This window comes from Phoenix dactylifera, chromosome 18 (assembly GCF_009389715.1).
Source record: "Phoenix dactylifera cultivar Barhee BC4 chromosome 18, palm_55x_up_171113_PBpolish2nd_filt_p, whole genome shotgun sequence".
Lineage (NCBI taxonomy): Eukaryota > Viridiplantae > Streptophyta > Magnoliopsida > Arecales > Arecaceae > Phoenix > Phoenix dactylifera.
In genome coordinates, this window is record NC_052409.1 from 9,262,412 (window position 1) to 9,406,590 (window position 144,179).

At 39.7% G+C, this 144,179-nt stretch overlaps 8 protein-coding genes and 1 non-coding gene across 11 annotated transcripts; 2 read left to right on the plus strand and 7 right to left on the minus strand.

The window, feature by feature from the left end:
• The first annotated feature begins 4,014 nt into the window (after positions 1-4,014).
• LOC103698941 (protein DWARF AND LOW-TILLERING-like) lies at positions 4,015-7,208 on the plus strand. The gene has a single exon (XM_017840997.3). The coding sequence runs from the start codon at positions 4,866-4,868 to the stop codon at positions 6,885-6,887; it is 2,022 nt and encodes a 673-aa protein (XP_017696486.3). The 5' UTR covers positions 4,015-4,865; the 3' UTR covers positions 6,888-7,208.
• Positions 7,209-10,732: 3,524 nt separating this feature from the next.
• On the minus strand, positions 10,733-27,194 carry LOC103723707 (plant UBX domain-containing protein 8-like). Its single transcript, XM_008814713.4, has 11 exons — positions 26,954-27,194; positions 22,272-22,333; positions 21,562-22,132; positions 21,404-21,487; positions 21,194-21,312; positions 17,851-18,103; positions 17,531-17,743; positions 17,288-17,452; positions 15,805-15,948; positions 15,586-15,642; positions 10,733-11,207 (listed from the first exon to the last, which is right to left on the minus strand). The coding sequence occupies exons 1-11, from the start codon at positions 27,035-27,037 to the stop codon at positions 11,100-11,102; spliced, it is 1,860 nt and encodes a 619-aa protein (XP_008812935.2). The 5' UTR covers positions 27,038-27,194; the 3' UTR covers positions 10,733-11,099.
• Positions 27,195-28,187: 993 nt separating this feature from the next.
• Positions 28,188-72,848, minus strand: LOC103723711 (protein HAPLESS 2). The gene is made up of 18 exons (XM_026800207.2): positions 72,568-72,848; positions 72,258-72,401; positions 61,262-61,350; positions 60,593-60,632; positions 57,256-57,313; positions 57,100-57,160; positions 54,264-54,342; positions 47,452-47,586; positions 46,018-46,212; positions 41,652-41,732; positions 41,457-41,557; positions 36,454-36,571; positions 35,154-35,186; positions 32,480-32,573; positions 32,265-32,353; positions 31,384-31,502; positions 28,820-28,920; positions 28,188-28,731 (listed from the first exon to the last, which is right to left on the minus strand). Exons 1-18 carry the CDS (start codon positions 72,763-72,765, stop codon positions 28,196-28,198), a joined length of 2,271 nt encoding a protein of 756 aa, XP_026656008.2. The 5' UTR covers positions 72,766-72,848; the 3' UTR covers positions 28,188-28,195.
• Positions 72,849-76,291: 3,443 nt separating this feature from the next.
• Positions 76,292-76,365, minus strand: TRNAV-AAC. The gene has a single exon. It is a non-coding gene; the product is annotated as a tRNA-Val (tRNA).
• Positions 76,366-78,395: 2,030 nt separating this feature from the next.
• On the minus strand, positions 78,396-86,395 carry LOC103723708 (RHOMBOID-like protein 3). The gene is made up of 5 exons (XM_008814715.3): positions 85,785-86,395; positions 79,792-79,955; positions 79,320-79,483; positions 78,989-79,239; positions 78,396-78,743 (listed from the first exon to the last, which is right to left on the minus strand). Exons 1-5 carry the CDS (start codon positions 86,087-86,089, stop codon positions 78,632-78,634), a joined length of 996 nt encoding a protein of 331 aa, XP_008812937.2. The 5' UTR covers positions 86,090-86,395; the 3' UTR covers positions 78,396-78,631.
• A 16,523-nt stretch (positions 86,396-102,918) lies between these two features.
• On the minus strand, positions 102,919-110,727 carry LOC103723709 (60S ribosomal protein L24-like). 2 transcript variants are annotated; one of them, XM_008814717.4, is made up of 6 exons: positions 108,734-110,727; positions 105,548-105,587; positions 105,058-105,159; positions 104,798-104,946; positions 103,720-103,919; positions 102,919-103,620 (listed from the first exon to the last, which is right to left on the minus strand). In XM_008814717.4, exons 1-5 carry the CDS (start codon positions 108,742-108,744, stop codon positions 103,766-103,768), a joined length of 456 nt encoding a protein of 151 aa, XP_008812939.1. In that variant the 5' UTR covers positions 108,745-110,727; the 3' UTR covers positions 102,919-103,620; positions 103,720-103,765. The 2 variants fall into 2 exon arrangements, with proteins under 2 accessions (XP_008812939.1, XP_026656010.1); XM_026800209.2 differs by lacking the exon at positions 102,919-103,620 and having other exon boundaries at positions 103,777-104,050.
• A 149-nt stretch (positions 110,728-110,876) lies between these two features.
• LOC103723710 (60S ribosomal protein L24-like) lies at positions 110,877-116,681 on the minus strand. Of its 2 annotated transcripts, none has more exons than XM_008814719.4 (5): positions 116,526-116,681; positions 112,828-112,903; positions 112,413-112,514; positions 112,160-112,308; positions 110,877-111,295 (listed from the first exon to the last, which is right to left on the minus strand). In XM_008814719.4, exons 1-5 carry the CDS (start codon positions 116,534-116,536, stop codon positions 111,142-111,144), a joined length of 492 nt encoding a protein of 163 aa, XP_008812941.1. In that variant the 5' UTR covers positions 116,537-116,681; the 3' UTR covers positions 110,877-111,141. The 2 variants fall into 2 exon arrangements, with proteins under 2 accessions (XP_008812941.1, XP_038971542.1); XM_039115614.1 differs by lacking the exon at positions 116,526-116,681 and adding an exon at positions 113,235-113,259.
• A 17,433-nt stretch (positions 116,682-134,114) lies between these two features.
• On the minus strand, positions 134,115-134,742 carry LOC103723712. Its single transcript, XM_008814722.4, has one exon. It carries the CDS (start codon positions 134,682-134,684, stop codon positions 134,265-134,267), a length of 420 nt encoding a protein of 139 aa, XP_008812944.2. The 5' UTR covers positions 134,685-134,742; the 3' UTR covers positions 134,115-134,264.
• Positions 134,743-137,266: 2,524 nt separating this feature from the next.
• LOC103716736 (protein ROOT PRIMORDIUM DEFECTIVE 1) lies at positions 137,267-139,305 on the plus strand. Its single transcript, XM_008804866.3, has one exon. It carries the CDS (start codon positions 137,388-137,390, stop codon positions 138,693-138,695), a length of 1,308 nt encoding a protein of 435 aa, XP_008803088.3. The 5' UTR covers positions 137,267-137,387; the 3' UTR covers positions 138,696-139,305.
• Positions 139,306-144,179: the final 4,874 nt, after the last annotated feature.

Below are 144,179 nucleotides of genomic sequence, written 5' to 3' on the forward strand. Positions count from 1 at the left end.
AGAACTAAAATGGCTGGTTTATTGCACACTTATCAGATAGATAATTCTTTTTTGTTATTTCATATTATGATACAACTATTATGTCTTTTTAACCTTTCTCAAATAAAAGCTAAGGCTAGATTATTTTGGCAATAATACCAGTGATAGATCATTTGAAGAAATCACTATAAGGAAGCCAAATTATGATCGGCTAAAAATTTCTAAGCCAAGATGATCTAATAATTTTGATCATCTCAAACAAAAACTCTAATGAAAAACTTAAGATAATAAACATATCATGTAATGTTTTAACCTATCTTGCAAGAATATTGCATACAATATTTGTGAAGGCCCGCTCCATTAACCGGCCCATACATAAATTGGGCTTGTGGGCCGGCCTAGAGAGGCCAGAGCCCATTAGGGGCTAAGCGTGTAAGAGAGGACTCCGATTAGGCGTCTTCTTCCTCTTCCGATTTCGGCGGGATCGAAGGCCATCCAAGTTCATCTAGAGTTTGGAGACATCATCTATTTAATCCTCCTCCCCTCTAAGGCCCTCCAAGATGGTATCGCATCTCCTTCTCTCTCTTCTCTCGCTTCAAAATTGTGGCTACTTGTCACTGTGCTCGTCGGAAATCAAAGTCAATGGAGCCTCCGGAGCTGAGGTACCACTCTGATCTTCTTTTTCTTTCTGTCTTCTTCTTCCCATGACCCAGAATCGCGACGGCCGAAAATCGGCCGAAAATCGACCGGCAAAAGAATATCCTGTTTTCCTCCTATTTTGGCTGAGTTTTTCTTCCCTTGTCCAGCCATCAACGCTGCTGCCTCTTGGCGCCGAATCTCCAGTTGAGTCCCACAGCCTCCCCACTCTCTTCCATGATGGAGTCGTGGCCACCAGTGAAAGGCCAATGGCCGAAAATCAAGGAAATGTTCGATTCTCCTATTTTTCAAGCTTTTTTTTGGATTTTCTCGTCGACTGGCCACTACTGTCGGCCGTCACCACCATCGTCTTGCACCTTGCCGGACCACCATGATCACAGCCCAGCTGCCCCCTTCCTCCTCTATTTTGTCAAGAAAGAAGAGGAAGAAAGAAGAAAAGAAAAGAAAAGAGGAGAGAGAGAACCATCCCTCTCTTTCTCTCTCATGTGTCTTCTTTCTTCTTTCTCTCTCATCTACCTGCTTCTCTCTCTAAACAAACCCATGAATCCCAGTACAAGTCTTGTCAACATGTTCTACAGACTTGGGTTGCCCCCTGCAAAAAGGCCCGAAACCTCTCTGGTGCTCGGGCCATCTACTGGATCGATCACCTCAACTCTGTTGAATGTCTCTGAAACCCCCATTGATGATCCTTGTTGATTAATTTTGGTCCTGATTGAGTCTAATTCATTAAACGAATCATCTAGACCTCAGCCACACAAAACCGTCTTACGCCCGATCAAGTCTTCTCGTATTATTTTATTAAAGTCATCAATTAAAAATTAATTTCGCTGTTAATATTTCAAATATGTCTAGCGAGGTGTGACAGTCTTAGACAAAAGAAGTAAGTAGATCTTACACTTTTTATTATTCTTCAAACTATCATGTTTTTCCTGCATAAAATTTGCTTAAGAAAATATCATATTTTTCTTAAAATTATGGATCGACATATGTATTATAAAAATTATGCTTTATTATAAAAATAGTTCCATAAATATTTAATAAAAATAGCTTTATTATGAAATTATGTCATTTAGTATTTTTTATTTATTTATATGTATATTTTAATAAAAAAATATAAGTTTTCTAAAGGCTCTAAATAGCTATGACCGCCCCTAGAAATGGGGGCCAATCGACACCTGAGAGCTTGCATCCAATGAAAATGGCCCTCTGCTAATAGGTTAAAGTTGATAATGAACACGAACTATGATATCTTATCGATTACGAATATCTGTGAGTAATATTTTGAACTATGATATGACTAAATAGCAGAAGAATAATTTATGAATTTATCTATAAAATAAACTTGGAACCATGTTTAGATGTTCTGAATTAGTATTGGTTGCATTTAATGGATAATAAAATTAGACTTTTACTTATTATATTTTGTTTGAGACGAATATAGAAGTTAAGATGTAATGTTTGACTTCGTATTATCGTGGGTTATATCTCTCAGTAGCACGGCCGTGTTATATTCCGGATCTGAGGCGTAACAATATTCTTCATACCAAATGTTCTTTAGAAAATCAGTCTAAAATATGTATATATTTTTTTGAGAGCAAAATCTAAATGCAAGAACAAATCACTAGAAATGGCTATATGACTTCTTGGACTCACCCATCACAGCTTCTTGATATATAAGTACAAGTTGAAACTATTGGAAATATCAACAAGTCTCATTATATATATATATATCATAAAAACTCAAGACTCTTGTGGGTCAAGCAGACGCAAATGTAGCTTCCTAGCAACTATAATAATATTTGATAATAGATTTTGAACAATTCCATTGTACATAAATCATAATGTAACTAACGACAAGCCCAGTGTCACGCCTTACATGTGAGACCACATTATTATCGGGTAGTTCTAAATACACCCCCCCTATTGCTCAGGACACCCCCCAAAAATTAAAAAAAAATTAAATACTCTCTACACCCCCCCATTTGCTAAGGACACCCCTAAAAAATTAAAAATTTCTAAATTACCCCCACCCTCCCCACCCCCCACCTCCCCACCCCCGCCTCTGCCTCCTCCTCCTCCCCCCTCCTCATCCTCCTCCTCCCCCTCCCCCTCTTCCCGCCCACCTCTGCCTCCCCCTCATCCCTCTCCCCTCCTCCTCCGCCCCGCCTCTGCCTCCTCCTCCTCCCCCTCCTCATCCTCCTCCTCCCCCTCCCCCTCTTCCCGCCCACCTCTGCCTCCCCCTCATCCCTCTCCCCTCCTCCTCCGCCTATTCACCCTCCTCCTCCTCCTCCCTCCTCCCTCCTCCTACTCCTCCACCCCTCTACCTCCGCCCCCATCCCCATCCCCTCTTACTCTGCATCCCCCTCCGCCTTCTCCCCCCTTCTTTGCCTCCTCCTCCACCCCCTATTCCTCCCTGCTCCCATTCCTCCTCCTCCTCCTACCCCTCCTCCCCCTTCTCCTCCACCTCCCCCTCCTCCTCCTCCTCCTCCACCTCCCCTCCGCCGCCTCCTCCCCACCCTCCTACCCCTCCTCCCCTCCCCTCCGCCGAACAGAAGGATTCTGTTCGGTTGAGGGTTGCCGAACAGAAGCCTTCTGTTCGGCACTGGATCGCCGAACAGAAGCCTTCTGTTCGGCACCGTTCAGCCGAACAGAAGCATTTTGTTCGGCGATCCAGTGCCGAACGGAGCACGAAACGGAGGAGGAGGAAGAGGGGTGTACTGAGAAAATTTCAAGGGCAATATGGTAATTACACTAAAGGTTAGTTTGGGTATTTTTTTTTTAATTTTTGGGGGGTGTCCTGAGCAATAGGGGGGGTGTATTTAGAACTACCCCATTATTATCCTGTCCAAAATTGTTAAATGATATCCAAGGAGACAAAACATACACTTGGTAGGCTTGTTTTTTGAGGGCAAAGGAGCACGGCATGCTCCTAAACATGGCCAAAGGCCACGGCTTAGCTACTATGGCCGATCAAATATTGACACTTCATCGTTTCACCAAACTTGTCCTACGTGTTGAATCCTTAATCCTTGTTTTTATTGCACGCTGTGTGGAGCTTTGCAGCTGATCCGGCTCTCGGGTCTCGGTGGGAGTCCAACGGTCACCGTAAACGGACAACGGCCGCAGCGGAGCACGTGCGCGCGTACGGCCGAGAGGGGGGGGGGGAGCTTCCGCGGTGCGGTCACCGCCCGGGCGGTCCGCACACCGGCCCCCAATCTCCAACGGTCATATTGACCAAAAGCGCCATTATGTCCTAACGGTCATATTTACCCCGCCTCGTATCCGTTGGATCCTAATCCGACGGGCCGGATGTGAGAATCGGGCTGTTCCGGTAAGCCCAGCTTTCTACGGTAAGCGTGTTTTCCATGGACCGAATGGGGTCAGAGTCGCTCGCTTCTACAGGAGGAGCGCGCACACAGTGAGCGAGAGAGAGCATGGGTGGAGAGCTGAGGGAGGAAGAAGAAGACATCAAAATCTCTACTTTTTCTTCTTAAATTTTCCTCTCTTTGTTTTTTTAGAAAAAAAAAGGATTAAGAACACATCATCTAGAGAGCTGAAGTTGATTTTTTTTTTTTATTCCTTTCTTTTTACTCTTGTTTTGAGGTTGTGGGTTTTGTTAGAATAGCCGCTATGGAGGCATCAGAGTTCATCCATGGTGGTGGCTTAGAGGTTTCTGCGACCGGAGAATCCGTGCAAGCTTTGCCATGGGATATCCATGGCTTTGTGCTCGAGATATGCGGCTCTTCCCGGTAATGTTTTTCGAATCCAATTCATGACTTCTTTTCTTCTTTCCATTCTTTGATTCTTTTACATAGGTTTCTCACTCTCTCCTTTCTTTCTTTTGTTTTTTATATTATTATTATTATTCAAACTTTCCTTTGTTTCAAAAGAAATTTAAACACCCCTTCTGATTTCTGAATACAGACACTCTAACCTTTGCAAATCATTCTTTCTTGGCTGAAGTTTTCGAATTCTTTGCGAAAATCTTTACATAGACACCTCTTCCCCTGCATGCATATAAGCATTATTTTTCTAAGAAGAGAATGCTAATGAAGCGTTATAGGAGTTGAAGAGAAACAAATAGACAGCGCAGGGTAAAACAAGGAGGGAAGAGGTGTGCTTTTAGTTTAAGTATAGCAGAGAAGCAAAGAAAGCAGTAGGATTGGTATCAAACAGCATTCAATCCAAAAAATAACAAACAAAAAGACAAAGTTGGAAGAGAGTAGAGAATGTTGGCTGGGTGCTCCTCAGCGCTGCTGTCGCCGAGGCACCAACTGAGGAGTGAGGCTTCCGTGCAGGTGCAAGGTTCCCATTTCCAGCTGCAGGAGAGGCACTGCACTTCGCAGCAGAGGATGGGTACCCAGCGCTTTGACCTCCCATGCAGCTTCTCCAGGAAAGATGCCCCCCGGGTCGCCATTTCACTGGAGAAGCCAGCTGAGGCCAGAAGCAGCAGTTGCGCGTTTAGGCCGAGCCCAGCAACAGCTTCTTCGTCTTCCGTGGCGGCGCGAGCACTCTCATGGGAAGGAAGGATAGAGATCGCCGAAGGAGGGGGGCCTTGGGAGCGACGGAGGAGCTCGAAGAGGAGATCACATGAGAGGAGCTCATCCGAGGAGGATTCACGTCCTGACCGAGCCAAGAGGACGAGGACAGGCGGCGCGGCACGGTTGGCTGGTGGTGAGGATGACATATGGTTGCCTCAATCCACCAAGGAGCATCCATCGGTGGAAGAGGAGGAGGAGAAGGAGGAGGAGGAGGAGGAGGAGGAGGAGGAGGAAGAAGAAGAAGAAAAGAAAGTCTTTCTAGTTCCAAATGCAGCATTGTTTCCATTTTTCACCACCACAAGCAGCACATTGGTAGGCTCCTTCGAAGCTGGAAGGGGTCTGGGCACAGGTGTTCAGCCAAACAACAAATCGCAGTCGGATTCGAGCTCGTCGTCCGATGCCCGGAATTCATCTCCAAAGCAGCACAAGGATTCCTCTGATAATGCAGCACGGAATGGTCCCGAAATCGCTCACCCAACTGGTTTTGCTGGTATAGCAGGTCAGGGTGGTGGGAATGCCCAAACGGAGCAGCAGGGTCTTGAGCTCGTGAGCTTGCTCACATCCTGTGCGGAGTCCATTAGTTCTCGTAATCATGAAGCCATATCCTTCTTCTTAGCTAGACTTGCAGAGCTTGCCTCCCCGACAGGAAGCTCGATGCATCGAGTGGCGGCATACTATGCAGAAGCCTTGGCCCTCCGCGCCGTCAAGCTCTGGCCTCACATCTTCTCCATAACGCCACCGCGGGCGCTGGCTGATCAGACTGGTGGTGGTGGTGCTGATGATGATGCCACAGCATTGCAGCTGCTCAACCAAGTCAGCCCAATTACGAAGTTTCTCCATCTCACATTGAATGAGAGATTGCTCAGGGCTTTCGAAGGGAAGGACAGGGTTCATATAATAGATTTCGACATCAAACAAGGACTTCAGTGGCCTGGTCTGTTTCAGAGCTTGGCCGGCAGGGCTAATCCCCCGAGCCATGTGAGGATCACCGGGATCGGAGAGTGCAGACAGGAGCTTCAGGACACAGGAGCTAGGCTGGCAAGGTTCGCCGAGGCCTGCAATCTTCCTTTCGAGTTCCATGCAGTTGTCGATAGGTTGGAGGATGTGAGGCTTTGGATGCTTCATGTGAAGAGGGAGGATTGCGTCGCTGTAAACTGCATCCTAATGCTGCACAAGATGCTCTATAATGATGAGAATGGAGGAGCTCTGATGGATTTGTTAGGTCTGATTCGAAGCACAAACCCGGCGATTGTTCTTCTGGCCGAGCAAGAAGCACAGCATAACGAAACCAGATGGGAGGCAAGGTTGGCCAACTCACTTCAGTACTACTCTGCCATCTTCGACTCACTCGACTGCGGTCTGCCGGAGGATAGCCTGGCTCGGATCAAGATCGAAGAGATGTTTGCAAGGGAGATCAGGAACCTGGTCGCCTGTGAAGGGAGTGAGAGGGTTGATAGGCATGAGAAGTTTGAGAGGTGGAGGAAGCTGATGGAGGATGGTGGTTTTAGATGCATGGGCATTGGAGAAAGGGAGATGCTTCAGAGCCGGTTGATTTTAAGGATGTATGATGGTGAGAATTTCAGCATAGATAAGCAAGGGGAAGAAAATGATGGACTCACTCTTAAGTGGTTAAATCAATCTCTATACACAGTGTCTGCATGGGCACCCACTGATATTGCAGGCAGCTCAGCTACATCTCAGCCAAGCTAATCAGACTGCATTTCTGCATGGTTTGGTTTTCTTTTCTTTATAAATCTCCAAACATTCTTTTATACCTTCCAAACACAGAAGTTCTCATATCTTTTGTTTTGTGAAATAGGAGGAATTTTTTTTCTTAGTTTGTATTCTTTTCCATTCTTTGGTTGCTGAATCATCGGCAAGAATTATATTAGAAAGAGAAGCTCCATATGGCACCTCTCTTTCAGTTCCTCAGCAGATTGCCTGCATTAGAATTTGGATTTTACATTGTTGTAATTCTTTTATTTTGTTCGATGTAATTGAGAAACAAAATCAGATGTTTTTATTTCTTTATTCATGTGTGTCCATTGTTATACTACACTTTCTTTTAGACTTCTTGTTATCAATGCACTTCATCTTGGTCTTGGATTTCATTTATAACTGATTCTTGTGGATGCTATGTAGAGAGTTCTTGTATCCCCTCTTCTTTCTTAGTGCTGCTATAAGAGCAATGTTCCTTTCATATACAATAAGTTATTCTTTTGAATTCTTCCTATTTCTCTACTGCTAGTTCTTGGATACAAGCAACTGGGGTAGAATCTTAAGGTAACATTACAAGTGCCACTGGTTCCTTTTATAATCTGAGAAAAGCCTACAGGTTATTTTCTTGCCAAGCATCAAAAATTTGTTGTGTATAAGCTTTCTTTCCGATCAAATTAGAGAGAACAAGAAATATATATATATATATATATATATATATATATATATATATATATATAAAATTAATAGATCCATGGGGTAGCTGATGAGAGAAGTTGGTGTTGAGAAATAGGAAATTTTAAAGGAATTATTCCTATGGAACCATTGATCGGTCATACCTGTACTGCAATAATATGAATGACTCGCTATTCACTCGGTTTCTGGTCAATAATAAAATTATGTAGGAGAGATGGCCAGGTGGTTCAAGGCTTGGAATTGCTATGTCGGCTTTAATTTACCGAGGATTCAAATCCCTCTCTTTCCGTTTCTGTTAATTCACCAATGTGACCAGCCACAAGGTATCAAATCAAATAACAACTGGTACCATTATTCCAACAATAAGACTTTGATTTGATAGAAATTCCCTGTTTTTGATCTTGGAGGAACAAATGCTTAAATCATCTGATGGCAGGGCCAATGTTTATAATGGAAACACGAACAGCTTAGAATAAGAATCACTGAAGTGAATATAAGCATCTTTCAAATCAGATGACTATTTGTTGTTATCAGTTGTCTTCTGACCTTTGTTAATGGTCATTAGTGTCTTTAAACCAGCACGTTTTGTCTAAGCTGCCTTTGGCTATTAGTGCCAAATCAACTCCCCTCTCCAGTCAACAGGAACCATTGCAGTCACAAAAAGCCTAGCAATTGAATTTTCTTTAAGAGAGACATTTCAAATAAACTCCTCTCTTCTTTTTTCTCTCTTTTTTTCCAAGTTAGACATACCTATGTACATGCATATATACTGTTTCTCCACTAGACCTCTCCTATCAGTGCAATAAAGGGAGAAACAATAAACAGTTGGTTTAGGTAAATGCATAGGTATGTCATTGGTATCCAAACCCGAAGGGATAAATGTTAGTGAGCCTCACTGCCTTGACCCTGAAAGGTTTTCTCTACTGAGGTGCTGCCTTATCAAGAAAAGAAATGGTGACTAGGGGATTGTTGATGAAAACTGCTGGTCATTGATTGGCGAGAAACCTGTTCTCTAGATTATATTTTAATACTCTTGCATCCTCCTAGACAAACTCTCTCTCTCTCTCTCTCTCTCTCTCTCTCTCTCTCTAGCATTAGCAACCATCATCTTCAGTTAACACTATCGCTTTCTCTCGACAATTGCCACATTCAGTTTTAATGTCCAAGCTGTTTATCTCTGCTTCTCACACCTGCAACTAATTAGATCTTTCTTAAAACATATTCTTGCAGATTTTTAAATCTACAACACCAGTAAAAGGCCACCAAATCTTACATGACATTCCTCAAGGAAGAGAAAAAAATTCTGATCTGAGAGAGTACTTCAACATTTTAGATATTTTAGAGAGGGAGTGGGGGGAGGCAAGGATGAAATTACTGTTACTGTTTGTTCACCATGTTGATGGTGGTTGCCAAGGTGCAACTTCAAGGTGTTTGGTGACTCGCACTATTGATGGTCTCTCTTTTTTTTTTTTCGGCTTCGGCTTAGCACTAAAAGGTTTAGTTGAGCCATGCAACCTTCACCTTTTTCAGATAGCTCCTGTACAGATATATTGTGATCTATATATGATGAGCCTGATTGGAGTTTGCTAGCCATGGCAGCAGTCAAGTGCCTCATTCCTCTTTCTTTGACACCAACTGGCCTTCTGTTTGTGCTGTTATGATGTTGGCTGTCCATTGAACCTTTTCTGAAAGAAGGATTCATATTCCTTCATATGAATCCATCATTGGATCGTTCATTCGTCAATTTGAGATCTATGCAGATAGATGACAGAGTTTGAAATGCTTTGAGATCTATACAGTAGGTGAAGACACAATCCTTAAGCGGTGTTGCAGGGCCCTCCAAAGCATCAACCATGCTTGCCTTTGTAGCACTATTAACATTTTCTCTTGCCCCTACCTCTCTTTCCTCCTGGCAACTTCAAAGATATTCCTTGGCTTAGGCAGTTGATCTTAGCCAAAAGGCGGAGAAAGGTATAAGTCTATTTAAATATCATTTTACTCTGCTTAAATATCATTTTAAGTAAGAAACTAGCAACAGTTATAATCGTGCTAGTTAATGTCTTTAGTGATGATTACAGAAATAGCTCCAGTAACTGAGATTATAGGTGATGTGTTAGTATAACGGTTGAAAAATATTTTAGTGAAGGAATTTATGTATTCTAATGGTGGTTCCCCATTGTTGAAAATTATTTTTATTGGAGCGAAATTTTCAGGTTCTCTCCTTTTTCTGTCTTCTTGTCCTCCCCTTCTCTGCCGAAATGTCATCTGAAATCCAGTTGAGAGCTATGAATGCAAGTCAAATAAAAGAATTTGATGTCAATAGACTAGGAGTAATGTTTGGCCAAGCAAGTTACAGAAGGATCTTTTTGTGGCATTGATATCATCATAGCTAAGTCAGTAGCTAGGAGTATATAACCAACGGTGAACAGCCACTAGGCATTAGTATCAATACCGCTAACTTCTAAATCCATGCATTGTATTGTTAGCTTCATAGGAGTAACACGACGGTAAAAACCCAAAGAGGAGAATGACTTCCATATTCAGCGGCAGAGTTCCATGACCATGGTGGTGGGGCCAAGCAAATTGCCTATTTGTAGTTTTTACTTGACTAAGAATGCCATAAGACAAAGGAATTTCACACACGAACTTCTCGGTGCATTGTAACTTCGGTTGGCTGCTTCTAGCCTGCAGAAACTAGGAGAAACTAAATTTAAGCATCACAGCTCTACTTTATACCTTTTTCTTTCTAATCTATTAGTTGCATTTAGTTGGTAACTGGTAAGCTAACAACTACAAAAAGCAAGGTTTGAAATTCCATGAGACGAATTGGAATAAGATTTGATGACATCCTACCCTATCCCAATGCTTCGGACAAGGAATATCCCTAGATATGCCAATCAGGACATTAGGATAATGGCAGGACGGTCCTGTGCCGATGCATGCTGATATCCTGCGAGATATCCTTCAGAACTTGAATCCTTAATAGGAATTTAACTCCAGTTTCAGGCTGTGCAATAAAGCAGTCAGCATTCATCACACAAGGCAGAATAGCCCATAAGCTTGACGCATGCTGACCATACAACGGCTTATTGGATGAATGGCTTCCTGCCTTGTGATCCCCACTTCCACAAGAGACGAGTCCATGAGCACAACTGAATCACCATGTCTTTTTAAGTGCCAGGAAAAGAAAAATAAACTCATGAGTTCTCTCTTTCTTATGTGGCAAACATAAGTCATATTATCTGCTTTGGTATAAGCTATCCGCATATATACATGACAGTTGCTATCCAGACAATAGAAACAGAGAAAAGATTGAAATCTCATTGATGGGGAAATCGTCGAGCACTGAGTTCAACCCTTTGATCGCTGGAATCTTCCATTTAGAATCTTCTTTGATTTGTAGTATACTTTCAGGCATTTCAACCAACCACAACAATAACTGCAAATTTCAGATGGTATGCTTAACTATCACTGCATGCCGCTACACCCTTTGTTTCTTGAATAACACTTCTAGATTAACTCTAAGAACAATGCTTCTTGCTTGCTAGCCAGGCCCAGTTCACCAAGTGAGAGATCACTTTCTCCATCAGTGAATGCACGCCGTGGGTATGGCCTCACCTGTCAGATTCAAACAAAGTGACAGAATGAGGAAGAATTACTTCACCTGTTACTACAGCCAAATAAATCGAAGTCTTACAGACATCACATGATGCACAGATAGAAGTTCATCATAATTGCTATGTATGATGATTGACAAACAATAGGGCCTTATGGAGCATCCAGGACAATGTATTACCTCTTCCTCAAGACATCCTATGATGTTGCAAGGACAATTGTTATGAAAGTAATTGACATCTCCTCAATAACCTGCTGATGGGATACGTGGGGAACAACTCTGACCCTCAGCCTTATCCCATCTCTGGGTATTATCCAAAAGCATCTGAAAGGATTAATGACTGCCAGAATTTGGAACATGGAAACTTTTTTTTTTGACAAAAATGGAACAAGGAAACTTGGCATGAGGAGCAGTCATCATACCAAAGGCTAGTGGGCAAGTGGGGATCTAGCCTATTGGTTATGCAATCTGAGCACATGAAACAAAGGATAAAACCGGCTACGTTTCTCCAAAGACTTGGGAGGGTGTAGAAGAGAAGGGAACAAGGTATTGTCTGATACAAGGAACTGCAACCAACTCCAAGACATTAGTTAAAACCCAAACTCTGCAATACTTCTAACCATCAGATATACCAAGTATCTTGTAACGAACGCACAAAATCCACAATGTGTAGGAACAATATGGGTTAACCATCTGTAGCAAAGTTGCGGCTAAACTATGAAACGGCTCTTGCATCAATTCTTGATGATGCTAGGGTGCTACCTAGATTTTCCAGTAACTATCTAGCCCCTTGATCACCATGAAAATTCTTTTAGCCAATTGTTTTTGGAAAAGCCTTTCCTAGTTTATGATTATTTCAGTTTGGTCTTCCTCCAAGGCATCTTTATCGTCCAAATCCTGGTTTAATTTTCACTCCCCTTTTCCTTATTTTTTTCAGTTAGTTCTATTTATGATTATTAGAGGGTATAATCTTGAAAGAATGCATATGGTCTTACGGAAGCAATACCCCAACTAAAGTATCATGTATAAGTCAAAACATACACCTCTCACTATCAAAATTCAGTTTGTTTTCATCTTTTCTTCCGTTTTCCTTTCTCTCCATCAGCATTGTTTTATGATCAACACTAATTTTCAATTTCTCCCACAGGCTTTGTCAGTATGTTAACTCCCATTCATTCAACTTGAGTTCTGGTTCATTTTAGCAAAGCTAATCCTACAGTAATCTCTCACTTCTTAAAATAAGGCTAAAATTTGCAAGGCCGTATGGTTTCTGTCTTGTATCTTTTGATCTCATTGTCCTGTTAAAGGACTCCCCTCCACCGACTGAATTTACTTTTTCATGCTCTTGCTGTTCTAAATTCTAAAGAACTAAATTACCACCCAATCTTTACTGTAATCAACATACTTTCTCTTTTCCACTTCATATATTCTCAATAAGTCAAATCATTTTGTAGTCTCCGATTAATACTCGGTGCCAGTTAGCTCCCTTGCTATATCGGTGAGTGGCCTCTCCTTGCCATCTTTGAAGCCACATTTCTAAGCCCAATAAAAACATAGACCGCTGCCAAATGTTGTCTGATTTGTTAAAGAACGAATAAAATGTCCTTTCACTGATGAAAACACAGAATCACGTTTGATAAACCTCTCAATCTACAGCTCTCAAATCTAATCTCACCTTTATCAAATCCACTAACAGTTAGGTTGTTGACACCAGTGTCACTCATCACCATACTAGAGATTCAAGCATACCCTTGAATTAGATTCTCAAAAAGGATGCTATTAATATTTTGAGAGGATAAACTAAAGCTGTATCTCATGGCAGTATGCAAAGAAATTTATGGTAGTTTATAACGTTGACTATCTTAGTATAATGTCCATTTTCTAAAGTATTAGAAAAAAGTCTTCCACATCAAGGTTTAAAAACTTGTTCCCTTCTTTTTTTACTATGTTTCAATCTTGTGAAGGATATTCACATACAACACCACAGATCACAAGCATAGCTCTACCCGCAAACCATAGCAAGAAATGGTGTTCCAATCTGCTACAGCACTAGTGCTTCTATCTTCTTTGTGCTATTAAAATTTAATAAAGACATAAAAATTCTCCATCAACAATCAGCATAAAAAATGTCCGCTATTGAATTGCCTAGGGAATCCTAGGTATTGACCACATTAAAGATTGCCAACTTCTCAAGTTATGTAATAATGAAATCAAAGTCCCAAAACCAGTATTAAGAACCGTACTGGCACACTACCGGTTCAGTACGGTATGGTTGGTTATAATACGTATCCCGTATCAAGACAAACTTCCAACCGATACCATCTTGTATCACCGTATTGTACTATTCTAGTAACGTACCAACATGGTATCGAGATTTGGTTCGATATATGAGCCACATTAGTCCATACCAATCAAACCGAGCAAAACCACTGGTACCATCGGGTACCGATCCGTATCATCCTGGACTACCCAATACCGACTCGTATCATCCGATTTCAGATAGTACCATGGCTGGAAGTTAGCGGAAGTATTAGAAGACTATCTCAGTAAGGGACATGTATTGTACCATACTTAACCATATCATACCGAATAGATAACATAGAGGTAAGATTCTCGTTACTAGTCTTGTGAACCTTGCTTCCAATACTTTCTTACTCCCAGCCACAGTTACACCTGTAATCAAACAATACATATTGGTACCAAACAATATAGGGTGGTTTTGCTCAGTTCAAACTAGTACAGACCAGTTCAGTTCATATACTAAACTTAGAACCTCAGTACCATACTAGTATGGGCGGGTACGGGTTCGTACAGCATACCTTAAATGAAATAATTTTTCTATTGACTTAAAGTATTTGAAGTGTCCTGGCAAATTTTCAAACATCAACAAGTATCCAAGAGAACACACCATAAATGTACTCAACTTCTATCCTTTAGGTAAATACATTTTTTATTTAAAGAGATAATTAGTTGACAAGATTAGTATGTTCAATAAACAAAAGAACAAGAAACCTGCTAAAGAGGTGGTTCCTAGCCATCTAATTGCTCATCTAGATGCCAATCTACCTTCCTTGAGGTCCTAGATTGGGTTATCCAAGTGACTAGGTGGAACTGCATAGGCACCTTGGTGGCTACTTGTGAAAACCTTGAGAAGACAATGAGATACTTGTGAAAATTTTCAAACACCAACTAGTATCTAAGGGAACACACCATAAATGTACTCAACTTCTATCTCTTTAGGTAAATACATTTTTTATTTAAGGAGATAATTAGTTGATAAGATTAGTACCTTCAATAAACCAAAGAACAAGGAACCTGTTAAAGACAAAAGTGGTTCCTAGGCATCTAGTTGCTCACCTAGATGCCAATCTACGTTCCTTGAAGGCCTAGAAAGCCCAAGCTCCTAGGTAGTTGGGTTTTTCAAGTGCCTAGGTGGAACTGCCTAGGCACCTTGGTGGCGACTTGTGAAAACCTTGGGAAGACGAAGAGACCATCTTCCCAAATTCTTGGCTCCTTGGTTTCTCAAATTTGTTCTTTGTTATATGTGACCAAAAGTTGCTTCCTCTTATTCTAGGTTCTAAGTTGCTCACATTAACTGATGACTTGACCTAATACATTTGAATATATTATTTTAAGAACCTACATGATGATGGTCATGGTGACTCTACCACAACCAAAATCAAAGAGTTTTTAAACAAAAAGTTATTAGCAATTTTCCTATAATAATATGCCTGCCATATGGATACATGATAGAAGCTGCATTGATTTTGTTGCAGTAATCAGGTCTAAATCCGCAGTTACAGATTATGCTTATTACATTTTTGGCCATACCAGTTATTTGTTAAATAATTTCGTTGTTGCCCCACGAGGCCATCCATACTTTTATGGACTGAAGTGCTAACGACTTTCAGAATGACATCTGGCACATCATGGGAGTAACTCCTAGAACATGTTTATGCATTATTTATATCATGATCCTTTATTTTTCTCACCCTCTCTGACATAAATGAATATTGAACTATTGAAATTAAAGCAAATTGATGGATATTTTTTTTTTCTTTGAAAAATATAGAAAAAGTAAATGAATGTTGAATTGGTTGAACTACTAGATTTTGATGGTAAATAGCAACACAAGATATCTTCATGTCATGACACCCTATATAATTGTCGATTCACAATTATAATTCAAGTTAATGTATCAATCAGATCGCTTTCCTTGAAACAAGACTGACAAAATCAGAACATTCCAATCAAGAATTTCAAAGGCATATAAGCTATTCACAACCAGATACCGTTAAATATTAAACTATGACCAGAATACTATTATGTATTAAAATAGGATAGGACAGCAGAAAACAAGCGGATGGGTAGAAGAATTACCAATCTGTAGGTGCCAGGCTTAACCACCCTTCCAAGATCTATATAATCAAGAACGAACTGCAACCAAAGCCAGCAGTAATAATCAAGGAGAGAGACAAGGAGAGAGCAAGCGACCACGCCGATAGAGAGAGGAGGGGGCAAGGAGGGGGCAGGGAGGGGGAGAGAGAGAGAGAAAGGAATTAGAATGTTTATAAGTCATGACCATTAAATAAGATTTACCTGAAGCTTGTCAGATTTCAGAAAGCGACGTCCACGGCGACTGCCATCAGGCATGCGGACAAGAAGTGTCACAGCATTTTCATCATCTGAAGAAGGTTCCTGTGGAAGAGAAGCTTCTTTTGCAGCAAGCTTCCTCTCAAATTCCTGTAAGTCAACACAATTTAGAAGAAACAAATGTAAAAATTCTATTTTACACTGCATACTTTGATCATCAAGAATCCAAACTCACTTATTTCCCTACTGAACACTTATTCCTGCATCATTTTGTATTTCTATAGCACTCATACATGTTATATCTCATGTAAACATAGGGTTGATAATAAAGATAGTAGTAATACTCTATAGCTCTTGACTAGTAACGCCACTATCCTCCACAGTTTATCTCGCTGGTTCAAATCCTTTGTAACATGTACCTTCATTTGAAAACTACATACAAGTTTCTCATACCATTAAATCGTACAACAGTTTGTTGAAAAGCATAAAACCAATTAAAATTTACAGATGAAAGAGCGGTTATCAACCACTTAATTGTGTTGACTAACTTTCTCTTATCTTGGATCCCCATAATCCTCTTTTTGCTCTCCCTCAACATTCTTTCACTAATTCTTCCCTTCCCTTCTCATTTTTCCCCTCCTTTTAAAGAAAATGAAGCCAAGATTAAAGGAAAAAAAACAGGAAAGCTTGCATTTTTCTCTGAGCATAAATCAATATCAGTTTTATCTAAACAGTTTAAGAGGCGGGCTTCTGATTCCTTTCTACAGCTAGAAACTAAATGTAAGACTGAAACTCTATAACAGATTAATAATAAAGGGATCTAGAACTACTCATAAGGGTGCCGCTCCTTAAAACAATAAAGAAAGTGACTATCAACAATTTTCTGGGCTGCCTACCATAATCATTGTGCATATTCAGGGTACCACAGTATCAAGTATATTATGTCCCTTAGCATTACAATAGTTTTGTTTTTGGCGAGGAAGTTCAGTTAGATAGTTTCTAAGATACGAAAAAAATCTTTTTTCAACTGAAAGGAATACAACCAAAGCAAAGGTATCTGCAAAAGCAACGAATTTTCATTTAACATGCAAGACTCTCCAAATAACTATTTGCGATCTCAATTTGATATCATGCAGTATTTGCAACTGTTTCCAAAAACTAATTTAGCCTGGATTTTTTTCCATCAACAGTTTTCTAATATATACTGAAGGTACTTCAGAATAGTTTAATTGATGTTAGCAGCCACTGCAAAATCCTAAGTCACATAAAACAAAAGGCACTTATGCAAATGAAAGAGAAAACAAGAATGTATTTCAAAGGCACCCAAAGAAAACAATCACCAAAATTGATTTGTTTGAAAATAGCAATTACCCATTTGCATCTGGCAGTGCGTAAAAGAAGTTGTTTTAGTTCTAAGAAAAAAATTCTGAAAATATAAAAGATCATGAATTAATTATTTCATGTCAAGACACTTTCAAAAACATATTACTTCTTCCTCAAGCTGTTTTCTGTGATTTTCTTCCTCTTCCTGTTTTTGCTTTTCAAGGGCAGCTTCTCTAGCAGCAGCTTCCTCTAAATGCCGAAGTTCAGCTTCCTGCTTGGCCTTCAACTCTTTTTCTTGATCTGCTTGCAATGATGCAAGATACTCGTCATCCTGCAAAATCAAGCAAGTTATCAACAATGTCAAAGAACCATAGCAACCCCCATTCACTATCAACATAACATGTCAAACCTGTTGCTCCCTTAACAAGCGTTGTGCTGTCAGTGATGGTGATGGTGGACGAGGTATACGTGGATAGAAAGTTGGGCTTCGATCTGAACCAGTTTGCATGACTTGATGAGGTTGATATGCAAAATGATATGATGTTCCTTCTGGAATGCCACCAAACATTGCAGCTTCGAGCATGACAGCTTCGTCATGCTCTTCAGAGGATATGCCACCCCACTTATTCAAAATAAGACAGATAAATAAATTAAAGAAAAAAAGAGCGAACCAATCCTATTCACACACGAGTCACTACAAGACCAACTTTCCATGAGAGCATACAGTACCTCATCTGACTGGAAGGTGTTTCCATTATATGGAGGACGACTGCTGATATTATTCTGCTGAGGACTTGATGGAGGACTATAGACCACTTGTCCAGATTCTGCTAATTCCGCATTTCCAGAAGAAGGGCATCTGGTACGGTGCCTCACTAAAGGTAGCTCCTCTACATCTTCAGTTTCCTCTTGGACAAATGTGTTGCCTTCCTCTGATTTTAATTGATTTGAAGTTCCAGACATCCCTGAAGCAAATCCTTGCCTTCAGTGACAGAAAAAAAAACATATCAGCAATGTACAGTTAGAAATTAGTTTACAGTTTATACATATTTACCCTCCAATAAAAAAAAAAGTGTGAATTACACATATGGATTATGACTAAATTCCTAGAATGTTATTTGCATGCACCAGCATTTGAAACTATCCCAGTTTTAAGCATTTCTTCACAGAAAAGTTCATAACCTAACAGAATGATACTAGTGCTGCCATCTCAATCACTGGGCTCACTTATCAGCAGCTCCTACCAACTCAATCTCTAAAGAGGGTATTCTCACGCATTATGTTGAAAAGCTATGATACAATGAGGGAAATGCCAAATGGAGAACCCTCATGTAAACTCACTTTGAGTCTAAATCAAGAATGCACCCAAATTCTAACAAGGTTTTGAACAAGAATTCTAAGCAAGGAGTGTTTTCCTTATATTAAAACAATTATATGCCTTAAGCACCCCAAAACATTCAGAAAGCTAAAAATCTACCAAACGATGGATATAACTAAACCCTAAGAAGACTAAAAAACATATGTTTAATTTCAATTTCTGAAAATAATATCAGGGTAAATCAACCAAGACCAGAATACTAGATCAAATTTTGTATAATCTATCTGCAAGACCACATTTGGTTTATGTTTAACAGGTAATTCTCATTAAATTATAATTACTATCACTGTAATGAAATGACTAATTAGGTATAAACATTTCAACACTGGCCATGTTCGCATCAATAAATATAGCATAGCTAGGCTGGGGTAGTGTATATGACTGACTCAGGAAACACTTATTGGATGGAAAAAAGTATTTGGTGGACAGACATGGACAGACAACAACCAAAGCACATGCAATGCCCATGATTAATTCAGGAAGGCAGAAAATTTAATTCACATATGTAATCATCTTAATCAACAAATATCACACAACATACATAACGCACATATCTAATCACGATGAGGTATATGATGCACGTTCATGATCCCATGAACTGTTCTAACCAAGGACTGAGGTATGGATACCAATAACCTGCATAAAGTACAGACCGGCACAGCGCCATATTGTACCAACCCATGGAAAGCCTCTTGGTGCCAGCACCTTAAAAATGAAGTGATGTAACACATGGAGCAGTACCAGTACCTTAACAGTACAATATGGTATGCCATGTATGTGGTGGTGCTTAACGCTTTGGTTGTAATGTTACTCAGAACACAGTTCATAGAGATTATTGGATCAATAGCTGTGATTCCAGAGGAAGAATACTTGATGGATGGCTGCGATCTTACAACAAAGTGAATTGTCTAAGGTTGCTACCACAAGACTTTTTAAGTTAGGTATATTGATAATCAAGTGAATTGTCTAAGACTTGTTGCCATAAGACCCTTTTATTTAACCAAGGTAAATTGATAATTAAACTACACTTTCGGTTGATGACTAGATGTACTTGTCTTGTTTCACTCTCTAAGAAAAAATTAAGAAGGAAGTATTTATTGAAGAAGTGACCATTTATAAAGCTAAGCATCACTTATCATGCTCAATTATCTAAAGGAAAATATCCTGAATTTCAAGGCATTATCATCGAGAGTATCTGGCCTTAATGATAGAATATCTCCCAGATCCTCTATTTTAGGCAGTCAATTATGCTGTCATTGAAAGTATCTGGCCTTAATGATAGAATATCTCCCAGATCCTCTATTTTAGGCAATCCATTATGTTGTCATCAAGAGTATCTGGCCTTAATGACAATATCTCTTTGATTCTGTCAATTATGATGTCATCGAGAGTATCTGGCCTTAATGACAGAATATCTTCCAGATCCTCTATTTCAAACAGTCAATTATGCTATTCATTGTATAGATTCTATATATTAGGAAATAGAGGTAGGCGAACTTGTTGTATAGCTAGAATAGCAAGAATAGCGCACGTTTTGTATAGCTAGAATAGTGTAAACCTTGTACAAATAAACTTTCTTGTACAGATACTTCTCTATTTAAGAGAGGCATAATCGCATAATGTCAGCAGGTTATTTTGATAGGCACATGACCTGCCAGCCATATGAAACTTCATGCGATATCTAATATAACAGTAAAACATTTCAATCTAGCATATCAATATCATGATTAGGTTTCAGTGAACTGGATGATAGCTGTCATTGAACATAACAAGGTTTTGCGATTTTTTTGCATATTAATAAAAATTAGGATTTTACCACATCAGATAGCTGTGCGCATGTATTGATAAATTATTGAAGTTCTCAAGGGGTTTTTTGTTTCATTGCTATGCCAACAGAAATTAACAATGTAGAAATAATGTGTTCTGCAATTCTTGAACTTAACTGTATGACTGATCTTAGGCACACATTATGAGCTGGAGTTGATTATAATCTGATATTTTCTAAATTTCCTAGTGTTACAGCCTAAAGACGAGCATGCAGGCGAACAGGAAGATGATTGAATCAAACTTTAAGGAACTATTCCTATAGCTTAATATATTTTTACAGCATGAATTGTAGCATTCTCATGTTTCTTAATTTATAAGAGAGACTGACATAGGCAAGTAAATGGCAAAGGTTCAAAACAAGTGCATGCAACATTATAAAGCAACTTCGGAATAAGTAAGAGTAGAAAAAATACGTCTCTCCCTCAGATCTAAAAGCATCCATGGGTTATCAATTTATAGGTGAGTGTACTAAATTCTGGACCAAATCAATACGAAAGAGAAATTAAACCATGAGTCCATATGAGTGTCAAACCGAAAACATCAGTTTTGATTATCAGTATACAAAACTACAAAACCAACCAATAACCCAATCAAAACTGAATGGACAGATTAATGAGTGATATTTAGTAAAATGGACATCATCCTTCATGTAACATGCAATCACTATTGTCTATGTGCTCACTATCATACAAGCCAAAATTTGGTGCTGATGGTGGGCAGAAATCATCAACAGTGAAATGAAGTTGCCATATTTATAGTTTTGAACTATCAAATAATTCTAAAAATGCAGAGAAGAGGGGAAAGGTGCATGTGAAGATCTCTAGTTTAAACTAATGACTGCAATAAAAAGATGAAGAAGATATCCACCTTCCATTTGCTGCAGTCACCCTTTCTACATTATCCACTTCCATGACAGGTAAATTAGAAGGCTGATTCTCTCCAATATGCAACCCCTGCCCATGCAGTGCTCTTTCTTGCTCTGCAGTCTGTAATAGGGGGGAAATCAGAGCAGGACATTTGAAAAAAGAAAAGAAAAAAAGAATAGCAAGCTTGAGACAGAAAAGAGGTGACAGAAACCTTTAACGACAATGAGACTGCACATGCAAGATCAACATCATCTAATGCAGGGGACTTCTGATCAAGCCCAGGACCAGTTGAGTCCTACATGGAAAACGATGAGGTCCAGATAAATGGCAAGAAAATTGAACAGAAACATGTAAGACAAATGAACCTACATTGCGAACATCAATCTGCTGACTGGGATGCCCCTCAGCTTCTCGCTTGGAAGCTTCAATTGCAGCTTGTATCATTTCCTCTTCTATGTCATTGTTATAGTCAGTCAAATCAACGAATTGAGAAACATTTGGTCCATGACGCCTTCCAAAAGTAACATCAGCAGGAGTGGCATGATGATTAGCAGGAGCATTTGGAAGGTCCTCATCTTCATCATCGTCATCAATAATGACAGTCCCATGAATCTCCGGCCCATGTGCAGGTATGTTTTCAGTAACATCCTCTATGGTAGGCCCTAGACCAGAAGAACCAGGTTGCGTATTCCCATCCTTAACTTCAATAGGTATCTCCCTCACCTCCCTTGGAAGTGAAACTCGTGGGGCAAGGTTAGGAATACCAGTAGCAGCTCCATCAAAAAAATTTCGACCAAAAGTTGAATCAAGAAGTGAAAATGGGTTCAAATTTCGAGCAGCTGACAGTAGTGGAAAAGCAGGTCTTAAGGGTTCATCATCAAGTGGGTCATCTATGTTCATAAAATCACTGTGTGGGGCTGGAATGGGTGCTTGATGTGTGCTGGACATAAAAAACCAATGAAATATTTAATTAAAGATTTACTAGAACTGAGGGTAGAATAGCAAATAGTTGAATATTTCTGTAGATTAACAAGGTGCAATTTCTTAACAAAACCAAATGAAGAACTTGAAATACATACATAATCCTATCTCCTTCATTAAAGTGTGCATTCACAGCTTCATTCAGGTCCCCACCATGTTCCTGAGTGTCATTCACATGCCAGAGAACAAGCGAATAAGACAAGGGAATAAATCTAGAAATTCCACCAAAGATGCAATATGTCGGTTCATCTATATAACATAAATTTTAAAAGAAAAAAACATCACAAACAAATATCAGGATCACATATCATGTAAAAGGAATAATTGGTACACTTCAATAGAACAAGGGGATTGAATGGCATACATGATGAAGCAAGGTCCGCCGTACCGGTACCGGTCGGCGTACCGGTGGCCGGTCGGACCGGTACGGTACCGGTCCGGTCCGGTACGTACCGGCGGGTACCAGTCCCGTACCGGCCGGTACGCGGTGGTTTCAAAAACCACAGCGCGCGGCGCTGTGGTTCTACAAAAAAAAAAAAAAATCGTACCGGTGCGAACCGGCCGGTTCGCACCGGTACGAAGCCGGTACCGGCCGGTACGGGCTCCGAACCGGCCGGTACAGGCCCGTATCCGTTCCGGTACCGGTCCACGGCCGGACCGGTACGTACCGGCCCGTGCCGGTACGGGCCGGTACGGCATTCCATGCGATGAAGTTTTAAAAATGTTATCAAATATTAGATATTATATGACCAGGAGTATCAGCCATCTCAAATTTATTTCACACGAATCAACAGAAATAAAAAAAATAAAGACTCAGGAAAAATTGGTCCTGTATTTGATACCTTAACCACGATATAATGAGATCATATATTTTCCACCACCATTATAAGCATTTGATTCATATTTTTTATGCCTAAGTCCGGCATGCCCTCTATCAACCTTCCCTCTACTGACAAATAGTTTTCATCTCAACATTCCTCTACACCAAAAATAATAAAGAGAGAAGTTAATGTACGAATGGCATCATATTTGCAGCCCTTTGGGAGGACATACAAGTATATAAAAAGCTCATGACTATGGTATATAAAAAGGTGAATCCACCTTAGATAAGCAAAACTTGCACTTTCACCAAGAGGACCCATATCAAATCAAAAGGTTATGAGCGTCCCATTGTCAAGCCAAGGTTTCTTTCTAATAACTGAGAGCCTAGCACACATAGGCATGTACATATGTAAGTATATGGTACATCGCAACCATGTTGTGGCTTAGAAAGTAGCAACATATCAAGAGACTTTGAGCTTCTCTTCACATTGCTTCAGCTTGCACTTTTACCAAGAAGACTACCATTAGATCAATCGGTTGTGAGTACCTCTTTATCAAGATAAGATTTTTTCCAATAACTAGGAATTTAACATACATATACATGCACACACACATATACATACATAAATATATGCATACACCCAACCAACCACCCATATGTACGTATGTATATATGTGAATTAGAGCCGATCATGGGCTTGAAGGCCCACCTGGCCCGCCCAACCCATAGGCTTTAACACTAAAAATAGGCCCACGGGATAGGCCTGGGCAAAAAAACAAGTCTGATCTGAAAATCAGGCCAAGCCTGGAAAATTAAACATTGGCCCAGCCCAACCCAGTCTAAAATAATTATATCCATTTATATATATATTATAGGTTAATTAATATTAACTAATTATATATTATAACAACAAAATCTTATACTATATGTTAATGATCATATTAATATTGGGTCCCTTGGGCGGACCTAGCGTTTCCCTTCGTTTCAGACAAAAACTGGGATATTAAGCAAAAGGCAGCAGAAGCGCGCCATCGGCCTGCAGCCAAACTTTGAAGAAGATAGGATCAGATTCAGTTGCCTTGAACCTTCAAAGACTTTTGGGATCATGGAATGCTACCTAAATCTACTATCAATCATGATATAACCCAGAGTAGCAACATATTGAGAAGCCTTGAGCTTCTCATTACATTCCTTCAATTTGCACTCTCACCAAGAAGACTCCCATTAGATCAATTGGTTGTGAGTGCCTCTTTATCAAGGCTTTTGCTAACAACTAGGAGTTTAACACACATAAACACATATACGTATATACATATATGTATAATATATATATATATATATATATATATATATATATATACACATTAGACACACACACGTACTTACATATATAGGTAGGTAGGTATGTACGTATACATCCTCACTATAAGAAAACTATAGTAATTATTATATATTCCAGATTACATAAATCACCTAGCAAGCTGCCTAAATTAGTTTTATGAGAAACTAACTAATCACCATAAGCTTGTTTGCAAAGTACCAACTTTAGATTAAAACATAAATCTCACTATGAACACTAATATCATTTCCACCTCTGCTAGCCATTTTCAAACATCATATCTCCACATAACCTTTGAGATCAATTTCACTAGACTGCACACATATGCATGCACCCATATTTACTTCACAAACCGTTTTTTAAATAAATGTAAGAAAATCCCAATAAAATAAGCTAAGCAAGTCCCCCTATCATGCAACTGTCGACAACATTCTCTTAAATAGCTCTCTATTCCTATTGCTTAAAAGTTAGCAAAATAAGCACCTTTCTCATGCAAATATATTCTTACCCTTCTACCACCTGTTATGTTTCCACCCAAATGAACACCATTCAAGGAATTGACCATCGAGATAGTATATCTATGGTGCAAACTTTCAAGAAGCAACTTCCTCAACTATTCTCTCTGGAATTTTCCTCCTGATGTAAAAGGGTCTAAAGCTTTCAAGGAGTAAAAAATAGCTTATGTGATAACATAGGATCTATGAAAAGGTTTAATTTTAAAGAAACAACAAATACAACAATAGTTTCTGTGTTTTCTCGCTCAAAATATAGTGGGAAAAAAAATACCACCAAGGTTTCCCTAGAAGAGAAGAGAAAAGAGAGAGAAAGACAGAGTTTTACGTATGTCAGCCAAAACGAAGGTGGCCACATCCATTATGTCCAAAATATGCATGGATTCAACAAAAGTTTGTCTACTACAATTATGTACCCATTATTTCTTTCTTGGTTGAAACATATCCGCCGTATATTAATTGTCTTATCTTTCTTATTAGTGTTGCATTAGATTTCATGAAACAACATAACATTTCCTATGACCCTCCATAGCCCATCGTAGATAAAAGCTGGCAAAACATCAATGGTGCTTGTTGCTTGTAAACGTAAAAAATATTTTGATCCAATTCGGTGAAAAATAAAGTGTTTGGAACTTCGAACTCAAACCTAGTGTCCATTTTTTTTTCCTTTGCTCATGGCATGTCACACCATTTGAACAAAGACATGCATGCACAGTGCGCACACACACACAAACACAAAAAAAGTTAGAGTTGGGTTTCAATGATACATAAATCTTCTCTTAGAATATGGAAATTCACTTGTAGAAAAGAGAAATAAAATAAATCTATACTATAAGGAGCAAAAAGAATATATTTTCAAAAATCAATATACTTAAGATAATATGATGCAGCATGGGGTGCAGCCAACAGGTACTACGGCCAGCTAGACCATGCCAGCTTTGCAAGAGCTAGTAGATTTGCATGTGAAGACTTTGATAGGTAAATATGTGATTTTATTTCTACTAGAATAGTTGATTTAGAGATTTTTGTACTGGGCTTAATGCACGAATTAAGGTTAGGAGTCATGTCCTAGTGAATGGTTCCTCAATCCAGCTTGCTTCATTTCTATATTGATCTTCGAAATTTAATTGCAGCAATCAAATATCCTTTCACCCTTCTTGCTGCATCATAATGCCTATGGTTTCAGACATTATTAAATGTGATAGACATTAAGTGATTTTACCACCAATCTTGTAGTGACACTATCAAGGTTCTCAATCCCAGTATCAGACTCCACACCAGTACCATATTGGTATAGCGTCCTTATGCCCAATATGGGGTTGGTCCGGCGTACCGACTTTCCATATGCCTCCCAAATCGAGTATTGGTTCGATACCAGTATGCTACAGGATGCCCAATATGGGGTTATGCACGCCAGTATTGGGAACATTGCCCACTATCTAAGTTAGATAATAACCTAATAACACATCATACATATCTCAAGAAATTAACCCCCAATATACCTCAAAGTCATTAAATTTCCTATTTCTCATCACTACTCTCACTCATGAGCCTACCATTGCAGTTCATAGATCGAAAACATATATTGCCATGAAATTACGCAGACAACAAAATCCTTTATGAAATGTTTAGAGTTATCATTTGTTCATTCAACAACTGATTTCATTTTTCAATCATAATAAAACACAAAACTAGATACCAAACTTCCTTTCTCATCAAATTTGTACCACAGCTATGGATTCATTTTGCAACAAATAATAACAAAAATTCATTAACATTTTCTACTCAAAAATGATATCACATTTCAGTCATGCTAAAATACACAACCGGATTCCAAACTTTCTTTCTCACCAAAATTTATCCCTCCAACAAACCCACCAGTCTGACCATATTCCAACCATGCAATCAAACCCACGAAGCGAAACAGAATAGAAAATAAAAACATCGCACAAATCAAGAACCATCAAAGAAACTCCAACTTCAGATCACCCAATTAGCAATAACCAGACCAAAACGCTAATACATAATTCCCATCAGAGCCGAAACCTTAGATTGCTAGAAAGAGACAAAGAGAAGAGCGGCGATCGGAAGAATCGAACAGCTCACCTCGAGCTTCTGCAGCGCGACCGCCTCCGAGGCGCCGGTGATGCTCATGAAGGTCTCGATCGCGTCCTGCGGCGGCCTCGCCATTCTCGGAATTCGCCCAAGATCCCACCTAGAGTTTCTCTCACCTCAATCCCAATAGAAAGCGAGAGGGAGAACGAGAATGGAGGGTAGAAGGAGAGGGATGGCTAAATTCTCCAGTTTGCCAGCAGTTCAAAGCGGTGGGATAGAGAGAGACAGAGAGAGAAAGAAGGAAAAGCCGTGGGTTTCCAAATTCCACAAACTTCTACGAAACCGATGGGGGATTGAAAAATGCTTCAAATCGCAACCTTACCAAACAACCATCACCACGTGGCGAACGGTGACTGGATAGAAACTTCTACTACCCAGTCTACTCGTGAAATGTGTCCGGATCGATAGTTTCGGTAACATTATTTGGGCCGCATAGCAATATCTCCAGGGGAATAAGATTTCTTAACTTGAGATCCAAGGCTTGAAAAGATACCCCGGAAAGAAAGCGGTGGGCCCCAGGGAGCCTGTGAGGAGGGGACGGGGCGTGGGGTCCACAGATCATGGCCGTCCGATGGGCTGGACACGGTTGTTGGTGTAAAATTGGGTGAGATCTGTACGGTGAGATGTTGGTGTTTGGTGGGATGGGTGGAGCACGTGAAAGTCAGCAAGTGGAAAGAGGGTGAGAGAGAGAGAGGAAAGAGGAGAGAGGAGATCGGAAAGACGTGGTGGCGTGGACGGAAAGGGGATACAGGAAACAGCGGATCCAGCGAATCATTTCTTCATTCTAAATTCTCAGCCGTCCGTATAAAAATAAGTATGAGAAGGGAATCCCAGCTTTGGAGATTTTGGTTAAATAAACTGGATCTTTTTAACTTTCAGATGTTTGCCAACGTGAATGCACCGAAAGGCATGTATTTTTTTTCTTTCTTTTTTTTTTACTTTACTTTTCTGCGAAGTGAAGGGGGAGTCCGCTAATGTTCTTTCTTCCTGTAGTTTTCATTTTCTCCAATTTTCCACCAGTTGATGGGGGGATGCAGTGGGCTGAAGAGGGAGGAGATTTTGAGGAGTGGTTCTGATTGAGCTAGTGAATGGGATTGGTATGGGTCTTACCAATCCCATATTCTTATTATGGGATTACACGAATTCACATAAATGTTTTTTACCATCTCCACTGAGAATACTAGAGAATGAAAAATTGTGAGATCAAAGCAACATGATATCAAAAACACAGTATCACATTAGGTTCCAACTATCTTCCCCATATTTTTTTGAACGAAGATGTTCTCCATGAACCCTACCATGAACATGTTTTTGCCTCACTAGTTTCTCTTCATTATATTTTGTTCCTTCATCTCTCGTAGCACCCATCTCTCTTGATGGTGCCCCATTCCAACTCAAGTTGTAGCTTTGCCGAGAATTTAATACGTCCTTATTATGCTTATGCTTGTGCCTCTGTTTATGAGCACGTAGCTGAGTATCATGTTTGAGATGGTAATGATCACTCACTGCCCACTCAGGTTGCTTGTGAAGCAAATGGTGAGTATGCCTACTATTTTGCTTCTTTTGCACATAGGAAGGATGTAGCCTGTCTTTGTGATGCACACGGTGGCCATTATCTTCATGGTATCGAATGCGAGACTGGTTGGTATGTTTTCCATGCATTGAATAAAATCTGTTTCTTTGATTTCCATCTCCAAATCGATCATCCCACCAATCATAAAGTGGATCAAAAAATCCTTTCTGATGTAACAGCCACAGAAGCATAACAACTGCAAAACCAGATACAGCCCATTGTAAAATTTTGATATGTATGGATAACTGCCATAGCGGAATGGTCACTGAGATGATGGACAATACCTGTTGGAAAAATTGCTAGAAGTAGCCCAAACATTAATATCCAACCCACACATATATATTTTATGTGGCAATTGAAATCAAAGAAATTCGAGCATTTACTTCTGTCTCAAAGAAAATTGAATGTTAGATGTGCAGCAAGGAGAAAACTTCATTTCATCAACATAAATAGAAAAATAGAAACTAGACTTAACATGTCCATCAGTCCACAAATGAGGTAAGCTATATAAAATAAGCATGCCGTTTAACATGTATGAGAAAAGAACATGGATGCCTTGATCATCAAAAGGAGGAAGAATCATTTTAAACATTCTTTATAGGCTGAGATACTATGAGAGTGCTCAATCAGCCAACTAATCAAGCTCAATCAGAAGTTATTTTCAAGCCTGAAATGCAGAAGCAAGCTTGACTCGTTCCCTGTTTCTCCTTTAATCAAGCTTGATTGAGCCTATGGAGCTGAGTGAAAGAGCCTATTTCAAATGGCTCGATACCCTGAAATCGTGCTCTAACCCAGCTTGGTTTAATTTCAGGCTTGAAATTTAAAGTATTGGTTATACAAACATAATTCATGCCACAACATCGATTCTTCCACCTTTAATTTTTGGATCGAGCTTTGATTTCTGCTGTTTATTGATTTTGATGGCTATATGTAGTAAGACTCCGCCACGGAAGTTCAATTTTTTGGTCACCAACACTCTTAGAGAAACCCTACTGCATTGCTACAACAAAAGTATTTACAAATACAAGTTGAATACAATTTGGTTTCCATTTTGGAATATTGAGCATCTCTATTCTAATATATAACTGAAACTCCAGAGTGGAATGTTTTTGAAGCTCAGTGTCTCCGCATTTCGATCATTATGTTCATAGCATATGGCATACCCTAGTATAGGTGATCACAACTTCATCAAATATCACTTTTTTTACAATATTCCTCAACTGATTTCATCTGATCCACCATAAGTTTGAAAAAGTTGTTAGCATTTGTTCGCAATGATTGAATGTTTGATAAGTGTCAATGCTAATGCCTTGACATTTTAAATTGCAGCAAAGCACTGTCTCATTTTCAGTTGTCTTTTTTATACCATAGTATGCTTCCTTTTTTACTTTAGCTCTCCTTGTAATGACAATTTCACCATTTTTTTAGCTTATAATTTTTTACCGAGATTTCACCATCACTGTAAGTCAGCACTCATCTCACAACATCTATGAGTATATTATATTTAAATGCAACAAAAAGATTCCTAAGTTTGACTCTTTTACATGAAAATAATTTCTGCACATTAAGTCATAGATTAGTATCAACTGGGGAAAAATATTCTAGTTCACATAGCCATTTCTGCCTTTTATGAATAACAATATCTGATCTATCAATTCGATTCATAATCGAGAATTGCATAGTACAACATACGAAAATCTTTTATTTTATCCAAAAATTCATGAGACATCTTTATACATTAATTATAGTTACCAGGAAATAAGCTGCTTTTTAAAATCACAAATATGTAATTATGAGTTTGGATGCATTGAAGTTCATTCAAATGCCTGGATGATTAGTTTGTTACACAGACTGACACCATCTCAAAAAGGTGATTTACCTGATCAAGTCACTTTAAACTCGTTCTAATATCTCAAAATTTCTATGGCCTGTGTCAAAAAGGTGATAAAGTCAGGTGATTATCTAATTCTAACTGATAAAGGCACTTTAAACTGGTTCTAATATGTCAGAATTTTTAATGCGTAGATCAGAAAGGTGATAAACCCTGGAGAAGGCCAGTCATTCCCTGGATATATGCCAGAAAAAAAGAATCAGGATTGTTATACCTGACAGTTGGTCAACAATCTTCATTGTAGGATAATCTGATTTCATAAGTATGGTGGAATGAAGATATTCCATCCTTTTATCCCACCTTATGTTTGAAAGGAACAGAAATCCATTATCAATCAATAAGAGAAAAGAAAGGGATGTATGTTTTATTCAATAAAAAGTAACTACAGTTCAGTCGGCTGTACCATAGTACTATGTAATTAAATGGGGATAAAATAATTTTATGCAAACACAAATTAAGACTAATCCCATTATAAACTGAAATTAACTGCATCTTTTGTGCACATCAAATTTTAACCTAACAATCCTATCCCGTTTCGAAATTAGGCCTAAAGATACTTCAAGGGACTCCCAAAACATGTAAACTGTCCATCATTCAACCAATGTTGTTTGATTTGTCACATTCAGAAGATGACGTCGTGCACATTCTTATCCTTTGCTACACAAACTGCAGGCTGATACCATAACTTTCAAAATGACTGCATACTATATATACATTTTTCAAGTTTTCTCTATTATCTAGGAATTGATATAATGTACTTCATAATCAGGGGTCAATTAATGGAAGGTCTTAAGTATCATTTTCAAAGGATCCAACAAAAAAAAAAAAAAACTCAAAAGCTCTCATGAATGTGAAAAACAATCTCAAGAAAAAGCATGACTTTGTTTAAGAAAGAAGAAAGTCAGTTGCTGCTATTGGATGAAAGAAACTAGAATAAGAAAATTAGAAAAGGCATACCTGCATGTTTTACCAGTAAAGAAATCGACCAAACCAACCCATATTGAATTCCACATGTTCTTGATAGATTCAAAAAATCCTTTTATACCATGTTCCTTTGATTCATTAGCTGGAACAATCTGCAACGTTGTAGATTATTAAATTGGAAGAAAATAGTTGTATTGACTATCGAGAATGAAAACTTGCTAAAATGGTACTGACAAATATAGTTATGCTGAAAATGCTTGGTTATGGTGATTTTGCAAAGCACATCGATTTGACCTAGGTCGATGTAGTCAATCCCATCATGGAAGTATTAAGTTTTTTATGGTTTTTCCTTCAAGGACCTTGAGGATATCTGTACCTTGCAAATCCCATCAACAGATGAAGTTTCATCAACTAAAGAAACTTGAAAAAGTACATAGTAGATTGCAAATTGACCAGACTTCTCAATAAATGCATCATGTTGCATTCTAAACCTTTATAAGAACTTTTGGTTTTCCCTATTCTTCATTCGTAATCTCATCCCATCTAGCTATATCACACTTCCACCTCAGAAGCCCAATCTCTACTACGGTCAGACTATGAATATGGCTCTCTTGCCCAATATTCCAAGCCAGACAACAGTTTGCTCTAATTGTTTGTCTTATATGATTTATCTATGAATCTCCTCCATATGCATCATTTAGCAGTAATTTTCCATCCAAATTCTTCTAATCATATTAGGGACCACCATAAGTAACTTACTCCATGAATATTCAACAGGAGTCAATAAAGAAATGCACAAAAAAAAGTTAAATGGTTGTTATTTGTTCAAAATTAGATGCTGGATCAACAATTATAGAACGAAAAATGAACAGGCAACTCAATAAGAAAAAAACTCTAGGCACTGTTTGAGAAACCTGTGATCCATTTTCAAGAATGGTAGCTGTAGTGGTGAATTGGCACTCTGCTCGATCAACTTCAGCAAAATCTGAAGCCTTGAGAATAGCTGCACTCAGGGAGTGGTATTTGAAATACAAGCATACAAACTTACAACCATTTGAAAAAAAATGCAATAGACAAAGCGAATGAAATATTGGCACTGCTTGTTTCTCTTCTGGCCATCACAACATACCTGCACAATGATACTTTGAAGCTTGATCTGTATTTGGATATATGTAAAATGAGCGAGTAACAACTTCATCAGGTTTCATTATAAAGAATTGTTCCTGCAGTTATTTGGAAAAATCATTTATAAAATAAAATCATTTAAAGAATTTGAATCAACAATTTTAATAATTAGTACAAGAATGTGCATTGGCATGCTTAATTAAAAAATAGCCTTCTATTCCATCGAAATAAAGAGCATTGGGAATATTTTACTACTATAAGCATGATAGATCCAAAATGGCCTTTCAGTTGTTAATAAGAACATTTGGAATATTTTTTTTTTTGACTAGTTTGACCTATAAGCTTTCTTTTGTTGTAGGATAAGTTGGGATAACTGGTGGAATATGGAGGTATTCCAACAAAATAGCCTACAATTTTCTGGAACAAGTTATGCAGCTCTACAGGAATAAAACCCCTTTTAACTAGACATCATTTTACCAGTGGAGGCCAAATAAAGTTATCTCAAAGAAACCTGGGCAAGTGACTCTTTATAAGGAGGATTAAGGACATGTGGCCCCAATCCATGCTGCCAACCTCAGATTGGACCAGCGACTAATGGTCCTAGGATGCACCTTAGATGTTGATCTGCTTAGAAGGAACACAAGCACAACTGGGTGCATACAGGATGACACTGATGTGTGATGGGGCCAACCAAAAGAAACATCATCAACTTCTTGGTGACTATGAAAGGTCAATGGTCTTCCATAAGTTAGCAGATAATTCTAATGAGGTTCATGACACCTCATATATCTTAAAGCTAATGGAGACAATTATTCATATGCTGTTCAGGTGATTAATTTTCAAGCAGAAAAGAATCTAATGGAGAAAAGGAAACACTTGTCTTGGATCCCATGTGCAGCATTTGCATAGACATCGTGCTGAAGGAGATTGACAGCTTGCCATGAGTGCATCTAGTAGTGGAGAGTAGGTAATCTATATCTAAATACACCTCTATAAAAATCACTAGGTACTACTACTAGTGAAGTTGCGCACACAGGGGGAGCTGCTGAGGCAGGCCTGGTGTGACATGATCTGCCACTAACTACATTACATTTAAGAGTCTCATTGTTAAGATAGTTGAGCTCAAGATGATTTTTTCCCCCTCTCCCTCCCTCCCCTGCTTACTCTCTCTTTTCCTCTCTTTCCTTCTCCTTCTGCCCCTCCGGCAACAGGTTTCGTTTCCATTGCTGGAACCATCCCGGTCTGCCGCCGGGACGGCTCGGTACGATTGGACTGCCTGGTTCGAGCCGGTTTCACCAACCTTAGTTAATCATATTATTCATTGAGCAGAAATAAATAAACAGGAGTTTGGTGAGCCATCCCAAGGATGTGATGGTTTTATATCAACAACATTATTCTATCAATAACTGAGACAATGAAGGCTAAGACAAGATGCATTAGGAAAGGTAAAACAAGGTGGGATCCATGAAAGGTAAAAGTTTCATAATAGTAACAGGTGCATGACATCAACAACTTTAGAAATTTAATATAAATCATTATAAGACTATGGAATTAAATATTCAGATAAATGTTCCTCAAAATAAAGCCGAGTGGGAGAAGCCACCTATGAATATAACATAATAGCAAGTACCACCTTCACAACAAGATGGTGCAAAAAATTAAGAAAAAGAGTTGCTTTTTGGTAAATTAGACTTATGCATGGCATGAAAGATGATAGAGGGATTAGACAAAGGGCTACATCAACTACAATATGCTCAATTTTAGTATTAGACAAGATGTGCTACCGAAAGGACATAGAATAGAGAAAAATGGCAATGTGACATCTTGCAAAGGAAAACCGGTCAAAAGGCGGATATGATTAACTTAATAAGATCTGATCAACTTAATATGCGAGTTACCAAAATTTACAATTCACTTTAGTGGCCAGGTGTGACATTGGAACAAGCTTGGAGTAGATGCTTTGATTTGAAGATCAATTACATGTAATGATAAATGCTTGAATCATCCTTGACATTCTTTAAACTTCTCACAGAAGGCCAATGGTTAGCTTAGACATACCATGTTATAAGTGGGACAAGCTGTGAGAAACTTTGTTCCGATTATTAATAATCGCACAACTACACAAAGAATAAAAAATACAAAATATGTACAGCATGCATTTGCATAAAGTACAATGCTGTATATGATCTTATTTGCTCAAACATTTTCTAGAGTACAAAATCTAGTTTTAGAATATTGGTAGTGCTGCAAAGAAAAGGATCCATCTACAAAACATAATACTTCACGCATAATGATGTAAAAGATTATATTATAACATACAAATGAAATATTTACTATCTACAATAAACTCTTAAAGAGTATGACTGTGCAGTGAGCATATGCATATTCTGTGGGAAAATCTGTTTTCTTCTACTATGAAGCACAAAATGTTACAAAGGTTGTTTTTAGCAGGTGAAAAACAATAAGGAGCAGAAGACGATCGTCTACTTTCACAACCATGGAGTCTCAAAATGAATTCACATGTTACTAATTACAGGACCCACTCAATGGCATCTAGAATATAGATGTCTTCTATTTGATAATTTTCAAGGGTAAAAATCACTAACAGAAACATATCATCTCACTGCATTATAATTTCATGGAAACATAATAAATATTATACTAAAGATGAAACATACCTCCATATAACTGACACCAGGATGGCAATCAAACTGCAAGATGCAAATCATTAGTTTAAATAGAATTATGAAAATAAGAAATCACTAAATAACATGATAAGAGAAGTGTTCCTAATTCTGACACGCCATGCATAAATTTTAGTTCTTAATTCTTATTATGTGAGAAAATAAACCACTACAAAACAATATGTGCACATTATTAGATATATGAAACTATGAAAGTATGAATGTTTGTCTTGTTGTCCTTGCAACAACCAATTATTGAAAAATTGAAATTAAGTTTAATGCATATGGCATAAGAGGACCAACTGAAGGATCACATAAGAAAGTTTGAACTTAAAAAGTATCAAGCAAGGTCCGCCGTACCGGTACCGGTCGGCGTACCGGTGGCCGGCTGGACCGGTACTGGTACTGTACCGGCCCGGTATGGCGCAGCGCTGTAGTTGTTTTGAAAAAAAATTGATGTACCGGTGCAAACTGGTCGGTTTGCACTGGTACGATGCCAGTACCAAGCGGTACCGACCGGTACGGATCACGTACTGGTCGGCTCTTCTGAAAAACCATCCGGTACCGGATTCCACGCCGATCTGGTACTGGTCTAGGGCCGGACCAGTACGTACCAGCCCGTACCGTCCGGTACCGGCCGGTACGGCAGACCATGGTTTCAAGTACAATCAAGAATTTGCATTGATACGATATGAGGAGACAATTTTAGAATGGAGGAGAATGGGAACCAATAAGACAGATTAAAATGTTTGCGTTCAATTTCCCTACTTTTATGGGTATTCAAATGGAAAGCATGCCCATACAAACTTGGATACATCAGGTAAACAATTGTTTGTTGGCAGAATGCAAAGTGTGAAATAAATCTCCATTATGTGTCTATCATTTTACCCTTCAAGGCCACAATCCTAAAATGATGGCAGTTTTTGCAAATTCTTTCTTGAAAAGCACCTCCTAAGTCCCTACATCAGCAAAACTGGCACCCGCATTAGGTCAGCAAAACACCTAGCAAGTCCCTATTTATCCTTTAATCAAAAATGACTTTAGCTTATTCTATTTAATATTTATATTTTGTCATGACATAGCATGTGCCATGTGAGGCACTTGCCAGCATGCCTCATACTAGTGGCATTTAAATACTTGATTGGATCATGAGTTCAAAACAATAAAAATAAAACATTAGACTCTCTTCATCAAAAAGTTCAGCTAACCACTTTTTTTTTTTGCAAAGTTCATCATCAAGTACAGCCAAGTGAATAAAAATGTTGGAATGAAAACCCGGCAGGACATAATATACCGTTAAGCTATATGATGCTTCCAGTTTGCCAATGTTCTTAGCTGTTATTGTAGCAATACCAAATTGAGTTAGTGCTTCAAATGTAGGTATATTGATGTTTAAGATCTTGCCAGGACTCCTGTAAGAAAATGATAATTGTTAAAATTATAACACGATGATCCAATTCGGTAACAACATAAACAGAGTGAGGAAACAATTGGAGAAGAACCGAGGTATTTAAGAATGTAAATTTAAATGAACAATTCAACTTAAAAAATATGTTCAACAATAATGTAAAGTACCCCTAATATTGTATAGATCAAGAATTGAATCATTAGCATATATATAATTCTCATCTGTACATACCTGGATGTTGGCCATACTTAATTTTATACAGTATTTATGCCAGTTTAAAAGTCCAAAGTGTCAGATGGAGATAGGGTGCAACTTGGACATGGGTCGGGCTAAGGGCAAACCCTAACCCAACCAAACCTAACCAAGTCTCAGGTTGGGATTTCTGTAACCTAAACCAACCTAGTCCCATCTTAAGCTAAATTTAGGTTAGTTGAGTTAGTCAGGTTGGTTTGGTTGTGTCATGGTAATCAAGTTAGATTAGGCTTAATAGCAATTTTAAAGATAGGGGGAAGGTTTTGGGACATTTTAGTTGGATTGATATGTTAGATTGAGGCCTCAAAGGCTCAACCATTCATCAATTTCTTGATACATATAATTTAACAAGGTCAAACATATAAGTAACCTATATGAAGCATGAATATGAATTGAAAACATGATATGAATTATTTATTTCTTCATAGATTAGGTTGGGTTAGGTTGAGTTGGATTAGAGATAGGTCGGGATTTCTAAGCCTAGCCGCTATCAATAAAACGTCAATGCAGCCCTATCCAATGAGTGGGTTGGGAGTGCAAGTTTAGGTTGAGCATAACACTAGTTGCATCCCTAGATGCGGATCCTAGACTAGTCGTATAAGCACATACATTAAGATATTACCGTACTTAAATGAATTCACTTTGTTACAAGACATTTCTGATATATATATATATATATAGAGAGAGAGAGAGAGATAGAGATTTAAGATGACTCATTCAAAACATATAACTTTGAAATCGATCAGGAAGCATATAACCTTTTCATTTGGTAAATGACCCATGAAACTAGCATTGGGAGGTGTGATGCATGTGAGTTGAATCAATGGCCCCACCTGATTAAAAAAAATCTATTAATTATGTCACCTGACAAACACCAGTCCGATTTCTGGAGGTGCAGTTTTTTTGTTTTTAACTCACCCCTGTTTGATTAAAAAAAACTTTATTAATTATGTCACCTGACAAACACCACTCCAATTTTTGGGAGGTGCAGTTCTCTTGTTTTTATGTCTTAGAGAAATGAGTTCTATTTAATAAAAGATGGGAGTATTTTAAAGGTAGGAAAGCGGTGGGCTCAAGACCTCATGGATAGACAGCTCAAGGTTGTTTGTGTTATGACAAAGTACCAGGTTGAGTATTGTGACCGTAACTTTGACAGAATTTCTTTCTTAGAAAATTTCTAGAAATGAGAAATTCATAGAACCAATGGAGAGCTCATCAATTGCTAGATAATTTGTAGAACAAATGGAGCTAACAACTCCCAACACATTTTAACAGGGTGATATATCTAGTCTCTCTTTTTCTGCTCATCAACAAGTGTCCCATCTTAGTTTATCAATTAACATATGGTATATCACCAATCTCTATTCAGCTGCTATTTAAATCTTGGTTTGTTTGTACCAGTTTTAATCAAAAACAACTAAAGAACATCCTATCTACATTTATTAAATTCCCTTCATTCATTTGATAAAAATTTATTAAGACTGCCCGCCGCCATTTTGAACTTTTCAACCTTGCTTGGCAGGTGATTACCACTTTAGAAAAAGGGAAGAAAACACTTCAAATTATAATTTATTCTGCCTGCAAGCTGGCATGTGTAGGTACATAAAGAAGCATAATCATGTTAGTGGATTGTTTAAATATACACTAGCTATTTTTATTTTCTCTCCAAACATAAGATTGTGAATAGCTTATGATAATGAAATGACATAATTTGAATTTTGAAGTTATATCATCATGTACAAGAAATAATCATAGATAGGAATTATTTTCAGCATTTGACAGTGAACATCACCACAAGCACAAATATGATGTAGGTATGCCAAATTATGTGCTTGATGTTTATTCTTAAACAATATTATAGCAGAACCAGAATTATGTATTAAAACAATCAGAGAATAAGCCTGTTTCTCCAGACAAATCGATCTTCAAATCCTATTTGAATAGGCAATGTCCCAATGCAGGAGGTGTCACATAGGCAAACATTTTATTCAGGAACATATTCTTAACTGACCTTTAGAAGATATATTTTCTAGATCTGATTCTTACGGCTTGCCCCCAAGTAGCAAAATTGTGTCATGGAGACATTTCAACTTGCCAGGAATTACTGATTCTTTTTGCAAATCCCCTACTCAAACTTGTTATCCTTCCTACTCTTGTCGCCCATTCTTAAATTGTATATTTCAGAGTCTTAAATGAAAGTTATAACAGAATATTTTGTGAAGTGTTGTAATAAAATTCTGGTACATCTGATTTAAAACATTCATGAAAGATACTATGAGACTCCACAAAATATGTGGAAAGAATAAAGATATTTGAGCTTTCTTTTGCATTATAGGATAAGTAAACCTTTCTCCATGACCATTTAAATTTAACTAGTGTTTTTATTTCATATGAGCTTAGACATTGTTTTGCATTGCCAAATTGAACATTCTTTTCCGAAAGCTATGACTTCCCTTCTGAGTAATCTTTTCGTGTCTTGAATTAAGCTTTGTACTTTTGAAGCTATGTTCTTTGAATTGACGATTCTAAACCTAATAATTGTTTTAAATCCAATAGACTCTAATTAGTTTTTATTTAGGGTTTCTTTGCCTTTCAAAATTTGATTCCATTTAAAGTTCGTTTGTTGTTTCAAGGGTTTTGAACCACAAGATTGTTTCAAACTTAGGAGTACTTTTGAGTTCTGGATTGTTTAAATCAGCTTTAGTTTTATTTCTTTTTCATGAATCAAAACTTAAAACTTGTTGCAAAGACTTCATATTTACTTATTCTCGGGAAATTTGGAATTATCCTAAATTAAAACTATGCTTTGCTATTAATATGGAAACTCTGAACTTATATGAGATTTTGAATTGATATTTTGGAATGTGTATGTGTATGTTATAACCAATGTTCTGAACCCATTGACCGACTTACCCTATTTTTGGCTGGATCGCAGTTCTTGGTTTGAGTTAGACCATGGGTCACCCATAGAAGACTGGTTACAACTTGAAATTTCATATTTTTGAATACCTACATCATTGGTATCTTTGGAGCATTTTATAAGCGTTTTGTAAAGCATTTGCCATGTTTTATAAATTGGGAATATAATAAATTTGAAAGACATGTGAAGTTGTAGCCAGGTGGTATATTTGGCCTCCTTCGACAAGGATTTCTTCGAACATCTAGCGAAGTGGTCTATATGGAATCATTCAATTTATGGATGAGGATTTGAAGGCATATATGGACCTCAAGGACCTTTTAAGGCCTCATCTGCATCAGCAGGGAGGATTTATGTGGCCTCATCTGGATTGCTGGTTCACCAATGAGGATTTATATGGGCTCATATACAGCAAGTATTTATGTGGCCTCAAGATATAAGTCAAACGTTGTAAGAGAATATGAAATTATGTGAAATACAGGAGCTTTTCAAAATACATATTGTGTTTTGGCCATTTGATTTCTAACAAGTGTTCAGTTTATGATTTTTTTGTAAATTATTTATACTCTTTCCAAAATTTAATTTAAACCTTGTATCACATGCTATTTATCATTGAAAAATTTGGTTAGGAGGTTTTATAACAAACGATTTCAGTGAATTTCCACATGAGCTTTCCATTAATAATTATGATAAAATGTTTTCTTTTCAAGTCATTTGTTATTTTGTGACCCTTAAGGGTTTTAGATCATGCTAGGAACTTACTAAGCTTTGTGGCTTACTTCATTTATTACACAATTTTCACAATGATTAGTGAGAGCTCTAGTGGGTTTATTTGAAGAAGTGGATTCGCTATTTTGGAGGTTAACATTTGGATCCAATGATCAGAATGACATGGGTAATGTCTCAGTTTGTAACTTTGAAGATATTGCATTATGTGTGTAACCTATGTTTAAGGTTGTAAATATATTTCTATTATAGACATTATTTGATTCTAATATATTTTTTTATTTATACTTTGTCAGATCATATGCATTTTATTGAGAACATGAAATATTATTGGTATTTAGATCAATTTTGATGATAACATATCGGGATTTGAATAAGTTGGGACCTCGGGGTGGCATCCTATGGTTGGTCAAAGACAATAAATGCATCAAGCATATTGGAAGATCAACTTTGTTTTTTCAGTATATTAGAAGATTGTCTTTAGTTAGTATATGCATCAAGCAGCAACAATCTTGCTTTTATGAGATGTGATATCAACAGTACTAAGAAGAGATGATAGTGCCAAGGTGCTAATAGATGAGAGTTTTAACATAATAAGGCAGAATGTGTTCATTAGAAGCAAAATCATGCTTCAGATTGTTGTGCAGCAATACATTAACTTGATGCTAAAGAAAATGAGGATGACAAAAGTCATGTTTATAAAACAGGCATGGCAAGTATCATGCATAATCGCCAAATAATTAATATTGTTGTCCTCTTCCTCTTGTACAGTGATGATTTAATTTTTATCAAAAGAAATATGGACTTCTCCTAAATATAAAGAACAAATATATGTATTTGTAACTATTTACATGTGCATGAGTATGCAAGCATGAGATACAAATGCAAATATCAATTTATAAAATGGACTAATTGCTTGAAGATGATCCATGATCACAAAAAGTAAAACATTGGTGTCTTTTAGTACTATGTACTGAACAATTCAGCTGGATACCTTTGATAAACATATTCTATATCATCAGCATTCAGTTCTATAAGTAAATTAGTGTTAAGGACTTCAGTGATTCCGACAGAAAATGAATGAGATCCTGCATTCTGCAAAAAGTTGGAATAGAAGTTCAAATGAATGTCCAAAATTCAGAAAATAAAATCAATTTTAGAAGGGATAATAAAATTATAAGAACATAACTGGATGTTGGTTGATTCTTTCGAACCTTCGCTCAACAACATATTGTGGTGGTTGATTCCTACTTATCCGATTTTGGTCAGCCTGTTTGAGAAAAGTTAATAAAGAGTCCTAGATCCCTCATGCAGACATTATCAATTGGTTGAAAACTTGAAATAACACCATAATGTTGCAAAGCACTCCAAACCAAAACAAATTGGACATGAGTAGTCCCCCTTTAGTGATACTTAAAGTTTCACACATTTTAGTATAAACATGCAATATGCATATATTAAAAGGTACTTTAGCTTGTCATATGCAGATTAAATTATTGCTTATCATGCTGGTGTTGGTCAAAGGATGGAATAGTGCACATCATATCATATTTGTAGGCACTTGGCATGGATTGGTATAGAAATATAAATGTAAAATAATCTCCAACTAAGATGTTAAGACATGTTATGTTATTCAATATTTAATATAAGAAATATTTTAAACTATGAAAAACTTTTACTAATCTATAAAATTTAGGATCATAAATAGTCCTCAATACAAATGTTGATTGTATCTCAAGATAGTAGCTTTCGAGCATGTGCGATCCATACAAGAAGAATGAATGGATCAAGCCCCGTTTGATTTGAGTCTAATTTTGATTCAAGTATCTTGCGAAATAAAGCCTTATTTTCTCTTGATCATTCTCCCTTCTCTTTCTTTAAATCTAAGGATTCTTAAACGAAGCACCCTGAATTTTAGAGAACAAAGAGGGCATACAATGGAAACTTATGAATAGAGGCTAATAGATACACAGACAAGATCTGTCGAAATAGGCCGAACCGCCCGGTTCAGGCAGTGTTGAACCGACCCGGTGCGAAACTGGATCAGTTCGCCTAATACATTCGGTTCTGGCCCCGAACCGGCCGGAACCTCTACCGAGCCAACTAGAACCAGTCCTTTACTGATCGGAACTGGCCGGTAAGTGTCCGAACCGGTCGGTTTGGTCAATTAGGTGCAGACTCGGAGCAAACCAGTCGGTTCGCACCGAGTCAATCCGGTTTCGAACCGAATTGACACTATATACTACACCTGATGCTTTTTAAAGCATCAACCATCAAAAAAAATGAAAAAACAAAAAGCACCTGTAGCCCCAATAGAAAGTGTTGAGGAGTTAATACACTCAGATTCAGAAACTAGGAGCAGCAGCAATGGCAGTTCTGGTGGTCATAGATCTGCTGGTCAGAGAGAAAGTGGAGGACAGAAGACCACTGTTTATGAGATACAGCCGCAGAGTGGTCTTCGATTCACTGGTGAGTCCTACTTTACGCATGCTACATAGAATAGGGACCACGATGCACAATCTGGTAGAGCCCGCGAGAATATGATTGCATATAGGAGACGAGCTCCTCGAGGTCACTCAAAAGGACACAACACAACTGCAGATGACCTCGCACGTGGAGTAGGATTCATAGACGTATCAGATTTCGAGTCATATATACTGGATTCTATTATCCACAGCCACAGGCAGCCTATGACCAATACGGATACGGAATGGACATGGTGCATTTAAAACATCTTCCAGTGTCTCCTATGCTACGCAATTCGAAGCATCTTACGGATCGAATTTTGTTGCTGGCATATTCAGTGGGCCCCTCCATAGTCATATTATCAGCCAAAGGGCACCTCTTAAAGCCAGAGCTTCAGTGAGAGATCCGAGAGTGCTTATAACCCAGCGCTCATTCTTTATGGGATGAACATACAAGACTACAATGCCGCTTGATTAAATGGATGGGCTGATGTGCCTCCTGACTATGCTGATGATCTGGATATCTACGAGAGGCATCATCACTCGACCCGATTTTAGATATCAATATGTATGTTGGACTTTAAATATATGTAATTAATTGTATTATTTTTTAATTTTTACGTCACTACTTGATTTGAGAATATTTTATATTGTTCATTTTATAATTTATATCATTTTAAAGCAATAAAATGCATCATCTAGGTTAAACCGGGATCATAGAAATATCAAACAATATCAAAAAAATATCAATAAAATATCAAAAAACATCAAATTAGACTTAAAATTATTAAAAAAGTTCAAAAAGAATGATTACCAATTAGATATTCTTGAAAAATTCAAAAAAATTGGGCGTGCTGGACCGTGAATCGGCACGCCCTACCCGTACCGGTTCGATACAGTACCAAACCGTACTGGGCGCCGACCGGTACGGGTTCCAATACCGGTTCGGCGGACATTGCATACAGATAAGCAAAAAGACGCCTGTAATTTAATATTAGAGATACATCACACAACTTAAAGTGATTCATCATACAAATTAATATTGCTGACACAACAAACATGCTTGCATGTTAACAACATATTTTAGATATCATATAGACATCATTTGTATCATGAAAAAGCTCAAATGACAGTAGTGTGTGAAGTTAATATACTATGATATACCATGGTTTTTAAACTATTATCCCATATAAAATTAACATCTATTATTATTTCAATGTGCAAATCATCTTCAAGTCCTCATCAAATGAAGAAAAAAGATAGGTTAAATTCCTCGAATAGAATGAAAGGCTATTCAAATGGTGGACGATCTGCCTAAGGGTATAAAAAGTGAGAATACATCATAAGCCCATACCATAATATACTAGAATAAATCATAGTGCATCAAAGTGATGCATTGATATGGGCTGAGACATTAGAAAGGGTTGATACACACATTATGAAGTTATAAATCCTGGTCTTCTATTAACAACATGCCAACATGGATAGTACATATCTAGGAATGTTATGGTACAGATGAAATTTTAACACTTAATGTTGTAGTTACACAATGAAATGGTTCCCAGATGTATCATAAAACACAAAGATAAGTACTAACATAAACACATGTTATATGAGATCATTTATTATAATAGTCAAGCAAAATATTAATTTGACATTCTAATAGTTCCTTATGGAAAGTATAGACTCAATAGCTAAGATACCAAATACAATAAACAAATAAAGAATAAGAATTTCATTCAAACAACATAGACAACTTATTCATTACTAGAAGGGTTAAGGGCTCACTCCAATAAATCCAAACTCAATGATGGAGATTTGATATGGAGGATCCACTCTATTGATCATGATCTACATTGCAAAAACTACTTTAAAACCAAACATTATTTTTTCTAGAGGTCAGTTTTTTATGCTTCAAAAGGTTCAAATATAGAATGCTTTTGTAACACCCCAACTCAGCTGCACTTTAATCATAGTTATTGTATATGGGAGCTAAGTGCTTTATGGTAAGTTGGTAACTATTAATACGTATGAGTATGATCTTCATGGGAATGAGTCGTTTGTACAACAATTGAATAAGTTAGCTATGGACAAGATTTAAGTATTAATAAGACCCTAGGTATGAATTAGAAATGTTAAGGTATTAAATAGCTAATGCTAGAAAGCTATGACCACCTCATGCTTAATGCAAACTTATTCTTAGGACCACCTCATGCTTTTTTCAAGGAGAAATAGAGGGGAAGAGAGAGAGAGAGGGAGGGAGGGACAAGAAACGTCTAACTCATGAGACGCGAGGATGGTCAGGAGAGAAAGAAGAGGGGATAGGGCAAAGGAGGATTGTGAGAGGGGACAAGGGAGAGAAGAGAGGAGGATCGAGAGAGAGGGAAGAGGGGATAGAGCAAAGGAGGATTGGGAGAGAGGGAGAGAGGGGAGAAGAGAGATGAGAGAGAAGGATCGGGAGAGAGGGGAGAAGCGAGATGAGAGAGAAGGATCAGGAGAGAGGGGAGAAGAATAGAGATGAGTCATGACTCACGACTCAAATTATAAACCATTGAACCACCCAGATCGGTCCGGAACAACTTGAAATGACATGAAACCAAGTGGAACCAAATAGTTCCACCCAATTCAAGCCAGATTCCAGCTAGGATCGAATCGGGGAGGCGAACCATCCCGATTCTTGGCTAGTCCGGCCTAGTAAGCCTCGAACTGCTCCCAGTTCGAAGTGGTTCAAATTCGTTCAACGGTCCTTGGTTTCAATGGTATGATATTTCGCATGATTCATAGTTGCCAAGCATCAAAATCTATTGGATTTTGGATGTCTTGCAAGGTGTAGATCATCATAAATAGTGTGAATTCTTGATTTAGAATGTTTATTATTGATTTTGTGATGGATGGATTAAGGCCTTAATCCTTTCAAAGGGAGAGTAAATGGACTCTCTCTGCGCATACATACATACAAACATACATCCATAAATACATACACATATACATACATATACACAAATATAAGGATATCACATACATACAAATACATATACATACTTATATATAATATGGATGTAGGAAACATATATCTGAAAATTTACTTACTTCCCAAAAATTCCATAATTGATTATGCAAACAACTCCATAGTGGTGATGAGCAGAAGTTTGGCTGGCTTCTATATGCTTCATAGCCAACACCAATTTTATTGCATTCAAGACCATCTAATGTGAATCGCACTCTCTCCAATAGCATCCACTTTGAGAAGTTCCTTCCAAGATTTTCTGGTTGACCTGCAGCCCCCTTCAATGCAATAATGTTTAGCATGTAATATGGTAGATGGTGTCAACTCATAAGACATCAAATTATAAATCCTCTGTCACATACATGTTCCACAAAAGTGCTAATCACCAATATGCCTATTAAAATAAGACAATGTATTTTTTTTCTTGAGAGAGTGAGAGGGAGACTTGCCCGCACTTTAATTACCTAAGTCATTGTAATCTTGTGTTGCATAATATGCAACAAGTATTAAAAAGAAATACGGTCAATTGAAAGAACAAGACAATAAAGGACTTTTTAACTTACAAAGTCAACCATCTTTAAGCCAGTTGTAATTAGAGATTTTCAAAAAATGAATTACTGAAAAGCATAAGTAATGGCCAAAGATAGGGAAAACTAGAACAAAGAATTTCTTTCCTCCTTCCTCATCTCAGCATAAGTTATATAGCCATCTCAAAATAAAACCTTTATAATTTTTTGTTTTTAATCAAGGATAGAATTTGTTTGTCTTGGTTGGAATTTCCATGATTATGGCTTGAACTTTATACATAGGAAAAAGCCACCAAATAGAACTTTAGTTCTTTTACGGAGGATAATACTGAGAGATACGTAAGTGATTTCTTTAGGTGCTAAGAGACTCGAATATCTTTTCTATTTCTTTTTCTCGCTAACTTCATGTCTCCATCATCAGAAATAAGACTCAAAATGAGAACAATATATCCTCTTGACAAAACAACCCAAACTACTCATACATGACTTCAGTAATGCGGGACATAAATACACCTATCTCCCTCTTTTGTACAGTAGATCCAAGATAATGTAAATGTACTTTAGGTTTCTATAGGCCATTAACTTTAGGGCCTTCTTTTCATTTTTATTCTTTTTTCAACTTAATTGCATTGCTTATTATCCATTCAAGTTCTACTTTGTTTCGGATCTTAATCTCCATTAATGTAACCGTTCAACTTCTTGCAATTCGAGAAATTAAAGACATAGTGAGATAACTACAAAGCATTAGACAACATAAACTAACTATATATAGGTTGGTACAGACAATGATATTTTAGTAGGAAAAGAAAATAACCAGAAAGAGGTTTGTAAGCAAATCAAGAGTAAGAGCAAGTATCTAGTACTGGTGTTGCATTTGAGTAAAAAGAATTTGGTAACTAGTGGCTATATCTAAAAATAGAAACCAGGCATATGCAATTTTGAAAATCTGGGAAAAAACTGCCAAGACACCACATCAAATTGTCAACATACCAGTCGTGGGGTTACAAGATAGAAGTCCTCAAATGATGGAACACTTGTATAGCCAGCAAAATCACCGATAAGATTTACTCTTAAAAAGTGGTCATTAGATAATACCGTTCTATTTTCAGGACCAACAATGACCTCCTGCAGAAAATGTCACCAAAGATCAGAATAATTACGAATAGACAAGTACTCTAGCAATCAAATAACAGTGAATCTCCCTCGCAATTACAGATTTGAACTATAATACACCTAACAAATGACATAAGACAGATCCATAAATAGAGCACCAAAGAAGCAAAAAAAAAAAGAATCTGGTATCAGCCCATGTACAAATAACTCATTTATACAGGATACGGTAATTGTTGAGAAAACACCATGTAAAGTTTCTAATATCACAAGAAAAGGAAAGGATTAGTAAAGGAATAAGAAATAGTGTGAAGGACTGCAATGGTTTTTTCTAATGCCCATTTGATGTGGTTAGAGTGGGAAAATCTTTAAAACTTTCAGTTTCAAGAACATTGTCAATGTCGTCATTCCTTGGCTTGTCGGCAATCAAAATATACCAAGCAGATATATGTCAACAAAAGTGAGGTTGATACATGTGGAACAATGTACTTGATCAAAACGGCACTATTAAAAAGTTGACACTGTATTGTGTCTAATCTCTGTTCAATTGTAAGTAGGGTGGATAGGTAAACATAATGGCATTCAACATGCTTATCACATAAAGATCAAGCAGTTAAAAATCTGGAAAATGGTGACTGAGGATGAGCTTTCTTTTCCCTAAGCCATTCTGAGGAAGGTCATTGTATTCTAAATTGGGGTAGCTCTCTGTGAAAGTATGTAGGATTCCTTCTGTGTCTGACTAATTCCAATATCAGTCACCCTTACCCCCCCCCCCCCCCCCGCCACAAAATTCCTTTTCTGAAACATACTGCTTTTCTGATGCTTTTTATTGTTTACTTTTGCAGAGAATTTTTTCCCTGTTTGTGATGTTGATTGATTTATGTTTTCCTTATTTATGCTGCCAGATTATAGCTTCTACATGATTGGCATAATTGCATATTGTCTCCTATTACCATTGATTTTTGTCTTCATAGTATAATCAGATTATAATATAAAACGTATTAGTGATGAGAAGAGATATGAATTAATCTCTCTTCTTTCTCACACACCATCTTCCTCATGCTTCCTTTTCGTAAGTATATCAGATTGTCTCTTCTTTCTCTATGATCTTTTTCCCTTCTTCCAAGCATTTAAGGTATGAAATTAGCATGCTCGCTTAGTAATTGATCCACCTGCTGATGACCACTAGCTATCCTCCTCTACTCCAAGTGATGCTTCAAATTCTCACTCTCCTTCAGCCGATCCACCAATTGCTCTTCATAAAGGGGTAAGGACTAGGGTTACAAAGGCCTTGTCTAATCCGAAGTGGAAAGAAGCTACAGATATAGAAATGAATTGTTCCTCTACCTTTTAGTGGTAAAGTTGCTACCTATAGACAGGTGTATACAATTAAATTTCAGCCTGATGGTTAAGTTGAGTGATACAAAGCTCACTTAGTAGCAAAAAGATTTACATGGATTGAAGGAGTAAATTATCAGGAGATTTTTGCTCCTTCTGTAAAATAGCACTCTATTCAGGTCCTCTTGGCTATGGCTGTTCAAAAAGCTTGGCCATAGTACCAGTTAGAAGTGAAGAATGGCTGCCTCCATAGGCATCTTTGGGGGAATATATTCATGCACTTACCACCAAGATATATCCAAATGTTCTAGCTGGGCATGTTTGTTGCCTGAAGAAGGCTATATATTGACTAAAACAATCTCCTCCAGCCTGGTTTAAGAGATGGAGCAGAGCCCTCACACAGACAGGATTTCAACAAAGTGTCCATAACCATTTAGTGTTTATTTCATGAACTGATGCATCCATTGTCATCATGGTCGTTCATGTTGATGATATAGTTTTGACACAGGATAGTTCTGAGCAGATTTTTAAAGTGAAGAAATTTTTGGCGGGTGTCCTAGATATCAAGGATTATGGTGAACTTACATTTTTGGGAATTGAAGTTGCTCAATCTCTAAGAGGGATTTTTATTTCCCAAATGCACTCGTGGTCTTGATCTATTCGATGAAACTAGTTTACTGGGTGCTGGGCCGATAAACACCTCTATCGAAATTAATCACCACCTTCATGATCAAATTTCAGATCCTTTGGAAAGAAAAAGGTGTAACGGTAGCTTGTTGGAAAGTTGTTATATTTGACTCCCTGATATTTCTTTTGTATATGGTTCGTTGTAGCGCTCAAACTACTCGATTTGGGCCGAAACGAGAGGGAACCAGGTCAATTCCCCCTTTCAATTTGAAACAAGGGTCGAACCACTCGAACAAGATTTTAGATCTCAGGACGTATTTTGTGCTTTAAATACATTAAATGGACTCTATTTGTTGTATTGTACATATATTTACTTATCGTTCCATGTCGATGGTTGACCAGTAGGGTCACGGTACCGGTTCGGCGAACAATACTTATGTGGCTAGTGTATTTAGACAATTCATGCAAGATCCTTGTAAACATCAACATGATGGTGCTTTACGAGTGCTTCATTATAAAAAGGGATCATCTAGAAGATGCTTGCTATTCCAAAGTCATGGCCATCTTGCTATTCAAGAATATTGTGATGACAATTAGGCAGTGCTCATGATGATCGGCATTCTACTTCTAGAGTCTGCATGTTTACTGGAGGCAATCTTGTTACTTCCAGAGGCGATCTCTTTTATCTAACTTGGGCTGTGTTGTTACCTACACTTAATACCTCTTTGCTGCGACAATCAAGTTGCTATTCATACTGCAACTAATCCTATTTTTCACGATAGAACTAAGCATATAGAGATAGACTGCCATTTTATTAGAGAAAAAGTGGGCTCTCGGGTAATCTCTACTCCATTTGTGCACACCAATGTTCAGCTAGTTGATGTATTAGCCAAAGCCTCTTCATATTCTCGTCTTCTTGATATCATTGACAAGCTAGGCATGTTAGACATGTATGCTCCAGCTTGTGGGAGAGTGTAAAGGAATTTTTTTCCTTATTTATGATGCTGACTGATTTATGTTTTCCTTATTTATACTGCCAGATTGCAGCTTGCCCATAATTGGTTTAATTGTATATTGTCTCCTATTACTAGGAGATTTATGCCTTCATAGCATAACCAGATTATCATATAAAAAGGATTGGTGGTGACAAGATATGAGAGTTAATGTCTCTTCTTTCTCACGCACCATTTTGATCAACTTCCTCTTCTTCCTTCTTCTACTCATCTTTAGTCTCATATTTCTTCTTTCTTCCTTTCCTTTTCTTATTTTATACATAATTTCAGATCTGATTAGTTTATCATCAGATCTAAGAGCCAAATACAACTTCAATCATAGAATTTTCATTTTGATCTTCACTAAAGGATAGAAAAGAAGCCATTTGATTCGGCTTAAAGTCACAATCTAAGTAAATTCATGTGCATTAGTTGTTTCATAATCTCTCCAGATAACAATATCGAATTATATTCCTAGTTGGTTTCTTGTCCCTCATCCTGATGTTCAGAATAGATTTGATATATTGCACCTGATTGTTTCTTGAACAATTAACTAGTAATAACCCGAATCTATTTCCTTTTATGTAACCACAAAGTAAAAAGAAAGTCAGCACAAATAATTAATAACTCTTATGATGGATCAATTAATTAAATCATGGTTGGTACTGGACCTTCCCGGCTGTCCCAGATTGGATCAATGAGGTACTAGGTCCTAGGATGGGTCTGGGACCTTAGTACATATAAAATCATGTAATCTAAGTTGGCACTAGTTTGTACTAGCCAGTACAGACTAGGTCAAAGACCAAGACTAGTTGGTACCCATCAATACCAGCCAGGATGCATGAAAAGAAGGGTCCAAACCTCATTCTCATTTCCTTGTTTGGGAGAAAGAGATGAAAAAGGGAAGGAAGAATGCAAATGATGGGTACCATAAACCCAATATAATTTTTTGCCAATATAAATAACAGCACCATAAACTCAATCATCGACCTAGAAACAACCACTATTTCTCAATTAAGATTTAAACAAACCTTATATGCCTCTAAACAATCATTAAAAAAAGGGTGTCCCTAGACCCTAACATATATTGGGTCTAGGATAAGATTTCAAACCCTATGAAGGATCGTTATCTCAATTTTAGTTCAATAATTTTGTAAAAAGATTATTTGAATAAGTTCCAGTAATAAACAAATACTTTGAAATGATATTCCATATACTTAGTTTTTAATAAATATAAACTTTTGCTACTCCTTACAAAGTTCCTCTGCACCTCCAATAATTTTATCTTGGAAAAATTGGCCAAACAATACCTAGAGAACTCCCTCTAAGATATTTTTGTCAACATATCTATATTGAATAGCCGCATAACAACTAAGGAGGAACCAGTCCAATAAAAGTTATTGAATACTACAAAGCATCAGAAGGCACACTTTGCCATGCCTAACGAATCACATCAAATGGTATTTTGTCATTAACATTCTCTAAAAAAAATAGATTTGCACTCCTTTTTCCACCACATCTTTCCAAATTCCAAGCTTGTAGCTTTGATAGCTTAATTTAATTCAAGCAAACATAACATTTTTTGTTAATGACTTAGGCCCCGTTTGGCAGGGCTGTTGACAGTAAAGCTTTCGGAAGTAAAGATTTTTGAAGTGGAGCTTTTTGAAGTAGAGATTTTTGAAGTAGAGCTTTTATAAAAAGCTATTTGCTATTTAGTAACTACATTTCTAAAGTATTGTGGATCTTTAATATGTGTTTGGCAAACAAACTGAGAAAATACTTTTGATATGACAAAATGACCATAAGAGACGTTGCGTAGTATTATACAACAGAGGATAATAAAATATAATATGCATTAATACATAAATATATGATATAGCATAATATTATTGTTATGTAATATAATATTATTATAATATAGTAATATAATATTGTATACTATAGCATATTAATATAACATAATTTGATATTATATAACATAACATATAAATGTATTATGATATAATGTAATATTATATTTATAGTATAATACAATAATAAATGTATAAAATATTATAATTATTATCATTATATATTAATAAATATAAAAGAACATTTTCTGTAATTATAATATTTTATCATGGGTATTTTGGTCCAAAAAAAAATTTTATAAATCAAAATAGCTTTCTGACGCATGCTAAAAGTGCTTTTTCGAAAAGGCTCTACTTTGGAGCTTCTTCCAAGAAGCTGTTTTAGCTTTCTGGCAAAGCTAAAACAGCTTTCTAATTTTTTACCAAATACCGCTATTCCATCCAAAAGTACTTTTGGAGTGTCAGAAAGTGCTTTCTGGCCCATTAAAAGCTCTGCCAAATGGGGCCTTAATGCAGATGATGAGAACTCTAGCATGGTTCCTCTAGACCAATGTCTTTTGAATCATTTTACAACATTACTTTCATTTAAATGGACCGTGGATGCTAGTTAATATTACATTAAAATTTCAAGCATGAACAATGGCCAACAATAGTAAATAAATACAATTTTGATAATAGACATCCATGCCCAGAGTTTTACGTCCCACCAAAATAGGAAAGAATTGTCAGTACTGTACTATTTCGATTGTAAACCAAGACCCAAGACACCGATAGGACACTAGTTCGTTAATAGGCTGGGACACCCTGCTTATCTCGGTCAAAACTGGTTAGGACTAGTTGGTACCAAGGCCTGATCAGCTAGTATCGGGCGAGGCCTAACCGGATCGATTGGTTACAAAACAAAAGGAGAGAGAGCAGAAAGTGGTCGTGGCCGTACTCTCTCTTTCTCTTTGTTTTAGTCATAGGGAGCCAATGCAGGCACAGGCTGAGAAAGAAAAAGGTGTAGAGAAAGGGAGAGGGAGAGAGAGACAGGAAGGAAGAGGAGAAAGCAAGGGGAAGGAGGGCAGATCCACATAGCCCTCAAGGATTTGAACTCCCTGATGCTAAAAACCTCAGGCATTTGGTAAGGTTCCCCCCCCCCCACTCGGGCCATTAATTTGGCCAATAAATGAGAGAAATAGGGTAAGTTGCCAAGATTTTTCAATTTGACATGAAATTTGAATATGTTATGGGGTGGGCATCACCCCACAACATACTATTTTTTATTTTTCATTATATATTTATTTTCTAACAAAAATAATTTCAAGAAGGAAAATTTTATGGTACATGCACTATTTGTACCGGCACTATATACCCATCATTTACTCAAAAACAAATCAACATTCACTCAAATACTCATTTAGGACAAAAAAGTAAAAGAAACTAACAAAATAAAACCAAAAAAATAGGCACCTAGTATAATACTACTAGAAACCCAAACTGTCCCAAGAGTCAAAAGTCAAGTCAAGACTATAGCATCCTGGTACTATCCCAACTCAAGACAAAACTGGTAGGAGGCTCGATACTGATATTTTAAACCTTGTCAATACCTAAGAAGAATAGAAAATGATTATTATGTTTAAAAGCTAAAACAAAAGACCAAGAAGAGTGCCTCAAAAAAATAGGAGGAGAAGAAGAAAAGACTCAAGCAGCGTTAAACATGCACTATCATCTACTATGTTAACTCTATATTTGAACAAAATTAGGAAAACATAAGGCAATTATGTGAAAAAATAAGTTATAGATTATTGCCCTATAAAATGCAAGATAGCACTAACAAAATAAACAAATCTCATTAATTTTGGAGTAGATCTGAATACACTGAGATAATAGTACGGGAACCTACCGATATAGAAGATCCTTTTTTCACTTCAATTCGCACGCTGAAGCCAAGAGATCTCCTTCCAAGACCAAAAACATGGAACCTTTTGTTGAAGAATATAATTAACCACATTAGTTTACTAATATTTCAAAATGACATCAAAAACCATAATATGAATCCCCGACCACATCAACGAAAAAAATCATGAAGGACGGACATTTGCATGTTCTCGGAAAAATAATGTGCACATATGAGACACATGATACATGCACAATATGATTATCATCATGGTGTATAATAAACAAGTTTGTAAGTTATAACTAAATACTATAGCTAGAAAGAACATTGGCTAGTCTAAGTCATCAATAGAAAAATAAATCAAAAACAAAAGAGAAGAAAAACATAAAACTTACAAGAAATCTACTAATTAAGCCGCAGCATTAGATTATCTTTTCATCATCCAATTGTTGTCCTTTATACTGTCAACTATAGTTATATGAATCATACATATTGGCAGTTGTCAAAATGACCAACCAAGGACTACCAGATCACTAAGCAAGAAAAATCTAGAAATAAGAGAGGAAGCATGTTTGTGTTGCCAATGTGTGTATATTTGTTTTTGAGTGTCAGAGAGAGATCAAGAGTAAGAATAGTAGTAGAAGATGGTGGAGAAACACCAGCAACACCTCTGGTCCAACATGTACCACCACCGTCACCACATATGCACTAAAATAATTTGGATTCTGGAAAGCAAAAAGTTAAAACTTTCAAATGTGCAAATCATGAATAACGGTCAAAGTTTTAACATATGCACATAACACAATAATGTTGTTGGTTCCATGTGATAAAAATACTGGAAAAAACATAAATTCAAGGTAATACATTGTATCGGTTGGATAAGTTAGAAGAATATTCTTTTACAATAGAAGCATCAAAACCTAATAGTTGAATGATGATAATCGTAATAACAAAAAAGTATTACAACTACAAAGCAGTTTAATACAAATTTCATAATCCAGAAGCACGGGACTACATAATCTTAAAAAGAATACCTAAATACAGCTTAAAAAATTGGTGACCGCTAACCTGCTAGTGGAGGTCATGTTCAAGAAAAGTAGATCTATTTTGACCAAGTTGAACTAACATCAACCTATGAGGTCAAGAAGGCTAATCAACTGAAAAGCAACAACAGTGCTGGACAAGCAATATTTGGAAAGATTACTCTTGGCATTTGATAGACAAGTTTCTACAATATTGCCACTATCTGCAGTTAGAACAGAGACTTAACTAAGCTTCTTCAAGTCCATGACATCTTTAAATTGTTTTCTTATAAGATGCATCATTAGTCCCTAAAATCACCTTAATAGTGTCTAATTTTCATTTTTTTCTATCAAAAAATATCTTCCATTTTCCTCTCTTAAGTGAAAAAATAGACAATCACCTAAGAAAGCCAAATATTCATCCATTTGGCTCAACCAAGCAGCCTCCAATTGTCTTAAACCATTATTTGGCTAAAAAAAATTATGGGTTCTTTTCAATTTGTCACCTACTTAACAGATCAGGTTAACTTACATATGTCAATGCACATGCTTGCTTGTGTGCCTGGGGAACCACCTAGATGGCAAAATGCCTAGGTGACCCCCACCTATGTTGTCTCATATGTACATATAAAAGGATTTAATAGCTGATGCTGGGACCCATTCCAAACCTTCTGCCAAGTATGTTTCCTAATGACCATCTATACATCTTGCTGGTAAGCAACTTTTATGACTTGCGGCCACCAAGGCAATTTGATAACTATGCTCATATCTACTGCTACTCATGATTTAATGTCATTGTTTACATCAAATATGATAGTTCTAACAGACTCCACTAAATTGCATATATGTGTTACCTAACCTACCTAAGTGAACACAATTTATATCAGATTCTCTCAACTATTAATTTAGGCTATCCAACCATTTTGATGTGAGGATCATCATGTTTATATGCCTCCAAATACCAAATTTTAGCTTGAGTAGTTTCTTTTGATCCTTATAAGATTACTTCAAATATTACTATCCCTCTCCTATTATTTCATGGGACTTGTTTGAGATTCACCGAAGTTCCACAAATCTTAAGCTCATAGGGAGGTCAATGCTCCACTGTTTACATTCTAAGTGGCATTTAAAATATTCATCATTTGGTCAACCCACAAAAAAGCTTCATAAGAAAAGTTTTAACAGTTGGGTGCGGATTAGTTGTTAAAGATTCTGCGCCTAGCTTGTACAAGGAAAAGAAGAAAACATGCTTATCAAAAGTTTGTAAACAAAAATGTTGTCTATAGTTATGGCAATAATTTCTCAAAAATGTGCCGGTACCGGTTCGGTACGGGCTGCACCAGCCGGTATGGGCCGGTTCAGCATACCTTGGGTTGGAGCATTAATGAAGGGCTGCACCTAACCATTGGCACCCTACTTCAATATGTGACTATTGACCACTGCATCAGTCAGTAATCCAATATGTAGCAACCCTAGTCAAGTTTTTATGTCCATTCGTGCCAAATATGAGAAAATTAGTTCATTTAAAAGCATTATCTTTGACATAAGATGACCGGTCATGAAGTTACGTCATGATGATGGACCTTAAATGGAAACTTTCTAACCAATGCTCAGATTATCATTTAAGCTAACAATAGAAGAGACAAATATTCCCATTGTTCAGATTTGAATCTACATCATGGAAAGTCTCCCCCTCAACTTGATGAGAGAAGTTCAAGATTTAGGTACGTTACAATATTAATATCCAACACTACTTACAAACTTGGTGTGTTTGTAAAACGTCAAAGTAACAAAGATATATTGTTTGTTAATAAACATACCAATCACCTGGAAATCTGAGACAATGAGCGGTATTGGCTTTCCCTTTCATCAATTTATCAACTGTTTGAATACATTATAGGAAATTAGGAACATTAAAATCTAAATATACAAATACAAAAGGTATAGAGAGGGAAAACAGAGAAGTAGGCACTTACAGATGTTCCCGCAAGAAGAAGGAACACGTCGTTGAGGCCCACATGGACAACAAGTTGGCTAGGAGAATAGCAGATAGAAAAGGAGTTAGCATCATGCCATACCAAGGTCATATTAAAGACAGCTTTCAGACCTTGCATAAGTCAAATTGTTAATCTAACAATTGAAGGTCGTTCGTGCTCTAAAACTGTTATGGGTCATACAGTGATCCAAAAATCATATCCCATATAGATGGGATATGGCTTGTTGGTTTAGGTAAAGAAAAGCTTTCTTAAGAAAATGGATCAGAAATCCTAGTAGAGAACCATGTGATAGTGATCATGATGGATGACTAAAAGGATGAGTGGTCACTGCAGTTATGGAGTATTCATGCATACAACAAACACAAGTAGCAATACATCAGAGGGTGGGAAAAGCACATCCTAATTAGTAACCCATCTAATGACCATTCCCTTAAGAGAAAAAAGATGACAATCCTGTATAATCTCTATGACAGGTTTCACATGGAAACACATGCATATCTAACTTGCAAATTCTGGAACCTAACTATGAGAGCACAGGAGTCTATCTCTTTCTAAAGACATGGCTGCACTGCACATGTAGCATGCTCCATATGTTTGTTAACACATGCACCCATTTACATGAGTGGCATACAACAAGTTCAAAGCCTTTTTACATATAAAATTTGAGAGAAAAAAAAAAGAAGGAATAAAAAAAATGAAGACTTGATTGTAAGTTGGAACATATAATAAATATAAATGGGTTAAACTATCATTAAGTGGACATGACAAGATCTACATCACTAAGCAAACATTATAAGTTATCAAAATCATTAACTCAAGCACTCGATCTTTAATCAAGAAAAGGTTACTTGCATTAGCATACAGAGTAGTGCCTATTAAACTTTCTGTGACATGGTGCCTTTCCTTTTAGCAGTTAGTTCTCCTTTGTGAGATTCATTCTGATTCATTATATGTATAATCGGTATAAGCATCTCAGTTGACACCATGCAAAACAGTATACATTATCACTAGGAAAAGAACATTGCAGCATGGACAAGTGCATCCACAAAATCACAGAATTTAATAATGAAATGTAGGTAAATGAAACAGGTGCTTCTAATGGAATATTAATTCACAACATTGTTAAGTGTTCACCTGAGATCATACTTTGGGATGATCGAGATTGTATTCAATTAATTCTATCACCCATTTATTGGCCAATACATTTTTATCGAGGAGACCAAAAATGATTTCCCAATTATGATTTTGTAGATCATTTTTATCTCTTCCTTGACATAGTTAAACCCTCTTGAGAGTTTTTGCACACTAGCACCAACTAGTTTGTTGTCAGCACAAAAATAATAGGTAGATACCGAGATAGGGTGCTAAATTGAGTTCCCTAATGCAATTGGCAGATCAACATCATCAATAACCAGTGCTGTGATCGATTGTAAATGAGAATAACTGCTTTATTTATGTGCAGTTTGGTGGTTGAGGACCTGAGGTGCATGTGAAGTTGCAGAACAGGAGCCAAATTAGTACAAAATATTGCCATGAATCTGATCTGAGAATCAAATCTGATAAAAATACTGTACAAAATTTCAATCCTTGCAGATCTGAATCATCAACTATTATTTACTCATGAAGTAGTCTATAAACAACTATGAGATTAGATGGATTATCTAATTATTTCAAAAATATTCAAAGGCCTTCTATAGGAAAAAAGGTTTCCCATTTGTTGAAATTAAATTTATCAAATCCATTCTCATTTGATCACAGCAGTTGGAGCAAGTTCAAATAGAAATACACACACTGGATCTAGGGGTAATCAATCTCTAGTTGATGATTTCCACCATGTCAAGGTGGCACTCTACTGCAGTTAAATCCCTTCCTGGCCCATTGAGAAATAGAACCAACAAACTCAAATCCACTCTTGAACAACTTCGAGTTTGGCCTTCTTTTTTACACTATTATGGATAGTAAAATAATGGGGAAGATAAGATTTAAATTGTCAACTGCTGCATTTAGTAAAAGGATTCACTATGGATTCAAGTCGTAACACATGATATAGAATAACTTTCATCACGCCTCTTAAGTAAGTCCTCCCTTTCCCATTTTTTCCTTCTAGTAAAATCCATCAAAAAACTTTATACTCTTTTCTTGGTTTTAGTATCTTGAGGCATCGGCCTAGTCCTAAGTACTTATGGAGTTCACAATCTAAAGACCACCAAAGCAATTAGAACATCCAAAAACAGTGCAAGTCAAATAAAAGAGGATCTTATTTGATTTAAACTTAATTAATATAATTTTAAGCTTTTCTACTTCAACCCAAATTAATTTGACTTGATTTGGTTGAAGAATGGTAGTAAGAGAAGTTTTTTATGCGAGGTTTGTTGTACTAATACTAGGCATCATATTGGTAGCTTATTAATATGGTACAGGTCAGCAGAGAGCATACGTTGCTAGAGGTGAGACAGCAATTGTACAATGTGTCGATATAGTGTTGTATCAAGCCCCCTTACCGTACCTATGTTTACAAGTATGCTATGATATGCTTCGTACCAATGTTTGTCGTCTCGGTATCAGATCTTGCACTAGTATTGTGCTAGTACTGTGTCAACATGACCGGAACGGGGGGATCAGTTTAGTGTATCGAGACTCAGTACACCCTCCTTGCCGTGTCTTGATTCGGTATCAATATGGTATGGTACAACCAGTATGGTGAAGCATGCCCATTATAATATTGGTGTTCTATCGGCCAACAAATATGATACACACCCCATGTATCATTGTACAACCATATTGTATGATATTGATGTGCTACTGGCCAACACATGATATGAACCTCATGTATCATAACTATTCTACACAACAAAATTCATTCTATAAATTATGAATGAATGGCAGTTCAATCCTAATGCATACCAACCTAGTTTAGCATAAAAACAATATAGCTTTATGATTTCTGGAACATCTCAAAGCTGAATGCCAGACTATGCTCATGAACTCCACTATTTTGGTTAGTAGAAACACACTAGCTCACCTTCCTAATAGCCAAACAACTGCAACCATTCCCACTTCACCTACGGTGTACGAGTTGTTAAAGTTGTTCCATATTGATAGGGAATAGTACAACCTTTGGTAACTTATTTTAGGTGTCCGCTTTGGACTAACCCTTAACAAGGAAGCTTGCATTCAAAGAAAGAAATATACATTGGGCATGACAATGAAGAAATGCTTATTGAAGAATATGGCTTTAAGTAAAAAGAGATATTGCACCGAAAACAAACACAAAATTTATAAAGATATTCAAATAATATATTTAAACAATTACTACCTGCGTATGCTCAATAACATGTCCATTTTGATCCCGCAACCTGACAAATATAAGAATAAAAAATATTTTATCTCATGAGAAAACAAATCCTAAATACTGCTCATCAAAAATTAAGCAGCAAGAAATGTGCTAAAAAGCTAGACCAAGAAATAATCATTGGTCCAGGTAAAAAATCTTACAGATTTTATATGTGAAAAGAAATTTACAAAGAAACTTGTTTTTTTAGTTTATTAACCACAAAGACACTCATTTCAAAAGGTTATGCCTAGAAGCTCCAATGGAGATAAATGTCTCACAAAAAATAATGTCAAGAGACTAAGGGAAAAAATCTTGAGAACAATTAAACATGGTGTAAGTCTAATAAATGACATGTTTCTTCTCAATGTTTGAGTTGCAATCAGGTACAATTGTTGAATGAGAAATTCCAAAAACAAACTAAATTTGCATGAACAACCTAACATGTGATGCTGGATTTAGCTCATTTTTAGATAGTAGAATGCAAAGAAAGCGAGTAATTAGCATAGAGAAAAAGAAAAGTTTTAGAGAATTAGCATCAAAAGCTTAGGAACAAAAAAGAGAGGGAAAAAAGAATTAGCATCAAAAGCTTAGGAACAAAAAAGAGAGGGAAAAAAAAGTAATATCGTTACAACATTCATCAGAAAAGTTTACCTTTCACAAATTTTAACAACTTTTGCACTAGCATCTGGTTCGCATTTACGTGTTTGGACATAAAGCTCCTCAGGTTTGTAAGCAACATCCTGAAGAAATATTAACTAAAGCATGGTAAGCCATATGAAGGGCTTCAAATTTAAGACAATGCCTAATAACACAATGTCCTACAGACACGAGAAAGTATAAGCAAGGTACATGCAAAAAGAGAAGTTACAATCATTAATGCTGAAAATTTATATTAAGAGCATCAGATAAGAGGAAAACCTCGTGAATTAATCATAATCACAAGCATTATAGAAGATATCAATGTTCAATACTGTCAATGAAGTGAAGCTTGCAAAAATATGATAGTTGGAGGATAACAAACTCAAAAAGAATGATATTCAGCAAAGCATAACTTAGTGATATGGTTATCAAAAACTATGAAGTATTAACCACCATAAAAGTATACTTAAGCTCGCATGAATATAATAGGAAGAGCAGAAAATGAAGACAGATTTCCAGAAGTAATATTCTTAATGACATCTAGTAACAAATGACTTCAAGAGACAACAAAAGAAAAATATTTCTTACATATCTTTTAATGAAGAACTGAAAATGATGTCTCCGATTCAAGAGTGAGATTTTTCAGAATATTATAAAATAATTGATTATTAATGCACACCAGAAAGATGAAAATCTGGATAACATAAATGTCTACTCCTAGAAGGCTTATATATATTGCTTCAAATTCTTTGTCTAATTTGAAGAATCAATATATTATAACTGCCTTCAAGGAAGCACTTAGAAAAACAAGAATCTTTCATGTTTGTGTGGCCTTGCTCGAATGCTTCTTTTTTTTTACAAATTAAATCATTTTTTTTCCATATCTTCGCTCCAACTCTCAAATCCTTCATATCAGATTTCATCTACCTTTTACAGTGATTCATCTATGATCCAGCTATAATGACCCAAGACATTACCCAAAAAAGCCAACCAAAAGTTATTATTTGGGGTCCTTGGCCTTTCTTAAGTACTCAAGACCTCTCCAATGCAAAACAGATATGAGACTAAGCACACACCCAAACAGGTCCTCAACCTCTTCTCCTTTTAAGCTCTAGCATCCTCACTAGGTAAGGGTCAAATCGGAAACAAAATCCCAAATACCATGAGTAGCCTGTGGTTAGCCCCAAAAGGCCCCATGCTATAGTATCCCCCAGTCCACATGGGTTGTGGATTGTATTAGCTCCAGTACTATTTGTAACAAACCTGGACCTCATATAAAAGGGAAGTTACTATTTAGGGTCCTTGTGGGACTAAAAACACATCCGCATGGATCCTCACACTGGCTCTCCACTTTTCAATAATTGCCATTCTCTTTTTATGTAAGCTCATTATGTGAGTAAAAATTCACCTACTGTACTGCAAAGTAAGCCAATTAGTATTAGTCCAAGACTCCAAGGACTCAAGTCCTAATAGGATGTCCAGCAGAACACCGGGATGGGATACCATCCCAAGCATTAAGACAGGACCATTCTGCCATTCTCCCATCATCCCGATCAGTACATCTAGGGACATCCCCTAACCCAAGGGTCAGGATAGGGCGGGATGGTGGCGCATCCTATTCCATATAAAATTCAGGACAGCCCCATCCCACGGAATTTAAATCCTTGAGTAGAACTAAATTAGTATCATCAGTTCATCACCATAATATTATAAGTGAATAATCTTATAGTGTATAACAAGGTAAAAGGTAATGATCTATATTTACAATTATGATGTCACTTCATGATTTTATTTTGTGAATAAAGAAAATTAGACATTATTTTCAAGGATAAAATTTAATAAGGGGCATCTAAAACCAAAATGCATCTTAAACTAACTTAATTTACCAAGAATATAATTGCCAATTGCCAATTCAATTAGATGGAGTTTCAAGCACGGTACATATTAAATGGACCGATTGAAGTTTAAGAATGCAAGACCGGACTTGATCCTAGACTCCTTTTGTCTACGCTAAGTCTTATTCTTGTATGTTAGGCCATTTAAATATTCTATCATTTTAACATAGGTGAGGGGCAGGCCTTGGCACAAGGTAAGGTTGCTCCATGGTGACCTAGGGTTCATGGACTCAAAAGACAAAAATAGCCTCTCCACATTTTGAGGTAAAGTTGTGTACATCTGACCCTCCCCAGACCCCTAGTGGCAGGAGTCGGATGCACTAAGACGTCTTTTTTAACTTATAGCTTGGGATTGTTTATTTTTATTAAGAAAAAAAATAGAAAGCTCATCAATTTTAGTAGATTTGGTAAATGATAATCCACGCCTTTATTCAAACATGTTAAATAAACTTCCAGACATAATGACCATGAGTCATATAAAATTTTACTAGGAACGATTGGCAAATAAGGATCAATAAAATAGAACCAAAAATTAAGAGAAGGCTCGATGGCTATGGAGCTAGGAACACCCATTCAATGTACAAGCCCATAATAAAAACAATGAAAATTTATCTCTACTTTTTACCATATCATATCACATCTTATCACAACACTTGACATTATAATGATCCAAGGCAATGAAGGTATGTCATGCGTACCAATAGTATTGGCATAATTTACAATATATCGGGGAGCTAGGAAGCAAAGATACTTCAAATTGCATGCTATTTCCACATAGGATATGTATCATACCAATACTTAGTGAATACCATTAACATACATGTCTAGTATTTATTTTAAGCATCCTATTTTCTAAAATAAAAAAGGCTTTTGATACTTAATGGATATGCCTGAAATATTTTCCAAATACTTTTATGGATGAAGGGGAGGCGTACTTTTTTCCCTTTAGATGAATCTTAACCTTTCCATGATACATGGTTAAATTTGATTTTGTGATATTGAATTATTGTATAAGCCTATTTGGTACATATTGTCATCTATTTATTTGAATACGGCTAATAATGAAGTTTATGGATGTTCATGCTATTATATAAACTATGGACTATTTTATTTTGATAACCCTTGATTCTTTATAGATACTATTTTACAATATATAATGCAATAGATATTTATCCATTGTTGCATCCTCGCAGTATATCCAACTTTCAATATTACTCATAACAATGCATTGACATTATGTTGTATCATGTCCCATATTCATATTCATGCTTCTCATTTAGGGAGACATGCCTTTGAAGGTCAATTAAGTAAACATGTAGCTGCATTTAAACCTTATCAATTGTAACATTTAGGCAAGTAGCTTATTCCCTTGAACCCTACCGAAAGAACTCTAAGAAATTACGTAATAACTATAATTTCTAAGTCAATCTTAAATGTCTCTTTTCTTATTCCCTGAGATTCCAACTTATTAGAAAGTCAAGTTCTGATTGCTAAACTCGAACAAAACTAAATTCAAACTTAATCATCATCAACAAAAGTCGAACAAAGTACCATAAGTGTTTAACATCCTTAACAACAGCCACACGGTAAAACAAAGGATAACTGAAAACATACTACAAATAATGATATCTATCTTAGAAATCCATTTACAAATATCAAACATAACTTACCATCCATAATATTATGCCTTCAAAGGTACAAATTGAGACATCTTCAACAACACTTCAATGATCATTATATCCAAATGTCAACCTCCAAAATATCATGTCTATTGCTTTGAATTAATCAACTAGTGCTCACAGTAATCACTCTGAAAATATGTAATAATGTGAGCAACAATGCTCACTAAGTAAACTCCTACCATGATCAAAGAACTTAAGGATCCACAGGAAAACAAACAACTTTGAAACAAAACACACGATCAAATTATCAAAAAAAGCTTGATTGGAATTTCACAGAAATCATTACTTTATAAAATTCCAAAAGCAAAGTTGTCAATAAAAAATAAGATGTCATAAAATGTTAAAACTCAAGTTTAGGAAAGAACCATAATAATTTACACATAATCATAAGTCAAATACTTGTTCAAAATCAAATGGCCAAGACCTAATTTATATTTCAAAAACTCTTATGCTTCACATAGCTTCACATTTATTTACAAAATTTCACTTATACCTCAAGGTCACATAAATCCTCACTGCATACGAGGCCACATAAAAATCCTCTCTAGTAAATTGATGGAGACAGCACACAAATCCTCACATATTAGTCAGTATTTTGAATGAGACTAAATAGATCCTGTCTGCTAATGCAAATGAGGCCACATAAATCCTCACCAATCAATCATTAAACCCAATGAGACCAAATAAATCCTTCCTACTAATGCTGATAAGGCCACATTAAGCCTCAAGGACCACATATCCCACCTAGCCAAGGGTCCACATATCCTCATCGATAATTCAAATGAGGCCACATATATACCCAGCCAGAGGTTGGAAGAAATCTTCCCTAGTACTTTGAATAAGGTTGTCTACCATTTGGTTAGGAGTCCACATAAGTCTCATTTTTGTTATATTTCCAATTTATAAACTTCATAAATTCCTAAAAAAATCATAATACGATCAAGTGAAACAATTGATGTAGGTGTTCAAGAACAAAATGAAATCCCAAGTCATAAAACACAAGGATTAAAGTCCCAGTGGGATGTCCCGTAGGACACCGGGACAGGGTCCATTCCATGTGTTAGGACAAGACCATCCTGCCATCATCCCAACATCCCGATTGGCACATCTTGGGACATCTCCTGCCCCAAGTGTCCGGATGGGGCGGGATCGCGGCGCATCCCATTCCATGGAAAAACCGGAACAGCCCTGTCCCACGGGATTTAAAACCTTGACAACGCATGTTGCCCAAGGTGACAAGCCAAGAGGGGAGATGAATTGGTTTTTCTTTATTATAGATTCCTTAATTATGTTAATTGATGAGTGAGTGATTTAGTTAGTATAGATTAAGTGTAAGTAGTGAAGTTAGAACAATACACAATACAAACAACAAGAAGTATAGTGGTTCGGTGCTCTCTTATGCACCTACGTCCACTCCCCAAGCGACCCTTTGAGAATTCACTATAATCCCGCGGATTACAGTTGGATTGTTTTCCGGGCTCACAATCCAAAAATCTTTACACTTTGGATTTTCCGGGATCACCAAAAACCTATGTTGGTTTTACGGGCTTACCAACAAACCTTCACCGTTAGTTTTACGGGTTCACCAACAAACCTACACTGTTGGTTTTACGGGCTCACCAACAAACCTTACAAGATCGTTAAGAAGAAAAAGATTGAAACTCCTAGATGAGCAGATATAACAATTATAAACTACAAAGAAGAGTTAGAATATAGTTATCGCTTTGATAAGGCTCTTCTCTTCTTTGTCAAGGAATGCTTCACTCTTCAAGGGTTGGTGGAGCTCTTAATGTCTTTTTAGATCTGCTCAACCACTTCCTTTTGACTCTTGAATGAAGCACCTCGATGAAGAAAAATTAGGGCTTTGTCTTTCTTGAGTAAGCTTTGATATTTTGCAAAAGAATGTCTCCTCTGATGAATAGTGTCACTTTAAATACTTTTCCTCATCTATTGGTCACCCCTCATTGGTTAGATTTCAAAAACTAGCCGTTACTAGCCATTGGGAGGTCAAAAAGTACTTCTGCAGAACTAGCCGTTATCCTTCTGCCCGTACTGGGGTCGACTCAAACCACTGTTCATCATACTTGGGGTCGACCCAACTTCCACTGAGGTCAACCCAACTTTCTCTGGGGTCGACTCCTGCTACAGCGGGGTCGGCCCTCTTAGGAATCAAAAACCTTGTATTTCAGCTGTTTTTCACTGGGGTCGACTCAACTCCTTTTGGGGTCGACTCAAGCTACAGTGGGATCGACTCAAGTTCCATTGGGGTCGACCCTCTCAGGGATTCCAGAGACAGTTTTAAACGACATAGCCTTGGGGTCGACTCATGTTCAGTTGGGGTCGACTCCATTGGGGTCGGCTCCATCTGGGGTCGGCCCAAGGAAAGTTGGGGTCGGCCCTCTCAGTAAATTTCAGAGACTTGTTTTCTTGAGACTTGAAGCTGGGGTCGACTCAAGGTTCTTTGGGGTCGGCTCCGCTCCTGGGGTCGACTCAAGCATACTTGGGGTCGACTCCACTATTGTTCATCCGTGCCATTTTTGCAGAGGTGTGCCTGATGGTTCCATAATGTGCCAGGATCGACTCCACCTATGTTGGGGTCGACTCATTCCACACTTTATTGCATCTTAAGGTTAGACTCATCCATACAATCAATGAAATATATTTCAAGCAATTTTGAATGTATGCCATGGTAGTGTTACATACTCTTAACAATTAAAATTACTATTTTGCCCTTAAGAGTACATTTCACTTGAAACTTTGCTGAATTAGAATTTAGAATTCTCTATCCCTTTTCTATTACAAATTTTATCTTATTATTAATCATTGAAAGACATCTTGATCTCATTCTTCTAATGTATCGAGAGTGTCGAACTCAGTAGTGATGTATCACAACTTGTAGTACTAATTAGATATTTCCTCAATGGTTGTGTTAATCATCAAAATAACACGATCATCCTCAACACATATATTACATAATCCAAAAATATCAATTCGAAATTCCGTAAAGATTCATAATTTCACTATTATAACCAGAGCATAGCTTCCAATTAATATAGTACCAAATTCTCAAAGAAAAGATAAGTCCAGAAATCATTACAACAACCATAGGTTCCAATTCCAAAACAACTTTAAAACCTAAGCTGATTAAAGAATCCAAAATATCAAAAGATGCTATTGAGGTGTGAAACCTCGAAACAACATACAAACTTCAAACTGATACAAAATTCAAAAGACAGAGTAAGCATAGACTTTAGAAAGGATCATACAGTTTTTTTAAAAATTACAAGAACCATGAATAATAAAAGTTAAAACTGACTATAAGATTCAAAAATGGTAGACAAATTCAAACTTCATCTCAAGGACATGAAGGAAGCTGCTATTCTAAGTAAGAGAATGAAACAAACAATCCAAGCTCCTCTTCATCTTCGTCATCATCATCATCTCACTCTAAGGGCCCCATGCATCCTTTCTTCTCCTCCATAATTCCCATGCACCCTTTCTTCTCCTCCGTAACCATCATAACCAGCCCCATTAGCCTTTATATATAGGCTTGGAATGGTGGTTAAGGAGGTGGGGCCCACTAGGTCACTTCCACCCTAGGTTGGTTTCCGCTAGATAGGTTGGCTAGGTGGGTGAGGTGCTATATCAGGTGGGTTGATCATAGAGCTTAGTAGGAAATCAAATAAAAAGATAATATAGACAGACAATCAGAGACGTTTATTTAGATAGTAAATGTCCTCTTCTTCCTTTTATGTTCATTTCTATTTCCATTCACTTTAGACATTACATGAAAATAAGGAAGTACTCTCTATTTGGATTGTATAAAAATACTTGAAAATTCTAGTTCCTCAAGAATGGAAAACTGATTTCCCAACTTTAGATCAAAATTCCAATGGCTACAAACCAAAATTTCTCATTTCTTAAGGTTTCATAAATCCTATTATACCTAAACATTACTGAAACCCAAAAGTTTGATTAGAAAAGCCTTATAATTTGGTTAGAAAGCATGTCCATCTGAAATGATGCTTGAGAGTGCTTAGGACATTTCATGGACTAGTTCATTTTCATGTAGGAACATTACATCTAGTTATAGGTTGGATCATTACATCTTCCATATAGGAACATGTTATATATTGTGTTGTTGCATCTTTCACAGAGGAATGTGTTAGTTCACGCACATGTGTGCTAGCCTTCCGTAAGAAATGCAGTTAACATGTTTAGGAACTATTTATCAACAACACTGACATCTTATAGGGGTACATATAATGCTATTTTGTTGACAATAGATGACATATCAGATGTTTCACTTTCCTAGTTACTAGAAATAACATATATCTTTAGATAAGTTTGTGTATCATCTTGTGGGCACTTATAGTGCATAAATTGTCCTAGCAAACAATCAAGGCTTCTACTGATATGAAAAGATAATGCACTTTTATGCCAAAACTAAATTTGAAATCAGCAATCCTTTTAAATGTATTTCTTCCTGTTGCATTGCTTATGTTGCTAGATATTACATAATATCACAGAACTTGTAACTAAAAATATATTAAAAACATGTGTGAAATTAACAATTAAAATGCAATTAGGTTACTGAAAACTATTGAATCAATGAATACTATATTATAATTTGATGAAATTTAGGAAATCATTTTTCTCAGAAACATAACATTCAATGAATTATGAATTTTATATATTTAAGTTGATGAATAATGCTAGTTAGTGTTTCTTGGAAATCACTGAATTAACATTAAAATAGAAGTGATTTCCTTTGGATTTCCTAGGATTAATTTTCTGCAGTTCATCAAATATGAAAGCACATTTCGAACATAACTTGCAATTTTATGCTAGTTTTGCTTGATTTTGATCCTTGATTCATGCTCGAGAGCATGCATTCAATAACCAACAAGTATTAAATTCACTAAAAACGAAACTCTTATATATTTTTTCAATTAAGCACTAAATAATTCTTGAATTTTTTTCAAAAAAAAAAAAGAGGTGGCAAGAAGGATTTGCCAAGCTAGAAAGATTTCTAGCCTAAAAACTCAACAACCCTTGCTTTAACCTAGTGTATATTGCATCTAAATGTCTTTTCTTTCCTAACGCTTGTTCCCAACTTAAAATGATGAAAAACAAGCATTAAAACTCTTAAGGTCCCGTACCAAGAAATACCAAACAATACCCAGTGATACTGCTTTATTCAGCATCAAGTTGGGTCCACATGCCTAGAATTGAGTCCCTTCAACACCGGTAAGGGTTGCTCACCATCAAGCGGTATCAAGGATCAAAATCAAGGAAAACTATTAAAACCTTTGGTTTAATATGAGTGGTATTTCAACCTTTGTTTTTAACCATTAAAACCTTTAATAGACCAGTTAAACATACAAAAGCACTTAAAGGATTGAGTACCAACGAGTTCATGATGACAATTTAGCCATCATGACAATCATGGTCAAGGTAAGGAAGAGGGCCTGAATTTAAGAAATCAATTGTTTATCAGGTATTTCAATTATTAACACATTTTAACTTATAGCACCCTTAAAATTTCCCCTTTCTTTCGAGGATCAAGTTTCTTTTTTCTTTCTTTCACTCAACTACAACAAAAAGCATTTTTGACATATCTAAAAAGATATGAAGGGGTTATGATATGTATATAACCCCATTTAGGTACATTTTGGTTGAAATAGGTCGAGTTTCAAAGGAATAGAAAACTTGTTGTGAACAAAATTGTTAAATTTTCTACCTTAAGTTTTGGAAACCATCAAGAAGAATACATATGAAAGTCCCAACTTGTCTATGAGATCGATTATGATCAGTTTAATGCATGTTAGATGAAGTCATAAACAAGTCGGTAATTGCTTTCAACTGCAATAATGTTAGCACAAGAATTAGAGCTCACAAAAATTTCCACAAAATTCATTGCATGATTTGCATCTTTTTCTCTAAATTTCTCCTATTGATCGACCGATAATTAGTAAAGAAATATGATAAACTCTAAAGTTTTGAGAAACTTTTTCTATTTTTTATTCTTTACATAATGTTAAAAATAACTAAAGAAACTCTAAAGCATATCAGATTTTAGAACAGATTAGCACATATGGGCATGTATGCCATGAATTTAGTAGTGGAGATAGGAGTTGCAAAAGGAGCAAATGATCTGCTAAACCAACTGTATCAAGTCTAGGCAGACACAAACACACACAAAAAAAAGGAAAAAAGATAGAAAGGCTTGACTACCTATCCTGTCCAACATCAGCTTCAGTTTTGGATGTGGGATGAACCATACCTAAAAGCCAAATCATGCCTACCAAGACTCCCATCCCTCTTACTTTCTTCTTCCCTCCACCTTAACCCTTCCCTGCTAGCTATAGATGTCGGCTTGCCAAATAAGTGCAGGTTTAGATCTTGCACTTATGATTCAAGTTTGGGAATCAGTATAACCCAACCCAATGCAACCACAATCTATTGTCACCCCTATTTATAACCTTAAATTTGTTATGTGGAAATGCAACTTGATATGGCTTATTTGGTTTTTTTATATATAATGAACTTAAAAAAAAAAAAGAATTAATCAACATCGCTTATATATTTGCCTATGTTATTTCATGGTGTAGTTCAGAACTTCAGATTTCTGTGAATTTAATATCAAATTTGTTATATATGTACAACAGTCTGATATTTATCTTCCAACAACTGACCAATGTTAAACTATCAAATGAATGAAAGCCATTGTTGATGGTTCTGAGACAAACATGATAGGTTAAGGGAACATTAACCTATATGCGTATCTTAATTTGGCATGTTTCAGCTTTCATTATCAACAGGAAGTGAAAATCAAAAATTAACAAACTGTCACAACCATCTACAAAAAAAAAAAAAAACAGTGCTCAAATTATTGCAAGGAATCATTCCTCCACACCTCTAGATTTCAAGGGCCTAAATACAAATTCTGCCGTGCAATTCTCTGCATTCAACTATAGCCTTTTTATCTTCATTTATTCTGAGACAATCAACAAGCCTAGCTGGCCTAAATAAAACAGTTTGCTTTCTAAACTCAATATTACTTGAATGTGTCGGCAAATCTCCCTCTAAAAAACTATTACTTATGTGATCTTTGGCACAATCAACCCCATTCCATCATCACAAAAAAGAGCACCTAAAATCATAACTTTATTCTTCTCATGCACGCTGACCATCTATTATTATAAACACACAGTCCAGATCAAAACCTACCTCAAAAAATGATAAAAAAATAAGAAAAAAAAAATACTAACAGCAACTTTGTACGCTAAAGTATGCTAGCCAATTCCACTTATGGCTGTCTCAAACTCCATTAATTCACTCAACTTAATAATGAGTAAATGGAGCTAGTAACTTCATGAAGCCAAGAGAAAAACTGATTAAGAAAGCAAATGACTAGCATTCTCATACCCTTATGTACGTTAATTCATAGAGTGAATACGCCGCAGACTTGTTGATCGTGATAACGGGGGGTGCTCGTATCGCCTGCATCTTCTGCGTGTCATTCCCCTCCACCTCCACTAGTTCCGCAACAATGGACGCCTCCCCTCCACTCTGCCATTTATAAGAAACCAATACTCTTGCAACATCAACAAATTCTAAATTCCTTGATGCATTTTGACAAAAAGAGCATGATCGAGCAAAAGGGGAAGCTCCTCGATATACTAAAGTTAGGGGTTTTACCCAAATTACAGAAGAATTAGATGAGTAGGGTGCTTACAGATCCACTGGGAACTGCGAGGTTGATGACGACCTTCTTGTGGCACTGGAGCTGGTCGGATTCGGAGGCCCTGACGCAGCTCTCGAGCTTGGATTTGGAGAGGACCTCCACGGCGGTCAAGGTGGGGAGGAGGAGGAGGAAAAGGAGGAGGCGTGGAGGGGGAATCCTCTTCCCCGGCGGCCGCCGGCGAGATTCCATCTATGGTCTCGCGTTTTTTTTGGGGTTGAGGGGTAAGAAGAGGAGTTCGGAGAGATGAATGGATGTTCCCAGTTTTGGGGGTGAGAGGGAGATCGTGGGCTTGCAACCGGTCGCGCGCTTCCCCCATTTAAAACCATTGGACGTGGAGACGGGCAGGGTCTCAGAAAAAGCGCGCATAGATTTCTCTATGCGTACTGCATCAGGAAGCAGACAATGCATCGAGATTCGTGCAAAATTCCAATAAGATACGTGCACTTGGAGGGAGAGAGAGAGAGAGATATATATATATATATATATATATATTTTAAGATAGAGGCGGCTAGAGCCGCCCATCTCCAACCCTATCCGTCCGACTGGGATCCTTTGCAGTGTGCTGTTAGCACTTAAGATTTTTATATTTTATAACTATCCATCTCTTGATGAAAGGCATCGAGTGCTGCACAGCACTGCAGTGTAAACCATGTGCCACAGAAAATTCATATTCTACCCACTCCATCCCTCTTAAGTCTTGGCATGCGCATATATGCAAGCTAAGCCTATCAGTTGTGAAACTAGAACTATAATCGGCATCGAAATACACGAGAGATAGCACTTCTTAAATTTTGGAGTCCTAATGCTTTTCTTTCAAGAAAGTAGGTATAACCACTAAGCTGTTGCAGAGGAGACATGTTTTAAAGTTGTATTAAGTTCTAATTTTATTTTATTATATTAGGCAAACTTCTCCAACAAAATTGTTGGACACTTAATAATGTCCCTCCATAATATTGCATATAGGAGTGCGAGTGATTTGAGCTTAAGCAAGTCACAACTAGTTTAAGCTCAGGGCATTATATAATTTGAAGTGTGCTGAACTAACTCATTAAATTTTGAGATGAAAGCGGGCTGCTTAGAAACCTAAAAATATTTTAAGAATTTTAATACCTCTCAAAATTTTCATATGTACATTAGCAACTCGAACAATTGCGATGCATATCAAAAAATAAAAATATAATATAAAGTAATTAAATATACTAAATGATATCTAGAGATACTATGCTCTTTCAAGAGAAGAGTCTGTGTACACTTGATTCCAAAATCAATGTTATCGCAGCTAACTCGGAGATCCACACTGTTGATCATTGATCTATATCACAAAAATCAGGAAATGAAACAAAGAACCATAGGAATTCTTTATCAATGCAACTTACCCTTTTTATATACAAATAACTAGAAATGATGTGCTTGTTGGCTTATACACTAAACTTGATCACCAGATAATCATAAAGGTGGTCACTTTGAAGGTGCAAAGGATGCATGCATGTGTGTGTGTGTGTGTATATATATATGTTGCCACCAGGTAGCTTGATGGTAAGGGGGTGATAATTCCACCTGAGTTGTCCGGATTCGAAACGCGCGGGCGTCGATTAAATTAGAGGATTGGATGCCCCACGCCCGGATGGTTCGTTGGCAAATATGCTTTCCTTCCATCTGTACCAAGATGGCACCGGGATGACGTACCCACATGTGAGGCGGTGAGCCCACAGGTCAAAGAAGGCACGCGAAACCTACGACCTGTATTGAACATTCCCTGGTAGAAGGGGGGCCCAGTAGTGGGGCTGCTATGCGGGTGGGCTGGTCCCTCCCCCTCCCCTCCTATTTTTCTACCCCCCAAAAAAAAAGGATGCATATGTTAGCATTTAAATGGTCTATTCCAGGTAATGAAACCTGAGTAGACTTAAGTAGAAGATAGTTAATTGGATGCCTCAAATGTGATGTGGTTAGTGAGGTGGTTACCATTTTTGCATTAATACAATTCATATTGGTACATCCATCAGATTTTTCATATTGCAAAAATCTCCTTTATAAATCTTGGCAAACTGAAGTAAACCAACCATACACCTATACCTGGCAATCAATGAGTTCACTTCCTTTTCTGAAAAATAGCTCCACATTTCTAAAGTCCTTCAGTTCAACTTCCAGTTTTTCTGCAGAAACTTATAATATTGAATTAATGAATGCAAAAATTATTCCATGAAGTCGAATGAAATTAGCCATTACAGACTTTTCAGCAGAAAATGACATAAGTTTGCTTAAAAGGGGGAGACCTTGACACAATGGATGTGCTTTTATGAATTTATAACTCCAGATTATTTCTTGTAATTATGCATTAGCTGAAGCTTGAAACTAACTTTCTTTCAATGAAAATTAAACAAGAAATAGAAGTTACATATAGCGAGGCCGAATTTAAATGAGAAAAGGTAAACCAAAAGTATGCAAAATAAAGTTCATACAGCCCAAAACTAAAGTGGTGCATGAAACACTTCCTGAATATGTTAATTTCCTTCATATAGACACTCTATATTCCACGCATATCACAAATCTCTATTAAAACTTGTTCTTTGTTGAAATCCATGAAGCAAATTCTTTTAGGCATTTGGCATATGAGCTTCATGTATATCCAAACCACTGCTTTAGATACATTTCCTTCCCCTAGGAGTAGGGAAGAAAGGAGGAAAGAAACTCAGCAACCTTGCTAATGTATCAAAAACAAAATAAATAAAACCTTGTCCAAAAGACCAATAATCTTTACATTTCCCTTAACCTTCTGTTCTGCTCTGCTGGTTTCTGGATCACTCATCTTGTCTTCTGTGTCATTTCTCTTCTGTCTTCTCCAATAACCCAAGCGAATTAAACCCTTATAGAGCATAGTGGCTGCTACAGCAAGAGAAGTCTACCTTGTTTTGGCCTTGAAGTTCACTGTTAAGACTTTTCTCCGCCTTATCCATCACAATGGCTGCTAGTGCAAGAGAAGTCACTTCCATGAATATTACATCTGAGGCCTCGTTTTAACTTCCGATTTCGCTGTTAGCCTTTTCTCATTTCACACCAAGGTTTTTCTTTCCCTGGTTGCATGAAGTCTCGAACACTCAAATCATCTTTCTGACGAGAAAAATACTTCAATCATCACTGTATTCAAATTGCATGGAAGGCTCTGCAACAAGGACCAGCTGATATATTTTGTATTTCAGGTAGGACTTATGTTGTATAATCCAGTTACAGGACTAAGGAGATCCCATCCTCTTAATCAGTTTTCAGTAAAAAAAAAACAAGAAGAATTTCTAAGGACAATTTTCTGAAAATTGGATTAGAAAAATAAAATATTAATGTGGACTTTTTGAGAAGAGAAAGAACTTCAATCATCGATACGTTCAGATTGTATAGAAGACTCAGCATAAATGACCAGCTAATATCTCTTGTATTTCAGGTAGGACTTTTGTTATATAATCCAATTACGAAAGTAAAAAGATGCCATCCTCTTTATTGGTTTTCAGTAGAATTAGAGAAAATTTTCAGAAAATTGGATTAGAAAATATAAAACATTAATGCAATAATGGCCAGCTCATATCTTTTGTATCGAGGGTAGGACTTTGTTGTACAATCAAAAAAATACGAAAATAAGAAGACGCCATCCCCTTTTTTAGTCTTCATTAAAGAAGAATTTTTCAGAAAAAAATTCAGCAAATTGGAAAAATAATAAAAAATAACTTGGCGTCGCCCGGACTCGAACCGGAGACCTTCAGTGTGTTAGACTGACGTGATAACCAACTACACCACGACACCTTCTGTTGGATTGGGCTAGAAATATGCTCTCATAGAAATAAGTCAAGAGTCCACAACAAGTGAAAATGAGGTTATGATAGCTTCTAATTGAGTTGATGACCAGAAGACCCACCTTAGCCTGTGAATCTAATTTAACTCGAAAAGGATTATAAACTTTCTACCAAACCAATTCCTATTGTTGCTGACCCATTTAACTTATAAAGAATTCATAGTAAAGAACTTGTCAGCAAAGTTACTTTTGACTCTTCTGATTGTTGCCTTGGCTGCATATCTTCTACATGATCTCAGTCTGCCATTTTGCTTGCATTCTTGGGTAGTGTCAAGAATTGATTCTTAGAGCGTTTCATGTGTGGTGCACCATGGGAGGATGATGTATTACTATGGTCCTATCTACAATCTATAGGGATTTGGCAAGAGGGTGATTCCCAAAGTAACTACATGAGATAATGACCAGAGTCTTCTCATGGCAACAGATCTGCATTCTTTTCTGGCCACTAAATATCTTTGGAAAAAGAAATCAATCAGGTGACTACAAGGTGCAGATTGGAAAATATATTATTTGATATTAAAATACTTTAGATTTTAAATTATAAATTTCTTGTGATTTTTAATAATGTGATCAGCGAAAACTAAAATATTCTAATGATATTATGTTAAACTTAAGAAAAACAAAGGTACGCTAAAGTAGGAAAAGTTTCGGTATCTAATGTTTAATGGAAAAAGGAATTTACCATTTGAAATAAATTCTCACTAGGTATAAATAAAACTTGCCTTTGAGGGAAACAAGCAGATGAAAGAAAATTGAAGTGTTTTTTTGGCTCTAATTAAATAACCAACTAAATACGAATCTCATCATTTTTTCTCTCCTCTTCTATGGTAAAATTTATTTACCATTTGATGGCATGTCTGTGTTTCCGAGGCTATAGAGGGTACAATGGAAAACAAGAGAAGAAGAGAGTTTTTTTCTCCGAAGCTCTTCATCTTTGGAGGGATTGAAAAAGGAAATTTAGAGAGAAGTTAATTCTCTCTCTCCTCTCATGAGTTACCATTCAAATGAGTGATAGTAATAGGAAACACAGAAAAAGTTAACAAAAGGATTATAGAGGGTTAGAAAAGTTATGTTTCTCCTTATTTGTGCACTATCTGAAGTCCTTATTGGTGCATTATCCAAAGGCTTGGTCCTAAGCGCCGATGCAAGATGAGTTGAGTGTCTCTCCAACCCCCTCCTTTTCCAAATTGCATCAAATACCCAAGAATCATGCCCCATATTAGTCGAAACTTCCGCTTTACATGTAAGTTGTGAATAGGTCTTTCCAATGTTGGCAGGTATAACCATATTTCAAGAGCAAATGATCTATTCTGCGCATCCAACACTTGCCATCCAGCTGCATCTCTCGCATCACCAAGTGTCTGTCTAGTAACAACATGAAAATTAATTTGGAATTATGGAGGTGCCTTTGTTCTCTAAATCGCATCGGTCGATCCAGAGGTTCTCTCTCCTCGATCGATAACTGCATAAGTAGAGCTGGACAAAGCTTGCTCCATGGCCATGTTGATTTGTCTGGATGTTCCTTTGGGTGGTCAGCCTGTAAGGTGATAAGAGTTGACATGCCTGTTCTTTGATAAGCTATTTCTCATGAAACTGAAGCAAGCTGGAGGAAAATGGATGTGAATTATAAGAAAGGAATCAAATTATTCATCAAGTCGGTGGCCGCGAGCATCCAAGATAGATAGAATGTCATCATGGGCACAAAGAATAGTTGGAAGATAAACTGAAAGAGCACCTAATCAAAGAGGCATGATTATGTGCAGTTGAAACAACCACTCCACCAAAAAGGAATCCATAAAGGCATTGAAGACACATTGGATAAATGCTCTGGGAGGAATGTAGACAAGCCTGTTTTCATTTCAAATAGATGGTTCATCTTTGACGTGACAGATACCGTCATCTGATGGAAAGCCCACCTAATGGTGGTTAACCCATCACAATAGGGTAACATATTTCTGAAGATATCACATGTTGGTTGTGCTGACAAAACTATCAAATCCAAAAGGATACTAAATAATTAATGGTAACTAAGAAGTACAGCACTCAGTCTGATGGAAGGCACATGTAACAAAATCACTCTGAGAACACTTAAAAAAGTTAAATGAAAGAGCAATCAGTTTCTTGACTATTTACAGATGTATTGAAGTATTATCAGACACTGAAATGTGATAATTTTACTGTTCTTCCAAACATAGTTTTCCTCGAAAAGCTATTTTTTCAATTATCGCAGCTCCACTTTGATGTGGGTACACAGTTCAGATAGTGACACCAGTGGCAATGATCATTCTTGTTCACTCCCTTGAAAAGCATTACCAAACCAACTGCAAATCTGCAAAAAAAAAAAATAATAATGAAAAAAGTGACTAATCTTTGATTATATGGATTCAAATTAACCAAGGAAACTATGCCATAGCACATGGTGGCACCAAGTCGTGGTGCTGGAGAATCGTGCTCCACAAATTGTTCGTTATGAGACTGAGTCGTGGTTATGATTTTTGAGTGTTATGTCAAGCAATGCAAGATTGTGTATGTTTCGTGACAGATTTACGAAGATATCAGCAAAGTAATGCTTACCCAGCTAGTATCAAAAGCAATGCCATCACCCACAACACATACTGATATGCTTTGTATTTGGAAGTAACCTGACTCGATGGGGGCAGATCTTGACGTTCCATCCAGCCAAATTGAGGCCGGATCAACAAAATAAAACCAAGGAGAAAACCTGTTAAGAACCCCCCTATATCGGCCAAGATATCAACATGCGGAAAGATTCCAATGGCCAAGTTGACAATAATCATAAACACGAGAGTTAATAAAGCTGCAGCCTGCAATAAGAAATCAATGTGATGAGACCAATGAGTTGAATGAACATGAATTAAACTTGGAATATACAGCATGTATGTACCCTGTTGGAATAGATAGTCCAGTTTGTGATTAGTTCTGATAGCATTGATCCAAGAAGTCCAAACAAAGCAGCAGAAGCACTAACAGAAATATTATTTCTTAAGAGAAGAGCTGAAAGAACACTCCCACCAAACCCTGATAGAAGGTATATTACACCAATCCGTGCTGCTAGGAGGAAAAGAAGTCAGGAAAATGGCATGTTCAAATGATATAAAAAACAAGACTTGAACTAAACAATGTGATTGAGATCGTGTATTATCATGCATGTAGAAAAGTACAAATCATCTCTGAAACATGCCAATGTGATGCCCTCAGAGCTCAGTGAACATTAAGGGGTGATACTCAATTAGAAGAGCATTATTCAAAACGAATAAGAATTTATTCCTCACCAACCTATTAATGAAATTTAACAATTTCTTTCTTCTAATAATTTAATAGGATAAATTAAGAACAATGTTAAGAACAGAATTTACCAAATCCAAATTGCTGTTCGAGGCGAATTCCAACAAAAACAAGGCTTAGCATATTTACAAGCAAATGGATAAGGCCCACATGCAGCCAGATACAAGCAACAAGCCTCCATCCCTGATGCTGATGGACCACTTTGTTCCACTCAAGAGCTCCCAATTTCTCCAATCTGACAAGATCGAAAGTCAAAGATAATTAATTCTGTTCTAGGGATCTACTTCATAAGGTTATAATTGCATATATACCCCATTAGCAACCACATCCCCCTTCCAGCCCCCCAAAAAAATTCACACCATCGTAATCTTTTAAAGATTACGGTACTCATAAAATAATATTTGATAGTTTAGTTTGTAACTCATAAGGTGTCAAGTAAGAACCTTAACTGTCACGAATACCCTATCTTGAGCAATTTCTTTGACACTAAAGTTTCTTTTTGGTAGACGCACTAAAGTTTGTTTCTATCAAGAAAAGAGGTCTGAATGTGTAATATTTTGCTCCAAATATTTGAAATATGAAAATACAAACAAAGAATCTCTTCTAGTTTTCTTTCTTTTTGAAATAACTGGCAAAGTTTGCTTCAAATGTCCACAACCACTAATACTAAATCTAATCAACAGGTTTTAGCAATCTTTCTTCATTATAAAGGTCTCCACTGACTCAAACTAATTCATATGTTCCAAGCAATACATGTCTTGGACATCAGTGCCCCCCGCCCAACCACGTGATTGCAAATGCTATGACAATATCAAGGAGTCATGGCTAAAGTAAGTCATGCCACTATGTTAAATGAAATAGCAAATTGGGCTTTCGAGACTTTAATGAAGTAGCTTTAAATATCATCCCTTTAACATAAAGAAAATCAACAAACTACACATCCGCAATATGCAAAATTGAATAGCTAATTAGTTAGCAAACAAGAAAACATGAATAATTCAGAGGTATTTAATGTCAGAGCTTGCCATTACAAGAGGCGACATGATTTTCTGACGTGAACTCACCTGCTTGTTACCATCCAGCGTGTGGGTGTGTGCCTCGCACACCTAAAGTCCCACAACCAAGGGTAAAGGTACTCTGAGACCTTCAATAAACTGTAGGTTGACAACCATTTTTGTTTATTGTATCTACTCCTTTCTATTTCCTTCTTGCTTTTAACCTTGAAGTATCACTTTCAAGAGCCATAGGTGCTAGAAACTTTGATTTCCAGGACATTATAGAAATATTTTTCTCCCTCCAGAAAAATCATATGAATAAAGAAAGTTCTATCTCAAACAGGTAAAATTTTAGTGTTGCATGCAAGAAAATAACAGAAAAATGTATATATTCTTTGCATTTTTTTTCAATAAATATAATAAAATACAAGTTTGCATAATCACATAATTCAAATAAAACCTGATTGGTGTCAAATTATTAAGCAATGACAAGTAGTTCAGACTAGTTTTAAAGGAGCACTTGCATGTATCAGACTATTCTAAACATGATAACTTATTCAGCCAGTTCTACTTCTCGAATGTCAAGTACCTCAACAATGATATATTTTTCTTTTGAAATAATCCATTGCATATAGAAATCAGCACAATGATCAAGATCACAATTCCCCAACTAAAGAATATGCTAGACCTTGAAAGGAAGAAATATACACGAGAGGAGGCCCCCCGGGGGGTGGGGGGGTGGGGCGTGGGGAAGCGAAGACAACCAAAACAAGAGATTGATGTCTTCCACTACTGCCCTCAACAGGTAGTCATGGTTGTATCGGAACCTGATACTGACCCGTGGGTGTTGTGCGGTGTGTATGCGAGCACGGACTACAGGGTTAGGAGAGCTCTTTGGCAAGAGATCGCCAACCTGACTGCCCAGGGTATCCCGACGGTGTTAGTTGGTGACTTCAATTGTATCCAGAGTGCGGGTGATAAGAGGGGAGGTGCGGAGTTCACGGATAGAGTGGATAGGAGGGAGTTTCGCGACTTCGTAATGCGGAACGGTCTGGTGGACCTAGGTTTTTTCGGGACCGCGGTTTACCTGGTGTAACAATCAATCCGGTAGTGCTAGGGTTTGGGAGCGATTAGATAGGGCCTTTGCGACCCCAGATTGGATCCTCCGGTTCCCTACCTGCTGTGTTAGTCACTTACCCCGGATTGCATCTGACCACTGCCCTCTGCTGATTTCCACTTCATCGGGACCTGGTCATCATAGTCCCTTCCGCTTCGAGAAGATTTGGCTATCGTACCCTCAGTCTTGGGACATCGTTCGCGATGCATGGCGTGTCCCGGTACGGGGAAATGCGATGCAACGGGTCTCCCGCAAACTTGAGATTACCAAACGGCGGCTTCGTCGTTGGAATCGCGAGGAAGTGGGCGATATCTTTCGGAGAGTGGAGGGGGTCGAGACTGCGATTGCTGATCTACAGAGGAGAGAGGATCTAGGAGGTGAACTTTCGGCGGAAGACATGACCGATCTCCGGGGACTTCTAGCGACCCACCATTCACTGCTACGGCAGCATGAGATTTTTTGGCGACAGAAATCTCGGGTCCAGTGGGTACGTGAGGGTGATCGCAACACTAGGTTCTTTCATCGGACGACGGTTATCCGGAGACAGCGGAGTATGATTCACTCATTGCGAGATGGGTCCGGTCAGCGTGTGGAGGGTGAGCCTGCCGTCAGACAGGCTTTACTTGATTTTTTCCGCACCAGATGGACGGAGGATGGAGGCCCTGATGTTGATGGCCTCCTTCCGAGGCCTGATGTGGGTATTGCTGATGATGAGAATATGACACTGGTTCGACCGGTGTCGGCGCGGGAGGTGGAGGAGGCAGTCTGGGCCCTGGCAGCGGATAAGGCTCCGGGACCCGATGGGTTCCCCCCTTTCTTTTTTCGGAAATATTGGGGTATCATTCGGGCTTCAGTGGTTGAGGCTGTGCAGTGCTTCTTCACTCAGGCAGCTATGCCTGAGGATTGAAAGGCCACCTTCATCACGCTCATTCCGAAGCGCCAGGAGGCGGTAGAGCCGGGACACTTTAGGCCCATCAGTTTGTGCACAACCTTGTATAAGATTGTGGCGAGAATAATGGTGGGCAGGATCAAGCCTCTATTGCCGGGCATTATCAGCCAAGAGCAGGGGGCCTTTGTGGCGGGGAGAAACATTTCCCACAATGTTATGTTGGCTCAGGAGATGATGTGGGATCTTCAGCGTGCATCGAAGCGGCGCAGCTTGATGGTAGTCAAGCTAGATATGGAGAGGGCATATGATAGGATCAGGTGGAGCTTTCTGCGGAAGGCTTTAGAGACCTACGGTTTCCATAGGAGATGGATTGGTTGGGTCCTAGGGTGCGTCCAGAGGCTAAAATTCTCCATTTTGGTCAACGGCACACCGACGAGTTTTTTCGAGTCCACTATGGGACTGCGGCAAGGATGTCCCCTATCCCCTTACTTATTCATTATTTGTTCTGATATCTTGTCTCGTTCATTGCAGGGTGCGTGCACTAGTCGGGAGCTGGAGGCCTATGTCCCAGCACCGGGGGTGGGACCTATCTCTCATTTATTGTTTGCTGACGACTGTCTTCTTTTGACCAGGGCGCATGCTTCTGATGCACGGGTACTCGCTAGAGTGCTGGCAGGTTACTGCGCGGCGTCCGGACAGAGAGTTAACTTCATGAAGTCAGCCATTCGGTTCAGCCCTAGCACGGAGATTAGAGTCAGACTGGAGATCAGGAGGATTCTGCAGATACCAGAGCAGGAGGGGACATTGGTCTACCTGGGAGTCCCTATCACAGGCCGGAGACTGCGGGTGACAGAGTGCTCCGGGCTGGTACAGCGGGTCGAGGCCAGGCTGGAGGGATGGAGGGCATCATCTCTATCCATGATGGGGAGATTGACACTGGTCAGATCGGTGTTAGGATCTATGCCGGTATATCTCATGGCCAACACTGTGGTCCCAAAGACGACTCTGCTGAAGATTGAACGTCTTCTTCGGAGCTTCTTGTGGGGTCTCATAGTGGGGGCCATGGGGTACATCTGGTGGCTTGGGAGCACGTCTGCCTCCCCATCAGTGAGGGTGGTCTGGGAGTGCATTCCCTCTTGGAGCGGCGTGAGGCCCTTGTTGCTCGACACGCAGCTCGCTTCTTGCTGGAGCCGCAGGGGCTTTGGAGCAGGGTGATGGCAGCCAGATTTGGCCGAGGGGGCTCTGAGGTGGCACGGAGTGGCCGCCGAACTTCCTTTATGTGGCGCGAGATTGCGAGGTATTTGCCGACTGTGTCGGCTAACACCAGGTGGCTGATAGGCGATGGGCGGAGCGTCGATGTGACCGATGATCCATGGGTGGACACTTTGCCTCTGAGATGTTGGCCGACGATGGTGGATACTGAGGCAGCAGAGGGGCTTCGGGTGTGTGACCTCCTAGCACCAGGGAGGACAGAGTGGGATGATACCAGACTACATCAGCTGTTTGGGACACATCTTGCTGCGAGGGTACGGTCCCTTCCAGTACCAGATTGCGAGGGGCCAGACGTTAGGGTCTGGGGCACCTCATGCAGGGCCAGTGTCAGGCTGGGTGATCTATCCCGGGTCATCCAGCAGGAGCATGAGCGAGGACCAGACTGCGCCTGGATTTGGAGGTCCGGCCTCCAGCCGAGGGCAGCACTCTTCTTATGGAAGGTGATGTGGGATCGCCTTCCGACGAGAGCAGTGTTGAGCCGGCGTGCTTTGGGGATCCCCGCGGAGTGCGGGGTTTGCAGTGTTGATGAGACTGTGGATCATGTTCTATTTCAGTGCACTTGGGCGAGATCGACATGGCTGTGGACAGGTATCCCGGAGGAGGTGTGGCAGGAGAGGAGCCTCTTCCTGCATTTGATACGACAGGGGTTGGCCAGTCCCGGGTCATGCCAGGAGGCCATCCGAGCGACTTGCACTGCCCATCAGATCTGGCTGGCAAGGAACGCTCGCATTTTCAGTGGGCGCAGGATGTCGCCGAGGTTTGTTGCGGAGTCTGCTCGAGCACTAGCGATGGAGTCCAGACTTCCTACCCCCTCAGACACACCCTTGACAGCTTGGGACACCTGGGGTTCCTCTACTGCTCAGGCAGCTCCTCGGACGGTGTTTTTCACCTGGGAGCCCCCACCCCCGAGCTTCCTCAAGGTAAACTTTGATGGGTCGGTGTTGGACAGAGGTACGCGAGGCGGGGCAGGCTTCGTCATACGGGACCCTCACTCTAGGGTTGTGGCAGCAGGTGGCTGCCAGTTGTTCGTCACATCAGTTCCAGGGGCAGAGCTGCGAGCTGCCTGGGCAGGTCTTCGCCATGCTCGGCAGGTGCTGCAGGCCAGCTCGATCATCCTGGAGGGTGACTCGGCTACAGTTATTGGCTGGATCCGGCGGGGACTGAGTGGTGAGAGCATCGACCATCCTCTGATCCGGGACATTAGGATGATGGTGAGGGATGGCGTGGCCTTTGAGGCCAAGCATGTATTCAGGGAGGCCAATGGGGCGGCTGATTGGGTGGCTGCATTCGCGGCCCACCACTCTGGATACGCTCTGTGGGTGGGAGAGAGAGAGTTGCCATTGGCACTTCGTGAGATTGTGTATTTTGACTTTATTGGGTGTATTCAGGCACGCGTTGTCTGAAAAACCCGGCTTTAGCAAAAAAAAAAAAAAAAAAAAAACAAGCCTAATGCTACCTCCAGGCGAAAACTTAGTGATCAGGGTGACGAAAACCTCGACATCATAAAAACCAATTTCAATTAGCTCCCAATCAGTTAAAAAAAAGAGTTTTCTGTGAAAAACAACACATTAAATCTAAAAAGCTATGAATTTTCAAATTAAAAAAAAGGGACAAAAAAGGGTGACAAACAGGGGAAGAGGAGAAATGGAGCTAAAAAGGTGATGGAGATATCGCAAGTGCTATCAAATGACCTCTTTTCGCTTTAAAGGCCATAAAGATCCGAACTTTATCATAAAATTGAGAAATTGAAGTCAGGAATAGGATTAAAAAAGGGGGGAAATTCAAACATACGTAGAAGCCGAGGGCCCGAGGAGGGGATTCTCGTGGAGGGGCTGGAAGGAGAAGCGGTGGAGGAAGCGGGCGACGCACCGGCCGAAGCGGTTCGAGTGGTCAGGGCAGTTGTTGACGTATATCTCCACCACGAACACCGCCACGCACCCCACCACGATCAGCGGCACCACCCACGGCACCCACGGCCTCTCCTCCGTCTCCGGCGGGTCGTAGAAGTACGGCACCGTGCCCCCGCCGCCGCCGCCTCCGCCGGCCCTGCTCTTGTTGCCGCCCCCGCCGCCCCTCTCCCCCTCCAACTCCGCCATTTCCGCCGCTCACTCTCTCGCCCCCACTGATAGCTTTTATGGCGACTGGTGGATGGTTTCCAGGGGTTTTGCTTGGCTTAGAAGGAGGGCGTCGGTGGTGGGGTAGGAGAGTGATGATAAGAAGAGATCGAGAGGGGTATCGTCCTTGATACTGTGATTGAAAAGAGGGGGTAAACGAGAGCTAGACGGCTCTGGAGATTTGTTTGGGTGATTAAATTGGATGAAATCGGGAGCAGGAGCGGAAAAAAATGGTTTTTTTTTTAGGGCGGTGGGGGCCTGAGGGTAGTGGAGACTGACAGGAGAGCTGTGGGCGTGGGGCAGGCGGGTGACGACGGCGGTTGGTGCGTGTCGAGAGGAGCAGTTATCGTATCGGAATTCGAAAACGCCCGAGAAACGGGATTAACTGTAAGACGTTATACCCACTCCATCAGTAACTAATCACACATTAATGGCGTCAAGCTCTATTAATGGCCGTCTGGCTCCCGACCAAAAAGCCAGAGACACATGGAGCTCCTATTTAGCTTATGCAGCGTCCGGGACCTTTCTGATCTTATGGGAGTCCTCATTTTCTGATTTTTTTTAAGATTAATTTCAATGGCAACTTCACTAATGATGAAGATAAAGGTAAAGTGGGCTTTGTGATCAAAGATCATGAGTCTAAACTTGTGGCAGCTGGAGGTCGACACGTCTTCGATGAGTCAGTTAGTGCTATAGAGTTGAGAGCTGCATGAAAAAGTATCATCTTCACCAGACGGGCTCTAGGAGCGGATTGTATCCACCTTGAAGGTGATGCGGTTTTGGTGATTAAATTAATTCAGAAAAGTGTTGACAGGCACAGGCATCTAGATAGGCATCCGCTCTTGCAGGATATATATGAGATTGTGAGAGAGCTTGCAATGTTCCGGACTATCCATGTTTATCGAAAGACGAACAGTGCGGCTGACTAGGTTGCATCATATTTGGCGCACTACTCAGAAGAATGTTGTTGGGAGAGATAGGAGTATGCCCACCCCACCCATGTGTCGACTTTTTTTAAAAAAAAAAATTATGGGTGTACGCATGCATGCATGACATGAGTTGCCGTTGTATCATAAAAAAAAAAAAAAAAGAAAAAAAGAAAAGAAGAAAGAAAGAAAGAAAGGAAAAGCTCAGAGCCCTTTGCAAAGATAAGTTTTTTGTTCGTTCTTTTTAACTCCTCTTCGTTGGATTCGGCTTTTGCTCTTTGTTTATCATAATTTCTTGTTGGTAGGTTACCAAATGTTTTAACTTATAGCATGATTTGTAATTAATTAACTAATTGGTTTCTTATGTTATTAACTAGATTACCTTCAAAGAGTGGACTTAATCCGGGATTTGAGGTTTGAGAATGCGACAACCAAAACTAAGATGACTCCTGCTGGCCCTGGAGGAAAAAAACAAAGAGAAAACTATTTTGTGCCAGAGAAATGAAAGGAAAAAAAATAAAATATAATTCATGCATAGAGGTTAAGATGATGAAATCTTAGCGAAGGATCATGACATAAAGATAGAGATAGCAAAAATTGTATAAGTTATCCAAGGACTTCATTAAGGTGTAGAACCATGCTATCTACTTAAAAAAGGTACTGTTGGGGAAATAAAATTTTTTCCCAAAATGACATAAATACCCCTAAGAAGCCGTACCACTTCCGACCCCAGACGGCCGAAGTCGGCGTCCGACTTCGGAGCGCCCGACCTCGAGACCTCCGACCTAAGAAAAACCCCAATGTTCGAGGTCTACTCTTGTCAGCCACCTACTACGGCCGTGCGCCTCAGAGGTCCGGCCGAGGACCGTACCCTGACATTTATTGCGCATGGTCGCTGTAACCCTCCGGCTTACTCCATAATAAATGCGGATCTCCGGCTTACTCCACAATAAATGCGGATCTCCGGCTTACTCCACAATAAATGCGGATCTCCGGCTTACTCCACCATAAATGCGCATGGCTCCTGTCATCTACGGACTCTCAGCTCTCCACGGCAAATCAGCCCAGCAGAGTCTAGTCAACTATGATAAGTCTCTGATCTCGGGCATACCTCCGACGCCAATGCAATAATTCGTCTGACAGCGTGCTAGTTCTGGTTATACGACGCCCTCACCGCCGACATCAGAGCAATGATTCGCCTGACCATGCGCCGACCTGAACAACATGCCGAGCCGTACTACGGCCTCGCCCTGTTACATCGCAGGTAAACCGACCCCCGCCTATAAAAGGGAGCCTTGGCCTCTCAGGAGGGGGTTGGAAGATTGATACACTCTACAGACATTATTTATCTCCCTTTCTACACTATTTGCCCCCTCCCTGACTTGAGCGTCGGAGGGCCGGCGCCGGAAAACCCGGCCACCGGTTTGTGTGCAGGCACCCGGACGGAGGACGCCGCCAACTGACGGATCGCCGCTTCGCCAGGAGGATCTGCCGCCCCTTCTCTCCGACTGCCCCAGACGGAGGACGCCGCTCGCCGACGGACCGCCGCCCCACCGTGAGAACTCATCGCCGCTCCCTCTCCTCGACCGAAGACTGCCCCCGGGTCCAATTTCCAGCAACAGTTGGCGCTAGAGGAAGGGCCCGAGTAGCAGTCATGAAGTTGAGAAGTAAGGGAGCCTCTAACATCTCCCGGCGTCCCCCGCAAAGCCCTGGACACTCTGTCCAGAATTCTCCAACTCCGGCTGACCCAGTTCCTCTGGTCCAGCCGGAACAGTTCGACGCCTTGGTACAGCAAGTCCAGGCCTTGGCCGCCGCCGTTCAGAGTTTGCGGCGCGAGGAAGCTTTGCCTACGCTCCCCCCACGGGCTCAGGGCCCGCCGGAGTGTCCCCCCAACGGCCCGGTTTTTCCAAGCCAAAACTTGCATGGCTCTTCTAGAGCCAATAACGGAGAACGAGCTTCTCCCCGGAGGGAATTACCGGGAGAAGGTTTCGATCGGAGGCCCCAGCTTTCTGAGGCAGAGTCAGCCCCAGATCACCGTGAGCCGGCGCAAACCACAGCGACAATCCCACGGATGGGGGAGCTCGACCGGAAAGTTGAGCATCTGGAGCGTCAGATTGCAGCGCTCCACAGCAAGAACGCAAGACAAGAGGGAGACTTTGAGTTCACCACCAAGTCCCCCTTTTCCCGCCAGATCGAGGATGGGCCGGTTCCCGCGAGGTTCAAAATGCCTCAGGTGGAACCCTACAACGGGACGACCGACCCTCTCGACCACCTGGAGAGCTATCGGGCCCTCATGGCCCTACAAGGGTCCTCGGAGGCCATGCTCTGCAAGGCTTTCCCAGCGACCCTCCGAGGGACCGCTCGGCTTTGGTTTTCTGGGCTGAAGCCGAATACGGTGTCCTCTTTTGAGCAGCTCGGCAGGCAGTTCGCCACCAACTTCGCTGCCAGCCGTCGCCAGCGACGAACGTCAGACTCCCTCCTCGACATCAAACAGAAAGAGGGGGAGCCCCTTAAGGAGTACCTGGACCACTTCACCGCCGCCACATGGGAGGTTCGCGAGCTGGACCAGTCGATGGCTATGTCGGCTCTGAAGACAGGGGTTCGCTCCTACCGATTCCTCTTCTCCATCGAGAAGAGCTTCCCGGCCGACTTCACTGAAATGTTGGCCCGAGCCCGGAAGTATGCCAAGGCCGAGGAGGCAGTTGCATCCAGGCGGGGGGCAATTGAGCCCGCCTCCAAGAAGCAGAAGAAACGCCGCGAGGAGCGCGGCCGACAAAGGAGCCGATCCCCCCGCCGAGAGAAGAACCTCCCCAGACTGAGAAGTCCGCCCCGACAGCAGAGGCGACCTCAGCAAAGGACCCCTCCTCGGCCGAGGTCCCCACCACGGCCTCGGACGTACCCGGGAAAGTACGAGAACTACACACCCGTCAACGCTCTCCGGGCCGAAATCCTGATGGAAATCGAGGGCCGGGACTTCTTCCGACCCCCGCCTCCTATGCGAGACACGGGATTTCCCCGGAATCCCAGGAAGTATTGCCGCTTCCACCGAGATCGTGGGCACGACACAGAGGACTGCTACCAACTCCGGGATGAGATAGAGGCGCTCATCCGACGGGGAGTACTCAACCGGTTCGTGAGGAACCGACCTGAGGAAAGGAGGCCGGCGGAGAATGTCGCACCAACCGAAAATCCGCGCGACAACAGGCCCATCGCCGGCACCATCAACATGATCGGGCGGGCCTCGGCAGGGACGGCCGCCCTGGGAGCACCCCCGAAGCGCCCGCGTACTGGTGAAGTCATCTCGTTCTCGGATGAGGATTTAGAAGGGGTCGAAACCCCCCATGATGACGCTGTGGTCATCTCTATGATTGTAAATAGGTTTGATGTAAAGCGTGTCCTAGTTGACAATGGAAGCTCAGCCAACATTTTGTATTATCATGCCTACCAAAAAATAGGATTGACAGAAGGGCATCTCCGGAGAGTCAATGCCCCGTTGGTTGGGTTTACCGGAGATGCAGTCCCGGTTGAAGGTGAGGCTAGCTTCCTTGTCACAGTCGGCCTCGCCCCCCGGGAGAGCACAGTGAGGATGGACCTCCTGGTGGTCCGTTTGCCCTCGGTCTACAACGCCATCCTTGGGCGCCCAGGGCTAAATGCCCTTCGAGCCGTGGTTTCAACTCGCCATTTGCTCATACGGTTCCCCACCAACCAAGGAGTAGGCGAGGTCCGCGGAGACCAGCTGGTCGCCAAGCAATGCTGCATGGCGGCCCACACAGTAAAGCAACCAGCCGAGGCGCCGGACCACCCGATGGGCCCTTCGCTGCCCATAGAAACCCTCGATGCGAGGGACACCCTCTGGAAATCCTACTACAAGAAAATTTTCCCGAGCTAACCGTGCAGGTCGGCTCCGGCCTCGGCGCCCGCGAGAGGGATTGCCTCGTCAGTTTCCTGCGGGACAACGCTGACGTCTTCGCCTGGTCGCCCGCGGACGTGCCAGGAATTGACCCTGAGGTCATGGTCCACCGACTCCAGGTGAGATCGACCAGCAGGCCTGTAAAGCAGAAGAAAAGAGGCTCCGCCCCGGAACGACAACGAGCTGCGGCTGAGGAGGTGGACAAACTCCTCGGGGCCGGCTTCATCCGGGAGGTCTCCTACCCGGACTGGCTCGCCAACGTAGTCCTCGTAAAGAAGGCCAATGGGAAGTGGCGTATGTGCGTGGACTATACCGACCTGAACAAGGCCTGCCCGAAAGACAGCTTCCCCCTCCCGAGCATCGACCAACTCGTCGACTCCACTTCAGGACACCAGCTGCTAACCTTTATGGACGCCTTTTCAGGGTACAATCAAATCCGAATGGCGCCAGAAGACGAGGAGAAGACGGCCTTCATCACCGACAAAGGCACCTACTGCTACAAGGTGATGCCCTTTGGCCTGAAAAACGCTGGGGCCACATATCAGTGACTGGTCAGCCAAATTTTTAAAGACCAGATCGGTCGGAACATGGAAGTCTATGTGGACGACATGCTGGTAAAGAGCCGAGCGGCGGAACACCACATAGCCGATCTTAACGAGACATTCGCCAAGCTCAGAAGATATCAAATGAAACTCAACCCGGCGAAGTGCGCGTTCGGGGTCACCTCGGGCAAGTTCCTGGGTTTCATAGTGACCCAGCGCGGAATTGAAGCCAACCCGGAGAAAATCCGGGCACTGCAAGAGATGTCGCCTCCAAAGACTGTTAAGGAGGTGCAACGGCTCGCGGGGCGGGTTGCCGCCCTGGGAAGGTTCGTCTCTCGGTCAGCCGAGCGATGCCTCCCCTTCTTCAAGAGCCTTAAACGGCCGAAAGACTTTCGGTGGACAGAAGAATGCCAGCAGGCCTTTGAAGAGCTTCGGAGCCTTCTGGCCTCTCCCCCGCTGCTCACCAAGCCCCAGAAAGGCGAGGTCCTTTACTTATATCTGGCTGTCTCCCCAGCTGCAGTAAGCTCAGTCCTCGTCCGGAAAGAGGACAAGCTCCAAAAGCTGGTCTATTACACCAGCCGGGTTCTCAGGGATCCTAAGACCCGATATTCTAAACTTGAGAAGACCATCTTCGCTCTCATCATCTCGGCTCGGAGACTCAGGCCTTACTTCCAAGCCCACACGATAGCTATATTGACCGACCAGCCTATGAAGCAAATACTGCAGAGGTCGGATCGTGCGGGGAGGATCGCCAAATGGGCGGTCGAGCTCGGGGAATTCGACCTCGAATATCGGCCCAGGCCGGCTATCAAAGCTCAGATACTCGCCGACTTCATCGTGGAGTGCACCCTTCCGGACGACCCCGAGAGGCCACCCGAATCCTTAGAGGAGGCCCCGAGGCAGCCATGGGTCCTGCACTCGGACGGGTCTTCGACCTCGGAGGGTAGCGGGGCCGGACTCATCCTCGCCAGCCCAGACGGAGTGGTGGCAGAGCAAGCTTTGCGCCTCGAATTCCCGGCCTCGAACAATGAGGCCGAGTATGAGGCTCTCATCGCCGGGCTCAAGCTGGCAAAGGAACTAAAAGTGGAAGACCTGACGGCCTTCAGCGACTCCCAGCTGGTAGTGAACCAGGTCCAAGGAGACTTCGAAGCTAAAGAGCCGTCCATGCAAAAGTATCTCCAAAAGGTGCGGGAACTCGTATCTGCCCTGAATTCTTTCAATATTCAATACATCCCCAGAGCGGAAAACCTCAGAGCAGACCAGCTATCCAAATTGGCAACCTCCCGCATGAGCGAGCTTCCCAAGGGAACAGCGCTCGAGTATCTTCGGATCCCCAGCACGGAGGAACCCGAGCCCACCATGTGCATCGACTCCGAGCCAAGCTGGATCGATGGGCTCGTCTGCTACCTTCAGGACGGAACCCTACCTCACGACGAGACGGAAGCTCGCCGAATCAAGCGCCAGGCCCCCCGGTATGTCCTATACGAGAATAGACTCTACCGGCGATCATTTACTTCTCCCCTCCTCAGATGCCTCCGCCCCTCCGAGGCGGACTATGCCCTCCGAGAGGTCCATGAAGGGATCTGCGGAAATCACCTGGGGGGTCGGGCATTAGCCCATAAGGTCCTGCGACAAGGATATTATTGGCCCACACTCCAGAAGGATGCAGCGGATTTCGTCCGGAAGTGCGATCGGTGCCAGCGAAACGCCAATGTCCAGCGCCGACCTTCAGCTCTGCTGACCTCCATCATCGCCCCCTGGCCGTTTGCCCAATGGGGGATCGACATCCTGGGGCCCTTTCCCCTGGCCACCGGACAGAGAAAGTTCCTGGTCGTCTCCATCGACTACTTCACCAAATGGGTCGAGGCCGAGCCCGTCGCCCGGATCACCGAGCAAAAGATGCGAGACTTCGTGTGGAAGTCCATAATCTGCAGATTCGGACTACCCCGTATCCTTATATCTGACAATGGTCGACAATTTGACAATGTTCATTTCAGGGAATTTTGCTCTGAGCTCGGCATTGATCACCGTTTCACTTCAGTCGCTCACCCCCAGACAAATGGGGAAACTGAGGTAACTAACCGCACTATTTTGCAGGGGCTCAAGGCTAGGCTTGATCGGTCCAAAGGACAGTGGGTCGAGGACTTGTACAATGTCCTTTGGGCGTACCGGACCACGTTCCGACTGCCCACGGGAGAGACCCCCTTCAACCTAGCATACGGCACTGAGGCCGTCATCCCGTTGGAGATCGGCCTGCCTTCTCCAAGGGTGGAGCATTACGACCCCGACATCAATTCTTCCCAGCTCAGGAGCAACTTGGACCTCGTCGAAGAGACAAGAGAGGTCGCCCGGGTCCGCATGGCGAGATACCAACAGCGAACGGCCCAATACTACAACGCCAGAGTCAAGCCCAAGCTCTTCAAAGTGGGGGACCTCGTCCTCAGGAGAGTCGAGGCTTCTCAACCGACCGAGCAAGGGAAGCTCGCCCCAAATTGGGAAGGGCCGTATCAGATCGCCCGGGTGCAACGACCAAGGGCCTATAAATTAAAGTCCCTAGAGGGGACCCTGATCCCGCGAAGCTGGAACTCCGAGAATCTACGAACGTACTACCAGTAAAACCCCTAGGGGTTCAAGACAATCAGGACAATGGACTCAGCTTCCTTTTCGCAAATAATTCTCTTATCTTGATGGCTGTAATTCTCTTCTAATATTGGGTCGTCTGTGATCCTCAGATTCCCCGGCCAAAATCGGGATGCCTCGAGGCTCGACCGTAGAGTCCCAAACTCCCTCGACCTCGGGAAGAATCGCAGGACGACGAAATATCGACTTGGCGCGAAATTCCCTCGACTAAGGTCGGGATGCCCCGGTTCGTCGGGATGCCCCGGCTATAGGGATGCTCGAGACGTCAAGATATGAGTATGGTCCTCTCTGACCAGACGAGCTCGGCTCGTTCTCCATCAACTTCCATCTATGAGCACGGTCCTCTCTGACCAGACGAGCTCGGCTCGTTCTCCATCAACTTTCATCTATGAGCACGGTCCTCTCTGACCAGACGAGCTCGGCTCGTTCTCCATCAACTTCCATCTATGAGCACGGTCCTCTCTGACCAGACGAGCTCGGCTCGTTCTCCATCAACTGCCATCTATGAGCACGGTCCTCTCTGACCAGACGAGCTCGGCTCGTTCTCCTACCTCGACCAAGGTCGGGATGCCCCGAGGGTCGACCGTAGAGAACCAGACTCCCTCGACCTCGGAAAGGCGCCGTGAGGGGTGGAAAGGGTGGCTCCACCCGGGGCGCCACGAAGTGGACCCCCGGGAGCGGTCGACGATCCCCGATCCCCGAAGCGAGCGATCCCTCGACTAGGGTCGGGATGCCCCGAGGGTCGACCGTAGAGAACCAGACTCCCTCGACCTCGGGAAGCGTCGCAGGTCGGTAGAGCGTGCCCAGACCCGCCGACTTGACGAACGATCCCTCGACTAAGATCGGGATGCCCCGAGGGTCGACCGTAGAGAACCAGACTCCCTCGACCTCGGGAAGAAGCCGTAAGGGGTGGAAAGGGTGGCTCCACCCGGGGCGCCACGAAGTGGACCCCCGGGAGCGGTCGACGATCCCCGATCCCCGAAGCGAGCTGTTCCTCGACTAAGGTCGGGATGCCCCGAGGGTCGACCGTAGAGAACCAGACTCCCTCGACCTCGGAAAGCGTCGCAGGTCGGTAGAGCGTGCCCAGACCCGCCGACCTGACGAACGATCCCTCGACTAAGGTCGGGATGCCCCGAGGGTCGACCGTAGAGTCCCAAACTCCCTCGATCTCGGGAGGCACCACAGGTCAGCAAAGCGTCCACGGACTCGCCGACCTGACGCAAGATCCCTCGACCGAGGTTGAGGCGCCCGAGGTCCTACCATGGGGTCTGAAACTCCCTCGACCTCGCAGAGAGCTACAATTCAATAAAGCCTCGCCAAATCCTTTCAACCTCGGTGGGCGCTGTTGGTCCGTGAGAAACCCGAGCCCCCCTTTAAGTCAAAATGACCCCGGAAGTCGACGAGGAAAGGAGGCAACCTACTCCACCATGCGAAGCATAACTCCGAGAATGCAAGAGGTACGTCTAACTAGACGCCCTCCTTGTCAAATTTTATCTACATACTGATGAACGGAATCTCAACGTTGGAGTCTTATCACGCCCCAAAGCCGGGCTTCTCCAATAGGTCGGCTTAAGACCGACCCCCTAACTACACTATGTATGCTCCGTTCGTCAAGTCTCCGCAATCTGTACAAAGGCTTCATAAATTAGGGCCCAACTCGGCTCTTCTACGTAAACTCCGACGTCCGGCTGAGAAAGTGGTCCCGGCCACGAGTGTACCAGCCAAACACGGGTACCAAGGCAATCTCTGGAAATCCTGGCCTTGTTCACCGAAATCTCGGCAGAATCCGAGAATGATAACTATGAAAACCTTCGACGATGACTTACTTATTAGCCCGCGCTCCCTATGAGGGGTTCGGAGTTAAGTTCGGAAACCCGACTGAAATCTCCGAATAGCAGCAGGCATAGACCTAGTCCGGTCTTACTTGAAGGGCTAAGGCCCAACCTCGATGCCTTGGGATTTCCCTAAAGGCTAGACATGATGACTTCCACGATCCTTAGATCCGAGCTATGGAACTTGGAGGAATTTTCTAAAAAACCTAAGACTTGGAGCTCCTTTTGGTCGGAATGACTAGAACCCGAGAAGGTTAAGACATAGCCCGGGAAAAGGGAACAACTTCGTTAAGCAAACCGAAAACTAAGATGTGAAGCTAGAGGTCGTCGAGGCAGTTAGCTAAGGCTCTAGCCTCGTTCGCAACAAAAAAGAAAGACAAACACATGATGATGAAAGTGTTTTTCATTAACAGAAGGCCGAAGGCCGATTACAAAATTGGAGGTCGACCATTTAAGAGCCGACCTCGGATACAATGAAAAAGAAAGGAAAAATACGCTAAGTCCTAAGCGGCGGGAGCAACGTCCGGGGGGTCGTCCGGCACATTGATGATCTCGAGGTTTTCAGCCGGCACGGGCTCGGGGTCGGGGGCAGGGGCCTCGAGTACCGCCTCCGGGACGGCGTCCGTCTCGGCCGCCGGAGCCGCCTCTATGGTGCCAATCGCCTCGGCCGCCCCCGTCGAAGGCTCGGCGGGGTCTTCTTCATATATCCCCGCCTCGGATGTCAAAATGGTGGGGAGGGCTTCCACGTCGGACCCCAGGCCCAGGTCCTCCCTCGGACGGACCGTCGAGAGGTCGTACTGAGGGCAGTACCGGCGCATCTGAGCCCGGAAGTTCTCGAAACCTCGGAGGAACCCGTCCACTGTCTCCTCCTCCAACATGTCGCGGAACTCTTGCGACTCCTTGAAGAGCTCCACGGCATTTTCGGCTCGCTCGAGTGCCCTCCTCTCCCGGGCCTCAAGTTGCTCGATTCGGAGGCGGGAGACCCCGTCCTCATGCTTGAGGGCCGCGACCTCGGCCTGGACCTCCCCTAAGCGCGCCTCCGTGCCGCGCAAGGCCGACCTGGTTAGGGCATGGGCGGCCTTCTCCTCCCCGAGCCCCTCCGCCATGGCGAGGCGCTCAGCCTCGGTGGCCGCCCACCGAGCCTCGGCCGCGGCCAACGCCGCCTCCAGCTCGGCGACTCTTTTCTTGGCCGGCTCTAGCTGTCGGCCGAGCTGTCGGACTTCTTCCCGACACCCGTGGGCGATGAACGCCAAGGTGTCGAGCTCGAGAATATGCTGAAAAGGAAGAGACGAGGGTATTGTGAGTTGAAAAGCACACAAGTACACTAGTAACTCAAGGAAATTAAGAAGGAAGCTTACCCGGGCAGTGTTGCAGTAAGCGCTGCCAACGACCTCCTCCAGCGAAATATTCCGGAACACGGCCCGGTCCGCTGGAAGTACCGCACGCCGCAACATGGAACGCGCGACCTCGGCATCCTGAAAGGCTGAGCTCCCCTCGGGAATAGGGGAGTCCGGCTCAACCGACTCTTCTCGGAAAGCCCGGGAAGAGCTCGGCACGACCGGGCCCGAGGTCCCGGAGCCGCTCGCTTCGGGGCCTCGAGCAAGCCCGGGTTCTGGCCGCTGCGGGGCCATGGACGACTCCCCCCGCTGGGCAAGGGGGGCAGGGCAAGGAGGGGCCGACGGGCCCGCATCACTAACGACCCGCTCCCGCCTCGGGTCGGCTGCAGGGGCCCCCGCCTCGGGGCCACTCGTGCCGGCTGAACTGGAGGCGCCGTCCGACCTCGCCCTCTTCCGGGGCTGGGGCCTAGCTCCCCCGACCTCGGCCTCTCGTCTCCTCAGGCGAGAGAAAAGTGATGTGTTGCTGGTCGGCAGGCGGGGAATATCTGAAATCAAAATTTCGTTAAGTATCAGGCCAGTGACAGTAAAAGCAAAGAACGAAGAAAAAATAAAATAATGTAACCACCCTTACCCTCGGGGCGCGCCGAGCTCAGACCTACGCTCGCCAGGGCGTCCTCCCGCAGGAGCTCGGTCAGGTCGTTGCCCCTCCCGAGGGCTCGCACGGAGTCCAGGGTCCTCAGCTCCCTCCTCGAGGGCTCGGAGAGCTTATTGAGGGTCTTCAACCGAGGGTTCCCCCACCTCGGGTCGAACCCCCAAGGCGCCTCGGACGCCAGGAAGAAAAACTTCCCCTTCCACTCATGAATCGAGGAAGGGGCACCCTGGAAGAGTGACATACCGCCCCGAAAGGCGAAGTATAGCCACCCTGCATCCGCCGGGTTCTTCTTTAACAGAAAACACCGGCGGAAGAGGCCTACCGAGATCGGGATCCCGTGCCCAAGGCACAGGGACAAGAACCCGATTATGGTCCTCCACGAGTTCGGAGCCAACTGCGCCGGGACAAGCTGGTACTCGGCCAACAGCTGGCTCACGAACTCGTGGGCGGGAAAACGTAGGCCAGCCCAAAGTGTCTCGCGGTAGACCGCGATCCGACCTGGGGGCGGCTGCGTCACCCTGTCCTCCGTCCCCGCAGTTTCAAGACAAAACCCGGGCTGGAAGAAGAACCGGGAGCGGATCAGCTCCAACTCCTCCCCCGACAGGCTCGATCCCACTTCCTCAGGACCCAAACCCATTCCCACAGAAGAGCGAAATAAAAGTTAAAAAAAGCAGAAAATGGAAGCTGGGGAGGAGAAAAAAAGGGAACCCTAGTGAAAACAGGGTGAAAACCTACTGGACATCGCCGGAAATCGCTCCGGGCACCGACGGCAGGGTTCGGTTAAGAAAGGAAGCAAGGGAGAAAGGCGACGAAAATAAGAAGCAGCCAAATAAGACCTTTAGGGCAACCTCAAGGGGTTTATATAGACCCCCCTGACGGCCCAGATCGATGGGGTCGGTTCCCATCCCTCGATCGGGTTGCGCCACGCGTCGACCTCGTAAGCCGAGGCACCGTATTCACTCCGGATTAATAAATCGGGTACGAAATCGAAGCGTTGTCCCGTCGGATCTCGGGGCCTCATCATGGGTCTGCAAAATTAAATCGTCTTGAGGAACGAACGGACGCCGCCCCGCTCCCCTCATTTAATAAGATCTGGGACACGTGGAGCCTCGATGTGGCCTCCACCTCTCCGGAATCGTGATCCAGTAACACGAAATCGGAAGCGTCCGACCTTGGGTCACGCCGCGTGTCCGTTTTAAACCCCATAACGGCACACTCATTAATGAGCGAGAAGCCTCTATTACGGGATTGAGGCACCGCCTCGACGAGCCCGAAGACCCCCATCATTAATCCGCCGTAAGGCGATCCTGGCAATTCAAGAGGCGCCACCTCCGCTTCAAGAAGCATAATGATACGAGCTTCATCATAAGCTCACTGAATAAAGCAGCCTCGAGACGCCAAAGGGCGCAGGTTTCACCATGAAAGCTCCGAGAAGCGCAAGGGGGCGGACGAGACTCGCCCCCCAACCTCAGTGACAGACTTTACTTCCCTCGTCCGAGCCCACAAATCGCTCGAACTCGGAAGTCGGGGGGTAGTGTTGGGGGGAATAAGATTTTTTCCCAAAATGACATAAATACCCCTAAGAAGCCGTACCACTTCCGACCCCAGACGGCCGAAGTCGGCGTCCGACTTCGGAGCGCCCGACCTCGAGACCTCCGACCTAAGAAAAACCTCAATGTTCGAGGTCTACTCTTGTCAGCCACCTACTACGGCCGTGCGCCTCAGAGGTCCGGCCGAGGACCGTACCCTGACATTTATTGCGCATGGTCGCTGTAACCCTCCGGCTTACTCCATAATAAATGCGGATCTCCGGCTTACTCCACAATAAATGCGGATCTCCGGCTTACTCCACAATAAATGCGGATCTCCGGCTTACTCCACAATAAATGCGGATCTCCGGCTTACTCCACAATAAATGCGGATCTCCGGCTTACTCCACCATAAATGCGCATGGCTCCTGTCATCTACGGACTCTCAGCTCTCCACGGCAAATCAGCCCAGCAGAGTCTAGTCAACTATGATAAGTCTCCGATCTCGGCCATACCTCCGACGCCAATGCAATAATTCGTCTGACAGCGTGCTAGTTCTGGTTATACGACGCCCTCACCGCCGACATCAGAGCAATGATTCGCCTGACCATGCGCCGACCTGAACAACATGCCGAGCCGTACTACGGCCTCGCCCTGTTACATCGCAGGTAAACCGACCCCCGCCTATAAAAGGGAGCCTTGGCCTCTCAGGAGGGGGTTGGAAGATTGATACACTCTACAGACATTATTTATCTCCCTTTCTACACTATTTGCCCCCTCCCTGACTTGAGCGTCGGAGGGCCGGCGCCGGAAAACCCGGCCACCGGTTTGTGTGCAGGCACCCGGACGGAGGACGCCGCCAACTGACGGATCGCCGCTTCGCCAGGAGGATCTGCCGCCCCTTCTCTCCGACTGCCCCAGACGGAGGACGCCGCTCGCCGACGGACCGCCGCCCCACCGTGAGAACTCATCGCCGCTCCCTCTCCTCGACCGAAGACTGCCCCCGGGTCCAATTTCCAGCAACAGGTACAATTTTGCAATTTGAGTAATATAAGAGAAAATGTTTGTCATGGAATGGAGGGTATGGGATGTTATAAAATTATATAAAAGAATGGATCATGGGTATGTAGTGAAAAGCCGCTAGTAATTTGGCATTTAAATATTCTAGAGAACCAAAAGAAAACAGTTAAAAGAAACAATATTTGTAGGTCAACATTATCTCAATAATTTTATATATATATATATATATATATATATATATATGTATGTATGTATATGTACATATGTATGTATATATATCTATTGCAGGTGAGAAGCATAGTTTGTCCATTCAGTTTTGACAAAGCCTGAAACACCCTTTATTCTCAATGGAACCTAAGGAAATCATTAAAAAAGAAAAACAAAAAGAGGTAGAACTTATTTGAACATGTTAACAAATGTTACTAAAGAGATATATATGTCCTTCGATGAGTCGGCACCAGAAGATTTCAACCTAAATAAGGATACGAAATATCTTTTTTTCTTCTTAAACACAATATTTTCAGTAGGAAGCAATACCAAATAGTATAGGATGTACTGTACCTTCATAGTATGGTGTTGATATGGTATGAAAGTTTAGTAGGAAGCAATACCAAATAGTATAGGATGTACTGTACCCACATAGTATGGTGTTGATATGGTATGAAAGTTTAGTAGGAAGCAATACCAAATAGTATAGGATGTACTGTACCCCCATAGTATGGTGTTGATATGGTATGAAAGTTGATATAGCTCTGTATCAACATAAGGCATCCAATTACCACATGTGGGTATGAAAACATATTGTAAGGTACCAATAAGCATCGAAATGAAGTGTGGTACTAATCTTAGAACAATGCTCAAATATAATGGATGAATGTGGATGCACTATCCATATCAGTCCTTTACCAGTTTGTGTATACTGTAAGGGACCTGGGTATGCTAAGATTTTAGGAAATAAGGCTTGATTCACCCTATATCATGTCACATCAAAGGTTGTCATGTCTATCAAGATGTTACCAACCTTGTACCCATGTACCTACCATACTGACTTGCAAGGAATTCACCAATGACATATATGGAGGCTTATCATCCCTTCTTCCTGTCCCATCTTGAGGTACATATCATACTCCCTTGTATGGAAAATGGCCCTTCACCTCATTATTATTACAGGCCTTTCGTCTCTCTACAGCTTCGGAAATGTGTTCCCTTTTGGTCAACTAATTTTTTAATTGGAATCTTTGTTTTCGAATGGATTGCAAGGTAGGTATAAGTCTGCATTGTTTTTCTTTTTTTTTCCCAACTACTACTCTAGCATAGTGTACTAAGCAGCCACTAAGATAGATTACGTGCTCATTTGGAGAGGATGGGTTTTATAGTAAGGGGCCACACCAGAGTTCTTGTTTTGCCCAGCATCCCGACCTTCCAATTTTCTTAAGAGGAAGAAATTCTTACTTACACTGCATGAACCATATAGCCAAGCATGAACGTAGCTAATCACAAAATACATCTCGATGCATCATTATAGAACCAGCGGCTGTAATGAGCTACATGCATAGTCATGATGATGCATCACGTGCGGGCAATAATTTATCCTGAAGCATCTCGGCCTTCCAATTCTCTTAAAAGGAAAAAATTATTGCCTATACTATATGAACCATATAGCCATGCATGCAGCCAATCACAGTATGCAGCCAATCACAGTATGCATCTCGATGCATCATTATAGAACCAGCGGCTGTAATTAGTTGCATGCATAGTCGTGCTGATGCATGCCATGCAGGCAATAATTTATTCTTAAGAAAAGGCATTTGGAAAAGCTCAAAATAGATGACCTTTTCAGAATGGGGAGATGAGTGGTATTGTCCAAAATACAATCAGCAATGCTGATGAGTGACACAGCTACAGAATTTTGGAGTCACCTCTCAAAGAGTCATTAGTGGTCAGCCATATAATTGCGGTTAGTTAACTTGACGGTCGCCAATTGGCCTCGCCATGCATCAAAAGGGGCCTCCCTTTCTGCTTTCCGGTTTAGAGAGTCTGGTTTAAATATGAATCTATTAATCCCTGCGAAGCTTCTCAAGATGTATCGTCCCCATCTTCATCAGAGAACACCAATTACTAACCAACCAACCTGTAGCATAAAACCATATCAAACAAAACATTTGGACTTTCACTCTTCTTTTTCCACCTTTTATCCATGCAAGAGTAAAAGTTAGACACATTAAGGATGAGAAAAAGTTCCAGATTCCCTATCAAAGGCTGAAATTCCATAATCGCTCTGTTTTTGACTTTGGAGCATGACCTACCAAGTTAAGATTAACAAGAAAACACACATTCAAAGTTTCATACATCACGATTTTGGTGCTCGGCTTAAGAACCAGCAGCACCCCCGTCACACAGCAGTCGAAATACATCCTATAGAATATTGGCAATTGTCCAAGTTTCATACCATAATTGGCCTAAAATTGGCATCTTGTACACGATGTTTCAACTTTTAGAATCTACATAGCAAAATACGGCATCTCGATGCCAGACCTCATATTGATGCCACCCTGCTACGGTATCGGTACGTTCAGTATGAAAATTAATTCAGTGTACCAAATATCGATACGCCCCTCATACCACAATACCGCGTACCAATTTGATACCGGTATGGTGCGCTCCCTACAATCCGGTTTAGTACAATATGGCATGCCTTGCTACATAGTATCAGCTAATTTCAGTCCATCCTGAAAAACCTAGATTTATGCAATTGCCTGAAAATTATTCAATGTATATTTGGATTATCCCTCAGGATCAAGTACAGAAATGCCTTCAGAACCACCTGTTCCAGAGGCATCACCTGATCATCCTGCGATATCATAAAGACCATGGTTGAAAATCTTCAGGAATAGTAGAACCCAACTAGTGCAGTTAATAAAATCATAGGGCTGCCGCATCCAATAACTTGGGTTTCAATCCTGTCTCCTTTGGGATAGAAAGTAGTTCCCCCTAGCATTAAGCATGTCTCTGATAATGTCGTACCACCGAAAACAAAATAATATAACCAAGTTGACAAACTAGTAGCAGAACAGCAGAGCGTCAGTGTGGCTAACCAAAATTGCCTTGAAGTTTCCAGTTGGGGGCTACAAAACCATAGAACAGTCAAAATAAAGATGTAAATACAAGCAGAAAATGAGCACGTAAATCTCTGAATACTCAAAAACAAAGTGAAACATGCTTACTAAATCTACTGTCCTATTTTCCTTCCACTAGAGAAATATTAGGTAATCAGCGCTTTCCCCCACCACCTCCAAGCTTGGGGCCTTCTGGTGCTGGCCCCTTGGGCATGCTCTTAGTCTGAGTTTTCTGCGTCTTTGCCAAAGTTTCTGCTTTCTTCACCTTCTTCTCATCCTTGGTTTTCTTAATTCTCTCTTTGATTTCACTGTATTAATTACAACGATATTTTTTCAAACGAAGTCAACATAGTTAGGTCTGCTTTGGAGATTGTGGTCAAATAACTGGATAAAGCAATAAATAGGAAGAGTATCCACATTGAATTGATGGTCCCCCTCCCTGCAAAGAGTTGGTTGATTCAATACCATAGTTGCCAAACAAAGCCCCAAAGCAGTTGCCTGGGTGATGGATAAAGTACAAAGCCAGCTAACCACTCTTGATCCAACTTTCCCATTTATATCACCAAACATCCATATGATTTTAACAACTTGACATTTGACATGCCTTGAAGCATAGGTGTGAATGTAAGCATAATCACCAACACTTTCTAGACACATATGTTTTGTAAATTTATGATTCTTGTTGGTAGAATTACAAAATATGGTACATAAAAATAATTGTAACATATAAGTATATAACATAAAAGTTTTTTTTTGATAAGAAAATATAACTATAAGTCTGAACATAAATTCCTCGCCCATGTCCTAGTTCATGAAGATCATTTCAAATTATTGTTTCATAACAGTATTTCTTCAAGCTTAGACTGTCAAACTTGATAATATATGCTGCAGGACTTGACATGATAAGCAATTTTGCAACGATGAAGCATGATATGACACATTGAGCATGATAATCTTTTTTCCAAACAAGAATAAAAATGCAAATGAAGAGTTTGAAAGTCAAGCATTTACTGTGAATAACTATGTTTGAAGATATCAAATAGACAGAATCAGATGTCAACAGAATGCCCAGTCAGTCATGATGTCAATCTACAGCCAAAAAGTCAAACTTCCCGCCCGAAGGATCAATATTTTTGACACAAGATAATGAGTAATGAAGAAGGATTAAAAAAAAGAAACAACATACCGAAGGGCAGCTTCCCTGGCAGCATCCCGTACTTCTGCCTTCTCGGTTCTTCTCTTCTGAATCACCTCTAAAGTAGCACCGACGATTGATCTGGAGTAAGGTTTCTTGGTAGTTCGGCGCCTCTTTTTCACAGTTTCAGCATGGACATCCTGGTAGAGAAAGCAGAGATAAATATGCCAACAACCAGCTATAGAAGCATGTGGTATCCAGAATGTTTCACAAATACATGTGAACGGTGGACCGCATAGGGGGATGATTACCTTCTTATGTTGCTTCCTGTACATTGCAGTCCAAGCAAGCTTCGAAGGCTTGAGTCGGCTGTGAAAGTACCTCTTGCATTTTGAATTGGCAAAAAGGAAGACCTACAACAACCAGCAAAGGTGTTTTGTCGATAAGCTAGAAAATAAAGAAGGAGAACTCGGCCTGGTATTTTTTTAAAGGCTTATAAGAACAGAAGCCAATTTTGTATTATAATGAAGGTTAACAACCATACACCCCAACTTTTTTCCTTTTCCCTCTGAAAGTTATATAACAAACTGCAACATATACACCAACGCATATGAACTCAACCCTCATTAATAGGAGTGGAGTATATCTACCACCGGACCGGTTAGCCAGAGGCAGAACATTTCATACTTGTAGAATAGAAAGATGCACCAACAGCCAGCTGGAATTTCAAGTAATGAAACAGTTTTGCAATTTTTATTTTATTTAGCTGAGAATCTGAACGGACAAATCTGATACCCTTACCAGGGATATCTTGGCACCACTGAAGCGGCAAAGTTCAGTCCTGAAAAGGATTCAAATATTGACAACCATAAGGATAGTACCAAGCAAAAATCCATATTACTATCATATATCCCTCTTTTTAGAGACTTTTCAATATTCTGCTTCATTGTTTTCCATAATATGAGAATTCAATTATTAACAAAAATTGACTCTAAAGCTTGAATAACATCAGAGGTAGCTCTAGATAGAAATGATTGGCAGATGATGATCCATAAAGCTGCCACCAAATAATTGCAACATGTTATAGTTATAATAAGATAGCAAAAGGGGGGCCATAAAAGGCATTGTCGGAGTAAAGGAAACTTAAATTTACTATAAAACATCTGAAAATTGATAGATATGAAGACTAAGCCCACAAAGCATGTTCCATCAGTAACGCATGCTGCCAACTCCAAAACTAACAATACTCCTGTTCATGTTGTACAAAAAAAAAAAAGAAAAAAAAAAAGAAAAAAAAAAAGAAAAAGAAATAGAATTGCAAGGGCCTAATAAAATGGTACAGGAATTAATTTTCTAAGAGATTCCAAAGCAGCTGCTGCACCCCGAAATGGAAGCTACCTGCTATTTAGGTATAAGATAAAAGAGTGATCCTACCCCCATACACTACTAATGCACTAACAAGGTACAACATGACTGAAAATGAATTTGCGATTCGAAACCCAACAAGGATAATAAAATAATTTCATTTTCAATAGAAAATGAATTTGAGATTCAAAACCCAACAAGCATATTAGAATGATTTCATTTTTTGTCCAATCACATGCTGACATGTCGATGCATTACACGAGTGTGTGTATGGAAAACAGTGCATGGGCATAGAGCTCCAGAGAATAGAATGACAAAAGTTCCCCAAAGAAACAGACAAACTAAAAAATATCATGCATTGGATCACTTTATGTTGGACAAAAACTGTTGTAACAGATCTAAATGACATCAATCGAATAGCAGATCATTTTGAAGTAACCTGATGATTAACTACAGCAACAACAGCAGTTGATGATTTATTTTTTTCATTTTAAACATTTTTAACGAACCAGTTTTTCTTCCATCTGGCTCCTCAGCTCGATATTCTTTACTGCAGAGAACAGTACATAATGTTAAACCTTGCTTACTTCAGCGAGACTCGTCCGAAAACAGGGAATTTCTAAGGGTTACTTCCTGTTTGCAATGAGCAGACACCAAATGACAAATGTGTCAGAACAGGCTCCAAATAACTAGTTTCCCAAGTTCTATGGTAGGCCACTCTTGTGACAAGTTGCCTGGACATTTAATAAGGGCTGAGATCAAGTTGAGGTTCTGGTAAGGATCCTAAACTTTGAAAGAGAACATTTAGATATGTATCTCATTAAAAATGAGCAGGATTTGCAGGACAAAATTTACCATGTTATCCATCACTTTCACATTATGTTTATCCTAAAACAATTTTATGTCAATTGATAATTAAGTGCATTTTTCTGGTGTTGCTGCACTTAGCAACCGGTAAAGGGAAATCTACAAGTTATTTCTTGTGAGGATAGGAGAGATCCAGAACCCAAGATTTTATTGCAATAATAAAGGGGGCATACGAGAAAAATGAAGGATGAACAGAAGTCAACACCCACAAGCCCAACTTCCCTACAATTGGAAACCTATTCCTACAAGTACGCAAAAAAGAAAAGGAAAAATGACAATGCAAAGTTCCAATCATGGTTTGAGGTTCATCTGAAAATCTAAGCCAGAAACAATTCGGTTTTGGTCATATCTGATCAGAAACTCAATCCAGTTTCGGCATTTGCCAAAATACTTATCGGGCCAAATTAATTGTTCATACGAGATATTCATGCTAACACATTATTTTCTTTAGTACTTTAAAGGTTAGGAAGCATTTTCTATCATTGTAGTTCCAAATTCATCCTTGTTTTATTTAAGAGGGCAGGTCTTGGTGCAGCCACATGCGACATGAGTGCTATAGGTTCAAAACATGAAAACAACCTCTCTGCATGCAGAGGTAAGGCTCTTTACATCTAATCCTTCCCATACTCTATAGTAGAGGGAGTCTCGTGCACTGAGACACCCTTTTTTATTTAAAGAATCACATAATGTAACCCCTAGCCTAATTTCGAAAGGGCCAAAATGACTTGCTTGAAGAGAAGGGTGTCTAATTGTCAGACCAACTCAGCATACACAGCTCATGCTCTATCATGGAATTATTATATAGCTGCCAGTATAAAGATACGCTCATCACATTCATGAAATCTGCCCATAGATTTAGGCAGAAAAAGGCGAAGTCAAGTGAAACTCATGGGGTAAAGTCTTCGGAAAAAAAAGAGTGGGATATTATTGAACTTCTTGTTACATAAATAAGAACTCTTAATCGTTACAGAATTTGTTCTCTATTCAAAAAAAATACTCGATTGCTTTGAGCCCTAATCTACCATCTCAGCAAATTCCATCTAGATCAAGCCAACCTCCTCAACAAGGATGAAGAACCATATACCATCCCTGATAAGATTCCCATACTCATAACAATGCACTATCACTTGATCCCATTCACCACTTAGATCCCCAGGACCCTTAGATTATACTCACAATGTCAATTATGCTCCACCAAGAGTGGCACTTCTGCTGAACAGGAAAACTCCTTAACAAACCTTATCGCCCTTGTAATAGAGATTACCAAAATGGGCTTTTCAGATGCAGATATGAGGCATCAAATAGATGCTGGAGCTTAAAACAAACGCTTAACAACACTCAGACATAATAATACTTTAATTAAAGTAATACTCTAACCATCAATCTTTGCCCCAATTATTGCGTCAATCAAACGCCTAGCTGAAAAGCTCGGCCATGATTCCACTCAAATTTCTCAACTTTCAACTTTTGACGTACTCAAACGTAAGATCTTGTCTAATCTAACCTAAACTTTACCCCCAGACAAAAGTAATTGCTTTACTCGAACATTTGAGTGTAGCCGAATTATCTGCGAAGGAAAAAATTAAAAAAAAAAAAGTGTTTTTTCTCTTTTGAAAATAAAGCTCAGAAACCGAGATCTATCGTAGAATTTGTGAAAAACCACACGAGAAGAAATTTTTATGCGATGTTTCTCGATCTCGAGAGAGAATATATAAGAGAAACATTCGATCCAAAGACAATACAGATTAAACGTACTTGAGAACCATAGCCGTGGGTCGCCTCCTTTCTATTAGCAGTAGTCCTAGATACGATTTAAGGGTTCAGAATGGGGGCTTGCCATATATCCAAAATTACGTTAAATACCATTCTATCAATCGGTGCCTGTGCCCAGTCTTCATCTGGGCCACTTATCTGGCCCAATACGGCCCATGATCTTCTTTTTTTTTTTCTGGTTGCTTTGGAGGGGTAAGTACCTTATTATAATTAAGGGAAGTTACATTATTATAATTAAGTACCTTTTATAGGTAAAATGCATGTGATTTATTTAAAAGAACTACTATAGACATCTTATCCATTCACCGGTCCTGTTTTAAGAAGAGAACTCCTAGGGTTGCATCACTTACATTTGGTTGGCGCGATCCAATTCGAAATCAGAATGGGGATTGAAACAAAAATCGGATTGCTCGTATGCCCCACACATTTGATTCGTGATTAGAATCAGAATCGGAATGAAATTTGAATATTAGAGAAGAGTCGGAATTAAGTTTTAGTGGTTGGGGCATTCCTATTTTGCATGTCCATTTCATTTTAGAATTGGAATAGGAATAAAACTCCTTTTAACTAAACGGTTGGAATGGAAGTTATTTATTCCTATTTTCATTCCAAAATGAGTCAGGGTGAACACAATCAGCTACAAAAGAAAACTCTCATTTCAAAACAATCCGTAGGTTTTGTTTGGCCCAGGCCACTATAAATGGAACTTGTATGAACTGCAACTCGAGGACTAGAGGATTAAAGCTCTCCGGCCAAGAGCCATTATAGTTTTAAGAGCGTTTGAAAGGGGCCTAGTATGGGCTAGCTTGTGTGAAAACCGACTCGGCCTAAGATGCTGGTTGGAGCATAGTTACTTCAGGTTGGGTTGCAAATGATCATTTTCCAAAGCAATACCATGTTTTGTTCGGCTCAATATTTTCTTGCTGATCTCAGGAATCTAGTACTAGGTTGCTAGTGGCAATCAGATCGGATCGGGTCAGATACGGATCGGATTGGATATGGATTGGATCAAAAATTCATCAATCCAAATCCGACCTATCAAAATTTCAAATCTAAATCCGACATATTTATTAAATAGATAATATGATCCGAATCGCATAACTTATTTATTAAACAGGTTAAACAGATAAAATGAATTTTAAACGAGATATATGAATTTAAACAGATTAAACAGATGATTAAGCAGATTTAAAATAGATTAAACAGGTCGGATTATAGCCTATCACAATTATTAAATAGGCCAAAATGAATTAAGCAGATCAAAAATTTAAATCTGAAACCAACTCATTTAAGAAATAAATTTAGACGAATTAATCTATTTATGACCTAATTATATCAAATCCAAACCTACTTAAAGCAAACCATTTGCGCTCATGAGTTGCCACTGATAGCTAGCGGACCTCCAATAGCCCCTGCCCTCCCATGCATTGGAAGGAGCCTCCCTCTCTGCCTTCTGATATCTGATATCAATTGCCAGCATTCTAAACCAAGCGTCATAACGTAGGGTATAAATCTAACCTACCAATCCCTTCGAAGCTTCTTAGGTTGAATCATCCTCGGAGTTTGTAACATCACTCATCCCAGCCCTTTACCAGAAAATTACTAAACCAAAGAAGCAGTAGCCTATAACTACATCAAACCAAAAAACATTTGTAACTCCAATCTTCTTCTAAAACCTTTACATCAATCCTCGAGAAAAAGCTTGCCACATTAATGGAGCATCTCTGAAACAAAGACAAACCAAGTTCTATATTTCTATATCTCCCCCATTGGCCTATTTTTGACTTTGGTATGTTCTGCAACCTGTCATATTTTCTTTAATTTAATGGATCTAATCAACCTATGATTAACAAGAAAAAGATAGAACATAAACCATAACCAGGGTTATGTGCATCAAAAACCATAGTTCCAGGGGCATCACCTGAGCGTCCTGCGGTATGATAAAAACCATAGTTTGAATAAATAAAGGTCCAAGCATTACCGCAGGACCATTGCTTGACGCAATGATAAGAAGAGGCCACTGCATGGGTTCAAATCCTAGAACAGCCACTTTATGCAATACATAAAAAAGAAAAAGATTAGATTTATCTCCAACCCACCCCTTCTCAGACCCGAATCAATCGCCTGAACCGTAACTGGTTAAATGACCATTTAGATAAAGGCATACCACCTAAAACAAAACAATATACCCAAGTTCATAAACCAAGTAGTAGAATATAAGCAGCATCAGGGTAGCTAAGGAGAGCTGCTGGGGGCTACAACCATAGTAAGGGTCACACTATGTGAGTACCAGCACAAACTGAACATGATTGAAGTACTTGAACAAAAGTAAATGAAACATGTTTTACTCAATGTCCTATTGTCTTTCTTCCACTGGTGATATCAGGTGTTCAGCGCCTTCCACCACCACCTCCAAGCTTAGGGCCTTTTGGTGCTGGCCCCTTGGGCAAGCTCTTGACCTGAGTTTTCTGTGTCTTTGCCAGCACTTCTGCCTTCTTCGCCTTCTTCTCATCCTTGGTTTTCTTAATCCTCTCCTTGATTTCGCTGCATGAATCACAAACTCGAGTTTCTTAAATGAAGTAAATGTAGAATAGTTAGGTGTGCTATGAAAATTATAGTCAAACACAAGACAAAGCAACAAATAGGAAGAGAAATCCAATACTTGAAGGGATGGTCCCTACCCTGACAAAACGTTAGTTGAATCAATATTTGAATTGATAGCCCTCAAGCAGTTGCCTACATGATGGACTCGGTACGAAGCTGGTCAATCATTCTTGATCCAACCTTTTCTTTTATATTATCAGACTTTCATATTATTTCAACAAATTAATATTTTAACATGCTTCAAAAGCGAATGTATGAATATAAACAATTAACAACACTTCCAATGTACATAGTAATTTGGAAGTTCAAGATTCTTGCCAGTAGAATTACACAACATGAAGCAAAAAAAGTAACTGTAAAATATAATATAAAAGTTCAGATTAATTCCTTGACCACATTCTAGTAAATAAAGACTTTCAAATTGTAGTTTTATGATAATAATGTCTCCGTGTTTGCACTGTCAAAACTTGCTAATATTTACTGCACAATGCATCCCTGAGTGTCTTGACATGCCAAGTAATTTTGCAATGTGGAAACATGTTACGACTGGGTGAGCACGATATTTTTTTCCCACAAGAATCAGCAAGCAATTGAAAAGAGTTCTAAAAGTCAAGCATTCATTATGAATAATTATGTTTAAAAATGTCGAATAGACAGAATCAAATGTTCACAGAATGCCCAATTAGCCATGATGTCAATCTAGAAACCAAAAGTCAAAATTCCCACCTGAAGAGTATAAATCGTTAACACCAGATAATGAGTAATGAAGCCAGAGGGAAGGATTAGGAAAGAGAAACAACATACCGAAGGGCAGCTTCCCTAGCAGCATCCCGTACTTCCGCCTTCTCAGTTCTTTTCTTCTGAATCACCTCCAAAGTAGCACCAACAATTGATCTAGAGTAAGGTTTCTTGGTAGTTCGGCGCCTCTTCTTCACAGTTTCAGCATGGATATCCTGGTATCGAAAGCAGAGATACATATGCCAATGACCAGCTATAGCAGCATGCAGCATCCAGAATGATTCACAAATACACATGCACCACAGAGGGGAATGATTACCTTCTTATGTTGCTTCCTGTACATTGCAGTCCAGGTAAGCTTCGAAGGCTTGAGTCGGTTGTGGAAGTACCTCTTGCATTTTGAATTCGCAAAAAGGAAGACCTACAACAACCAGCAAAGGTGTTTTGGCAAAAAAGATACTTGGTTTGTAAAGGCTTATAAAAACAAAAACCAATTTTATATTATAATGAAAGTTAACCGTTGCTCCAGTTTGTTTTCCCCTCTGCAAGTTATAGAACAAATCCCAATAAATACACTGAGGCATGTGAACTCGACCTCCATTAATAGGACTGGAGTATATCTACCATTGGACCAGTTAGACAGAGGCAGAACATTTTACACTTGTACAACAGAAAGATGCACCAACAACCATTTCAAATATCAAACAAAGCAACACTACTGCAACTTTTATTACCTGAGAATCTGAACGGACAAATCTGATACCCTTACCAGGGTATATCTTGGCACCACTGAAGCGGCAAAGTTCAGTCCTGAAAAGGATTCAAATATTGACAACCATGAGGACAAGACCAGGCAAAAATCATAGTTCTGTCATGACTCTTCATTTTGGAGCTTTTTCAATTCTGTCCTTCATAGTTATCTATAATATGAAGGGTAAGAAGCATAATCAGTTATTAACAAAAACTAAATCTAAAGTATGAATAAAAACGGCTACCTCTAGATAGGAATGTTTTGCTAGATAAGGATTCATAAAGCTGATAACAAATAGATGCAACAAGGCTTGAAGGCCTGATGGTTGTACTGATATTACAATAGTAAAGAGGGGCATAAAAAGCATTATTGGAGTTAAGAAAATTTTACATTAACTGGAAACAAGCATCTGCCGACTGATATGAAGACTAGTCCACATGAAGACTAAGCCTACAAAGCATGTTCCATCAGTAACATATGCTACCAGCTTCAAAACTAATATTATCTTTGCAAATGTTGTGCAAAAATCTTAGTTAAATGGAACAATAGAGGGAACAGAGGAAGCAATCTCTCAGAAAACATTTAGAATTGGAAGTGCTTGAGAAAAGGGTCCAGGATTTAGTTTCCTAAGAGATTCCAGCACAGCTGACACACCCCAAAATAGAAGTTTCCTGCTATTAGGGTGTAAGATAAAAGAGAAATCATATGTCCACACACTATTATGCACTATTCAAGTAGGGAATGATTGACAATGGATTTGAAATCCAGCAAGCCATGTTAAAATAGTTTTTTTTTTCCAATCACATGCTGCCGCGTCAATGCATTACACAAGTGCATGCATGTGTGGGTGGCAAAACAGTGAGTGTGCATAGAATTGCTCAGGATAGAACAATAAAAGCTCCCCAAAGAAACAGATAAGATCAAAAGTATCATACCTTGGATCACTTTACGTAGGGAAAAACACTGTTGTAACAGATCTAAAAGAAGACCAACTGAATAACAAATCATTTTGAAGTAAAGTGATGATTAGCAATAGCAACAATGGCACTTTATAATTTAATTTTTCCATCTTAAACATTTCTATTGAACCATTTTTTTTTTCATTTGGCACCTCAGCTTGATATTTTTAACTGCAGAGAACAGTTCATTATGTTAAACCTTGTGTACTTCAGTTTTTAACTGCAGAGAACAGTTCATAATGTTAAGCTGTGCCTACTTCTGTGAGACTCCTTTGACAACAGGGAATTTCTAAGGGCTACTTCCTTCCTGCAGTGAGCAGACACCATACGACAAATGTGCCAGAACTGGCTCCACAAAAACTAGTTTCCCATCTCTGGTAGGCCACTCTTGTAAAAAGTTGCCTAGGACATTTAGTGAGGGTTGAGATCAAGTTGAGGTTCTAGCAAGGATCCTAAAACTTTGAAAGAGCAATTTGATATGCACCTCATCAAAAATGATCAGAGGGAACCCCCGCCCCTGAGCTTCCTCAAGGTCAACTTTGATGAGTCAGTCCTGGATGGTGGCACGAGGGGAGGTGTGGGTTTTGTTATTCGGAACTCGTCTACCAGGGTTGTGACTGCTGGGAGCAGTCAGTTATTTGACACTTCGGTTCCAAGTGCGGAGCTGAGAGCTGCTTGGGAGGGCCTTCGCCATGCCCGGTGCGTTTTACAGGCCAGGTCCATCATCTTGAAGGGTGATTCAACCACCGCTATCAGTTGGATCAGGGGGGGTCCAAGGGGTAACCGTTGTGACCATCCATTGCTCTGAGACATTTGGGCTATGGTGAGGGTTGGAGGGGCCTTTCAGGCCAAGCATGTATACCGTGAAACCAATGGTGCCGCGGATTGGGTGGCTGCTTATGTAGCTTGTCACTCCGGAGATACCATTGTGGACTGGAGATGGGGAGTTGCCCTTGGCACTCCGAGGTATCCTATTTTTTGACTTTATTGGATGTATCCGTACCCGTCAGGTATGATCCACCCGTCCTAACCAAAAAAAAAAGATCAGGACTTGCAGGGCAAAATTTACCAAGTTATCCATCTCTTTGGCATTATGTTTTCTGGGGTTGCAACACTTAGCAACCGATAAAGAGAAATCTACAAGTTTTTTTTCTCATCAGGATAGGAGAGATCCAGCATCCCTAATTTTATTGCAATAATAAAGGTGGCAAATTGGGGAAAAAATGAAGGACGAAAGAAGTCAACACCCTGCAGCCCAACTTCTAAAAACCTACAACTAGATACCTAATTTTACAAGTACACGAAAAAGAAAAGAAAAAGAATGACACAGACAGTTACCTGATCATGATATGAAGTTCATCTGAAACTCAAAACCAGAAACAATTCGGTTTTGATCATATATGGTCAGAAACTCAGTCCAATTTTGGCATTTTCCAGAATACCTTGAGGCCAAATTAATTGTTCATATGAGATATTCATGCTAATTTATCATTTTCCTGAGCGCTTTAAAGGTTAGGAAGTATTTTCTATCAGAGAAGTATCTTCTTACTTTCAAATTCAAAGAAAAAAATATAATATAACTCCTAGCCTAGTTGCAAATGCCAAACTCACTTGCCTGAATGGTGGGATGTCTAGCTGCCAGACCACCTTGGCACACACACACAGTTCATGCCCTATGAGACTATGCCGTCATTACATGACTGCTAACATAGCGATACAGTCATCACATGCATGAAATCTGCACATAGATATAGGCAGAAAAATGCAAAGTGGAGTGAAACTTATGGGATTAAAAGAAAATACGAGTAGGATTTTATTGAACTTCCTGTTCCAAAATGAGAATTCTAATTCAGTTAAGACTTTGTTCACTATTCAAAAAGATAAGCCCTAATCTACCATCTCAGCAAATTACCAACCTCCTCAACAAAGATGAAGAACCATATACCATCCCCTACAAGATTACCATACACATTATAATACACTATCTCTTGAAGCCATTCACCATTTAGCTCCCCAACAGCCACAGATTACACTGGCTCGGTCATTATGCTCAAGAATGGCACTTCTGCTGGGTAGGAAGTCTCCTTACCAAACCTTATCGCCCTTGTAATCAAGATTACTAAATGGGCTGTTCAGATTCGGATACGAAGCACCAATAAAATGCTAGAGCTTAAAGCAAACCTTCAACAACACTCTAATAAAAATAGTACTTTAATTAAAGTAATACTTTAACCATCCAACTTTGTCCCAATTATTGCATCTATCAAACACCAATCTGAAAAGCTAGACCATGATTCCACACAAATTTCTTAACTTTCAACTTCTGATCTACATAAATGTCGAGCCAAGATTGAGAGCCTGTGCAGCAATTAAAAATCAAACGATGGAGCTCCTAACCATACCCTAGACCTCCAAATCGCATCCAACTAAAATTCCACACTCAAATAGGTCAATAACAGAAGAAAGATCTCGTATAATCTAACCTAAACCTCAACCCCAAACAAAAGTAGGTGACTTACTCGAACATTTGACTGGAACCGAATCATTTGCAAAGAAAAAAGTTTTAAAAATGATTCTTTTACAAAACAAAGCTCACAAATCGAGATCCATCATAAAATTTGGAAATATCAGCACAAAGCGAAATTTTTATGCGATGTTCGCCGATATCAAGAGAGAAAACATGGGAGAAATCATCAACCGAAAGCCGATGCAAGAAACATACTTGAGAACCATGGCTGCCGCGTCTCGCCTTCTCTCCCAGCAACCCGAACCCTAATGAGCGAGAAACCCTAGATACGATATAAGAGCTAGAGATGGGGACTTGCAAGTTCCTCAACTTTCAGAATTACGTAAACGCCATTCTCTCATTCGGAGCCTCTGAGGCCACTCTTGGGCCGGGCCATTGTCATCTGGCCCAATGTGGACCAAAAACATAAGTCCAGCAGTTGATTTAGCAATGGCTTATTCCAACTTAAGTAAGATGGAACATTCACATGTTACAATAAGAGAATTAAATACTCTTATTAGAGCACAAAATTATACAAATGCATACTTACATTGCATAGGAACAGAATTATTACAGCTAGAGAAAAAATTAAATGAAATACAAAAGAATATGGAAAGAGACATCCAGATTCTAAAAAAATTAAAGGAAAATCCTGAGAAAAATAAGGAACCAATGACTCCGGTTATTCAGCCTCCACCAGAAGTAAAAAACTTTAAATTACAAAAACCAAATGCAGAATTTATCAAAGTCCTTGAAGAAAGACTAAAAGGATTTCACATAGGAGTAGTCAATAGAAATTCTAGGACTAACCCTGGTAGCGAACAGACAAATGAAAGTAGTTCGGAAGACTTATGCAATATGATTGAACAAAATCTTCAAATAAATTTAGATGAAGAATTATCAGAAGAAAATATTCTAGACTTAGAAAAATTTGAAGAACAAATGAATGAATTAAATGTTAATCCTATTAAGTATGAGCCTAGACCACTAGAAAAATATTACTATAAAAGGCCTTCTCCATTAGATGTACTACATGAAGAAAGAGAACCATATCAGAATTCTTATTCTGGAAAACACATCTATGAATGGAACATAGATGGAATGTCTGATAAACAAATCTTAGATGTAATACATAGAATAATGATGTATTCAACAATCTGCCAGCAAAATGGAAACACTGATCATGAAATTGTTAAATTTATAATAGCAGGGTTTATAGGTCAGTTAAAAGGATGGTGGCAGGGATATTTAAATGAAAACCAAAAGAATGAAATTTTAGGTAGGGAACTGAGCATAGCCAGAATGGCTGGCTAAGCTGTTGGTGGAAGGAGCATATGGAGGTATAATATTCAGACCCTAGAACTCTTTATCATGTGCTTTTCCATAATTATTAGACTTTAGTTATTTTACATGTCTTATAATCTAGTCTCATGCTGGGTTAATATCATAGTTGAGTGATGGTCCGTAGGAAGGCCATTTGTACCCGTTGATGCCGGGATGGCGAGTTAGGGTGTTTAGGCCGCATCCGTGAGGGACTTATAGACCAAAACTCAGATATGGGTATACAAGACCTTCAACTTCTAAAACAAAAATTGATGAAACAAATGTAGTAGAAGAAATAAATATAAGTAAGAATAGTATTCCTTATGGAATCTATAAGAGTAAGGAATCCCCTACTCGATCAGAAATGAGTTTTCATATATAATGGATTACACCCAAGGAAGTTATATAAGAAGAAAACTCAATGAAGAGTTTCAGTCAGAAAGGAATAAACTATTTAGAGTATGGTATTTGGGAAAATTTTCTCCATTAGAATTAGTATATTACAAAAATAAATATTATGAGGAATTAGAATACTATCAAAAGATAGAATATTTTACCCCTTGGTTTTTAAAATTTTATGCAAATGAGAAAAACCAAGAAATCGCGGTTCTCCAGAAAACATGGACAACTATACAGGATGAAATAATAAATTCACCTTTTCCTCCGCAACAAATGTTAAAACTTCAATCAACTGAAGCAATGTGTTTTCATCCTCCTTCTTCTGCAACTGAGTTTATTTAGAAGTTCTCCCCAATTTGGTATCAGAGCCAAGTTTGGCATTCTCAGTTCATTAGCCCCGAACCCAAGAGGGAGGCTACTGGTAGTACCTCGGGTCGGTAATCTGTAGGCAACTATCTATAGTAAGGGTAATAGGCCGAGACATAAGCGCCGGGGAAAAGTCTCGGTAAGCCAACCTTACTTAGGTAGGGAACTGAGCATAGCCAGAATGGCTGGCTAAGCTGTTGGTGGAAGGAGCATATGGAGGTATAATATTCAGACCCTAGAACTCTTTATCATGTGCTCAGTTCTAGATTCCTACCTAAAATGGACGCAGTGCCAATGCCCAAAACTATTTACCCAAAAAGAACCAACCATAATTCGCCACGCAGACTACTCGTGGGCCCCTTCTTTCTAATTAAAACCCCACGCGCTCACTTGAACCCAGGCTCTTCTCCCCCCTTCATCCAAAAAAAAAAAAAAGAGCCCAGGCTTTTATCTCGCCGTCTAATTCGATTCTTCGGGAAGCGATAGAGAGAAGGGAGTGAGGTGATGTTCTCTTCTGTGCTTTTCTCGGCTTTCTAGTGGATCAAAATCTAGCAATAAAAACTTTTATAATATAGAAGAAAAATTGAAAGATCCTTATAATCAAAATAGGATCAAAATGATAGAAAAGCAATTCAAAAATGAAATATGCGATGAATTACCCAATGCTTTTTGGAATAGAAAAAGTCATCAGGTCAGTCTACCTTATGAAGAATCCTTTAAGGAACAAGATATTCCCACTAAGGCTAGGCCAACACAAATGAATCAAGAATATCTCAAACTATACAAAAAAGAGATAGAAACACTTCTCAATAGAAGGCTAATAAGAAGTAAGGTTATGCTCAGTTCCCTACCTAAGTAAGGTTGGCTTACCGAGACTTTTCCCCGGCGCTTATGTCTCGGCCTATTACCCTTACTATAGATAGTTGCCTACAGATTACCGACCCGAGGTACTACCAGTAGCCTCCCTCTTGGGTTCGGGGCTAATGAACTGAGAATGCCAAACTTGGCTCTGATACCAAATTGGGGAGAACTTCTAAATAAACTCAGTTGCAGAAGAAGGAGGATGAAAACACAGAATATCTAAGGAAAAAGTGCTTCATTCCATATTTTTTCGCCTGCCTTGGACATACCCCAAGGATGGCTTTTATAGAGAAAATAACCCAGAAACCATTCTTACAAAACCATGGGTGCACACGGATTTACAAAACCAGGGGTGCACACAGATTTACAAAACCAGGGGTGCACACAGATTTACAAAACCACTAGTAAAAGTGACAAGACAAAATCAAGCTGTCGGTGAACCCATCATTTGTTCACTATGTACAAAAGGTGTCGGTGAAGTGATTTCTTCACGGGTGTACTATCCAGAGCTTGACGTGACCACTGTCTTTCCTTTTTCTGTTTGTGGGACAGATTTTACTGCTCCCTTCTGTCCAGGTCTTCTGGTAAGAATTGTTTGCCATACTTCCTCCATTGGAGTAGGGGTATTCTGAACTTCTAGATCTTCATTTGGATCTTGGGCTTCTCCTGCTAAACATTCATAAGGATTATTTGTATTTTCAGGAGTATTTGATGAAGATTGTTGGGACGAGGCAGATTTCATGGATTTATCATCAAATGCCTCAAAAAATTCCCTCTTGATTCTTTCCAGGCATTTTGCCTTTACCTCTTCTTCAGATATATTAGGATATCTCCTGCTTAATGTATGTTTCATGGACATAAATAAGTTATCATCATTGGTACTGGATTGTTGAGGAGATCCAAATATTTTTTTCTCCTTATAGACCTGAATATTCTCTTTGATGGTAGTTATTATACCATCTAATTTGTCGTTGGGCATTCCTACCCACCATTTGTAGAGAGCATTTCTCTTTAAAACTGGAATATTGTTGGAGTCAAATCCGGTAGATAAGGTCCATTTCCAGATCCATGGAATCTTGTTCTCTATGAAATACATCATAGGACAGGTAGCAGTACAAATCTGATCATCGGTCATTTTATTAATGACTGGATGTGTATCCACCCATTCTTCAAAAAGACTGAGTAATTCTTTAGGTAATATTCTTATGTCAGGGCCGAAGAATGTCCACCATTTGTTGAACCAACCCGGAACGGGTTTGGCCAGAACATCAGGATGTACCTGCAGAAACCAAGAGTGTTTTCTCTTGGGATTTTCATAGAAAAATAGGTTAGTGAAAGCCTCGACGTAGTCCCAGTATGTTGCCATGATTTCATAACCATATTTGGTTATCATGATTGGCCTGTTGGGATCCAGTCCCCATTCTTGTGGCTGCATGATCCTGCAAATAGTACATTTACTATAATTGATATAATTAGTTATATTATTATTATGGAAATTATGATTAATTTCCACAGATTCAGTAAGGAGCAATAATTTCTCCATTATCTGTCTGTCCTTGTCGTTCATTGAAGGATATCCTTGCTCGTCAAAATATTTTTGACGAATGCACCATGGGTCTTCCATTTGCTCAATGTCACTTGGACCCAGGTACATTATAATGGTCTCGCAATTATTTTGCAAGAATGAGGTGTCAATAGTACTTTCTTGAAGCACCTCTTTCATTGTTGGCTTTGATGATGATGAAGAAGAGAGATTTTCTCTTGCAGCATTTTGCTGTTCAACCTGCTTTTGTTTTTGTTGCCCCAAGTAGGTTGCTAGGTCCACCATTTGTGGTACCCTTTCTGGCTGTCTATGAAACAGGAAATTAGCTGTATTCATGGGAAGTGCATTGGCACTTGCGTCCCCTGATTCCTCGAGAAGAATTTCTTCCCCGAGCATATGTTCCTCTGAGAGGAATCATCCCTGTAAAAATTCACGTGTTAAGAAATCTGGAAGAGAATTCTCTTTTGATTTAATATATTCAATATTAAAATCAAAAACAGACAATTGTGCCTGCCATCCAGCAAAAATTTGCTTGGATACCAAATTTTTTATATCTTTCTCTATGATCTGCTTTGCTGCTGTGCAGTCTATCCTCAACAAAAATTGTTGATTTAGCAGATCGCTCTGAAATTTTAAAATACATTTAACTATGGAAAGCATCTCTTTCTTAATAGTAGAATACTTACTTTGAGTAGGATTCCATTTTCCAGAGACAAACCTGACAAGGATTTGTTTGCCATTATTAGGATCTAATTGCTTTAAGATTCCTCCATATCCGATATCAGATGCATCAGTTTCGACAATTTTAAACCAATTAGGATTAGCTAGTGCTAAGCAAGGTAAACTTTTGACCTTTGACTTGATTTTTCTTACCTGTTTGGTATGCAAATCACTCCAAGGAACCGGTCTTTTGTTAAGCCTTTTATACAAAAGAGCAGTATCTTCTGCGAGATTCTTGTAATAATCAGATATGTAGTTCAAACTTCCTAAAAATCTTTGAAGTTGTTTAACATCAATTATTTCATCTGGAAATTTAGATGCAAATTCAATGCTTCTTTCAATAGGAATTATCTTCCCTTGAGAAATATAGTGTCCTAAGAACCTTATCTTGGTTTGAAATAAGCTCATTTTCTTTTCGGATATAACTAATCCATTTTTATGGGCTACCATCTTAAAATGTTTAAGATGTTTGATGTGATCTTCAAATGTTTGAGAAAATATTAAGACATCATCTATATACACAATTATGTATGATATGTCATGAAAAATTTCATGCATAATTCTCTGAAATTCAGAGGGTGCATTTTTTAATCCAAAGGGCATTACGTTCCATTCATAATGACCAAATGGTACTGTAAAAGCAGTTTTGTATCTATCTGATTCTTTGATCTGAATTTGCCAATAGCCTGATTTTAGGTCAAATTTTGGAAAGATAGTTGCCTTATTTAATCTATCTAACAAATCTTTTTTATTTGGTAAGGGATACCTTATCCATTTTAGTACTTTATTCAAAGGTTTGTAATTAATTACTAACCTCGGATTTCCTCTTTCCTTTTCTGCATTTTTATTGACATAAAAAGCAGTACAACTCCAAGGAGAAGAAGATTTTCTTATTAGCCTTCTATTGAGAAGTGTTTCTATCTCTTTTTTGCATAGTTTGAGATATTCTTGATTCATTTGTGTTGGCCTAGCCTTAGTGGGAATATCTTGTTCCTTAAAGGATTCTTCATAAGGTAGACTGACCTGATGACTTTTTCTATTCCAAAAAGCATTGGGTAATTCATCGCATATTTCATTTTTGAATTGCTTTTCTATCATTTTGATCCTATTTTGATTATAAGGATCTTTCAATTTTTCTTCTATATTATAAAAGTCCACTTCCTCCTTTAGAAAGTTTAATTGATTTTTCTTTTTCATAAGGATGTCCTTGATTTCATTTATCATTTTAGTGTGCGGGTCTGTTATAAATGGAAATATTAGCTTCTTTCCTTGGTTTTCTGCATAGATTCCAGTGTTATCTATTTTAGTGATTGGCATGATATCATTAAGGAAAGGAGTTCCTAGAATGATATCTTGTGTTAGGTTTTTTATTAAAATAAAAGATGTTTCAATACAAACATCTTGATTGCAAATGTGTGCTTTTGGTATTTTATATTTAATTGATAACTTATTTCCTCCAGCTGCAGTTAGTGTCTGTACTGTTTTTTGGAAATAAGTTGTTGGGATAAGTCCTTCTTGGATGCAGTTCATATCTGCACCACTATCTATTAATGCCTTAGCATTTTCTAATACAAAATCCTTATTGATTACTAAGTTTATCTTTATATACCATTTTTGGTATGTTATTTGATTCAATATGTTTAAGTATTCAGGAAGATCATTTGGTTCCTGAGTTTCTGGAAAAGATATCTGAGTCTCTTTTTTTGCATTTTCTAGGCTAGATATTCTAACCTTGAATTCCTTATTTTCATGTTTTAACATAGATATTTCTATTTTTAATTGGTTTATCTCATATTTCAAGTCTTGTAAGGAAGCAGGTTTTTCTTTTATTCTAGAATGATTAAATCTATTCATTACTTCCTGAAATTGATATCCCTTATTGGGTAATATCAACTTTGATGATTCCCTGTTACTTGGGTTTTTTTCTATTAAAAATTCTAGTAGCTGTCTTTTGACATTATGATCAGTAACCTGATCTATGATCTTTAATATTTCCTCCTGACTATTTGTTAGTACATTTAATGATTTCATTCCCACCAAAGATTTCCAATAATCTTTGTTATATTGAACTATATTACATTGACATTCTTTTCCTGATCTTATTTGTTCTTCTGCTGATGAAGATATAACTTCATTGATCTCATCTTCCGATGAACTTGAATAGTTACTATCTTCTTCTGAAGATGAATTTATCATAAGTTTCATTAACTGATTTTTCAGATTTTCATCTACTTCTAAGGAATCAATTTTTCTTCTCATTGAACATCGATTAGCATAATGTCCAAATCTACCACACCTATAACATTTAGGATCTTCTTTAATAATTCTTTTTTTCTTCTTTTTCTTAACAGCCTGTTTTTCTTGCTGTTGTTGCTTTTTCTTAAAGTACCTTCTTTGTTTATATGCTTTATACTCTTTACGAGGTGTTTTGTGTACATATTTTTTGTACTTTCTTTTCTTTTTCTTAGATCCTTCTGGTTTTTCTTGCATGTCATATGCAAACTGATGACAGAAATCACCTAATTGGTGTTTTTCTGTTTGTGATTGTTTCTTAATTTGTTTTTTAAGCTTTAGATCATTGCATATATTTAAACCTTCTTGAACACATACTCCTATGATCTGTCCATAAGTGTAATGGTCATAGTTGATGTTTATTCCACCTTGTCTATCTCTTAAAGTCTTTTTGACTCTTGCAGCAAATAAATATGGTAATCCATCTATAAACTTAGATTTCCATAATTCAGTATTAGGATCACCTACTTGGAATACTCTAGTCATAAAGGTATCTTTATACCATCTAAAATGTGTTAAAGTTGGACATTTTAGGTTAAGTAATAGAGTTCTCATTGAATCTCCATCTTTTAATTCTAATCCTACAAAGTGTTGGATTATGGTAACACACAGTGTATATACTGCATCTTGTTCAGTGTCTATTCCTGGAGTGCCACTGCTAGTTGGCCTATCTGGCTCTACTTTTATAGTTTTTATATGTCCCAAAATTTCATTCTTTTGGTTTTCATTTAAATATCCCTGCCACCATCCTTTTAACTGACCTATAAACCCTGCTATTATAAATTTAACAATTTCATGATCAGTGTTTCCATTTTGCTGGCAGATTGTTGAATACATCATTATTCTATGTATTACATCTAAGATTTGTTTATCAGACATTCCATCTATGTTCCATTCATAGATGTGTTTTCCAGAATAAGAATTCTGATATGGTTCTCTTTCTTCATGTAGTACATCTAATGGAGAAGGCCTTTTATAGTAATATTTTTCTAGTGGTCTAGGCTCATACTTAATAGGATTAACATTTAATTCATTCATTTGTTCTTCAAATTTTTCTAAGTCTAGAATATTTTCTTCTGATAATTCTTCATCTGAATTTATTTGAAGATTTTGTTCAATCATATTGCATAAGTCTTCCGAACTACTTTCATTTGTCTGTTCGCTACCAGGGTTAGTCCTAGAATTTCTATTGACTACTCCTATGTGAAATCCTTTTAGTCTTTCTTCAAGGACTTTGATAAATTCTGCATTTGGTTTTTGTAATTTAAAGTTTTTTACTTCTGGTGGAGGCTGAATAACCGGAGTCATTGGTTCCTTATTTTTCTCAGGGTTTTCCTTTAATTTTTTTAGAATCTGGATGTCTCTTTCCATATTCTTTGTATTTCATTTAATTTTTTCTCTAGCTGTAATAATTCTGTTCCTATGCAATGTAAGTATGCATTTGTATAATTTTGTGCTCTAATAAGAGTATTTAATTCTCTTATTGTAACATGTGAATGTTCCATCTTACTTAAGTTGGAATAAGCCATTGCTTCAGTTGATTGAAGTTTTAACATTTGTTGCGGAGGAAAAGGTGAATTTATTATTTCATCCTGTATAGTTGTCCATGTTTTCTGGAGAACCGCGATTTCTTGGTTTTTCTCATTTGCATAAAATTTTAAAAACCAAGGGGTAAAATATTCTATCTTTTGATAGTATTCTAATTCCTCATAATATTTATTTTTGTAATATACTAATTCTAATGGAGAAAATTTTCCCAAATACCATACTCTAAATAGTTTATTCCTTTCTGACTGAAACTCTTCATTGAGTTTTCTTCTTATATAACTTCCTTGGGTGTAATCCATTATATATGAAAACTCATTTCTGATCGAGTAGGGGATTCCTTACTCTTATAGATTCCATAAGGAATACTATTCTTACTTATATTTATTTCTTCTACTACATTTGTTTCATCAATTTTTGTTTTAGAAGTTGAAGGTCTTGTATACCCATCAAAACTTCTACTTGACATTGATCTTCCTATCTCAGGAATTTTTACTTTTCTCTTGGAGTTATCAAACATAATCTCTACCGATCCATCTGTCATTTGTATGATTTGGTCTATATTCTCATTTATTACTGGTTGAGTTGGAATTACTTCTTCCAATGACCAAGATTCTGGAAAGTTTATTTCATTCCATGAGATTAACCTATTTGTGGCTATCCTAGTTGTTTGTAAATTTGTATAGACTAGAGTCGTATGACCCTTTTGAGTATCTATTATACTTTTGGGTGCTAAGGTGTTTAATACTTTAAAATGAAGTCTATAGCTTATTGCTATCACTTCAGACCCTGGAATAAAATTATAACCAGATGTCATTATATTTAATTTTAAAGCTTCATAAAGATTTTGATCTGTCAAAGATAGACTAAGGTTGGGGACACAGTTAAAATATACTGGTCTATGGCACAGACTAGTTTCTACTACTGCCGCCAAAGATTCTTTAAATAAATTACATCTTCCATCTCTGATAGTTGACATTAAACTAGTATTATTTCCTAATAAGGTTAACGGTTTAAAAGCTACTTAAATTATTCCTATATGTAGGAATTGGTACTTTTTCTTGTATTTTTCAATATCCTCTTTTCTTAATAATTTAAGGGTTTGAGGTGTTCCATCTGTCTGGAACGTTTGTTCAATCGTTTTTATTATCATTTTTGAACTAAAATCCCACATACCTATATGATAAATTTCATTAGGTGATATTTTTGGAATTGTCCAATTATTAATATCATCCATTGATTTTGGATATTCAATTAGCTGAGCATTTTTCACAAGATGATTATCTTGTTTATGTATGGAAGGGGTTTCCATAATTTTAGCAGAATGGCAGATAGGAGATATGGATATATAATATTATTGATCTTAGATCTCTTTATCTTATGCTTTCTTCTATAATCATTAGACTTTGAATTATTTATCCTATCACAGGACTTTGTCTTCTAAATCTTATCAATCTTGCTAAGTTTCATACCATATCTGAGTTTTGGTCTATAAGTCCCTCACGGATGCGGCCTAAACACCCTAACTCGCCATCCCGGCATCAACGGGTACAAATGGCCTTCCTACGGACCATCACTCAACTATGATATTAACCCAGCATGAGACTAGATTATAAGACATGTAAAATAACTAAAGTCTAATAATTATGGAAAAGCACATGATAAAGAGTTCTATGGTCTGAATATTATACCTCCATATGCTCCTTCCACCAACAGCTTAGCCAGCCATTCTGGCTATGCTCAGTTCCCTACCTAAGTAAGGTTGGCTTACCGAGACTTTTCCCCGGCGCTTATGTCTCGGCCTATTACCCTTACTATAGATAGTTGCCTACAGATTACCGACCCGAGGTACTACCAGTAGCCTCCCTCTTGGGTTCGGGGCTAATGAACTGAGAATGCCAAACTTGGCTCTGATACCAAATTGGGGAGAACTTCTAAATAAACTCAGTTGCAGAAGAAGGAGGATGAAAACACAGAATATCTAAGGAAAAGAAAAGAAAGTACAAAAAATAAGTTGTTCTTATTTTATACACAATTAAGAACACTGAATATGTGTTCTTATTTTACTCATGTCTTAATATCTTCTAAATGTCCAACTGCTGGACTTATCTTACTCCTTCTTATATAAGAGTAAGGAATCCCCTACTCGATCAGAAATGAGTTTTCATATATAATGGATTACACCCAAGGAAGTTATATAAGAAGAAAACTCAATGAAGAGTTTCAGTCAGAAAGGAATAAACTATTTAGAGTATGGTATTTGGGAAAATTTTCTCCATTAGAATTAGTATATTACAAAAATAAATATTATGAGGAATTAGAATACTATCAAAAGATAGAATATTTTACCCCTTGGTTTTTAAAATTTTATGCAAATGAGAAAAACCAAGAAATCGCGGTTCTCCAGAAAACATGGACAACTATACAGGATGAAATAATAAATTCACCTTTTCCTCCGCAACAAATGTTAAAATTTCAATCAACTGAAGCAATGGCTTATTCCAACTTAAGTAAGATGGAACATTCACATGTTACAATAAGAGAATTAAATACTCTTATTAGAGCACAAAATTATACAAATGCATACTTACATTGCATAGGAACAGAATTATTACAGCTAGAGAAAAAATTAAATGAAATACAAAAGAATATGGAAAGAGACATCCAGATTTCCATAATAATAATATAACTAATTATATCAATTATAGTAAATGTACTATTTGCAGGATCATGCAGCCACAAGAGTGGGGACTGGATCCCAACAGGCCAATCATGATAACCAAATATGGTTATGAAATCATGGCAACATACTGGGACTACGTCGAGGCTTTCACTAACCTATTTTTCTATGAAAATCCCAAGAGAAAACACTCTTGGTTTCTGCAGGTACATCCTGATGTTCTGGCCAAACCCGTTCCGGGTTGGTTCAACAAATGGTGGACATTCTTCGGCCCTGACATAAGAATATTACCTAAAGAATTACTCAGTCTTTTTGAAGAATGGGTGGATACACATCCAGTCATTAATAAAATGACCGATGATCAGATTTGTACTGCTATACTCTTTACGAGGTGTTTTGTGTACATATTTTTTGTACTTTCTTTTCTTTTTCTTAGATCCTTCTGGTTTTTCTTGCATGTCATATGCAAACTGATGACAGAAATCACCTAATTGGTGTTTTTCTGTTTGTGATTGTTTCTTAATTTGTTTTTTAAGCTTTAGATCATTGCATATATTTAAACCTTCTTGAACACATACTCCTATGATCTGTCCATAAGTGTAATGGTCATAGTTGATGTTTATTCCACCTTGTCTATCTCTTAAAGTCTTTTTGACTCTTGCAGCAAATAAATATGGTAATCCATCTATAAACTTAGATTTCCATAATTCAGTATTAGGATCACCTACTTGGAATACTCTAGTCATAAAGGTATTTTTATACCATCTAAAATGTGTTAAAGTTGGACATTTTAGGTTAAGTAATAGAGTTCTCATTGAATCTCCATCTTTTAATTCTAATCCTACAAAGTGTTGGATTATGGTAACACACAGTGTATATACTTCATCTTGTTCAGTGTCTATTCCTGGAGTGCCACTGCTAGTTGGCCTATCTGGCTCTACTTTTATAGTTTTTATATGTCCCAAAATTTCATTCTTTTGGTTTTCATTTAAATATCTCTGCCACCATCCTTTTAACTGACCTATAAACCCTGCTATTATAAATTTAACAATTTCATGATCAGTGTTTCCATTTTGCTGGCAGATTGTTGAATACATCATTATTCTATGTATTACATCTAAGATTTGTTTATCAGACATTCCATCTATGTTCCATTCATAGATGTGTTTTCCAGAATAAGAATTCTGATATGGTTCTCTTTCTTCATGTAGTACATCTAATGGAGAAGGCCTTTTATAGTAATATTTTTCTAGTGGTCTAGGCTCATACTTAATAGGATTAACATTAAGACATAGTTAGTTAAGTAAGTTTTTCTTAATTGCTAAATCAACAATTTTTGTTGAGGATAGACTGCACAGCAGCAAAGCAGATCATAGAGAAAGATATAAAAAATTTGGTATCCAAGCAAATTTTTGCTGGATGGCAGGCACAATTGTCTGTTTTTGATTTTAATATTGAATATATTAAATCAAAAGAGAATTCTCTTCCAGATTTCTTAACACGTGAATTTTTACAGGGATGATTCCTCTCAGAGGAACATATGCTCGGGGAAGAAATTCTTCTCGAGGAATCAGGGGACGCAGTGCCAATGCACTTCCCATGAATACAGCTAATTTCCTGTTTCATAGACAGCCAGAAAGGGTACCACAAATGGTGGACCTAGCAACCTACTTGGGGCAACAAAAACAAAAGCAGGTTGAACAGCAAAATGCTGCAAGAGAAAATCTCTCTTCTTCATCATCATCAAAGCCAACAATGAAAGAGGTGCTTCAAGAAAGTACTATTGACACCTCATTCTTGCAAAACAATTGCGAGACCATTATAATGTACCTGGGTCCAAGTGACATTGAGCAAATGGAAGACCCATGGTGCATTCGTCAAAAATATTTTGACGAGCAAGGATATCCTTCAATGAACGACAAGGACAGACAGATAATGGAGAAATTATTGCTCCTTACTGAATCTGTGGAAATTAATCATAATTTTCATAATAATAATATAACTAATTATATCAATTATAGTAAATGTACTATTTGCAGGATCATGCAGCCACAAGAATGGGGACTGGATCCCAACAGGCCAATCATGATAACCAAATATGGTTATGAAATCATGGCAACATACTGGGACTACGTCGAGGCTTTCACTAACCTATTTTTCTATGAAAATCCCAAGAGAAAACACTCTTGGTTTCTGCAGGTACATCCTGATATTCTGGCCAAACCCGTTCCGGGTTGGTTCAACAAATGGTGGACATTCTTCGGCCCTGACATAAGAATATTACCTAAAGAATTACTCAGTCTTTTTGAAGAATGGGTGGATACACATCCAGTCATTAATAAAATGACCGATGATCAGATTTGTACTGCTACCTGTCCTATGATGTATTTCATAGAGAACAAGATTCCATGGATCTGGAAATGGACCTTATCTACCGGATTTGACTCCAACAATATTCCAGTTTTAAAGAGAAATGCTCTCTACAAATGGTGGGTAGGAATGCCCAACGACAAATTAGATGGTATAATAACTACCATCAAAGAGAATATTCAGGTCTATAAGGAGAAAAAAATATTTGGATCTCCTCAACAATCCAGTACCAATGATGATAACTTATTTATGTCCATGAAACATACATTAAGCAGGAGATATCCTAACATATCTGAAGAAGAGGTAAAGGCAAAATGCCTGGAAAGAATCAAGAGGCTTAACAAAAGACCGGTTCCTTGGAGTGATTTGCATACCAAACAGGTAAGAAAAATCAAGTCAAAGGTCAAAAGTTTACCTTGCTTAGCACTAGAGAAAGATATAAAAAATTTGGTATCCAAGCAAATTTTTGCTGGATGGCAGGCACAATTGTCTGTTTTTGATTTTAATATTGAATATATTAAATCAAAAGAGAATTCTCTTCCAGATTTCTTAACACGTGAATTTTTACAGGGATGATTCCTCTCAGAGGAACATATGCTCGGGGAAGAAATTCTTCTCGAGGAATCAGGGGACGCAGTGCCAATGCACTTCCCATGAATACAGCTAATTTCCTGTTTCATAGACAGCCAGAAAGGGTACCACAAATGGTGGACCTAGCAACCTACTTGGGGCAACAAGAACAAAAGCAGGTTGAACAGCAAAATGCTGCAAGAGAAAATCTCTCTTCTTCATCATCATCAAAGCCAACAATGAAAGAGGTGCTTCAAGAAAGTACTATTGACACCTCATTCTTGCAAAATAATTGCGAGACCATTATAATGTACCTGGGTCCAAGTGACATTGAGCAAATGGAAGACCCATGGTGCATTCGTCAAAAATATTTTGACGAGCAAGGATATCCTTCAATGAACGACAAGGACAGACAGATAATGGAGAAATTATTGCTCCTTACTGAATCTGTGGAAATTAATCATAATTTCCATAATAATAATATAACTAATTATATCAATTATAGTAAATGTACTATTTGCCACTCTTGGGCCGGGCCATTGTCATCTGGCCCAATGTGGACCAAAAACATAAGTCCAGCAGTTGTTGCAACGGTTTGGAGGGGTCGTAATATTATCACAATTAAGGGTCGTTTGAATAATCTAATAAACTTGGACTGAATTTTTCTCTAATTCATGGATTAGGTTGAAAATACTTAACCTTTTTGATTTTTTGATCTTGAATTCTCTAACAACGCATTCCTATGTTCGAACATTTTTAAAAGGGTTTTTTGCATGAGCACTCTCCTAGATATCGAATTTTGCATGAATACCCTCCCAAAATTGATATTTGCATGTATATCTTCGAAAAACACTTGTGTTGCTATTCTACTTATTTTTATCCTTATTTTTGCATATGTTCCTGATGGGGGCCAAAATGGATTGTCCTGCTCACAACGATGGGGCCACTCAATTTCGGCCAAATGGGCCCCAACACCGACCCGGGCTGGATATCAGCCCCGCCAAGAGCCAGTTTGAGCCCAAACTCCGCCGAAGGCACAGCTGACCTCAGCCAAATCTCTCCGCTGCCGCATCCTGTAGCAACCCTCTGATGCTCATGATGACATTTCGCGCCCGAGCATGGGACGCCCCAAAAACTTCTTCAAGCTCGAGGCGTCTCCTGTATTCACCGACTTGCCCCGGCCAAGCTTGGGGCGCCTCCTGTATTAGTCGAGTCACCCCAGCCAAGCTCGGGGCGCCTCCTGTGTTCGCCAACTCGCCCCGGCCAAGCTTGGGACGCCTCTTGTGTTCGCCGCTCGCCCCGGCCAAGCTCGGAGCGCCTCCTGTGTTCCCCGACTCGCCCCAGCCAAATGCCTCATGTATTCGCCGACTCGCCCCAGCCAAATGCCTCATGTATTCGCCGACTCGCCCCGGCCAAACTCGAGGCGCCTCTTGTCTTCGCCGACTCGCCCCGGCCAAGCTCGAAGCACCTCCTGTGTTCGCCGACTCACCCCGGTTAAGCTCGGGGCGCCTCCTATCTTCGCCGACCCGCCCCGACCAAGCTCGGAGTGCCCTTTCCAAGGGTACGCCCCAAACCTTGAGCTCGGGGCGCTTTGCTGAGCAAACCTCGGAACCCAGGATGTTAGGCTAACCTCAGCAACCGTCAAGCCGACGTCGCCAAATGCATGATGCCACCCAACGGCCGCACCCATGTGTAGACCCGCGCCCTCCTACGTGGCCGTACATTGTGACGCCACCACGCCATGCTTAGTCAGCTGGCCCACGACAGTCAAGGACTGCGCCATGCTACTCTGGCCATACCCTGCTACGACTATCAACGCCTTATCGTCGCCAAGAACGGACTACACTGCGCGCAACAAGCAAGCTCTGGCTGCGCGCCACCCCTACTCATGATAGGAACGGGCCATACCTCCGCCACCTGGATGCCCCTACAGGGACTATAAATAGCTTCGTGAGATAATGCCTAAGGGACTTTTGGCTGGACCAAATATACCTCATTCTAACTTGAGCGTCGGAGGGCCCTCACTGGAACCCCACCGGTGAGGCTTTATACAGGTACATCGCCATGCAGGAGGTGCCCCCGTCCTCTCCTTCCACACCCCGGCAACTCCTCCGACTCCTCCGGCGTGGTCACCCTCGGGCCAGATTTGAACCATAATAGGTAGATATGCAAAAGAAAATATTTATAAGAAGATCGCGATAAGAAACAAAAAATAATAATTTTAAATTTTTATTTTATTTTTAATTAAAATAAATATGATTTTTTTCAATGGTGTTAGAAGAATCGTTATATTAGAGGTATTTATACAAAAACAGTATTTTATGAGGATAAAATATAAATATAAATTTGATGATGGTATTCACATAAATTTAAATTTTTAGAAGAATATTTATCTAAAAAACTCTTTTTAAAATAGTGGAGTAAAGGGTCAAGATGTTATGGATGGATGGAAAGTTGTGCAAGAACAAGAACTAAGGCCAAATCCATTCCTTCAACCTATAGACATTTCCGAGGGGTCGTTGAGGTAAATTTGGGTAAACTAAGTCAATGATAGATTAAGTTATAGTCTGCAGTACAACTGTACTGCTTCCTTCCCTTTCTTCTCAAGGACATCTAGAACCTTAATCAAACCATAAATAAAGTAATTAATTAACGCAAAGAAACCCGTTGAATGGAAGCATTTGCTTGCTTAACTCCTTGCCTTCCCATAGCCAATAAAAAGATTAAAATTTTAAACCATATTGAGACAAGAGCTAATAAATTAACCCAAAAATTCAAAGAGTGCAGCTTGAAAGATTCCGCTGCTCCTTCAAATGAGATCCAAAGATTCTCTACGCTGTATTTAATTCCAAAGGAATTAGCTCACAATCAGATATTTATAAGTCCACAATGGCACGATCACATCTCTAATTCCATTTTAAAAGTCATATTACATTTCTTCATACTTCCACATAAATATTTTTTTTTTCGCTAAAATGGATGGGGAGCGCTTCTAGGCAACTTCCTCTAGGGCTTTTACGGAGTGATCGACCGCATACGAGGTCATCTAATCTGCGACTTCATTAGCCTCTCTATAAACATGGTTGGCTTGAAAAGCTACACCGCTACTGGCCCTAATGTCTGTCTATACGTCCTTTCTAAACAACACATAATTGCAGTGATTAATACTACTAATAATAAATGGATGCCAATGTTGACTTAGAACCATTCCACATATCGATAGTATAAGCAAGGAAAAATTAATGAATATAGTACAAAGTTCTCTTGTATACTGTTTGGATTTATGCTAATGTTCTCTCTCGAGGAACCCGGTCATCCGGAGAACGGCGTTCCTGACTCGGTAAAGATCCCGTCCCTTGAGCGTCCTGCCTTTGCCGACGCACACCGAGAACGCCATCCTGTCCGATGTTCTTCGAGCCACGATGACGTGAGGATGAATCCTCTCATCGCTGCTGTTGTTGCCGAAATCATCATCATCATCATCATTATAATCTCCATGCACGCTGTTGTTGTAAGAACCGTGGAAGCTGCACCGCGGCGCCCACGAACGACTTGCACCGGCAACTCTGGCCTTGGGGATGTCGACCGGAGCCGACTCCTTCCGTCGAGCTTGCTGCCGGCCGGTGGATGGTTGCTTCTTCAAGACGGTGCCGTCGTCGTCGCCGCCGTCGGGCCACCAAACATCAGCCTCCTGGAGTTCTTCCATTGGTCTTTGGCTAAGAGGCTTTGGTGGGGGACGGGGAGGGGAATTTATAGATAAAGAGGTTTTGGTGGGGTGGAGACTTGGAGTCGTCGTGAGCACACTGCGAGCTAAAATGGCGTCATCCGGTGGGAGGAAGGGATTGAGTGTGGCATCCGTCGCCGTTGTGACGCTGCGTGGGCTCCAGCTCTTATGTAGGGCCCACGGCCCACCTCGATGTATCGCTGTTTCTCCGCCTTATTTCGCGAAGGGTTAAAGAATTGCTTGGAGGGAACCTTCTTGGTGTTTCCCACAAGCTGACGTTTCCAAAATATTGATCCGGGCGTGGTCTTTTTTTAATCTTTTCGTGTTTTCTTGTAAGGATGAGGTTTAAATGGCGTAATTTTAAATTAAAAAATAAATTTTTAGCTAATGACATCGAAATATCTGCAGACTCAAAGAAAAATTTATTTTTTTTCGAACTACTCATGCTTATCAGAGGTAAATAGTGCTGCTGACTAGATTGCCTCTTATGTCGTGCACCATCCAAAAAAGTTCTTCTAAAAGCGTCGCGTATGTTTTTTTCTCTCTATTCCTCAACTTTTTCTTTCCAACATTTTTGAGTGCACTCACGTGGATCGCGTGTGAGTCGCTTTTATGTTAAAGAAAAAAAGCGTAATTAGGCTGTTCATAGCCCAGCACTTTCACTCTCCATTGTAAAGAACGTTAAAGTGGGCCCATTGATGTTTGGAAAGAAAAAGGGCAAAAAAAGAAGACCTACTTGAGTCTTTTGCTTGGAGTAGGCATGGGTCATGGGTCTTAGGGAAACAAACTTGGTCCTCGGATCTATGTTGGATGGGAAATGATCCCAATCTCAAGTCAGGTCTCATGAACCTAACCCTTGCATGCCTAATAGATTTGTCAACACTACCCTAATATAAACATTTGATGCTGAACATATTTTGGGTCTAAATAATTATGTGACTCTTTATCGATAGAAACTGATATCTATCTATAGATCTATTTAAGGATTCATATGCTTTCCTAGATTCCAATCCCTATAGAGCATTGACTTGAAAGGAATAGTATATTTTTTGAATTAATCACATCAAAAACTCTAAAATATTTGGAGGTTTTTGATTTTCTCTTAAATTTTAATTTAGTATAATCAGGCCATCAAGGTTTCAATCTTTTTTAAATTCGGACTCTAGTAATAAATTTCGTTTGGCTATCGTGATGGAGTGGCCACGTGTTATCATGTGGCTTGCTAAAAGTTGATGATCTATCTTTCTCTTGGCTGATGTATAAAAAAAAAAGTCCTAAAGTCCTCTTTCCCTCTTTTCTCTTCTCTTTTAGCTAGAATTTCATTTCTCAATTCCATCCCTTCTTCCCGTCCGGCAATTAGAAATGGGCAATGGTGGCTGCGAGGTGAGTAGTAAGAGTGAGAAAAAAAGAGGAGAATTGGAAGAAAAATATGATATTCATAATAATCCAACCTAGAAAATCTCTAAGCTCACAACCTAGCCGCTTATCATAATAATATTTTTATTGATCTATGAAGGAAAAGAAAAGGAAAGGAGAAGCAAAAATGCTAAAATTATTGTAGTGTTCTCGACCTTGCTTTCTTATTCAAAACTCAAATAATGGAATTAAGGAATGAAGAAATATGGAAACATAAATGGAGAAATATGACAATGGTTCCGATTCGTTACCTGGGGGCTCCTAAAAGTTTTTTTTTTCTTGACAATCTATATGATAATATTCAGGGCATTAGGAAGTACTAACCCATTATAGACACTTCGAAATTTCAACCAATGATTACTAGTAAATTCAATATTAAACATCAAACCATTTCTGATTGCAATACATAGAACAAAGAACCTCAAAAAGTAAACTCAAAAAACCTCACATCTCCATCCTTATCGATCCAACTTCTTGAGTGAGAAAGTGAGAACACGAAAAAAAAACTAGTGGTTAAATACCATTCCTCCAAATAAAAATTATTCAACTTTCTCCCTCAAATGACAAATTGTGACAGCAAAAATCCAAGAAAGAAAGAATAAACATAAAAAAATAAATGCTTAGATCCAATCACTTGAACACCATCATCATTTTCAATGAACAATCTTTTCTTATTTAATCTATCTCCTCTTTTTTTTCTCTCTCTTTCGGGAATTGATCACTTCACCAAAGAAGAACACCGCCACAAGTCTCATAGCCATCATGAATCTCCGAAAAGGAGAGATAGAATTTGGATGGGAATGAAAGTCGAAACCTAACCGAAAGGAAGACAAAATAGAGGATAAAAATTTCTCTACATCAACAGGTCACATGATATCACGTAACAACTCTATCCCAACAGCCACACGGAATACACAACCAGAGTATGAAATGAACAAATATGAAAGTTTGATGATCTAATTGCTTCAAATTAATGTTAAAAAAATAAAAAAATTTAAATAGTTCAAAATTTTTTATGTGATTAACCCTATATTTTTCCTATGATGCATTGTAAAGGGCCGTCTCTACCGTAGCACTATTTTCTTCGAACAAAACGATTTCAAAATTGGGCTTGATCAATTCTGATCATCCTGGTCGGGTGAATCTCTTCCAACTGACCTCGGCCGAGGCTCGATCGTTCCAAAAACCAAACGAAAACCATCCTCCCCTCAATCCCGACCTCCATCTCTTCCTCCCCGAATCCTAAAACCTGAACCTTCGAAGAAAAAAATGCCGTCTTTCTCCCACTGGGGGAGATTCCAAATCCATCCCTTCTTCCAATCCACCGCCTCCGCCGCCCGGTGGATGTCCCAGTCGACGACGCTCCCCCGGAAGCTCCAGCGGGTCCGCGACCACGCGTTCGACGATTTGATGGAGGTCCAGAAGAAGGTCCGCCGCGCCCTTGGCCTCCAGGATCTCATCCTCTCCCACCCGGGCGCCGCCCTCCCCGTCTCCCGCCTCGACGCCCTCGCCCGCCGCCACCTCGGCCTTCCCCCCAACGACGCCGGCAGCTTCCTCCTCCGCCACCCCCACGTCTTCCACGTCTTCGACCACCCCGTTCAGCGCGTCCTCTGGGCCCGCCTTACCCCCCGCGCCGCCGCCCAGCTCCGCCTCGAGTCCGCCGCCGTCTCCGCCGCCCTCCCGGCCGCCGTCCTCCGCCTCCGCAAGCTCCTCCTCCTCGCCACCCCCGCCTGCCGCCTCCGCCTCGAGCACCTCCGCCTCGCCCGCCGCGATCTCGGCTTCCCCGACGACTTCGAGCAATCCGTCGTCCTCGCCCACCCCTCCTTCTTCCGCCTCGTCTCCTCCTCCGACGACCCGCGCTCCAAATTCGTCGAGGCTGTCGAGGTCTCCGACCCACCCGCCGACCTCACCGTCTGCGCCATCGAGCGCGCGCGCGAGCGCGAGTACCGCGCCCGCGGCGCCGACGCCGAGGACGCCCGCTTCGCCTTCCTCATCAACTTCCCGCCGGGTTTCAAGATCGGCAAGTACTACCGCATTGCCGTCTGGAAGTGGCAGCGGCTGCCGTATTGGTCCCCCTACGAGGACGTCTCCGGCTACGACCTCCGCTCGCTCGAGGCGCAGCGCCGGATGGAGAAGCGGGCGGTTGCCATGATACATGAGTTGCTGTCGCTAACGGTGGAGAAGCGGATGACGCTGGAGAGGATCGCGCAGTTCCGGCAGGCGATGGGGCTGCCGAAGAAGCTCAAGGAGTTCTTGCTGCAGCACCAGGGGATATTCTACATTTCGACAAGGGGGAACCAGGGGAAGCTGCACACGATATTCTTGAGGGAGGCATACCGAAAGCGGGAGCTGGCGGAACCAAATGAGATTTATCTGGCAAGGAAGAATCTTGCGGAGCTGCTGCTGCTGAGCCCCAAAAAGGCTAATTTCGATAGAATGCTGACAAGTCTTGGGAGGGGTGGAAATGGCTTCGGGGTCGGCAGGAAGTTCTTTGGGGATCAGGATGGCAGAGAAAATGAAGACGAGGGAAGCAGCAGCGGTTCTGATTCAGGTGTCGAGTCTCAGTTTGTTGAGTGAATCATTGGATTCTATATTGGGTTGAAGGAGCACTTGATGGAGGTCTTGGATGGCTTGAATTGCTGTAATAGAACACTTGAAGATGATTATTATTTGATGAGGATTCTCACTGGAAGATCAGACATGATTGAATCTTGAGGGCAATTCCTCTGTTCAAGTTTGAAGAGTTGTGTAAGAGAAGTATAAAAGTTGCAGGCTTGGACCAAGTTTGTGGAAAAGGAGCTGACGCCAAAGATTGTTCTTTTTGGTGCGCGCATCTAGTTCATGCTCTGGGGATATGCTCTTGCACATGATAAGTTATTCAAAATGACTAGATTGAGCTAACGTTGACAAAAATTTGCAAAGAAGGGGATTTGATTGCAGAACGCGGCGAGAAGGTTACTGGGACAATTTCTGATTGAGTCATATTTATCTATGATGCAGGCAGAGTGTTATTGTGAGTTTACTGTGATACTGAAAAAGACTGTCTCCTAGATTATTTACTTTGATAGGTTTACATTACCGATTCCCTTCTAAAATTGTGTATTATTCATCATCCCTTTGTAACCAAATTTTTTCTCCATTCCTAACATGACTTAGTGAAAGAAAATAGTTAATTGCATTATTTGCATTTTTTTGTTTGTAGAGAGATTCTGGTCTTTCAAATTGCCATCACATCCGTTTGTGTGCTATTCATCTGAAGTATTTCTTATACGTGTACTAGTTCTCTTTATGAACTTTTAGACTGCTTAGTAATCAGGAACCTCAACTTTGTTTGAAAACTTCACAGACATATTTTCTAGAACTGGCCACTTATCATTGTCTATGCAACTGGAGCATCTTTTTTACAGTATGTGAATGGATCAAAGCACATCTTCTCTTGAAGCTGATTTGTTGATGCAGTACTTGGATTATACTTGATAAAATGGGTCCTGAGAATAGATGGTAACTATCCGACTAGTACACAATAACTAAATTATGATCAGATTCAAAATGTTATTCAAGATGATTTGTGTGTATATATATACAACACACCTTGGACAATTGTGAGGGGAGGGTATAGGATGGTGAGGCAATAGAGAGACTGAAATCTGCATAAAGGACCAAATGTTATACACTTGTGCAAGCTAATTCATTCCCATCTTTGCATTGGATATTATTCCAAAATCTGGTCGAATTATAGGCTTACCATCATTTTTCCAGCCAACTTTTGCATGCACCACCCACATTTGCGCTTTCACATTCTCCTTAACTAACTTCCAATGTTCTACTATTGGGCTTAACGTGATCATCAAACATCAGCATGCATCTTCATGCACCAATTTCAGTCAATGACATTATTTGGCTTGCTGATACTCTTAACCTTAGTCTTTCTATATATACCTTAAAGTGTTTTACCTATTTGAAAGATGTACTAGACATTAATGACATAGTAGTTAGTAGGAAAAGAAGTCTAACAGTAAGGTAAAAGATTGAGTATCATAAAATTTCAAAGGTTGGGAAATGCCACGAGAAATTAGGGAAAGGAAAATCAGTTAGTGGAATGGCAACTTGGGGGAATTGGCTATGGGTTTGGTATTGTAGGTGGTGCTGGAAGGGATTTCTTTGGGGACTGGGATGGTTGAGAAAGTGTAGATGCGGACAGCAGGTGTTCTGATTTGGGAGTCTCAGTTTGTTGAGTGAGTAATTGGATTCTATGCAGGTTGAAGAGTACTTGATGGTGGTCTTGGGTGCCTTGAATGGCCATTTTGGAACATTTGGAGATTATTATTTGATGAGGATTCTCGCTGGGGGATCCGACAGGGTCAAAAATATGGTTTGCAATTCCTTTCCCGGTCTGAGCAGAAGAGTGAGAGAAATTTCAAAGTTATAGGCTTGAAGCAAGTCTCTGGTTCGAAAGGGACTTGATGCCGAAGATCATTCTTTTTGGCATGCATCGGTTTCATTCTTTGAGAACACTGCTTTCATGCATAATATATTATTTGAGATGGTTGGATTGCTCTGAGTTTGAGCTAAAGTTGACCAAAAAATTGCAGGAAGGATGTGATTTCAGGAGGTGGAGAAGAATCCTGGACCCATTTTCTATCAAGTCATATTTATCTCTGATGCAACCATAAGTTTACTGATATTGAACAAGACAGTCTGATTTATTATCTGCTTTGATAAGTCTAGATTACCTACTAACTTTAAAGTTATGCATTATGTGTTGTCCCCTGTTACTCGTGCGCATTGGATATTTCTTTCTAATAATGCAAATTCCGGTCTCAAATAAGTCCAGGTGCATGAACTGTCAAAAAGAACTGTATTTTCAGATTAGAGATGTAAATTTTATCAAAAATTAGGCTGGCTTTCTTCTGATTTAAGCTATCCTACTTTGAATACAAGGAATGTTGAGTCTTTTCTTTAATGAGCAGACAACCCCTGCCATCCGCTCTTTATTACTTCTTCTGGCTACCACATGACCATTTATTGTTGTCAAACATGAAATGCCAAAATTTTTACAGCTTGGTATTGGGAGGATGAGCTCAAATATGCTCAAGCATGGTGGCTTATTTGGCCCAAAGCTCCAAGCCTGATTTAAGTGTCTCAAGCATCCCCTCTCATCTGTTAAAGGGTATCCTTTTTGAATATCATCATATTATTTTAATCAATAACAAAATCTTTTGTCAAGCTACATGGTTCCAGAAATTACTTGCATCTGTTGAATGATTCATCACTCATCTTAAAGTTAAAGATCATAAGTTGTGCAACTGTTTAGGCTAACTATAAGCTAGCCTTCTCTTAATTGTATGGAGTTTTTTCACTAAGGATTATGTGTTTGCTTCTTCCAATACATAATAACTGTTTGGTTGTTTGAGTATGCCTGATGCAGCATAACAAAAAGATTTTCATGCTAGGGGTTGTGCCATAAGTGTTGTTTTTAAAATTTGTGATGACTGCAAAAGATTTTATTTTATTTTATTTTGTATAAGAAGAAGAGAAAGATGGGCGATACCCATGAATTTATTTAGATCATGAGGTGTAATGAAGGTAGGATTTGAACCCAAATAACAGGCATCTAACCTGCAGTGGTACATAGAACCAGTTGGCACCATCAAGATCAGCATGGTTGATTGAAATAAAACTTATCACTAACATAATTTGCATTCCTTTGTCAGAGAGACCTTATCAAGCAAAACATTCCTCTGTTATTCATATGCTTTCACTTTACCATACAGCGGCAGTGTATCATAGGATGGATACAAAATACTTTTTAAGCTTCATGCCATTTACATTAATTTAGTCTCTGGGTGTGTCATGGCAGATGGTGTTCCACTGGATAAAAATCTTCGGGGCACTTAAATCACAGGGCTCATGAGATGTAACTATGTGTAATAAATATCATTGCCAAAGAGGTTATTTATTTGCTTATTTATTTATTTATTTATTTTTAAGAATAGGAAGGAGATACTTGGGTTGAGATCTTGAGGATAACACTGCTTAGGACTCGAAACCAGGGCCCCTATTTGTAAATGGAGGAGTATACCCGTGAAGAAAACCAAAGAGATTGCTTGCTCTATGCCTGAACTAATTTACTTTTGCTGTTCAAAATATTTCTGCATGTGGAGTTTAGCTATATATTAAAAAGCCTTCAAAGCATCCATTTATGGATCTTTTCAAAAGGAACAGGACAGCCACGCTTTAGATAGAAGGTCGTCAGGTATGGCTTCGGAGGTACACTAGAAGGTTTCCTTCACTGGAGATGAAGACCATTGAGGAATCCAACGAAAGCCAATATCCATTGGGATGTTGAAGAATTGAGGGACATATCTTCCGAGACATGACGCCTTTTCAGCTGTTTCCTAGTGTCGTTATCTTGTGTAATGAACCTAATGCAATGGAGCTGGAGGTTGGTTCCATATACTAATACACATGCGCTTTAATTAGTTTAATTGTTTCTAAACTGGATTATTGACAATATTATTTGTTTATGTAAATCATTTAGTGAAAATTATAGGCTTCTCTTTTTTCAATTATAATTTGATAATTATTCATTATTTAGCCTTTCCTTTCTTATTCATCAAAAGCCCTCTTCCTTTTGTACATTCGTCGGTAGTTCCATTCAGCATATGCATCTTTTGCAATTTGGAGTTCCGCATGTATTGTCAAACTATCATAATTGGATTAGAAAAAATGTTATTGAAATTGATGAGTTCATTTGTTATAAAACAGCTAATGGTTAACATCATTATATCACGCACATTATTAATATCTTGTATATAAATGTTCCCTTTTTCCAATATGTAGATAAGAATCCCTTTCTCTATTGTTGTTTTGTCTCTGTTGTGATTCCTCTTTCAGCTCATTCTATCCACATCAAGTGCATCGAAGCTCCATTGAACAGAGAAAAATCTGTTCTTTTTTGCTGTCTAAAACTTTGTTTCTTGCACACTTTGCTGCTTGCTACATTCTTGTCCCCCATGATGTGTGAAAGATAAATTGTATTCATATGAATATGCATGTGTATTATACTGTGAGTTACTGATATGTATGAAGAAAAAATTGTTAGGAATGCAAGATAAAGATCAGTATGTAGGTAAGGCTAGAACTAAACCTAAATATATGAGAATACTGTAAATATATTTTTTTTCAGAAAATTTAGTTCAGCAAGAAAAAAGAGAGACACAAAACTTAATGCTAATTGTAGAGATTGGCTTTGGGAACCTAGGGTCAGACTTGAATTGGTGAGAGTCTGAGAGACTAGCAAGGAAATCTAAAGCAAACTCGCAATTGAAATTAAGATTAACACTTACAAGACCGCTGTGGAGATTAAGATTGATCTCAAACTAAAGCTACAAAGAATGGTTCAAAGTTCATGACAGGTTTGGCGTTTTGGTAATAAAAAAAGATCTGCTTATCTGCTACTTACCCTCCTTTAATGGTTGGTAGGGTACCACCTTCTCATGGGATTCTTTTCAGGGTTTGATGGTTCTGTGAGGAGCCAGAAAGCCGGAGTGGGATTCATTTCAGGATTTAGGAACTACCATGGCCAAGCCATTCTGGTAGGCTCCCGGACCTTCAATGCCTCATCTGTTCCATTGGCCAAGTCAAGGGTTTTGCTTGGGAGGGCTTCATGAAGGTCTGCAATCTTCTGCATGCTAGGTTGATATGGCTTGAAGGTGATTATAACACCATAATTAAATGGATCAACAAGCCACCTAATACTGAACGCCGCTAGGACCATCTACTTAGAGATGTTAATTAAGCTGATTGGATTGTTGCCCTTCTTCGAAGCCTATTATGTCTTTCATGGAGAAAGCTAGTCGGCAGACTGGTTATCGGGTCAACATGTAAATGATGATAATTATGCTAGGGTTTTTTATTCTGAGCTCATATCTACGAAATGCTGGCTTTTTTTAAAGGATGTATAAATTTTTAGATTTTGAGTTGTTAGGGTGGTTCACCTCCCTCCTACCAAACAAATAAATAATTAGAGATTTACACCAAATTTTGATTTTCTCCAAT

What these genes read in the sequence shown, in the direction of transcription:
- LOC103698941 (XM_017840997.3), top strand. Translation starts at nt 4,866, where the DNA reads ATGTTGGCTGGGTGCTCCTCAGCGCTGCTGTCGCCGAGGCACCAACTG.
- LOC103723707 (XM_008814713.4), bottom strand. Translation starts at nt 27,037, where the DNA reads ATGGCGAGGCCGCCGCAGGACGCGATCGAGACCTTCATGAGCATCACC. An exon ending in TCGCGCTGCAGAAGCTCGAG is followed by an intron (nt 22,334 to 26,953) that starts GTGAGCTGTTCG and finishes AATGACACTCAG; the next exon opens with GAACATGGTGGGGACCTGAA. An exon ending in TGAAATCTGACAAGCTTCAG is followed by an intron (nt 15,643 to 15,804) that starts GTAAATCTTATT and finishes CTTTGGTTGCAG; the next exon opens with TTCGTTCTTGATTATATAGA.
- LOC103723711 (XM_026800207.2), bottom strand. Translation starts at nt 72,765, where the DNA reads ATGGAATCTCGCCGGCGGCCGCCGGGGAAGAGGATTCCCCCTCCACGC. An exon ending in GTTGTTAAAATTTGTGAAAG is followed by an intron (nt 60,633 to 61,261) that starts GTAAACTTTTCT and finishes TATATTTGTCAG; the next exon opens with GTTGCGGGATCAAAATGGAC. An exon ending in CTCAGATTTCCAGGTGATTG is followed by an intron (nt 54,343 to 57,099) that starts GTATGTTTATTA and finishes CTTCAACAAAAG; the next exon opens with GTTCCATGTTTTTGGTCTTG.
- LOC103723708 (XM_008814715.3), bottom strand. Translation starts at nt 86,089, where the DNA reads ATGGCGGAGTTGGAGGGGGAGAGGGGCGGCGGGGGCGGCAACAAGAGC. An exon ending in CGAACAGCAATTTGGATTTG is followed by an intron (nt 79,484 to 79,791) that starts GTAAATTCTGTT and finishes TCCTCCTAGCAG; the next exon opens with CACGGATTGGTGTAATATAC. An exon ending in GGACTATCTATTCCAACAGG is followed by an intron (nt 79,240 to 79,319) that starts GTACATACATGC and finishes TTCTTATTGCAG; the next exon opens with GCTGCAGCTTTATTAACTCT.
- LOC103723709 (XM_008814717.4), bottom strand. An exon ending in ACAGGAAGCAACATAAGAAG is followed by an intron (nt 104,947 to 105,057) that starts GTAATCATCCCC and finishes TTTCTCTACCAG; the next exon opens with GATGTCCATGCTGAAACTGT. An exon ending in GCCAGGGAAGCTGCCCTTCG is followed by an intron (nt 103,920 to 104,797) that starts GTATGTTGTTTC and finishes TAATTAATACAG; the next exon opens with TGAAATCAAAGAGAGAATTA.
- LOC103723710 (XM_008814719.4), bottom strand. An exon ending in ACAGGAAGCAACATAAGAAG is followed by an intron (nt 112,309 to 112,412) that starts GTAATCATTCCC and finishes TTTCGATACCAG; the next exon opens with GATATCCATGCTGAAACTGT. An exon ending in GCTAGGGAAGCTGCCCTTCG is followed by an intron (nt 111,296 to 112,159) that starts GTATGTTGTTTC and finishes TGATTCATGCAG; the next exon opens with CGAAATCAAGGAGAGGATTA.
- LOC103723712 (XM_008814722.4), bottom strand. Translation starts at nt 134,684, where the DNA reads ATGGAAGAACTCCAGGAGGCTGATGTTTGGTGGCCCGACGGCGGCGAC.
- LOC103716736 (XM_008804866.3), top strand. Translation starts at nt 137,388, where the DNA reads ATGCCGTCTTTCTCCCACTGGGGGAGATTCCAAATCCATCCCTTCTTC.